At 39.3% G+C, this 117,733-nt stretch overlaps 4 protein-coding genes across 4 annotated transcripts; 3 read left to right on the plus strand and 1 right to left on the minus strand.

Annotated features, from left to right (window-relative positions):
* Nucleotides 1-379: 379 nt before the first annotated feature.
* faap24 (FA core complex associated protein 24) lies at nucleotides 380-3,869 on the minus strand. The gene is made up of 4 exons (XM_022216585.2): nucleotides 3,660-3,869; nucleotides 2,603-2,745; nucleotides 2,367-2,522; nucleotides 380-1,979 (listed from the first exon to the last, which is right to left on the minus strand). The coding sequence occupies exons 1-4, from the start codon at nucleotides 3,751-3,753 to the stop codon at nucleotides 1,728-1,730; spliced, it is 645 nt and encodes a 214-aa protein (XP_022072277.1). The 5' UTR covers nucleotides 3,754-3,869; the 3' UTR covers nucleotides 380-1,727.
* A 2,782-nt stretch (nucleotides 3,870-6,651) lies between these two features.
* On the plus strand, nucleotides 6,652-43,540 carry tdrd12 (tudor domain containing 12). Its single transcript, XM_051952105.1, has 32 exons — nucleotides 6,652-6,675; nucleotides 8,613-8,777; nucleotides 8,880-9,016; nucleotides 10,122-10,241; nucleotides 10,423-10,478; nucleotides 10,647-10,732; nucleotides 10,847-11,024; nucleotides 12,345-12,409; nucleotides 12,499-12,617; nucleotides 12,722-12,787; nucleotides 15,775-15,855; nucleotides 16,244-16,304; nucleotides 17,656-17,763; nucleotides 20,907-21,092; nucleotides 21,205-21,358; nucleotides 21,495-21,622; nucleotides 23,445-23,636; nucleotides 26,412-26,540; nucleotides 27,072-27,189; nucleotides 27,313-27,452; nucleotides 31,461-31,678; nucleotides 33,205-33,286; nucleotides 33,743-33,924; nucleotides 35,262-35,469; nucleotides 36,013-36,105; nucleotides 36,248-36,420; nucleotides 36,504-36,514; nucleotides 38,089-38,170; nucleotides 38,395-38,508; nucleotides 39,884-40,037; nucleotides 43,330-43,393; nucleotides 43,467-43,540. The coding sequence occupies exons 1-32, from the start codon at nucleotides 6,652-6,654 to the stop codon at nucleotides 43,538-43,540; spliced, it is 3,768 nt and encodes a 1,255-aa protein (XP_051808065.1).
* Nucleotides 43,541-51,473: 7,933 nt separating this feature from the next.
* Nucleotides 51,474-106,854, plus strand: ankrd27 (ankyrin repeat domain 27 (VPS9 domain)). Its single transcript, XM_022216583.2, has 28 exons — nucleotides 51,474-51,846; nucleotides 63,559-63,681; nucleotides 69,135-69,245; nucleotides 71,017-71,325; nucleotides 71,471-71,530; nucleotides 75,550-75,603; nucleotides 76,274-76,339; nucleotides 78,929-79,005; nucleotides 81,397-81,518; nucleotides 83,330-83,408; nucleotides 84,015-84,147; nucleotides 84,267-84,359; nucleotides 86,081-86,202; nucleotides 88,837-88,919; nucleotides 89,429-89,544; nucleotides 89,831-89,923; nucleotides 90,485-90,682; nucleotides 91,573-91,632; nucleotides 92,709-92,825; nucleotides 92,979-93,023; nucleotides 93,838-93,954; nucleotides 94,060-94,254; nucleotides 99,576-99,695; nucleotides 99,808-99,981; nucleotides 100,459-100,552; nucleotides 100,810-100,888; nucleotides 101,003-101,066; nucleotides 102,508-106,854. The coding sequence occupies exons 2-28, from the start codon at nucleotides 63,580-63,582 to the stop codon at nucleotides 103,180-103,182; spliced, it is 3,558 nt and encodes a 1,185-aa protein (XP_022072275.1). The 5' UTR covers nucleotides 51,474-51,846; nucleotides 63,559-63,579; the 3' UTR covers nucleotides 103,183-106,854.
* Nucleotides 106,855-111,420: 4,566 nt separating this feature from the next.
* Nucleotides 111,421-115,097, plus strand: LOC127535148 (myosin heavy chain, striated muscle-like). Its single transcript, XM_051952240.1, has 3 exons — nucleotides 111,421-113,293; nucleotides 113,741-113,992; nucleotides 114,768-115,097. Exons 1-3 carry the CDS (start codon nucleotides 112,521-112,523, stop codon nucleotides 114,991-114,993), a joined length of 1,251 nt encoding a protein of 416 aa, XP_051808200.1. The 5' UTR covers nucleotides 111,421-112,520; the 3' UTR covers nucleotides 114,994-115,097.
* Nucleotides 115,098-117,733: the final 2,636 nt, after the last annotated feature.

Consider the following 117,733-nt stretch of genomic DNA (forward strand, 5'->3'; position numbering starts at 1 on the left):
TCTGTAAACTGATTTCTTGGGAGTCTCCTTTACATCATCAACTGAAGTCATATTCTACTTGAAAAATTGTTCAAACAACAATATATTAGCAGAGTCTTGGATCAAAAACATATCACATTCAGTATAGCCTTGAGCCAGTCACTGACATTCATACTGAATGAAGAGCATCAAAGTTACTGTACAGTCATGCATCACTATTCTGCAGCTTCTGATGACTACAAATGTAGACTAAGTGTACATTCCTATTTATGAATATTATTCATGAACTGATTTTATGGGCATTATTAACAGAAAAGGGAAAACTCTACTAGAAATATCTGTTTGTCAGCTAAAACAAGAACGTAAACATAGATGACAGGAAGAAATTCCACAATCTAACTGAGGCTACAAATGATTGAAGTTTATTTATTCCAGAGTACAAAAATGAAAAAAATTGTCACAATAAGAAATGTTAGTACATATTGCAAAAATCATCCAACATACACTACTGTTCAAATGTTTGGGGCCACCCAGACAATTTCACGCTTTTCATGAAAACTCACACTTTTATTCATGTGCTAACATAATTGCACAAGGGGTTTCTAATCATCAATTAGCCTTTCAACACCATTAGCTAACAGACTGTACCATTAGAACACAGGAGTGATGGTTGCTGGAAATGGGCTTCTATACCCCTATGTAGACGTTCCATTAAAAATCAGCCGTTTCCTGCTAGAAAGCGGCTGATTAGCACATGAACAATGTCTAGACTGTATTTCTGATTCATTTAATGTTATCTTCATTGAAAAAAAACAAAAAAACGTGTTTCTCCCCAAAATAAGGACATTTCTATGTGAGCCCAAACTTTTAAATGGTAGTGTATGTATAGTATATGACTGACATTTCCTCTTTAAAAAAAAAAAGAATTTAATAACTGCCTAACAATGACTTTTTGACACATTGCTGTGAAATTATTAAAGGGCATTTATATTAATCTCAGGATGAATTGCAAGAAGCTGAGTGATCATGTGTCTTTTCATCCGGTGCCATCACTCTATCAAACTCATGTTTTCTCCAGTTTAGTTTATGACCTAATACTTGCAACACTAACAGCCGATATTCATCCTCAAACAGATGTCCTCTAGAAAATGGATGTCTATGAAATTCTTGTCTCACTCTTCACCCACCCTTTGGAACTCGCTGCAGCTCAAGCACACCACTTCAACTAGGACTCTGCTAAAAGAGTGTAATACTTTTGGCTACAAAATGGCAAGTCATGATATTGGAGAAATTGAGCAAAACATGTTTTAATTGGAAACCAACTCTGATGAATGAAGGTACAGAAAATCCTACTCTGAAGGTGACAGAATTGATTCCTTCAGTTTTAGTGTATGAATTGGTGTTTTGGTGGAAAAAAACAGCAATGTAATGGACTGCATTTTATTTTTTTGTTAATAATGTCTTTTTCAGAATATAAACACCTCATATGGATATGTTAACATAGGAAAAAATTAAGATTTTCACTGGAGAGGGTCTTCAACTAAAATATGTTTTCACAGTTTTGACAACATATCTGTCCAAACAGTTAAAATTAAACAATATCATTTCTTAATGTATGCACATTTTAAATAAAACTGTCAAGTTGGAATTTAACCCAAAAATTCAAACAAAGTGTGTCCATGTGAGCCAAAGTGTTTCTCCAAGTTTCTGATGCTGGCCCAGCTGTCATTGAAAAATTTACAGCTCCTTTAACTTCCTGTAGCAGTGTGTCTGTGGAAGAAGCTGTGGATCCGCTGAGCACAAGCCTTGCCCACGATAAGCGTCAGTTCAGCAGGGGTGGCGTTGCACAACTGCTGGATGCTTGAGAAGTTCTGTAGCAGGGCCTGAGCTCTGACTTTGCCCACCCCAGGGACCTTCTGGACCACACCCATGACCAACGGGTCTAACAGACAACGTTCACTCTTCCTTCTGAAGGGGTTCTCCTGACTCCCACTGAGAACCTGCAGACAATGACAGCACATTGTACAATCAGCATGAGACACAAAGTCGATTGCTACATACAAAATCCCTTTCACTCAAAGGATCTGTGTTTGACTCTTTTAGGACTCAGGTTAGACAAATGAACAATCGATGTTTACACTTGACCTGCAGGTTGAGACATCTGCTATCAACTCTTACCGTACCTTATTTGGGAATTATTGCATTAGAATATCAATATCAAAACACAAACTGAACTAAGTGTAAGCAGTTGAATTCCAAAACAAATCTTAAACCATGTTCGTTGTATTATCTTGCCCAAATAATGAGGCAGGAGGAGACACAGAGTAACACAGATGAATCTTGGATTTGTTGCAGATCCACTGTGTTGAACAATATGAAATACTTACCATATGAGTAATGAGTTGTGAGGCGCCAGTCTGTCCGCTGACTGGCAACAGAGACAAACCCAGGTCAAAAACGACAAACTTCTGCACAGCAGGGAAGTACTGCTCACTGAGCTTGGTCTTCTCCACCAACACCAGCTCCTGGAAGCTGTTGCTGGTCTTAAAAACACAAGCAAAACAGTTGGTATCAGACACAACAACAAAACTATTTTGTCTTGGATCTCAGTCATTAAACTTACATTTCTGTAGCGAACCAGCTTCCTTTTGTAGCCGTTTCCTGCTATGATGTCGCACTCAGACACATACAGGACGGTGCTTTTGTTGGGCAGGTAAAAATCCACCACACCCAGTTCATTCTCAAACAGGATCTTCACACCTCCACCTACAGAAAAAGGTGAGGATGTTTAGAAGAGCTTATTCTCTACACCGTGTCTGTAAAATTCTTCATCTCTGAATAAAGATGAACACATGAACATAGACTTTTTCTGTTGTTGCGGTCTACCTCATTTTGCAGATAACAAATTTGAAAAATCTTCTTTGTGAGCAAAGATGCAAACAAAGTGTGAGACCAAGACATTCTGCAGCATAACACTTTCTCTCTGTGTGGTCATTTCACCGTGTTCTCAGCACAGCTCTTGTTTGTAACTGATGTATATTTAGAGCAGAGCAAAAGCCTGGAAATGGAAGTGAAGTGACCACTGGTTAACATGTAGGGTTAGTGGAGTGCACTTCAGTCCCTATTTCACATTTGTTCTGTTGTCTGAAACAGAAAAATATGTAACTGAGAACAGCTTTATTGGGAATTCGACTTACAATAAAGTTACAATACAGTACTGTATATGTGATCACAGAGAGCAGGAGAGAAAACAGATTGAAGTTAACATGAAAACACGGAAACCCATCCCGTCCTTGTTTGTTGGTTTCAGATTGCTCTTCAAGTATACACTGTCATCTTGATAATCTCATGGCTTTTATTTTACATTTCCACATTTATAAAACATGCCAAACACTATAAAAACTGAGTTTCGCGATATGGGACTTTAAAAAAAACGCCAAGAGCTGCTAAATCTTAATTACCCCTAGTTATGGCTGCCCAGTTACTGATGGTGTAGAGCTACAACTAATCCTTCTTCCATTCCTAAATAATCTATTGTTCTTATGTAGGCTCTGCTTGTTGTTTCTGTAAAATATCTAAATCTTACACACGTGTGGCTACATTATGTTCTGTAGACATAGTAAGGCGCATTAAAGACTGGAGCTGTCATGAAACATACAGAGCTGTTTCACTTTCATTACCTTTTAAGCCTTCAATGAGTGACGAACTTCTCCATTTCTCGCTGGAAAACACGTGGCCGTAAGGTGGTCCCGCAATCAGTAAATTAGTTCCCATGCTGCTAAATACACAGTCACTTCTAAAGTTAGCTGACTGTATCCAAGCAACTATAGCAAATTTTCCACGCCATTTTTGTTTTGGCTCACAACGCTCTTGTTCTCTGTTGGCTCAGATGGCTGTCGCCCCCTGGACGACGGGAGGAGAAACCCGCCTCACGATAGATGGGATTTCTGGCTCTTTATAGACTTTCAAAGAGCCGTTCAAAAGACTGGCTTCATGTACATGCAATGTTGACAACGTATCATTAGATGTACCCTGAAAATTATGTAACTACAGTTGACTGTTTTCCATTGCATGGGTCATACCAGAATTGGAAGACATTTTACATTTCACCCATCAAATTTCAAATAATCCATGTACAAAATACTAAAACATGCAGTTGCTGCGTAAATTTAGTCGCCCTGAGACCAAATCTAAAGAAAAACTAGGAGAAAAGAATGTTTGAAAATATTCTTTAAAATACCAAATAAGTCTGGAGTTCCTCCTAAAATGCACTTTTCTCTTGTCCCACCCCCTTGATGACCAAATTGAATCACAAGTAAAATAGTTAAAATGAAACCTGAATCTTCTTTTCTTTGGTATAATTTTTTTCATTGATGTCTCTTGTAATTGTGGACACATTATCAACATAATATTTTAAATAATTATTAATATTGTCCCACAACAATCCTGTTATAACATTTTTAGCTGGTAGAAAAAGAAGAAAAGGGTGAAGCACATGATATGCTGCAATTAACATCAGCAAACAGTTTTTTTTTTTTTTTACAAAGAATGGCTAGAGCAAAGCTATGTCCTTTCTTCTATTATTCATATTTTCAAAACTTTGTCAGCCTTCATTGAATGTCCCACTACCTCGTGCAACCCTGTTGTGCATATTATCAGGATAAGACAAATTCTCTTTCCTTTATCCTTTACTTTTTACCATCAGTAAGTTTGTCCTCTTGGTTAGCAGTAACAGCTAGCTAAATATCTAGCTTCTACTCCTGAAAAAAAACTAACATTAGCATGGATTAGCAACCCTGTTACTGTGATTAGAGTAGGGTTAGCAAACAACAAATAAAACATGATGAAATGGCACTGATGAGTAAGCTGAGCCAAGCAAGCCTTTTACAGTTTATTTCCTATGATTGATGAATATGGAGCAGAACAGTGTAAAAGAGAGGGTTTATTTTTCAAAAATTCTGAAGTCTAAATGAGTAGCTATTACAAAGCAGTTCGTAGATATTAATGTCATGTCAGAAACTACTACATTTAGACATGTCATTGCAAGAGTTTCCTGGCTTCATCCCCATCCAGACAGACATTTTTATGGAAAGCCAGTGGAAGTTTACCTCATATCTATCCTCATTTCTCACTGTTGCGGACATTGTTGGAAGACGTATAATAAACACATCCATTGTACAGATGAGCAACATAAGATAACAGGTGACTGTAGCCACCTGTAGTTTTGTGTGTGTCCATATTCTCTTCAAGAAAACAATACTCATGCGAAAAGTCCCCCCCCCCCAGTTTTCTGTGCTGGCTATGAGTTCCCGTTAACAGCCGTTAACTTCAAATTTCACGGCAATTTAGTGTGCCGTTTACTGACGACAGTCCCTCTTTCCATGCAGTGCTCATTGTGTTATATTCATTTATTTTTTAGAAGTCAACCAGGGCTAATTCTTTTTTCTTTTTTTTTATCAAGGAAACAATCACTGGTAGCAGTTATAAGATAGGATATGGACCAGAATTCAAACTTACACAGTCCACCAATATATACTCTATTGGTGGGAATTATTCTGAAATATTGATGACAATTTCATTTGGCTTGTGTTTTCATTGCAAACATTCCATAATGTGGTGCCATATCCTTGTGCTTTGGGAGTGAGATCACTATTTTGAATTTTCCCTCACCTAAAAAAAACTTTGTGGCACAATATAACTATTCAGGCTATATGTGCAATCTGCACATCAGTGTCATTAGAATTTATAGTACTGTGTCTATAAAATATTGCTTTCTGCTGTAAATTCTTTTTTTTGTGTCACTGATATATCTTATGTTAAATAAACAAATGGATAGCCTGCATTTTAAAATACTTGCATATGGTACATAAGTCATTAAGTAAATCAATATAGTTTGTAGTTGTAAACTATTTTTATTGTGCCTCTTTCCACAGATAGTAGAAAGTCCAGGAATGATGTACCAGTACAGCCCAATCTTAATATATTCTCAACCACTTGATATGACAGGAGTCCTGGAATCCTGTTGCTGTAGTGGCAGTGGATTGTGAATGGCAGGATATTACATTTGAGTGATTTAAAATGTTGCTTACGTGACACATTTCAACACTTTTTGTTTTTTAATGTGCCCCTGTAACTCACAGCCTATGGTAACTAAACACTGGCCCCACCTTGCCCCCCCAGGAAAACTGGCTTTGAACCGCCCCTGCGTTCACGTGAAGGCAGCATGGACAAGCTGTACCTAATAAAGATTAACAGAGGAGGAGAGGCACAGCGACCCGGGACCGTAACACGGTGTCTCCACAGTGGCCACTAACGGTCAGAATCACCACACGTCTCCCCTCCCTTTTTTGTCAGTTAGCCTAAGTCGTCTGCAGCTCAGAAACGTGTCAGGGTTTCCCAGTTTAAAGTGGATGATAAACGAGAAGAAGAACGACGAAAGTGTGCCTAAAATAAGACCTGTCGAAGTATAATTATATAAGTATACGTTTAGTGTTAATTTTAGTGAAATGTTGGTGTGTAAACTGTAATGTTAACTACATAGCGGCAGTCGCGGGTCATTCTCAAGTGTAAAAGGTCTTCAGTGATTTGATTTTCAGGGACTGAGAATGACTCTGTGTTTTTTTGCAGTGTCTTTCGTTTGAGGACATTGGTGTGCCTCGTTGAACCAAAGAAATGCAGACATTATCAATTGTAAAGGTAAGCAAGCTTTTAACAGGTACAAGAACTTACCGTTGCTACTTTACACACGTTGCGTTAGCTTAACTAGCTTAATGTGAATGCAGGCAGTTAGCTTTGTGATACTGTTGAAAACCGTTGGCGGTTCATTTTCGATGCTGTATGCTTCGTTAATAAATCATTTTGGTTTTAAAGCTGTTCTATTCAAATGTATGTAAAGTTTCACTTATTAGTTGTGCTTTTGCTTGTGTCCCTCAAAAATATTTTTAGGATAGGATTGTAAGTCGCCTTTTTTGCAATGTGATAAGGCAAACGACCAAGAAAAAAGAATGCAGTACTTAAACGTTTGTGCAGTTTTTCTCAAAATCTTTAGTATCTGTGTCCTATTAACCCTATCAGAACGTTTAAACGTGTGTCTGAATGAGGCAGCAGCAGTGACTGTTCTTGCTCTGATAAACTAAGCCTAGGTATCCTCACTGTCCTCTCAATTCAAAACCGACTACACCAGAAATGCAGTTTTTTATTACTATAATGTTACATTTTCCATTGGTATTTTGTAGGTCATATTAATTATTGAATCTCCATGGTTCAGTAAGGTCTTCACCTTACTATATGAAGTGCTATGAGATGACATGTTGTGAATTGATGCTATATAATTGAATTGGGTTGATATTAGTAACACACAGCTCAACTTTGCAGATAAAATGTATTCCTATTCCTGACAATCTATGTCACTCATAAAGATATCAGTAAATGATTTGCTTAAAGGGAGATGCTTTCTCCAGCCATTTTAAGTCCCAAAGTCTGAACAGAACCTGTTCTTGGCCAGGTTAGCTCCACAGCATCAGTTACCATGGAGATCTAGCAGGTTATAGAGAGCCACCTTCATGATACTGAAAACTCTGACTTCAAGCTCTACATACCTACTAGCCCACTAATCTCGCTTCATAGTACAGCCCTCTAACTAGACAAGACATGTTCTCACTTGTAGAGCTGAGCGCTAATTGGCTCCTGCAACTCTGAAAGTCTGGGTAGAAAAGAAACAAGGATGACCAAGTAAAACAACTTATTGTAGTTATTCTTTTTCGCTAATGGGGAAATTTGTCCCTTGTCTTTCTGCAATTATTCAAAGCACAGTCAGATCCTTAGTGAATTAGTGAAAGTAACCCTGGAGTCACCAGTAGCACAAACAGAATGGAAAGAATTAGTCGTTTTAAACTATCAACGAATATGAAGAGCGAAAACATAAGAACTGGCAAAAAATATATGACACTGTGGTGAGACAGTGTAGTCTTTATCACATATAGATAAATGTCTGTGGAGACTCATCTCTAGAGACTCCAGTATGCAGTATAGTGCTATTAGAAGTGAAATGCCACTAATCAATCTGAGAATTATGTTTAGCAATCACCACCCTAGTTGTAGAGGAGTGCTGGTCGATGCAGGTTGACCTTCATAAATAAATGAGCCATTGCATATATTTATTGGACGGTACTGCCATGATCGGAATGGAGTGAGTAACTTGTATATTTTACATGTGCAGCCACTGTTCCAGCACAGCTAATGTGTTTTCTCTTTTGTAAAATACTGGACTTGTCCATAAAGCTAGCCCATCCTCTGATGGGATGCCATGAAGGGTTCCCACCATAGTCTATCCAATAGGGTGGTTTTGTTTGTCTCATACACATGCATAAGGATGCACAAACATGAACACAGCTGATGTGACAAATTTGTCAGTATTTTTTGTCTGTCTTCATAATTAGTTTTAATGTAGAAGTAAAGATATTTTGTTACATGTTCACTATAGGTAGATAATAATCACACCACAGTGTACTTTTTGAAATCCTTATTTACCTCTTTGTATGAAATCTAAAATCTTGAGTGGAAGTGATCTCGGCAGAGAGGCGATGTGCATGGGTTCTTCTGCCAGTTGGAAACGTATCTTTTGATCTCTGCAGATTGAGAACCCATCTTGCCTCTGGGGTCGGGTTGTTTGGGGTTCTGGTGACGACACAAAGACCACAGATCATTACAACAATATGTTGACCCAGATGAACCTCTTCTACCATGACATCACCCAGGACCTACGCAAGCTGAAGCCCACATCGTTAGAAGAAGGAGAGGTATCCTAAAACACCTCCAGTTTGTCATCACCTATTTTTTTATGTGTCTCAGCTAGTTAGAATAATGAGGGATTCTGTGTGTGTTGCCTTGTTTCCTCTCAGGTGTGTGTGGTGTATTGGGCAGCGATAAAGTCATGGTGTCGGGCTGTGGTGGAGTCGATCTATATGGACTCTATATCCTGCCAAGCTCGCTGCCGCCTGGTTGACCATGGAGAACGACTCGTCATCTCTTCAGATCAGTAAGACCAGAGCAGCAGCAGTCCTTCTCAACACAGAAACATATTAGTTGTTCGATGAAGGAACAAATATATTCATTTTGGCTAGGTTAATTGAAAATATTTTTGATTGTATAATATAGCCTCTGTTGCCATACTATAGCATCGTTTAACATAAATGTACAAATATATTCATATTATTAGGCATTCTCTTATTGTAGGCCTCTCTTGACACTTTGCACAATTCACTCGTTTTAGCCTGAAGAGGTGTGTTTTTTTTGAGAAAAGTGCTGAAAGGGTGCTAGGGGGCATCTCATCCCAGTGCTTAATCACTTAAATGCTTCCATGTAGAATTTTGTTTCTGTGAAAATAATGTCTTGACATCATGTCGTCACTCTAACCACTGAAGTATGATAAGTATGACTGGTGATCTGAAAAAGAGCAATAGTAGCCACACAAATGCATTTCTGAAAAGTTAGGAAATTGTCAGTTACAGTAGAAGTGCACAGAGCAGCCACAAACAAATGCAAAAGCCTTTTTCGTGCCTGCATGCCCGTTTTCTCTAGACGGCTGCTTGCAACCACTTTCAGGTCTTATCAACAGACTAATTTAGCCCTATGAATGACATCACTATGCTGCTTTGTGAGAGGAATGGATTACCATGAGGTTCAAAGTAAGCACTAATAATGCCTTTCTTAACCAAAATGACCTGAATGATATGTAACGATCATAAAGATACGAGATGGCATACAATTGCCTACAGATGGCAGTGTTACTATAGTAATATAATTAGTTATATAGTCTGATGCTTTATGATGCGGTACAGTGACCTGCACAAAGCCCCTAAGAAAGCTAAGGGAGAGCATTGTTGAAAGAACTACATAGTGTATGGATCTGAGTGCCAAAATATGCTAATTAAGAAAAATTACTTGGTAAATTGACAGATATAATGATGTTGGTATCGTGAAGAGAATATTAATTTTGCATTTGTCTTAATTTAGTTTTATTTCGGGAATATTGAAGAACATGATCAAAAGCCCTGTTTTTGCCCAATAAAAAGAGCGTGTGTTTGAGTGACATCCTAGCTACATGATTTCTAACTCCAATGTTCTCATCTTCCACGAACAAGAATCCGCCTGGCGGTGCCCAGCTTCTTGCAGCTGCCTTTCTGGGTGAGGAAGTTCCACTTGGCAGGAATCAAACCAACAACCCTGCGAGTGTCTGTGTTTGAGGAGAAAGCCAAGCTCATGTAAGACAAGCTGATTGATTGCATACCTAACTGTTAAAGTACTGCATATTTACTGAACTTAAAAAAAAAAAATTTAAATCTGAAATGGTTTGAGACTGACACGTGAACAACCTTCCAAGCTTTTTAGATCTTTTCCTCTATCTCTAGTTTTACTTTGATATGTTTTTTTTTTCCTCTACAGTCAGTCCACTCAGTGGGACAGCTCTGCCACACTGTATCTGCACAACCTGCTGCAAGGTGAGCATCATAGCTGACAGATGAATGTTAACTGTGGTGTTATGCTTTTACATAATAATTTTACATGTTAGTAGCTACACTTGATGTGTCTTCAAACATCCCTGATGTTAAAATATATTTGCAAAATTGAGGAATCATTTTGAAACTTCACCTACTTTCATCTCAAAGCATCAACTCAGACAGAAGCTGTGTTGCTTGAATCCGAATCAGACTCTACCTCCATAGAGCTCTACCTGACCGTTAGTAACATCAAGGTAAACTTTGAATTTTAGACTTTATTTTTAACAGAGCTTCAAACATTTAGAAAGACATTGTTATTGGACCTTGTGTTTTTATGCTCACTAAAAGGATGTCACTTTGTTTTCTAGATCTGTGTAAATGAAGAATTGGTTGCCAAAAGGTTTGCATATTATAGCAGAGATTCTGCTGACAGTGAGGGCCTGGATGAAGGGGACCGGTTGCCTGTCATGTTGTCCTCCAGCATCTTAACCCAAATCGTCTCCACAGCCTCAAACAAACTAATAACACAAAGCCAACCACCTCCAGGTAAATACAGAAATAGGCCTGCTCACAGGTCCTAGGGTGTATGGTGTACACAGTCAGCCGTAGTTTATAGGATGTCTTTATTATGTCAGTGTTTATTCAAGTATTTAAAAGCCCTAAAAAAAACTCCACATTAAGTGACTTCAAATAAAGGCTGTAAAAGATAAGAGGAAGTCTTCATTTTCATTTGTAAAATGTCTTTATTACTTTGTCTTACTTCATATTTTGTTCTTTGTTTCCACCCAAAAACCCAAATATAGTTAATTTACTATCAGATATGAGAAAAAAAAACAGCTGCTGGTGTTCCATCGCAGAGTCTGACTTTTAAAACATTCACTTTCTGTGTGACATTTAGAAAAGAAGAGGAAAAAAATGTGTGAACCTATATTTGGGCTTATCCCTTGTGAATGTGTACAGTATGTTCTACATTTTGGACTTTACATAGAACCATGTGAGTACAGGCAGATGAGAAAATTTATGTCAGCCTTTTCACTCTGTGGAAGACAAAGAAACATGCATTTTCATAGTAACACTTGCTTGTCATCACTGTAATGTTCATTCTTAATCTTGAAAACAACAGTTGACAGAATCACCTGATCTTCCCTAAGGAAATTTCAACAATTGTAATTCAGTTGCAGATGTTGAACCTTCTATTTTAAGGACTTTTTAAGAATCTCAAAGCCAACATGGATGATCTCTCAAGTGATCACAAAAAATGCAGTTTCATGACAACTGGGCCAGGATTAACTGCCTGATCCCATTCCCAAAGGCTGTACCACTCTCAGTTGATCCTCATTCCAGTTTTCTGCTGCTAATGGCTGGAACTCTCTGCAACAATCCCTGAAACCTACCTCATACGTATCGCTCTTGTTGTTAAAAAAAAATCAGTTAGCGTAACACTTCAGGACCACTGCACTTTTTAGCCTTTCTATTTTACAAGTCGTTGCGTAATTTGTTTTGTAATATTGTGTGATTTGCAGTACATATAGTCCGTTTTGTTGTTCATCTTGTTTGTGTGCCACCTCCTGGCCAAGTTGTTCTTGAAATTAATAGTCAGTTCTCAACTAACTTACCTGGTTAAATAAAGGTTTAATAAATAAATAAATAAATAAATCCTTGTGTCTTTAAACAGTTGCCTGGTAATTTCTATCCTTCCCAGACAGCAACTGTGGTCGGTTTATTTTGATTTACATAGGCTGTGATCTCACGACAGATGTTTGTTTTGATCTATTCCTCAGTGTTCCTAGTAATTAGTGCTAATATTAATTGAAGCTGTTTGTTTTATAGTGACTGTTGCTGACGCCGATCTGATTTTACCCTCAGTGACATCACAGAGTCCACCTGCAGCTGGTGCGGTTGATTGGCTGACAGCTTCCTCTCCATTTGAGGTCTGCAGTTCTGCTCACTGTGTCACTGTTTGTACCGCAGGATACGGTATATTCACATGTCTTGACCTTGCCTGTCTCTGCTGCTTTAGAGCCAGCAGCATGATCTAGTGACCTCCAAGAGAGACTATCAAGTAAAGATCACAGGACAACAGTTGTCTCCCAGCAGCCAATCCAGCAGTAGCTCAGGTGCTGCAGCTGCTCCAGAGAGGTAAGTGCTCAATCAGAATGAAAATTTGATTCATGGTGAGTTTTTTTGGCGTATATGTAGTTTGTTTAATATACACCTTAGTTAAGTGGCCTGCTTCTTTTCAGTGACCCATCAGAGGACACTGACTCTTCTCTTGCTGCAGCTCTGGCTAAAAACCTCAGTCTGTTCAGGTGAGAGTTGGCCTCAGTGATACACAGTACATGATGTGTGAGTGATTGAAACTAACAGAACGCTTTACACCATCTTCTCTGACTAGCTGTTACTGACCGAGCCCTCTCCCACAGGTTCCAGAAGTTTCTGAATCCTAGCAGTTTCTTTGAACAGGCGGCTCCCAGAGTGAGTACATTTCAAGTGTTTTTCAAGCTAAGAATCTTCAGCACAATATTTTGCTCATTTTTGAACTTACTATGTGGGTTATTACCTCCGCCAAGGAGGTTATGTGACACCCGGCGTTTGTGTGTCTTCTGTCTGTTAGCAAGATAACTCAGAAACGCCTGGGCAGATTCACATGAAATTTTGAGGGGATGTAGACTATGTAAGAGGAAGAACTGATTTCATTTTGGTGGCGATCCTGGATTCTGGATCACTTTGAATTTCTGACTATGTTTTAGTATGTGGTCCAAAATATGACGAAGATATCATAGTATATCGTCCAACAGATTGGAGCAAGGTGTCCAGATAGCTCAACTGGTTAAGAAGGTGATTCGTAAACAGAACTGTGTCAGAGACGCAGGTTTGATTCCAGCTCATGATCCTTTACTGCATGGGTTTCCTGTTTTCCTCTCTATTCTTGGCGGATGTCTGTACTCTCTTGAGTGCTTTTCTAGTTCCATCTCAGATCATCAAATTTTTTACAACAATTTCTGCTCAGTTATCTCTTGATTTGCCTTATCTTTTTTATTATTATTACAACTTATGATTATGTGTAAAGATATTTGTGAAATTATATTTTCTGTGATCAAAAAACAACTGCCCATTGACCTACCTCCGGCATGTTTTTCACATCGTACTTTCGTTACTGATTGAGTTGGTATGACAAGTTACACTGCAAAAAACAAAAATATTGCTAGATTGCCTCATCTAAGTGGAACACAGTTGGAGTGCCAAAAAATAGTAAACATTTTTGACTCTACTTTGTAAGCTGGAGCAACAGAGTGAACAGTTGCCCCACCTAGTATAATTAATGAATTCATATGTTTACACTTCAAAAGATGATTGAACATTGAACATGATTAAACAAACATGTACTCACACATTTCCCTTCGGCACAGAGTCCAGCTTGTGACACAGGTCTTGAAGGTCAAATTTATTACTCCGCCAAGGATCGCATCGGAGTTTTGTGACAGTTGATGGCACTAACCAACAGATTTCGATGAAATTTTCAGGAAAGGTCAGAAATGACACAAGGACCAAATGATTAGATTGTGGCATTGATGTGGCTTATCGTCTGGATCCACAGATTTGTTAACGATTTCTCTATCATTGCGAGACAGCGCATGACGCCACTGTAATCATGACAACAAGTGAATACTACATCAGCTGCCTGATGACGATCACTTGATTGCGATCCTACTACAAATCGGACCACCTCAGACTTTTCCACAGGAAATGATAGTTGGAGCTATTGATTAAACTGTGGGGGTGTTTTCGAGTCCCATCAATTCCCGCCACCCGCTACATATTTATGTCACACGATTAGTTATCCGTACATAATGTACACATGCATGACAGAAGCCTGTGCTCAGTGCAAGGTCGTTTTGTTTGTGGGTGCATCTATTTTAAATGTCCACATTCCATGTTGTTGTGATTTCTGATCATCAATAACTAATAAGTAAGTGCTGCATTTCTGATGATGCCATATGGGAGAATGAACAGCCTTGGTCAAATGCTCTCTCTGAGAGCTTTTCTAGTTTCCAGTGGAGAACAAAGTAACTTCACAAATTGATCATAAATTCCTGAACATTGAAATCCATAGTTTGTTTTTCTCCCCCCTTTGATCAGGCTGAAGAGCAGAATGACTGTCAACCTAAGGAGATGACTGCAACCTCAAACGCTTGTGCAGAACAACTGTATGTTACTATCATGTCTTTATAAGTCTAATGCAGTACAGTTTTTACTTATCACTTCATCATACTGTGAGAAAAAAGGCTTCATAACTCTCACCTTTTTTAACCACTAAAGTTAGCAAACCTATACTCTGTCAATCTGGTTGTATGTAAATCTTAACCATGTATGTTTTATCACTCAGATTTGCCCCTTTACACACGAGTGATCCTGAAATATCAGACGAGCAAGCATTGCTCCATATGAGGTAGATTGCTGACCTATTTTTTTCTTTCTTCAAATGTCACTTCAACATATTTGAACTGATTGCTTAGTTTTTTTTTTTCATGTAATGCTCCTCTTAGTACCTGCAGTCTACAGTGTAACCTACAGTGATCTGTTTTTTCAGCAGTGGAAGTGAAGCTGAACATCATCTTGAGAGCAATCAGGTTGGATATCTGACTGAAGACAAAACAAGGTACGGTGCTCTGTAACATGAATAAATACAGCATAAGTATCAGGTGTGAATGCATTTTCGAGAAACAGTGGACAAAGAAGAATTCCTATCCTTTATTTGGGTGTGTATTTGCAATATATAAGTATGTACTTTTTTAGAAGTTATGCATGTAAAATCAGACCTAAATAAAAGCAGAAAGTGTTGGGATTTACACATCTGTTTTCAATTTTTGGACTTTTTCTTTTAAGGGTTGTATTTTTGCAAAAATGTGGGAATAGCTTTTTTTTCTTAAGCTCTTTGGAAGGAAAAATCACTTTGGTAGAGTGAGTAACAATTCACAGACATGTTAGAATATTTTGAAAGAGGCCAAAAGCTTTGGAAACCACGTGTTCAATCTCCAACAGTGCTTTGTATTTTAAAATATTATTTTATCCACTATGTAAACATGAAAGTAATTAAAGCTGTCAGCTAAATATAGTGGAGTGAAGGTATGAAGTAACAATAGAAATTGTACTGAAGTAAATGTATTTACTTTCTAGCACTGCAGCTAAATTAGGATAAAATACTGTCAGCATACCAGATATATTGTAATACCAGGTGGAAAGTTGAGTTTGTTTTTCCAGGCTGGTCATTTTAATTCTTTTCTTTGTTTTTCAGCAGTGTAAGTACATCAGTAGAGGTAGAACAAGGAGAAGCAGAGGAGACCCGGAGGAGTGACGAAGACTGGACCTGTTCACGGTCAGCAGCAGCTCAGATTGGACTTTTCACCACTTGCGATTCATGCTGAGTGTTTCCCCTCAGGAGTCAATGCTGCATCTTAGCCTGTTCAACAAACGCATAAGGGTCATTTCAGATTGGGGGGTGGGGTCCTGCAATGTCCTCCTGTTACAGGACAGGAGTGTTGGTTCATTCTAGGATGCACTAACTGACAATATTAGTGCACTCCTGTATTACCCAAAGCAGTTATTTCTTTGTTGAATTTTCTTGTAAAATAGTCATGTTAGGAGGCAAACACAGCTATTTAGCAACATAAAAAAATTTCATATTTTTTGCCAATGGTGATGATACCACATTGTTTGAAATTAACAGTTTTTTTTTACATTCTAAGCTGTTGTGTCTCATGCAGCCTTTTGGAGTGGTTGAACCCAGGGCCTCTGAACACCGATCCAGATGCTGCAGTAGATGGGGTAGGTTTTCTCAGTTAATTCTAAACTTTACAAAGTTCAATGCAGAAGCTGCTGCTCAAAAAACATCACAGATAAATTAGATAAACGCTCAAGAACTGTTAAAAGGAAACTGTCAAGCTGAAGATGGAGGTGGGTGACTGCCTGCACGGCATATCAGTTTATTTTGTAGATATCAGAAAGTAATCCACAAAGCATGGATTTTTTTTAAAATGTAAAGAAAATTCCACTTCTTTTTCTTCACTGTTAATGTGTTTTTTTTCTATAAGCTGAGTTGAGGATGGTACCTCTGCAGAGCGCCAGACTACGACCATTTAATCATATTTTACAGCCACTGCTACTAAGTTGAAGAAGGTAGAGCTCCAGTGTTTTTTTGTTTTGTTTTTTGTCCAAGAGTATATGTTCCTGTATTTGAGTATGGCATAGAGTGATTAGAGTGTAAAGCTAACATGAGGTTGTTGCTATGATGACACTGGATGTTAATTGCAATGTCAAGTCAGTAAATAAGCTTTCTTTTGCTTAGCCCTTTGGGGACAATTAAACAAACTAGCAATTAATCTTTCAAAATAAAAGATAATTCAGACCCTTCTGTGCCATGACGGTATAATATTTCTGATGAGGACAATTCAGACAAGGAATAAGAAATGGTCCTGTGTTGAAAAAGGTGGATATACTCTTTGTTACAGAAATGGCTCATGCACTTAATGTGGTTGACATTATAACAAAGAAGGTAATGCCATGTATTGTGTGGACTGCTCTCGGTGTAGCCCAACATTTGTTTGGAAAGCTGAATTTGACAAAATGACCACAAACTTTAAACATGAAATACTTCCTGCCTTTAACATGATATTTTTCTTTTCTCTGAAAGCAGTGCTGCACTTTGTTTTCCTTTAAAATATACCAACACATTGTTATTTCTGAACACAGGATATTTCTTACAGAAGCATTTACCAGTAATACGGTTAAGATAAAAAAAATATATGATTGCTTGTCAAGTTAAGTGGTGCTCCTAAATTTTGTGCAGGTCCTACTAACATTTTCTCTGCTGGAAATGCTGAATATCAATACATCTAGTGGAGATACTAATCACGCCAGGCAATATGAAGGGAAAAAAAACTTTGATAGTGTTGTCAAAAATAGTCATATCATCTGTTGATTTGCAAATCAGTTCTGAATAGTTGAAGCCAGTACAAGGTATAGTTTTGAAGTTAAAAATTCCAGTTCTGTGACAACACTACCTTCATTTCAAGTGTTTGTACTGATCTGGTATGTCTAAGCTTTAAAACCTACTGATGATGTTTTTACCAGGTTCACAGTCTTTTTTGTCTTTGTCTTGTCATCTGGCTTTTCTCAGGTATCTCGCAGTGATCCCAGCAGCAGTGGGATTCTGGTGCACTCGGCTCTCCCAGTTGAACCCTGTAGCAGCGTGGCTGACGCCCCCATCACAGATGCTCTCCGCTCGGTAAACAAGAATGTGCCGTCAGTTTTTTTTGTTTTGAGTCTGTTAAAAAATGAAAATATGACTGAAAATATATGTTAACTCATGAAGTGTCGAACTGACACAAAGACAAATTTAACTTTCTGCTGGTTTTTACAAAATAACATTATCCTCCAGCCAAGCCTTGTTCAAGTCTCTGAACCCTGTCTGAGTGACACCTGCAGTTGTGAGCAAAAGTTTACGTACACTTGAAAAGACCATGTATACCATGGCAGAGTTTCCAATGACTCCTATAACTCAGAATTTTCTATGATGGTATCTTTGAAAGACACGTCTTTGTCTGACACACACAAAACAATCATGCATTTTAGTTCTTTTGTAGATTTATTATAGGTTTTCTGGAAAAAATGCAAAATCTGCTGGCTGGAAACTTTTGTTCACGACTGTATGTTCATGTTCTTTAGTTGCAAATGTATTGCTAAGCATATTCTTTTACCACGTTCATGTACAACACTGCTAGTCACCTTGTGTTCTTGTTATATATATCTGTTGTCTCTGTTATCATGGTAGGACATTTTGTTGTTTTTTGTTTGTCAAAGAGTGGAGCTGTGGAACTCCACAGTTTCCCATATGCTAATGTTTAATTTCCAAGTGACATAATAAAGTGTAATGATACAATGACACCTTGAGGTTTAGCCATAACTGTAGCCATAATGTTTTTGTTTTGTAAAGTACCTGCGGTACCAAATAACATTCTGTCCAGATTATTGAGCATTGTAGGTGAATTTTAGCCCAACTATAGTAGTGCATATCTGCTGATGATGCTAATGATGTTGGGTTTTTTTTAATCTTTGTTATTATCACTACTAATTCGACAAAAGTCAAACATGTTTATATACTGTTAGTTGTTCTGCTAACTTCAAACATACCCATAAATAGTCTTTAAGTGGGAGTTTGTGTGATGCATCCATCTTAAATTCAGTAAATCTACATTAGGAACAGCTTGTGCATTTCTTTTTGCATTTACTGATATGATGGTGATGTGTACATTTATATTTATTTTATACTTTCAAATTGTTAAAAACTACTGTGACAGGTTTTTGTTCGAGGAAAATAAAAGTTAAGCAGTCATTGTACGAAACTAGGGCTGCACAATGGCTTGGTCGTGAGCACTTCTGCCTTGCAGCAGCAGTTTGGATCCCTGGCTTCCCAGGATCTTTCTGCATGGAGTCTGCATGTTCTCCCTGTGCATGCATGGGTTTTCTCCAGGTTCTCTGGCTTCATCTCATAATCCACAAATATGCTGAGATTAATTAGTAGCACTAACTTGTCCAAAGATGTGAATGTGACTGTGGTTGTTTGTTTATACACTGTATTGCCAAAAGTATTCGATCACCTGCCTTGACTTGCATATGAACATAAGTGACATCCCATTCCTAATCCATAGGGTTCAATATGATGTCGCTCCACCCTTTGCAGCTATAACAGCTTCAACTCTTCTGAGAAGGCTGTCCACAAGGTTTAGGAGTGTGTTAATGGGAATTTTTTGACCATTCTTCCACAAGCGCATTTGTGAGGTCACACGCTGATGCTGGACCAGAAGGCCTGGCTCTCAGTCTCTGCTCTAATTCATCCCAAAGGTGTTCTATCGGGTTAAGGTCAGGACTCTGTGCAGGCCAGTCAAGTTCATCCACACCACACTCTGTCATCCATGTCTTTATGGACCTTGCTTTGTGCTCTGGTGCACAGTCATGTTGGAAGAGGAAGGGGCCAGCTCCAAACTGTTCCCACAAAGTTGGGAGCATGGAATTGCCCAAAATGTCTTGGTATGCTGAAGCATTGAGAGTTCCTTTCACTGGAACTAAGGGGCCAAGCCCAGCTTCTGAAAAACAACCCCATACCGTAATCATCCCTCCACCAAACTTTACACTTGGCACAATGCAGTCCGACAAGTATGGTTCTCCTGGCAACCGCCAAACCCATACTGGTCCATCAGATTGCCAGATGGAGAAGCACGATTGGTCACTCCAGAGAACGCGTCTCCACTGCTCTAGAGTCCAGTGGCAGCGTGCTTTACACCACTGAATTTGACGCTTTGCATTGCACTTGGTGATGTATGGCTTGGATGCAGCTGCTCGGCCATGGTAACCCATTCCATGAAGCTCTCTGGGCACTGTTCTTGAGCTAATCTGAAGGCCGCATGAAGTTTGAAGGTCTGTAGCGATTGACTCTGCAGAAAGTTGGCCACCTCTTGGCACTATGCGCCTCAGCATCCGCTGACCCCGCTCCATCAGTTTATGTGGCCTACCACTTCATGGCTGAGTTGCTGTCGTTCCCACACACTTCCACTTTCTTATAATACAGCTGACAGTTGACTGTGGAATATTTAGGAGCGAGGAAATGTCACGACTGGATTTGTTGCACAGGTGGCATCCTATCACAGTTCCACGCTGGAATTCACTGAGCTCCTGACAGCAACCCATTCTTTCACAAATGTTTTTAAAAGCAGTCTGCATGCCTAGGTGGTTGATTTTATACACCTGTGGCCATAGAACACCTGATTCTGATTATTTGGATGGGTGAGCGAATACTTTTGGCAATATAGTGTATATGTAGACCTGTGATATACTGATGACCTGTCCAGAGTGTCCCCTGCCTTCACCCTAAGTCAGCTGGGATAGACTCCAGAACCACTCTACTTGGGATTAAACGGTGTATAGATTATGGATGGATGGATGTAAGAAGCTACATCTGACTGTGTAACAACTGATTAGGCCCACTGAAGTCCATGTGTCAATGCTTAACAAGAAGGTACAGGTATTTCACACTGCTGGATGATGCTGTAATGCCTTGAAAAAGGGGCCAAAGTGCCCCAGATGTCCACAGCTCAGGATTTTCCTCGAAACTACAAATGAAATAATACTAGGAGCCAACCAATCCCCAGGTATCAGATGTAGTCCTGGATAGCTTCTGACAATGTGACTAGGAAGCAGTGATCAAATCCCATGTCATCTCAGAAGTTCCAGTACACAAGAACTTAACAGCAACTGGGATCTATACACTGGAGTCATTATCCTGGTGTGACCAGTTTGTACCAGGGACAGGTTTATGTTAACATTGAGAGCAAGCTGCATGTTTAACCTCCATCTGTCTGGCTTTGTCTCTAGGTGTTACGAAGGAAGCAATACAGCACTTTATCTACAGCTGACTGTTACAGCTGGCCAGCTGTTGCTCGAGGATGCAACACTCTGATTGTTTCCCACAACGCTGACCAGCCGTTGAGCTACCTCCCCCCACTTCTCACCCACATTCTACTCAATTCCATCTTCGCCTCTGTCGCCTGCAGCTCAGGGGTGAGTACATAAACGCCAGGCAGATTAGAAAAACTGCCTTTTTATTGCAGTGCTGCCTCCTCCAAGTATAACCATCACCTTCCTGTCTTCATGTTGCTGTGTTTGCATCCAGCCCATAGCAGTGCTGCTGTGTCCAGGCTGGGAGAAGGTCCAGGCAGTGTTTGACCTGCTGGAGGAGAGTAATGTTGCCCGGAGCCTCCACCCCATCAGTGTGCTGCTTGGCATTGGCAAGGACGAGGCCGAGGCCTTCAAGATTCCCAAAAACTGTAAGAAAACCACAATCTGTGTGTTTCACTCTGCTAGTGGTCAGTACATTACTCCACATTTTGATTGTAGATACTGTGTAAATGTTTTACATGTCAGAATGTCATATAATTACCAAAATCTCCTTATTTATACCAGGTCTGCTGTTGGTGACTACTCCTTTCTCTCTGGTTCGTCTGCTGTCTTGTCACTCATTCCTGTTCCTGCGGCTGTACCACTTGGTGCTCGATGAAGCTGACCAGCTCTTTACTCTTGCACCAGACCAGGTGACAGCTCATCATTTCTACTCAGTTTTGGTGCTTTTCCATGGAGAAAACTGTCTGACATTCTGTCGGAAGTTCTGAACAGCAAATTCAGAATTGGATACTCTCTTGTCACAAGTTTCCATTTTTCATGTGGCCTGCACTTGGCTTGGAAGTTAATGTTAATGTATTACAACTATCAGCATCTTTTGTCTGGTGTCACTAACCACTTTAGACTGTTGAAGCCTAATTAGTGATGTTAAATACTTATTTAACATCAAAATTGTGTGTGATCAATAAAATTGTGTATGATCAAAGATCATTTTGATCACACACAATTTTAGATGGAACTATGTTACGCCCAACCCCTTAAATTTTACAAAAATTCAAGGGGTTGGGTTTGTATGAGAGTTTTTCAAAGACACTCTATGGCCTCCAGTGGGTGGTGGCCTTTATCCCTTACTTTAGAGAAGTGGGCAGGAGTTCCAGCATGGAAGTTAAGTAATGTACTGCTGTGGACAGGGTCAGCAGCAAATTGTATATTAGCCAACTAAAAAATGCCTAGCTGAAAATAATCAATATGAATTTAAGGGTGCACTGTATTTACTCAGCCAAGGAATGTGAGGGAGTTTTGTGTTGGTCTGTGTTGGTTTGTCCTTCTGTGAATCTGTGGATCTGTGAAACCATCTGTGCACAACATTACTCAAAGACGGAATAACAGATTTGGATGAAATTTTCAGCGAAGGTCAGAAATGACACAAGGACCACCTCATTAGATTTTGGCAGTGATGCAGCTTACACTCTGGATCCATGGATTTGTTTAAGATTTCCTTATAATTGCTAGATATTGACACAGTGTCATTGTAACTATTTAACGCTATGTCAGCTGCCTGCTGATGATCACATGATTGCGATCCTACTACAGATTGACTGAGACTTACCTGTTGAAGACGATACAAGGAACAATTGATTAAATTGTCTTGGTGTTTCCCAGTGCCAGCAATTCCCACTGCCTGCTACAAATTTAGGTCATACGATTCTCTATCCATGCATAATGTACACACGAGGAGCCTGTAAGTGGGATCATCTGACTCCTATTTTAGCTGCCTTACACTGGCTACCGGTTAAATTTCAGATTGACTTAATAATTTTAGTTATTACTTTCAGAGCACTACATGGACAAGCCACACGATATATTTGTGATCTTTTAATTCCTTTCAAGTCTTGTCGGTCACTCAGATCCTCCCAACAAAAGTTTCTGACAGTGCCAAAGACGCGCTACAAAACTCGAAGTGATCTGGCATTCCAGTCTGTTGCTCCTCGTCTTTGGAATGCTTTACCGCGGTCCTTGCATCTGGCTGATTCAGTTGACTCTTTTAAGAGTCAGCTGAAAACACTATTATTTAGACAAGTGTTTGGTTGTTGAAATGGTTGGTGGCTACATTTTAGTATCATGTTGTTTTGTGTATTTTATGTGTTGTTTGATATTATTGCTAATTTTGCATTGTATTGTGAAGCACTTTGTGAATTTTTTCTGTGAAAAGTGCTATAGAAATAAAGTTTACTTACTTACTTACTAAAGCTGCACAAACAAATTGACTGATGGACACAGCAGCAGAAACAAAAAAATTGCTGCCGACAGTTCACAGCAGTGCTTTTCTTAGCTTCTGTGCGTTTGCTAGTGTTTACTTCTTCAAACTGGGGTTGTGCCGACTGCCATCTACTATAGGTAATGAACTTAGTATGGATAAGTACCTGATACAACCCCATCTGAAACATTTGGGACTGACTGATTTACATTTAAGCACTTATTCTGCATATTTTTAAAACAATATTCTCCTGTCAGATGGTGTCCATCTTGCAGCATTTCCGAAAGGTGACCTCCAGCGAGATGACAGCTTCCTGTCCTCAGCAGCTGGTTGCCATTGCGAAAAGATGGACCAGTCATATGGAGGGTTTGTTAGCCGATCACATGCCGTACCCCTGCATTGTCATAACTGTCCCTCAGGAAGCTGCTTTCTACGGGAACATTCAACAGGTCTGTCATTTCCTTTAGAGCAAAAGTATTACATTGTTGCCATGATGCTGCCATGATGCATTTTTCTCTTTAACCCTTTGGGTTCATGTCACCCTGCAAAAGTACTCACTTCATATCTTTAATGTTATCTCTGTACCAGATGTATGTAGCAGCTCACTTTCAAAACTTTCATGCAGCACATCATTCAGCCATTACGAGCTGAAACTTGGTTTTATTATTCATCCAGGAGGATGATAATTTGTTACAAAAACAGTTATTTTTGGACATTTCTGAAAAGTCTTTCAAGTAATAAGTGAATGCTTTTCGTTCTTGTTTATCTATTGCTGACTATACAAGTAACTTATCACTGTTGTAATGAATGAGGTTGCTGGCAGACATGTTACCTCTCCTCATCAGGTGCAAGCTGTATTACCAACATGAAAACTTTGCACAAAGCGCTGCAAAAACATGGTTGTAGAGATCTGTCATACCCTGAGCATCTACAAACCTACTGCCACATGGATGCAACCTTCAAATACATAAGATGCCAAAATAGTTATTTTGTAGTGCATTATGTGAAGGTGCATTCGTATTTCCATGTTCACTTGGCAATATGACATGTGAAAACATAGCAAGAAGTGATGCACATCTAATATAGCAGTTTTGACAATAGTGAAAAGATTTTTTCTGTGTTTTAGACTTTGAGTGGAGACTCTAATTTATATTTTGTGTTTTTCACTTGAGACCTTGGGCTACAAATGTGATAAAAAAAAATTCAGTAGAGTTGTGTTGGAAACAAATGTAGGATTTGAAAGCAAAGCGGTCTAACCTACTTTCTGTAGTTTTTAAGAAAAATGGGTTCAAAGTTTTGTATTTTCAAGAATGGTCTACTGTTCAAAGCACCACTGTAACGCTATATTTGGGTTGTGGGTTAGACCACTATGCCACTAAAATCTAGACCATAAACTATTACAGAAATTATATAAAACTCAATTGGATTTTTGTGGGTTAGACCACTCTGCTTCTAATTCCCTCATACACTGCCGGTCAAAAGTTTTTGAACACACTCATCCCAAACCAGCTCCCTTGAGTTTAAATCTGGAGACTGTGCTGGCCACTCCATGATTTCAAATTTACAATCTTGTTCTTTTTTCCTAAGGTAGTTCTAGCATAGCTTGAATTTATGTTTTGGGTCATTATCTTGCTGTAGGATGAAGCCCTGACTAACTAGGGACATAGAGGGTACTGTATGGTGCTGCAGAATGCTGTGGTAGCCGTTTTGGTTGAGGGTTCCTCTCACTCTGTACAAGTCACCGACCCTGGATCCAGTAAAACAGCCCTGTACCATCAGGCTTCCTCCTCTATGTTTGACATTTGATGTCACACTCTGAAGAACCATCCTGTCGCCTACTCAATGACGTACAAAAATCCTGCATGATGAACCAAAGATTTCAAATTTTGATTCGTCAGTCCACAATACTTTTCCAGTCTTCAGTAGTCCATTGGTGGTGTTTCATGACCCTGGCAAGCATCTTTTTCTTATTCTGATGTTTTAGCAATGGTTTTCTTGCTGCAGCTCAACCTGTCAAACCTGCAACTCCAAGTCTTCTCTTCACAGTTGAAACTGAGACTTCTTGCTACGACCACTACTAAGCTGTGTTTGAAGCTGTTCTCCTGTGAGCAGCCTATCACCAAGCTGTTGACTCTCTGAAACTTGTCTTCTCATTCTGTTGTGGCCTGTCAGTTTCTCCAGTTTCTGAGTTCCTTTTCATGGTGAAGAATGCTGCACTCACTGACATTTTGACTTTCTTCACAATTTCTCTGTAGGAAAGACCTACATTTTTCAGTGTTATGATACTCTGTCTCTCTTCTATTGTTAATTGCCTTTTCCTCACTGTTTTTATAGCAACACACTACTTTCTGCAGTACAGTACTGTTCAAATAATGCTCTGGAGTGTATGGCACCATGGCGTGTCCCAACACTACTTTTATGCAGACAGAGGGGGTTGTAAGTGATCAAGAAAAGTTGGGACACCTGTAGGATTTGGTAGCACCAACTTTCAAGGCTTGATCAACCTCCATTGCCGCAGAACAGCTTTAAGTTGTTAAACCCATTTCTTGTTCCCTGAAAAAAGCCTTTTTGTATAAATCTGAAAATGTACTTTGTTATTCAGTTTTGGGTAACCATACCTTTTTTTAACCTCTGGCAGTTCACCACTTTGTACAATTTTAAGTTATTCATTGGACCTGAACTACTTGAATTTCAATAAAAAGCTGGAAAATTGGGGTGTTCTAAGACTTTTGATCGGTACTATATATGGACAGTTGTACATTCTTCTTTTTGTCTTTATAATGGAGCCCTATTGTTTTTGTTTGCTTTTCAGCTGAGGCTACAATTGTGAAGATAGTTGTTTGTTGTGAAAATTGCATGGTTGTTTAAAAAAAATTCTCTTTCAATATTTTTCCTTTTGACTTAACTTTGTATTACAGCATACAGTACCGCTGCAGTATTCAGATTTTAAAAGCCCATGTTGTATTAGGAGAGTTTGTCAGAATGTATAATAAAATAATAAAGGCTAATGCTCCATCTGTAGACCTAGAGCCCTAGCTGTTTCCATCCAAGTTTGGAAATATTGAGAAAAATTACAAAGTAAATTTCTGTATTTTATGTCAAAGAAATATGTTATGCATCAAAATGTCTATTTTTATTATGGAGAGTAAACTCATAGATCATCATAAGGTTTCATGGAACTTGGGATTTTCAGTGATCTTTTTAAATGTTTTCTCTTTGTGCAGATCACTCTCATGACTGTGGAGAGCAGTAAAATCTCAATACTGTTGGGTGCATTGGATTTCAACCCTGATGTTGGCCAGAAGACTCTGATCGTAGCAAACTCGGTTCAGGAGGTTGAAGACGTGTTTAAGGTGACAGCTTCTCTTGTACATCTTAGTATATGGCAGTGTGATAAATCTAAATTATTGGGATAATTCCAATTTCTGTTTTTACACGTGAAAACATGAATACCTAAATCACAAATCAAATAAACAGTTACCTCAGTAACTTGGATAAATGTTTCTACTTTAGTAGAGTAACCGAAGAGAAGCAGTTATATTAATTTAGTGATATGAAATAGATTTTGCAAGGTCTGGTGTCAAATAGACCCGAATATAGCAGATCTCCAGATTTAAGATAATTCACCCTTTGCCAACATCATTTTTTGAAAAGAAGATACACCGTTACTCGCTAAGGCTAGTGCAAGATCGTAACCCTAACCTGTTTTGAACACACACAGTTGTGTGTGCTGTTAGTTACACTGTGCTCTGTTAGTCTTGAAGTGCACAGCATGATTCTTCTGTGACAGCTACCATTTTTCAAATTGTCTTTTTGAGCTCAATTTCTGTGAGGATTACCACAGCATCATTAATGAAAGTCCAATACTTCCTCTGTGATATCAGGCTGTGAGCAACAAATCTGCGTTCTGCCTCAAGATCCATGAGGGGTTAACACACCGGTTTGACTTTGCCATCCAGCAGTGGAGAAAAGACATTGGTCCCGGCACTCAAGTTATTCTGGGTAAACGTGATATTTTTCTGGATATCACTACTGCATGGATGGAGAGCCTTTCACTGAAGTTCTGTCACAAACAATGCCACTATACATCACCATTGTCTTTATTGTTTTAACTTTAATCCCAAGTGACCACCAATGGATGCGTGAAGTGTTTGGGCATCACAGATGCAACTTGTGTTGTCCACTGTGGTTTTCCCACCTCTCCCAAACTGTTTGGCAGCCGACTCTTCTGCATGGCGGAAAACTTCAGAAACCTTTCAGAACAAGTAAGGACCACTAAATAGATAGAAACATTTGCCTGATATGCTCTTCTTGTCTTGTTTACATTCAATGAGCACTTAATCAGGAAAAAAAAAATCCTATTACACACGTGGACAAAATTGTTGGTACCCCTCAGTTAAAGAAGGAAAAACCCACAATTCTCACTGAAATCACTTGAAACTCACAAAAGTAACAATAAATAAAAAATTATTGAAAATTAAATAATCAAAATCAGCCATCACTTTTGAATTGTTGATTAACATAATTATTTAAAAAAAACAAACTAATGAAATAGGGCTGGACAAAAATGATGGTACCCATAACTTAATATTTTGTTGCACAACCTTTTGAGGCAATCACTGCAATTAAACGATTTCTGTATTTGTCAATGAGCGTTCTGCAGCTGTCAACAGGTATTTTGGCCCACTCCTCATGAGCAAACAGCTCCAGTTGTCTCAGGTTTGATGGGTGTCTTCTCCAAATGGCATGTTTCAGCTCCTTCCACATATGTTCCCATGAATCCCTGATGTGCCTTGGCCTTGGAGTTCACCTTTAATTTCTTTGGAGGTTGCTCTGGGCTCTTTGGATACAATTCCAACGATCCGTCTCTTCAATTTGTCATCAATTTTCCTCTTGCGGCCACGTCCAGGGAGGTTGGCTACTGTCCCGTGGGTCTTGAACTTCTGAATAATATGAGCCACTGTTGTCACAGAAACTTCAAGCTGTTTAGAGATGGTCTTATAGCCTTTACCTTTAAGATGTTTGTCTATAATTTTTTTCGGATGTCCTGGGACAATTCTCTCCTTCGCTTTCTGTTGTCCATGTTCAGTGTGGTACACACCTTTTCACCAAACAGCAGGGTGACTACTTGTCTCCCTTTAAATAGGCAGACTGACTGATTATGAGTTTGGAAACACCTGTGATGTCAATTAAATGACACACCTGAGTTAATCATGTCACTCTGGTCAAATAGTTTTCAATCTTTTATAGAGGTACCATCATTTTTGTCCAGGCCTGTTTCATTAGTTTGTTTTTTTAAATAATTATGTTAATCAACAATTCAAAAGTAATGGCTGTTTTTGATTATTTAATTTTCAATAAATTTTTATTTATTGTTACTTTTGTGAGTTTCAAGTGATTTCAGTGAGAATTGTGGGTTTTTCCTTCTTTAACTGAGGGGTACCAACAATTTTGTCCACGTGTGTACCTACCGCACTTACCTGTAGACACTACTGCCCTATTGTTATGCTTGAACTTGTTTAGTGGCTCTTATCCAGATTTTTTTCTCCTGACTAGATCCTTGCTTGTGTTTTATCTACTCTCAGATGTACGTTGCTTTGGATAAAAGCATCTGCTAAACGATATTGTAGGAACACTGGCTCTTTCATCGAGTAGTAAATAGTGCAGTGGGTTAGGCAGTTGACTTTCATTTGGCAGAGTGGAGTTTTAATCATGGGATCACAAATGAATATCGGCTTTTAGCTTGCATTTAGCGTTTAAAATGTGTACTTGGTGGGTGGGACGAGCTTAGAACAGATGGCAGAGGTGCAGGAAGAATATTTCATATTTTCAAATTCTGTCGCTTTTTTTCTCTTATTTTTTGTTTTTTTTTGTTGGTGATGTTAGTCAGTCCCTCCAGGAATTTGCGATGTTGCGATCGTGCGAATTCACGCGAAATCAACCAATCTCCGCGAATTTTGCGCGGCCTTGCAATTTTGTCCAATCACCGCAACTTTCCCACAATTTTGGCCCACCTCCCGTGAGTTCCACCCATCAGATCAGTCCCCAGCGCAAACATAATGCTCGTACGTCACCAAGTTCACTTCCTTGTTTATGGTTTGAAGATGCAGACATGTGCGATACTAATGTCGCTCATTAACCAACAAAAATTACTGCTGAAGACCGTGATGAACAATTAATTCACTGATGTTCTTCACCAAAGCGGAGCTAAACTGTTTTACACCCGTGCAATACTGTGGTGGAATACAAAAAAGAAAAAAAATCATCAATTGATACACCTTTTAAAAAACACGAAACATATTAGAACGGCTGAAATGATCAGAAAACAGACCACATAAATCACCATAACAGAAACTGTTGCATCCAGATCCATTAGAGCACTGAAAGAATGAAGGTAAATAAGATTATTTATTCCACTTAAGAACATGGCAGAGTTATGTGACAATCACCGTGTGTGAATCCTTCCTCTGTTACCAACATTATTCAAAAACAGACTCAGGGATTTGAATGAAATTTTCAGGGTCGGTCAGAAATGACACAAGGACCAAATGATTAGACTTCGGCAGTGATGCGGCTTAAAGTTTGGATCCACGGATTTGTTAAGGATTTTCCATTGAGATAGCGGCACGGCGTCTGATAGCGGCACGATAACCATGGCAACAGGTGAAGTCTACCTCAGCGGCCCACTGATGATCACAGGATTGTGATCCTACAACAAATCTACCTCTGTGGACGTATTGGAAATGATACAAGGAACAGGTGATTAAATTGTGGGGGTGTTTCTGAGTCCCATCAATTCCAGTTGCCAGCTACGTATTTAGGTCACGCGATTCGGTATGTACACATGCAGAACACACACCTGTCTAGGTGGAGGACTGTGCTCTTTCAGTGCTGTTCTTGTTAGTTGATGTGACAAGCCGTGAGCGCGTGTGTGTGAACACGTGTGTGCCAGGATGTGAAATTAACTTTTTAAGCCACTGACAGATATGTCCGAATATAATTCATTCAGTAGTAAATGAGCATTTTGCGCCGCAAATCTACCAACCACTTCAGATACTTAAACCAGTGTCTGGCTGCTGCTAATGTCCCACCGTGGTGTGTCACCTTGTGGAAATGGGTTGGAACGCAAAATGATTAATTTCCGAATAAATATTGTCAATTACAGTGTTGAAACTTGTTCTACAAGCTGGAAAAAATGCAGCTTTTTAGCAATTGTCACTGTCTCCCGCAGTTTCATCACAACAAATAAGCTTAAAACATCACAACTTTTATTGCAATTTTTTAGAAAAGCTGCCGCGAATTCAGGCATTTTCAGCCGCAACAATCACGAAAAACGCCCACGAAATCCTGGAAGGACTGGTTAGTATTTTTGCCACATTTCTGCCGCTGTAAGGTCACTGTTACACACTCGTGAGTACACGAAGGTCCACTAGGGTCCATATGACATAAACTTTGTCATATCTTTGAGTCTTTTTTGTTAATCAGTCAGTGTCTGCGTGACTGTAGCCTAAAATTTGTGTCCGTGTGGCAAGTATACATCAGGGCATCCTGCACAATCTCTGATCTACTGATTATGTGTGGAACAGAGTCCTCAAAGTGGGCTAAAGAGTAGTTAATACCACCTACATGACTGCTGTCAACATCTGTGGATGTTTGTCTGCAAGGGAGCAAAATTTAGGCTTAAGCGAGGCGGGTTGCAATGGCAAAAGAACATACTAAGTTCTTTTAGTGACTATTTTGTCACTAAGAGTGGAAATTTGATGTTGCAGTGGGTACAGGCTTTCAATAACTGGACCACTAAAGACTGGAAAAATACAGCCTGATCTTTGAACCATGTTCTGGTTCCTACTTCTTGCCTGATAATAAAGTAAAAGCCCCCTCAAACTTTGTCAACATGACAGTGAGGTGAGTGGACTTGAATGACCTCTCCAGTCACCAGATCTTAATCTAGTTGAAAAATTTGGGGAGAAAAGCAACAGTGAATTGCCTCACAAATGTACAAAGTTAAATATCTGCAAAGTTATGTGATGTAATCATATGAAGGTGGAGCAGAATCTCAAAATAGTGTTTCCAGCATCTGGTAGAATCTGTACCACCAAAAACTTTAATCTCTTTTGAGAACTATTAGCACAGTGTCTCAACTGCAGTACTAGGTGTATGTAATCATTGCCTTAAAGAACCACAAGTTCAGTATCCATGCTTGCGACTAAAAGGGTGTCCTGGGTAAAGTTTCTGTTTCTCCCTCTGATTGCCTCTCTATGGTTTGATCACAGGGTCAAAGAGAGAGCTGCCCTTATGTCGCCCGGTCAGTGCTGCTCATTTCAGAAAGAAACGCTCGCCATATTGTTGGGATTCTGCGCTACCTACGACGAACTAATGCCCTGCTGCCTCCTGAGCTGCTGTCCTTCGCACAGGGCATACATGTGGCCCGGGAAGAGCAGAAGACAGACCGCCCTCTCTGCAGCTACGTGAAGAGCTTTGGAGTCTGCAGGTATTTTTTTTCCCGCTTCTTTAAAAAATGCTTTGGATTTTTATTTTGATATTTCTGTTGATGCAGACAAAAACAAATGTTTACATATCACTTCTGAAGATCATTTATATCATGGAGGTATTGAGTTTCCAATGACTTGTATATCTCTTAATTTTCTGTGATGAGATCATTGAAACCTATGTGCCTTTGTCTCAAAAAACAATCATGCGTTTTGATTCCTCATAGATTTGATGTAGGTCTTCTGGAAATATGACAAAAGTCTGTTTCTTTAAGGGGTATAAGTCATAACTTTAGTCTTCAACCTTAATTCTAGTCTGATTTAGCAATTTCCTTACCACTTTTGATGTGTGTGTGTGTGGGGTCAATCTTTTGTTGGAACGCCTAGCTGCATCCAAGACCCAAACTTCTGGCTGATGATTTTAGGTTTTCCTGAAGACTGTTAGGGCAGTCCTCCTCCTCCTTTATTCAATTTACTTTGTGTAAAACACAAGTTAAACTGGCACTAAACAGCACCACAGCACAATGCTATCACTGCCATGATTGATGGTAGGTAAGTGTGAAATCTGCTGGACTGTCGCTGCTTTGGATCAAGTAGGACTGTACTGTGATCTCAAGGCTTTCTTGTACAAATATGGCTGTATGAGCAGCTCACCGCAATCAGCACATGGGAAGACCTACTGGATTGCTAATCAGAGTGATTGTTTACAGTAAAGCAATTTGTGGAATAGACAGTTGGAAAGATGAAAAATTATTTCAAGTATAACAAAGACAGGGCATTGTGGGTCTTTTGTAATCTGTATGGCTTCTCAATATTCTAACTATTGCTTACTCACTAAGATGAAAAAGCATCTATTGGGTGTGTATCTGTATATACTGTATATTTTTGTACTGAAAATTTTCAGAATGGGCCTTTTGGTTCCACATGAATATGTACTGAAAGAATACAGCCACTGCAAGCACAGACCTTTTGTGTGTTTATGGAACTCAATTTAAAATTCTGCATTTCTGCATCTCTGCAGTAGTTACTGAGAACGCAAAACAACTACAGTTTGAAGACCCTCCACTATCTACAGTCTGCTCTTTAGGAAACATGACAGTTTCTCAGTTAATTACAGTGATGATTGGTCAAAGACTATATGCTGACACTGATTAACTGCAACAGGTTTTATGTTGAACTTGCTCACTCATTTGAGACAGCATCACATTAGTGGTATAAGGAAAAAACATGAGCGCTGTGCATACACAGCTCCCCATGACATTCAAGCTCTTATATCAACAGCATATTATAAGTTTTTTCATTACACTGAGAGGTCGCTGAACAGTGACCTCCAAACTGAGGTACTCACTGAACTGAGATCTTCGTTTTAGACCCCTGGCATCCATTTGTCATGGTTGAAATCCACTAGTACAGGATGGTCTCAGTTTGACAAAACCAGCCTTATGGTAATGACTGATTTAAATGGATTAGGGAATATGAAGAGCAAATGAATAACATGATGTGATTATGTTTGGGGTCTCTTCTGCAGAGAAAGCAGTTTGTGTCCTGACCGTCACAGATTCATTTCCCAACTGGATCAGTCTGAGCTCCCTGCATCTGGAGTCATAGAAGTAAGGGCGATGACATGTGTGTCTATGTTGTGTGAGTTTTTCAATGTTCAATGGCCATCCGATACTTCAGCCACTGCTTTCCACCATAGTCTATCTGGAAACACTGCCAAAAATATTAAGGGAACAATAATTAAATGATAGTTGTCACACATTCGCACAAAAAATACAAACATTAGCCCCTCGTTCTGTACTGCACTGATCATGCAAGTCAGTTGTTCTACTCTTTGCAGTCAGTTGCTATGTAAAACAAATGTATCAGTAACACTTGAATTGAAGCTGTAGATGTGAAGATATTAGCTATTATGTGACCATAAGCCTGTGTGTATATTTATAAATCAGACAAAATACCAATTATATTTTTTCTAACAGCATTTCTTTAGTAGTATAATTATAGTGACATTTGTAAGTATCATCTATAAATACTCTTATAAATTTGGATGTGTGTGTTTCTCCCAGGTGGTACCTCTGTACATTAAGACGGCATCGGTATTCTACGGTCGTATTGTCAAGAAGGAGGACAGCCGTTTTGACAAAATGTCCTCTGAAATGGCTTCTTATTATGCTGAAAAGAAACCTTTAGCCAAGGAGCTACTGGAAGGAGGCTTATATGCTGTGCAGGACGACAAGGTCTTCCACAGGTCTGACAATAAAATCTAAATGCAACACTGTTGGATGACCACACTAACCGTTTCACAGATCTCAAAACATGAAACTTGATCACGCTAGTTTGTAAACTAGCAGTAAGTTAGTTCCGATTGATGTTTTTTAATATTACTGCTTTACAAACTGTAACTTTTATGCCTGGCGTTAGTAAGAGTCTCTGTGAATAAAAACTCCACTGATAGGCCATGTAACGGCACACAAAATTCCCTGCTTGATATGTAGCTCAGTTTTAGAGTCACAGCACTGTACATTTTTGGTAGAACAAAGAAAGCAAAAGCAAACGTTAATAAATATGTTTTTGACATTATTATTCACAAACTTTCAAAGGGTCCAACTGGCTATAAATCTTATTGTGGCACTTAAAACAGTCAAATGACACATAATAAAGGAATAAGGAAAGAGCTGTATACTCTCTAGCAATTTCAGCTTTACAATTGCCCAGATTAACAAAAGTCACAGCAATTTTTTCCATAAACTTTATTTTAATTGTCATTGGACAAACCATGCTAAGGCCTGGTGCTTATGTTGAATGTGAACTCAACATGGTGGCCAGTTGGTTTTATAGAAGTCACACTTCCGGTTGTGCAGGAATTCACATTAAATTGTGTAGTGTGCTCATCATGCATTTAGTAGAATTTGCACTTTGTCTGCTCAGCTTTGAAGTAGGGATTTTTCTTCATGCAGTTAATATTTGAACAGTTCAAAATGTTTTAGCTGATAAGGAGACATGGGGCATACATGCCAAAAAATGTATAGTAGACATAGACTGTGTATAAAAACTGGATGTAACCTCCAGATCTAAATGTGAAGCCACCATGACAGGGCCTTAACCCTGCCCTCTTTCTAACAACCAGTAGGGAACGCCTCATCTCACGGATAACAGAAGTCCAACTTTACCTAGCTGATTGGTTCTTGCCATAATATGGATTCTAACAGTTGCCAAATAGGACTATCAGCTGTGTACAAACCTGAGTTCTGCACAACACAGCTGATGGCTAAAATATAACACGTTTTGACTTATTTCACTTTTTTTGCTACATAATTCCATTTCCATAGGTGTTCATTCATAGTTTGGATGCCTTTAGTGAGAATGTACAATGTAAATGTCATTAAAATATAGAAAAACCATAAAATGAGAAAGTGTCCAAACCTTTGACTGGTAGTGTAGAATTTTTACAGTAATTGTTTGGATCGTAGGGAGGACCAAACCTTGGAATGCTAATCCCAAACTGAATGCCCTCTTCCAAATGTTTTGTGAGAAGTAGTTGCATGTTAACCCTCAGTATATAATATGATTGTCGCTCCTTGGCAGGGTGAAGATCCTCTCTGTGCCAGACAAACGTGATTGCCTGTTTTTTAGCGTGTTTGCTTGCTTCATTGATGTGGGAAAGGAGGAGGAGGTGAAATCTTACCAAATCCTTCATCTGCCAGAGCAGTTTCACTCCCTGCCTGGCCAAGCTGTGGAAATCATCATCTGCCGAGTCAAGCCGGTTGATGCTGAGAATAACTGGCATCCCAAGGTTTCATTCCTATGTTGTTACTTTGCAATCACATGCATTAACAACACTCATAAAACCAAACTGATCTCTCCCTTTATTTTTTTCAGTCTCCTAAAATTTATTGCAATACTTGATTGTTTTATATTTACCATTTCATTTGTTGGAATAACTATAAACTCTTCTATCTTGTCAAAATACTTTCAAAGATTTATTTTATGAAAGGAAGCATAAATGCAAACAATAAATGTCATTGGGTCATTGTAAACTGTTGACTGTAGTGAAATATTGAAAGCTCTAATCTGTTTAGGAGTTTCTCATAATGTTTCTCAGACTGAAGTATGTATGGGCTCTGTTTTCGGGCATGTTCAGACGTCAGCATGAGTTTTCAGATATAAGCATCTTTCTTTCAAAAATAGTTTCATCTGGTGTGTGTTGGATGTTACACTTCCAAACTAAACATCTGTGGCTAGTGTATTTAGTGTCCTTCCTGCTGGAGGGCACATAGTTTGATTGTGAACAAAACAGTTTTGTGGCCGTCATTTAAATGGACACGTGTTCCTGCAGGTCACCAGGACAATCAGCCAGAAAATCCGAGGCCTGCAGCATCGAGGCAGAGCAGTTCTCAGTCTGGGAAACACTGTTTTTGTTGATCCTATGGTAAGGTGAAACATCTCCTTATACAATTACTTCCATCCAAATAAACTGCTTAATTGTCAGATGACAAAGTTCCCTGAATCAATGCTCTACTTTGTACAATTTGAGACACAATTTTTTATTTTTTTTTTTATCCCCCCCCAAGGTTCGGGTCACCCAGGTGCCAGGTGTGAAAACGCTCATAAATGAATACAGCATCCAGTCTGAGATCTTGACCACAGGGATGGGAATCAGCAACCCTATGCATCTGGACCTGCTTAGGGCACTGTGTCAAGAGGGTCCATCTGGCAGTTGCAAGGAGGCAGAACACACTTCTAGGTAAATAAACAGCTCATAGCAGGAAATAGCTGCTACTTTCACCAGAAGAAGACTTAAACGGCACATTTTTGTTGTGTCTGCAGGCAGCAGGATGGTTTGCCATTTCTGACAGTCCGGGTCAAACCTGAGGAAAATGAAAAAACCAACATTATAGACATTGAAGCACATTGAATAGAAAGTGATGTCTTATAAGATTTTAGTACTACAAACAAGGATATGTTGGTGAAAAGAAACTTTCCTGCTGTACTTAGGTCTCACTTAGTCAGTGCACTTATTCTAAATGTTGAATCACAGTGTCTCAGCTGCTTAACCATAAAATGAGCACAAGTAGAGAAAGAAAATGCAAAAAATGTAACACAAATGTTTAAAAAGTCCCTCACAGTTACAGTGTGTCTAATTGTGTGTGAATTCCATACACAGCAACAAAGAGGGAGGAGAACTTTGCCCTGCAATCAGCCTGGCTGCCTGTCAGACCCCCTTGGAAAATGGTAAAATCAAGTTCTCTCTGCAGATTTCCTCCTCATACTGTAGAATTTTAGTAAGAATTGTAGATAGATACTAAAAGACACTCTGTCATTGTATTAGCCATTACATATGAAAAGCTACTTATACCATATGGAATTATGTATCATTGAATTGTTGTGATTATTCAGCATAATTGATGATGGTGAAAAATCTCATCAGGATTTTTAATCAATGCCTGTTTTTTTTGTTTGTTTTTTTGTTTTTTTTCTATGCTCCAATTCATTCTCAAAATTGTATTATTGAAGTATCGCTATGGAATTGCTGCATCATGATGTTAGTTGTTCTTGGCTCCAGTCATTAATCAGCTGCAGTCAGTGCTACAGTTTCAGATGATGGCAGCAGCAGCAAAGTCTTACTGCATGTACTCAGTGTTTGTAGAGGTTTCCTGAGAGCCAGGACTTCCTAAATCCAAGAGTACTTCAGATGATCACATAAATAAAAGGTGGTACAATGTGCAAAATTTTGGTGGCACACTACAGCAGTTCTAGCAAAATGCACCTGAAAAGAAAACACTCAGGAGATATTTAGTGCACAGCCACTTTACATTGGTTTGCATCTTGTCTGCCTTCTGAAGTCACATAATCACAGATATGCGGGTTTCAATACGGCATAATTCCCAATAAAATATATAATACATATTTGCCTGTTTCTGCTGTCAGACAATAGAACAAATATGAAATAGTGACTGAAACACGGCCAGTTATAACGACATGTTAACCACCAGTCACTTACAAACTGCTGCTCCCACTCAGCAAACACATGTTAAACATGATGGCTGCGCTGTGAGTTTGGCTGTAGTTTAACAGAATTTGAAGCTTCTATCAAAATCAGAGAACAATTAGACAATGAGAAGAAAGGGAGTTGCCATAGCTGCTTTGTGCTTGTCTCTATTACGTTTTGTTTAATATTCAGGCCACATTTTGTTGCTTTGTCATTTTGTTAAGCAGTTTAATAGAAACTTGGAATTCGTTTCGAGTTGCACTCCTGGCTCAAATATTAAACTCTTTTTTTAATCATTTAAATCATGCTGTTGATTTAACTCCACAATTTTGAATGTCAAAATGTAAAAATTTCTTTCCATTTCATACTGTGCTGGATTATTAAAAAAATAAATAACTTGTATGTGTGGAAATGTTTTCACAGGTGTGCCTGAAGGTGCTCATCAAAGCAACCAGCAGCAGCTCATTGGCCCTGGTTCAACAGATTGTGATGACTCGACTATCAGGTGAAAAATGGCAAAAAAGAAGTCCTTCCTGCTACAACTTAAGATTAACAATGTTCTGCTTAAACATTGTGAAGGAAAACTGAAAGAAGAGTTGTGCAATCAATAGCAGACGATCTAGCATATAACAGTGGAGCTTCACTCTTTCGTGTTTGTCTCTAAAAAAAAAAAAAAGTAATATTATAAGGTCCTCCAATGTCTTTGTTTTGTCTCTGGTTGTGCTGCAGTTTCCACCCTCAGGTCCGTTGGTATCAAACATCCGATTCTGTGACTCTAAGAGTGAAGCTGATGAACCCTGAAAATCAGTGCTGTGATTTCTACCCTGACCGAGTCGTTTACAGGTCCGTCATCACCAGACCACTAGTGATCATGCACTTACTTTTCATTACATCCTCCATTCAGTGGAGCTTTTTATCCAGAACACTTTACACTGGTGGCAGTGGATACATGTTTAGCATGGCCAGCCTGTGTTATAATTAAACATACATAAGCATAAGTTTGGATAATGGCCGATAGAAAGACTTGTTTCTGTTTTGCAGGCTGGTGTCATATCAATGCAGCAGGTCACATTGAGTTATAGTTCAGTTTAACATTGTGCGGGAAACTTAATCCACAAAGTCCATTACTTCCCTTTGTGGGACATTGGTTGTTCTGTATTCTTCTGTTCTTGCTGAATGATACAGCTGTTTTACAGTTCAACATTTATTCAAGTCCATGACCCAGTGTTGCATATGATAGTGCAGATAAATTTAAAGATACATTCATCTTGAGCTACTTTGAAGCATGAGCACAAATAGAAATGTATTTACTTAAGCTGATTCTGTAAAAATTGTTTCCTGATTTCTTTGCTGTTATTCTCTTGTAGTTGCATCACGGTTTTGAATGTTTTTGCAAAGACTTAATTATTTTACCCTGTAGTAAAATGTTGAAAAATAATTTTTAAGTGCCACATTCTAATGATACAACAGAAAGTTGTTATGCTGTCTTGTTCTTGAGGCATCACCACATTACCAGTTGTCATTCTTTTGTTTGCAATCTTTCATTTATGTGCCCTGAAAATAAAACAGTAAATGTTCCCTTCCTATGTTTGTAAATCTAAAATCAGTTAATCGTTCTAAGGTTACTATTTGTTTTTTTTCTTTGTAATCGTTGTGGGTTTTAAAAGCTTTGGTGTTCATGAACATAAGTTCTCCATCCTAGTTGCTTGATCATTTGTTAGTGTTAGATTAATGGGCTTCAATTTTGAAAATTGCACACTGAAGTCATTTATTATGCAAAATGGCAAACAGTCTTTTGTTCCAACTTCTCAAATGTGTACAAATGTGTCCAGCGAAGTGCTACACCTTCAATATTTTCTGGAACAAGTGTTTGTTGTGCAGGGTCCATTGTGTTTACATACAGACACTAAGATGGCCATTGAGACCATCTGGTTTCATGCTGATTGACTAAACCGAATAAAATAATGCAAGGGACAATACGTACATATTTGTGGCCTGAGATCTGTAACTCTCTAATGGATTCCACTTCCTATCTGCCTGACAACATAAGAAAGGTCATCCTGGGGAGAGCAGAGGACAGACTGAGGTGTGCCTGAGGGTCAAACTAGTTTTCATAACTGAAAATTGAACAGCTCTGTTTTGTGTTACAGTAGAGACAAAACAGAAGACTGTCCATTCTCCAGTGCATTAATGCTCTGTCTTTGTTGATTGTGTTCAGTGGCAGAGTAAATGGTCGGTCCTACAGAGTCGACTTGGAGCTTCACCAAAATATCGCGGCAGACTGTTGCTGCTTGCAAATGAATTCCAGTGAGCCAGTTCTCATACTAGTTAAACAGCAGCAGGGATACTGGGAAAAACTCGTCAGGAACAAGGTACTGAATCAACTTTATTCAATCAACCACAAAAGGAAATGATTTTCACATTGACCATAAAGAATAATTGTGATTATTTTTATAGGTGTTGTATGTGACATTCAGAGCTACTTAATGCTGCTAAAGCAGGTTTTGAGTTCCATTTTACCTAATTTGTCTTTTAGATCAAGTTCGGATCACTTTTGCACTGTAGGGTCATTTCGTTTGGTTTCGCTAGATGGTGGTTGCCACACCATTTTCAAATTAGTCCTAAATTTGCATGCCATTAGATAGTCACAAAAGTACTTTCTATGCAAAATTGTAGGCCTGTAGCTCAAATAGTTTGAGTTGTGGGGGTCTGAAATTTTCTGAATTTGGGCTATAAAAAGCCTCGCCAGCGTTTTTTTGCATCTTTAAGTGGTTCTTTCTCAGCCTCTAGACATACCAGAGAGCTGTGAGTTGGTACACAAGGCCTCTGCATGTAGCTAGTGCCCCACAAACATCCCCAGGTGTTTCCCTACACTCTGCAGGCCATGGGGGCTTGCTAAAAATGATAAAAATTAAGAGATACCTACTCACGAGTGGGGTTTGGGACCTTAAAAGTACCGTACTAGAAATACTGCACAGAAGTGTTCTAACACCCCTGGGTTCCATTCTACACAAACATGTCATGATATCTACAGGTATGGCTCTAAACTAGACCTTGTGACACAAAAAGGGCATTACACTTTTTTGCTTTTCAGTACTTTAAATTGGGATACAAGTATTAGTAATCATTCCAATGGTAGTGTTATGTATGTTTTGTTCTTTTTGAAATGTTAGTTGTTAAAGGTGACTACCTTCAAAAAGTGTAATGACATATTGACACCCATTTGCAATGCATACATGTAATTATAACATACACATACAAATTACATGTACTAACTTGAATTCAGGGAGCTCTGTAGTAGTTTATGGTTGATTAATTTAAAAATAACAAGAACGTTGCATTTTACAGTATCAGTGCAGTGGGATTAAACATGTTAAATTTAATTGGACAATGCCATGTTACAAGCAAAAGAACCTATACCTAAGTTATAACTTAGGTATACCTAAGTTAGACCATTACACCTTTTGAAGGTAGTCACCTTTAACAACTAACATTTCAAAAAGAACAAAACATACATAATACTACCATTGGAATGACTACTAATACTTGTATCCTAATTGAAAGTACTGAAAAGCAAAAAACGATTTTGACATTACCCATGCCATTTTGAGTAAGAATATCTCAGTAACTACAAATATAACCCTGCTGCTTTTTTGTACAGTGATAGACGACAGATGGAACTGTCTTGTAGAAAAATTTGGGGTCTCTGGTACCTGTCCCACACTGAGATTTTTGCCACCAAAAATAGCAATTAAAAATCTCGTCCAACTTTGGGAGCTCATATTTTCCAAACTGAGGTACCTAGAAAGCTTCCATTTGCTAAGTTATCACACAAGTTTGTGTAGAATGGAACCCAGGGGTGTTAGAACACTTCTGTGCAGTATTTCTAGTACTTTTAAGGTCCCAAACCCCACTGATACTGTAAAATGCAACGTTCTTGTTATTTTTAAATTAATCAACCATAAACTACTACAGAGCTCCCTGAATTCAAGTTAGTACATGTAATTTGTATGTGTATGTTATAATTACATGTATGCATTGCAAATGGGTGTCAATATGTCATTACACTTTTTGAAGGTAGTCACCTTTAACAACTAACATTTCAAAAAGAACAAAACATACATAACACTACCATTGGAATGATTACTAATACTTGTATCCCAATTTAAAGTACTGAAAAGCAAAAAAGTGTAATGCCCTTTTTGTGTCACAAGGTCTAGTTTAGAGCCATACCTGTAGATATCATGACATGTTTGTGTAGAATGGAACCCAGGGGTGTTAGAACACTTCTGTGCAGTATTTCTAGTACGGTACTTTTAAGGTCCCAAACCCCACTCGTGAGTAGGTATCTCTTAGTTTTTATCATTTTTAGCAAGCCCCCATGGCCTGCAGAGTGTAGGGAAACACCTGAGGATGTTTGTGGGGCACTAGCTACATGCAGAGGCCTTGTGTACCAACTCACAGCTCTCTGGTATGTCTAGAGGCTGAGAAATAACCACTTAAATATACAAAAAACACTGGCGAGGCTTTTTATAGCCCAAATTCAGAAAATTTCAGACCCCCACAACTCAGAAACTATTTGAGCTACAGGCCTACAATTTTGCATAGAAAGTATGTTTGTGACTATCTAATGGCATGCAAATTTAGGAATAATTTGAAAATGGTGCAGCAGCACCCCCAAGGAATATCTGGTCATTTCACCTGGAATGACCCTGGAGATAAACCAGGTGACCAGGTGATGTCCCTCTCAAACTACTTGAAGAGAAAACAAATAAACGATCAACTACAATAGACAGAAATACAGGACAACAGCTTTCATTACTGAGATTACTCTCTCTGCTAAGGACACTTGCCTCTACTATATGCTTGCATAGCAAATACAGGGGGTCCTCAGCTTACGTTGAAGTTCCATTCCTAAGGTGCAACGCAAGTCAATTTTCACCGCAAGTTGGAACTCCGGCGAAAATGTATACAAAGCCTTATGTGCATCACAATTTCCATCAGTTCATTGGAAGAGTCATGAATAGCAATAACTGTCATGCATGTATGAGTCATTTCACAAGAAGATAATGGAATATGTTGCTCTGTTTGTACAACTTATCAAATACTGTCCTTTTTTATGTTTTTCTGGTAGGGCAAAGCCACTGGCTGATGTTCATCGGTGTTTTGCCCTGTTCCAAGCGTTTTATTTTATCTATTTTCACTTACATGGAGATGGCTTTCCTTTTCTTCAAAGAACTGCCATCAGAAGAGTCTGACCTGAGAGCCATAATGAAGGGCAAAAAGATAGCGAATGTAGCCTCGTCCAAGGTGGTGTACAACCGACAAAAGTAAACAAAGCTGTCATATAGCACCGTGTGGCATTGTTTGTTCACTCTGCACGCCAACTAGTTCCACGTAGCCAGTTCTAACGTAATGATGAAACACCGTATGTTGTAAACTGAGGACCCCCTGTAACTAGTTTCGATGCAACTGCGAAACGCTGTAGGTCGAGGACGTCGTAAACTGAGGACCCCCTGCAGTTGTTTGCTGCCATATTATTGCTACATTATTTTTCAAAATCTTGTATATAGAACTTTAAATATGGAAAGAAGTGTCTACTGAGGTAACAAAAAACTAAGGAAAAATGTAATTATGAATTTAATGGGTGATTTCTTTCTACAGAATATGTTTGTCAGTTATGACATGGAGCACATTGATGATGATGATGAAGACAAAACTCCAAATGGTAAGATGCTGAAATCCTGCGAAGAGACAAACTTCCACCTGCATTGAACTGACGTGTGCACTTTTTGTTTCAGGTCTGTGGTTTGTGGAAAACACAGGAGAAGATAACTGGTATCTGAATTCAGAGAGCACCAGTGACAGTGACTGAAGATTATAGACCGACCCTTGGGGGAAAGAAATGCCACCATCATCAGGTTGCTTTCTGTAATGAAGGTTCTGTGGCCTTTGACCTCTTTCATGCTAAAGCATGTAGCATCAGGAAAAGTGAGAGACCTCTCCCCATTTTCTCACCCCATGAGAAAAATGGGGAGAGATCTCAGTTGTATTGACAATTGTATTAACTTTCAATTGTATTGAAAGTTTTGTTTGATTTTTGTTTTAAAGATTTTTTATTGGTTGGCAAACAGCTGCCTTTGTTGCACCTTCTTGTGCTCTGTTGAGCCTGTACATCACTGTCTGACAGTATGCAGCCTGGTTTATCACACCAGAGCAATTAATAGAAACAAACCTAATTTGCATTTGCTTTTCTTCAATTTTATGGCAACATTTCACAACTTTGTTTCAAATTCACTCGACAATGATATGGGAACATGGCAACCAAAGACTTGACGGTTGCGTTGCTTGCTCTTTTTTGTCCTACCTGACTTTCTGTTCTCGGTTCTGACACAAACCTCTCGTGTGGGCAGGTTTTTCCAGCAGTTTGTCCCGACTGGCTGATGAGTTTTGAGTATAAGTATATGGGTGTGTTCTAAATCATATAATCTTTCTTTCTACTTTTTGATGTGCTACAGCTGCCTTCACAAAGCACATACTGTTTCATGGATTATTCACATAACTGGGACACACCACTTAGTCATTATAACGTGCCTTAAACTTTGACCGTCACAGTCTGTACTGCAAAATGAGCTGTCTTCTGTCCGTGGCTCTCAGTGGCTCAAGCTTCTTTACAGTTGCGTGTGCAACTGTAAAGAAGCAACTGTGCAAAGGATTGTGGGTCAGAATAGCCAGAAATGCATGCTGGCTTACTGCAAAATCTGACAGGATGTAGTAGGACATCCAAGTATTTTTGGCATACTACATTTGATACACTCTGCATTGGGACATATGAAGCACTTTTTCTGGCACTTTATTTAGCATTGAAGTATGGATATTGAAATAAAGCCAATGACTTTATAAAAGGGTGAGCGAACCCTCACATCGGTTTCCTGCCGTGCAGTTTTAAAGCTCAGTCTGTTAGTCACTTTCACCATTTTTTTTTTCACTGCAACGTTGTCTGACAACATATACAGAAAAGTTAAAAATGTATGTGCTGTTACTTTGGCTATATCCACATATAAAATGAATACTTAACGTTAAAGCAACACAATGTCTCATTAGCCAATTGGGATGTGCCCCTGAAACATCCCAGCCACATGACTTTGTGTCAGAACTGCAAAAAAAATTCTGTCAGTGAAAACAAAAGAGCTGATGGTGTAACAATAAAACTAGCACTAAAGTCTAAAGTCTGCTCAGTTCAGAAGAAGCAGAGGAAATTGTAAAGACGAAATAATTAGTTTGTAAATTAGAAGTTTTGCTTTTGATATTACTATTTTTGCTTCATTGTCTTTGATATTTTGAAAATTTTGTTTGATTATCAAATATGATCCCGTAAGAACTTCTTCAAAACAGTTAGGAAGCATTCTTCCTGAAATAGGTGTCAAATCAAATATTTTTTTTTTTAGATTTTTTTGCTTACCACATAATTCCATATGTTATTTCACAGTTTTGATGTTGGCAGTTTTGTTCTACAAAAATAAACTCCTCCAATAGTTTAGTTAAGGTTGCTGTTGTTATGAAAATCTCAGGATTCAAGGTGTTACATGCTCTGTGTAAATACCCCTTAGAACATGTGTGTCAAACACATTTTAGTTCAGGGGCAAGTTTACATACAGGCAAGTTTAATGTCAAGTGGACCAGACCAGTTATTTCACAGCACAATAACCTAGAAATAAATAATTTCAACTCCAAATGTTTCCATCTGTTTTAGTGCAAAAGAGTAAATTCTGAAAATGTTCACATTTAAGGAACTATCTTTTTACAAAACAATTTGAACTATCTGAAATTTGGGAAGAAAAAATAAGTGCAATTTCAATAATATTATGCCTCAGTTTATCATTCATACAAGTGCATTACAACTTGCAGATGAGTGTATCTAGGACTCAGCAGTATTTTGTTTTTATGATCCGAGCAGATTGTCAAGATCTAGAAACTATTTGAAATTTATAGTTTTACATATTTACAATTTGCAGTTAATGTTTTCTCTGTAATTTTTACACTTTGCTAAGTCATCCTGCGCGCCGGATTGGACTTTGTGGTGGGCCGGTTTGGCCTGCAGGCCATATGTTTGACACTCCTGCCTTAGCAGGAAATTGGTGATCTTGGGCACTATAATTATACTCAACTTGACCTCAGAAATAACTTTGGGTGACACTCTTATGAATTTTCAGCACTCTTATTGACCTAAATTGAGTTAATTGTGAGCTTCGTTGGAAGAATACCTTCTAGTAATAGTGGCACAGAAGTTGGTTAACAAACCAGTCCTCATTCACTTTGTAGTTTTGGGACAAAACCACGTCTAACTTGGGGTTGGAAATATTTTTGTGTGTGTGACAGCTACAGTGACAAAGAACATTTTTAATGTCGAAATGGGCACAGTAGTGTTGTTTTACACTCACTTTAATCAGATGTGGGTGTGAAGTCCCTCAAGGTAGAGCTGAAAGTCTCTTCAGTGTACTTCGGTCAACATAGTGAAACATGTTACTGTCCTAATACATAATGAATGACTGCTGTAGGACATGAAGTCTGCTTTGTTTTTTAGTGCACGGTGAGCCTTTCCTTCATGAGGCAGTGAGGACAGTAACAACAAACTTCAGAGTTAGTCCACTTGAACAAAATGAGTCGTTAAAAACTTAGCTAGACATGCCATATAATGTGAGATGTCTGCTTTATCTTCTGCTTGCCGTGGATGACACTACCCCAAAGACACTTGGTCTGGTTACCTTTAAGCTTACAGTATGTATCTTTCTCCTGCTTTCCTGTTTAGGTGTGGTAGGTCTTAATTTTTAGGAATTGTAGCACATAAGTTCTTCTGTGCCGCCTTTATAGTTGTGTCCGACTTCCCCTGCTGCTCATCTGTTTGTAAATCCTTGATTCCTTTCCTCAACTCCTCTTATTACGTCTTAGTCCCTCCTACCAAAGATGCGAATGAAAGAGGTGAGGAAGGGAATCAAGGAGATACAAGCTGAAGCTACAGACATTTAACAAAATAAGTCATCGGTGCCTCAGGGTTTTTTAATGTGGCACAGCTATACGCTACCGTTCAAAAGTTTGAGGTCACCCAGACAGTTTCATGTTTTCCATGAAAACACACTTTTATTCATTTACTGACATAATTACACAAGGGTTTTCTAATCATCAATTAGCATTTCAACACCCTTAGCTAACACGTTGTATCATTAGAACACAGGAGTGATGGTTGCTGGAAATTGGCCTCTGTACCCCTATGTAGATGTTCGATTAAAAATGAGCCGTTTCGTGCTAGAAGTCATTTACCACATTAATGTCTGCATTTCTGATTCATTTAATGTTATCTTCATTGAAAAACTGCCTTTCTGTCAAAAATGAGGACATTTCTATGTGACCCCAAACTTTTGAACGGTGGTGTAGCTGAGTTATTTCTGCAATGGTTCTCACTGATCCCACTGCAGGTCACTGAGGAGACAGACACCCATCCCAAACTGTTGTCCAAGCTCATGATTCTATGCCACTAATAATGCCATTCCCTTGATGAATAACCCACATAACACCCAAAAAACATTTACATGATGCATAACCTTACCATCCTAGCCAATCATGTTGAAAGCCTAACTGATGATTAGAAAACCCTTGTGGAGTTATGTTGGCACATGAATAAAAGTGTGAGTTTTCATGGAAAACACAACATTTTCTGGGTGACACTAGACTTTTGAATGGTAGTGTATGTGTTGGCAATATGGTCCTGATAATTTTTCCAGCATAGTAGTTTTTAATATGTTTCAGAATGCTTTACAAATCTCTATTAAAAACATGAAGAAGATGATACAGCATTAACCATCAACCCAATACAGAGTAGAAGTTAGAATGACATGGCACATACAAATTAGATTAACAAAGAACTGAAGTTACTTAGAAAGGTTTCAAGTATCGCTTTGTAGAGAGTTACAAGAAGTCACTTTTCAACCTGATATATATTTTAAAAGTTTTTCCTTTTGTAACTGGTGAATATTTTTTTAATTTTAGTAAACTTTGTGAGCTGGTGGTAAAAACAGTGCTATTTGTTGGCGGTGGTCTCTCTGATTTGATTTAATGATACATTTGTGTTTGCAGAAGTGCTAAGTGGATGATCAAGTGTACAGTGTTATTATTGTTTAAGAACAACTTGTATACTTTTTAAAAATTAAACTTGAATATTGCTTGCCTGAGTTTATATTGATCATAAGACTTGATTATCTGTGTAGTCGCAGATTCTGTTTTTCACAGTAAAATGGCTTGTTTGGATGGTTGGTACATTCTGACTCTGATGTGTTTGTTCTTTATTTGTAAAGCATTTAGTAGAGCATTTGATTTTATATAAGAATGTGTTTGTCACCAGCAGCACTGAAGGGAGTGCTACTTTTGTAATTCTATCCAGCTGAAAAAATATTCACTCTAATAAGTTTTGAAATTAGCTCTTGTTCTCTCTGTGACTCTAAAGTCATATTAAACCACTATACAGTAAGTAACCGCTAAAAGTTTTGGACACAACTACAGTTTTATTAAAGGTTATTCTTTATTTTAACTGTTTTCTGCAGTTTAGCACAAAACTAAAGACTTTGAAAATATGACATTACACATGGAATTATGTGGTATACAAACTGCTGTAAACAAAGGGAAAACTAAAGTTGCTCCTGCAACAACTTTGGAGCTTGTCCACCAGTCATGAAGGAGTTCTCACACAGGCTGAGCACTTGTTGGCTGATTTTCTTTCCCTCTGCACTCAGTCCCATCCCAAACTATCTCAGCTGGGTTCAGGTCGCTTATTGTGTAGGTCAGTTTTAATGCTGCATCCCTTACAAAGTCTGAAGCTCTGGAACTGTGTTTTGTCTCACTGTAATGCTGATAAACTAATTAGGGTCCCACTCAAGCAAACCAAATGTAAGACGGTGTGTTGCTGCGGTGTTGTGGGCTTTCTGAATATATTGACAATAGTGTCACCAGCAAAGCACAACTCATGGTATTAAATGCATTAAAAGGAAAAAAATTCAAGAAATACGTTTTGGTAAGGGTCCCCTGGTAACTAAAGAACCCTTCCAGGTGAAGACCTCAAGAGCTCTGTTTTGGTGCAAAAACTCACAGGACTACATAGAAAGACAACCAAGCACACTCGCATTCACACCTACAGACAATTTAGAATCACTAATTAACCCCAGCATGTTTTTGGACTGTGATGGGAAATACCCAGAGAAAACCCACGCTGCACTCTGAGAACATGCAAACTCCACACAGAAAGATTCCAGCTTAGTTTGAAACCCAGGACCTTCTAGCTGTGAGACGGCTCCATCTCTCCATTTACTGTTCATCTCTCTGTAAATCACTTTCTGTTTTTTGAAAAATGCTACATTACCTTTGTTATGCTATCTACTGTACATGATTTTGTCAGTGCTGGAAAAAAGCATTTAGCACAGAGGCCAGCTGTAGGGAGCTTTAAGAGAGCCTACAGCTAAATGTCACAAGTATGTAAAATGTACAAAGTCAGAGAATGGAACATTTTTGTACAGGCTTTAGACATTTGTTTCAGGTGAGTTGTGTGGTTATGGTGTAGATGAAACAAAGACTGAGAATTTAAGTTTGGTTTACTGTTCCGTCTGAGTCTTTTTATGTATGTGAACCTTTAACACAGCCAAGTGTAAATCTGTTTTGCTTGATTTGTTCTGTAATCATTTGCTAAGCATTACTTTGCAAATTCAATAAAACAGACATTTTTTTCTGAGTGGGTTGACTGTTTGTTTAGTGTCATACAAGTTACTTCTGACAATGATATTTAATGGACAGTGTTTAATATTGTATTTACACTACTGTTCCAAAAGTTTAGGGTCACTTAGAAATGTCCTTATTTTTGAAAGAAAAGCAGTTTTTCCAATGAAAATAACATTAAAGGAATCAGAAATACGGTCTAGACATTGTTGATCTAATAAATGACTATTCTACCTGGAAACAGATAATTTTTAATGCAATATCTACGTAGGAGTACAGAGGCCCATGTCCAGCAACCATCACTCCTGTGTTCTAATGCTACATTGTGTTAGCTAATGGTGTTGAAAGGCTAATTGATGATTAGAAAACCTATGTGCAACTATGTTAGCACATGAATAAAAATTTTTTTTTTCATGGAAAACATGAAATTGTCTGGGTGATCTCAAACTTTTGAACTGTAGTGTACCTACAGATGGAGATACATGTCTTTATTTCCAATATAGAATCAATTCTTGGATTTATCTTGGAAATATCCTGATAATTTGAGATATAGGATTTCAGCTTTTCATGAGCTCTAAGCCATAGTTATCAAAATTAAGACAAAGGCTTGAAGTATTTTGCTTTAAGTGTAATGACTATAAAATATCTGAAAGTTTACATTTTGGATTACATTTCTTTATTTTTACAATATTTTAATCTTTTGAGTTGCACCTTTATAGTATGGTTTCCAGCGCTTAGGCTCGGTGTGTTTGGCATATTTGTCAGAATGTAGCAATTTATGCATAAAATAAAGATTTATTTTTATTCAGTTGTCCCAGGGGCTTCAATCTTTAAATTATAACCCTCATAGTATGTAGAGTATATACATAACTGACAGTCAGCTGACATGAGGTAAGTAAGAAAAACACTTTAAAATATAGCCATGGAAAAAAATTATTGGACCACCTTTGTTTTCTTAGATTTCTTGTTCATTTCAATGCCTGGTACCACTAAAGGTATACTACCTGAAGAATACAAAGAACATGACAAAATATGCCGCTGATTCTACAGTACTTGACATCCTATTTGACATGATTAAGCTTAATTGTATTCCCAAGGTATGTAAAGAGACCATTTCATGTCATAAGCAGCACTGCACGCACAAAGGCCTAGAGTGGTTTCCTGCTGGCAGTCAAGTCATAGGACAACTCAGAAGTATGCTTGCTGATCAGTGACAGAGGGTAAAACAACAGAGTAACTGAATCATGGGGTTTGGCAAACAATTGCAAATAGCAAATGTGTGACAACAAAAGGTAAGAGGGGGATCTGGCAGACAGTAGCACATAATAAAAGATAAAAGAATTGTGGATAACTGTGGGAAATGGACTGACACATGATGGTAAGCATCTGTAGCATCTGGTATTTTCTTCATCAAATGTCAGAAGCTGGTGGAGAGCATACCAAGAGGCATGGCTGTAGGCATCATAAACAATGGTTATGCAATAAAGTACTAACTCCTGTGTGTATCGTGTGACTAAAACAGACAGAAAAGAAAACATGGACTCCCTGAAAGCACTGTTTTTGGCAGTACAGTGCCATAGCTATTGATTTAAAAATGTAAGTGATTTTGGTTATTATCATGAAAACCATGAAAAATGGTTTGATATCGGCTCTTAAATTAAACTCTTATGAAATATTTTTGTTATCATTATATTTGTCCAAACAAATGTATATTTAATTGTACCAGGCATTAAAATGGATAAGAAATTGAAGAAAACAAGGGTGGTCTAATAATTTTTTCCATGACTGTATATACTCGTGTGCATCTAGAAACTATTGCAACAGATGAAAATTAAATTACAATTGAAAAGACATTGAATAAAATTAGGGCTCTCACTGTGCAAACTGACGTTGAATAAAATCGCGTTATTTGATGCATTACTAACATTTCATTCACAGTCGATGAAAGCAAATGGACTGGTGATAATGTAAAGCACGGAGCAGGGTCCAGTGATGCAGTCATGAGGACAGCTGCTCAGTTTGTGGCAGAACAGACAGTTTGTAGCAGCGTTTGGCCGGTGGAGGTCACTGTCAGCCAGGCTCAGCCCTCCTGCTCACCGAAAGTGAACCATAAACAGCCTGATGAATAAAATCCATCAGTGTACCACGTCTTACGCTCACCGCATTTCCTGGTTAGTAGGGCAGGTAAATGAACGGAATCAGGCTCAACACACGTTCATGTAATAAGTGGATATTTGACAGTGCATTTTCCCGTTTCCTCTCGGAGGTCTGGTAACCCAGACCAAAGGCTCAGCTCCTCAGTAGGGGCAGCTCCTGCTGCCGGTTAGCCAGATGATCCCGGTAAACAGCTCCTGACAGGCTACTGTAGGTGTCTGCCACTGCTATGCCAAAGCCTGGATGACCCAAGGGACTCATTGTTAACAGGTAAAAACACCCGTCTTACGTGTCGTTGCTTGTGTGTGCAGATTCCCAGCCTTGAGTTACTAGCTGCCATGCTAACATGTTTAAAAAGCTAACGCTAACGTTGGACATCGCAGTGGCGACTGCTGTCCCGAGCGGAGCTAATGCTAGCTGCTAGGCTACAGTTTACATCACGGTACTGTTGTTTTAAGCTAGCTGGTTAATTAGAAAAATTCAGGTCTCTGTTTCTGACAGGCAGTCCAACTCAAAGCCTGAGCAGAGAATAGTCACCGCTAGTTAGCTATTAATGCAGCCAAATAAATCCTAATCCTTTGTCCCACCTGTCTTGTTAGCGATGGGATCAATAAACGATATTAATGAAATCGCCACTGCAGTCTGTTTAAAAAAAATGTGAATTTAAATGTTGACAAATTTTCTGCGCGTTCCTTGTCGAACACGATAAAATACTTCAGTGATTTCAAGCTGCCTTTCAAAACACAAAGTGGGACATCGTAGACAATAGACCCCCTCAGTCCCACATACTGTTAGCTACATTTCCAGTGATTGAGCAGTTTCATAGAAAACAATACAAACAAACACAGGTCAGTCAGTCATTTTCCGGATGTATCTAAACACCCTAAAAATTCCCTAAAAGTACTGAATTGTGTGCTTCTGGTGTATGACTTTATAGATGATGTTACCAACTATCTAATGTGAAGAGACTTGTGCTAGCACAGTTTTTTGGTCATTTAGGGGACCACCATTTAAAATAGTCAAGAAGAATTATTCTTGACTCTACAGACACTACAGCCACAGTTTATTAATGATTTCAACAACGAAAATTCTGTCCATGTGTAATAATGATTTATCTAGCTACAGTGACTTTTGACTAATGACTAATTAAATGTGTTTATTGTAACTCCACTACTCATTGTCCTATTGTGGTAGTTAATTTGATGGGCAGAGAGGTCACATAATACACTGCCTGCCCAAAAAAAGTCGCCTCCTAGATTTAACTAAGCAAATTGGTAAGAGCCTTTCATTGGATAATTACTGCAGTGATGAATATGTTTCAACTGGCAACAACTTATTTAACCCAAGCTGATACAGTGGAAGGGTTTTCATTTCGTAAACATCTGTGTTGGAAGACATATCCTGTGGTCATGGAAAGGATGTTAATCAGTCTCAGAAGGGTCAAATTGTTGGCCTGCTGCAAGCAAAGAAAACAACTAAGGAGATTTCTGAAAGTACTAAAATTGGGTTTGGAACTGTTCAATGCATTATTAAAACCTGAAGGATAGTGGTGATCCATCATCTTCGAGGAACAAATGTGGTCGGAACAAATGTGGTCTGAACAAACTCTTAGATGATCATAGGAAATCAACAGTAGAACTCATGGCTATGTTTAATAGTGAAAATAAGAGCATTTCCACATGCACAATATGAAGGGAACTCAGAAGATTGGGACTAAACAGCTGTGTAACTCTAAGAAAACCACTAATCAGCGAGACTAATCAGAAAAAAAGGCTTCAATTTTCTAGGTAGCTTAAAATTAGACTCTAGAGCAGGGGTCGGCAACCTTTAACACTCAAAGAGCCATTTCGACCCGTTTCCCACAGAAAAGAAAACACTGGGAGCCGCAAAATCCTTTTGGCATTTAAAATGAAGACAACACTGCATATATCACTTTTTTTTAACCTCTATGCCCTTGTTAATCAGTCGTGATTAATTAATTACAAAGCCTCTAATTAGATAGATTCATTTTTTAAATTGTGTCCTACCACCAATATTTATCTTACTTGGTTAATGTCATTTTTGCTCCTGGACCTCATATGTTACCTAATGTTAGCTGAAAATCAATAATTTGCGAATGTCTATTTAACTTGTAAAATCTATTTATCTTAAGCTAATAACTTTTCTCCGGTAAGTCACTACCCTATTTTCCAAGACGACACTCCTCTGACTCTCTGACCTGCTGCCTGGATGCTGGACGTGTTGTTGCGAGTATTGTGTATAGACCTTTTCGCAATGACGTCAGAGTCTGGGACACGTGACCATACCTTCCTTAGCAACGCACGCCGCCATTAAAAGAGGGGGCAACAAAGTCATTAGCAACCGCGATTTGACTGCCGAAACCGCGCAGTTTTGACCCGGAGAAAAATGTCTGCTGATTATTTCGGAAATCTTGAGCCAAAAGCCAAGCTACGGTATCAAGAAAAATTAGAACTGGTTGGTTTGCAGTCATGTCCGTACCAAATTCCTCTGGTTTCATGGGAAAACGACCGTACTACGTGGCCAGATCTTCAATGGCACTCCATTTACGAGTACCTTATCAACAGCCCAGGCATCCACACAATGGAGAAGATGAAGACTTATAAAAGCCTGGACTCATACGTTTTCTTTGAGGTATGCTTATATTTATATGTTTTTGTGCATACAGGTCAATGTCAGAATGATAAATGCCTTGTAAGATACGGCTACACCAGCTCCGCTATGCTAAGCTAATGTTAAGCTAACGGGGTGAGCCATTACACCTTTTAATTTCAAGTGGAAGTAGTGTATATATTAGTTAGATGTACATTATCAAAACTAAGAGTCAGATACCTGTAAATGAGCTCTACCCACCCGAGGCCCAAGGGTATGAGGTGCTAACAATAATGAGGACAATGCTGCTGATTACAGCATAGTAGTTAGCAGAACGAAAGGGAGGAGAGAAGGGAGACTTGTTTGTTCAGTATTGAGTTTAGGAGTGTTTAAAAAATAGCAGTGTGAGTAGAAAGACCCCTGACTTTTTGTGGGAAGCACAGCTAGCACTAGCCTAAGCTAAGTAGCCAGCCCTCAACATTTCAGATAATTATAGACATCATAAGCTGCAGTCAATTGCAGCCATTTTCAGTACAAAAAATATGACGAGAAATACAGGGAATATTGGACGGGCATCGCGAGGTGCATTTCCTTGAAAACGACCTATTTGTGGAGTATATACCGACTTCAAGACATGTTTTGGACAAAATATGTTACTGGCTTGTTTCGTCTGGAGGTCCAAGGTTGGATTATGGCCGTTTTTTGTGGAATATTTTCATCTGTGTGTAATAATGAACCCGGAAATGTGAGTCGCGCTGTGTACGTTGAAGCTGTGAATAGAGAACGGATGGATGGATATTCGTTGTTTGTCGGACAAATGTGGTTATATTACCCGCTGTGGTAATCACATCTGAAAGTGGTTTATACCGGCGGATTCATGAGAATCTAAGCTTTCCATCGGCGTATAGTGTTTGTATAATCGCGTTTGCAGTTTCAGACTTTTACCAAATTGCTTATGCAGATCTCAAAGTGTACCGCGGGCGGGACACTGAAGCGCAACTGGTTAAGCTTATTAATTAATAATTTCAGAAAATCAGTTAAGGGGTAATAATTTCATGAAACACAACATACCATTGACGAAATGCTGACTGCAAACATGGGACCATTTTGACTGTGGGCTCCATGTGGTTCCATCATTGTTAATCCGCCTCAATGCTTTGTGCCATAAAGTCCTTTTCTGGCCCTTTCCAGTCGGAATTCTGTAAAAGGAAATGTTCTTGTTGCTCCATGAGTGAGAACTACAGCCAAAAACAGCGCAGGTTTTGGGCATATCTGCTTTTGGTTGTTAAAATCGGGTGGGAAAAGTGGGAAAGTACTGGTCGTCAAGGCAAAAGCATACCCCTCTTAAAATGGCGGAATCGCGTTGCTAGGGGTGGTGACCGGCGGTGACGTTCGATGATGACGTTTCGGAAAAAGGTCTATTACCCTATCAAAGAGTAGATACTGAGCAAGACAATTACCCATAGTTTACCTTAGTACTCATGAGTACTTTTGACTCAAAGACAAGACCTGTCTTTCTTGGAGTGGAGCTTTAATATACAGGCTTGTCATTCTTGAGTACAAAGCGATGTGAAACTACAGGCGTTGCTTCTCCATCTTCTCTGGATCATCTTTGCGCTCTCATGTCCCAGGGGAAAACCGCAGCACATCTGGTAATTTCACTATAAAACTCTCTATATTAAAATGCATTGAAACGCGCCTGAAAGGCAGAACAATTTATTTTCCAAAGTTACAGGGAGCCACAACAGAGGGCTGAAAGAGCTGCATGCAGCTCCGGAGCCGCGGGTTGCCGACCCCTGCTCTAGAGCAATGAAAGAAGGTCATGTTATCTGATGAGTCTAGATTTACCCTGTTCCAAAATGATGGGCACATCAGGGTAAGAAGAGAGGTGGATGAAATGATGCACTCATTATATCTAGTGCCTACAAACCTGTAGGGGTGTGGGTTGTGATCTGGTGTTGGTCAGGTTCAGCAACATTATGTTCCCAAGAAAGAGGTCAGCTGACTACCTGAACATACTGAATGACCAGGTCTTTCCATCAATGCCAGAAACCTGGGTGTCATGATTGATGACCAGCTGACCTTTAAGGTTCACGTGGCCTCAGTTTCTCGATCTTGTCGTTATGCCCTCTACAACATCAGGAAGACCAGACCCTTCCTGACCCAACAGGCCACACAACTTCTGGTTCAGGCTCTTGTGATGTCACGCATTGACTACTGCAACTCTCTTCTGGGAGGTCTCCCTGCATGTACAGTCAAACCTCTACAGATGATCCAGAATGCAGCCGCACGTCTGGTCTTCAACCAGCCCAAAAGAGCTCATGTCACTCCCCTGTTCATCTCCCTTCACTGGCTTCCAGTTGCAGCCAGAATCAAATTCAAAACTCTCCTCCTAGCTTACAAAACATTTACAAGAACGGCCCCAGCCTACCTGGATTCCCTGATCCGGGTCTACTCCCCTTCACGTCCACTTCGCTCTGCGTGTGAGAGACGCCTGATGCTTCCAGCCCAGCACGGCTCGAAATCTCTAACCAGACTCTTCTCCTCTGTTGTTCCCAAATGGTGGAACAAACTACCAAACTCTGTGCGTTCTGCTGAGTGCGTTCCCTTTCTACTGGGGGGTGGGGGTTGGCACTTCGTCTGCAACTTGATGGCAACACCTTTGACTGAATTGTTGCTTGTGTTGTACGTCGCTTTGGACAAAAGCGTCTGCTAAATGAAATTGTAGAATTGTAGATAAATGGAATTTTTCTTCCCTGGTGGCATGAGCATGTTCCAAGATGACAATGTCAGGATTTATGGGGCTCACATTGAGAATGAGTGGATCAGGGAGCATAAGACATCATTTTCACACATGGATTGTCCTCCACAGAGTCCAGACCTCAGCCCCATTGAGAATCTTTGGGATGTGCTGGAGAAGACATTGTGCAGCGGTCCGACTCTCCCATCATTCAAATAATTTATCTGTTTGTGGCTTCTTGTACCCACTGTATCAATTGAGTTTTCAACAAAGATTTTTACTTGGAAATGTGCCTGGAAGAGTCTTGTATTTTGTTAGCATTTCATTGTTTTGTGTTAAAGCCCACTTTGGTTCAACCATGCGCTTCTGCTTTCACATCTGGCTGTGTGACTGAGATCAGATTGAAGGAAGTTACTGTATTTATAGGCCAAAGGTGGCCAAGTATTAAGTTTCTGATTTCCTTTTAGCATTCAGTCTCAATCAGAGGAGCTCCTGGATAGTTGGAATACATGTTCAGACTGCATCATGTGTGTGCCCTGAGGAGAAGTATGTGAAGCGTTGGTCACATACACATACTGAGAGTCCTCTTTATGGTGCTTTTTTTAACTGGCCTCTGAAAGATTTTTCATTGATCCAGAGAAACCAAGAGAAAGCGTTGTCCTCTGTCTTGTCTGCCAGCATATCTGATCTTCCTAGTCTTTTGCTACTGTATTGTCTTTTTGGCACTCTTCTGGTTAGTCATAGACCTTATCAGTCTCTGGTTTGTGATTTCACGAGCAGTGTGTCGCTTAATTTTAAAATCAGTTTGTGCTTTGATTTCAATTTTCTGACTTGCTATATGTGTACTGCAGGAAATCCAAATAAATCACATCCTGATATGGCACTGCTTTGATGTGAGAGACTGGTTTCAGTAAGCCATAAGATTGTCCTTTAAATGAGGCATCATTAGCCTAGAATTTATTGATCATTTTCCTATGTCATGCATTGTGTTTGTGAGGGAAAGTGGCATGAGAAGAACATCTTCCGCCTCTAGACTGACCAATGAAGGCATCATAGAAATTGACTTTATACCAAAACCAGCATACCAAATTGCATTAAGCTGCGCACTTGTGTAGCTTAGTGCAATAAATAGCTAAGTGAGTGTAAACAATAACAAATGCTATATAGTGCTGGATAATGTGTACCGCCACCTGCTTGGAGACATGGAGAAAACTCACACATACACAGGGAAACATGCAAACTCCATGCAGAAAGATCCCAGGAATGCGGCGACGTGAACCAGGGATCTTCTAGCGGCATGGCGAAAGTGCTAAACACCAAGCCACTGTGCAGCCTATATTTTGATGCAAATAAACTTTTTTTTAAGCCAGTTGTGCTTGTGTCAGCTTCTAGATGAGGCAATAAGTTACTTTTCTTTCTCATATATGATATGAAACTTAAAATCATTTCATTTTGGACCATACGCCATCGAGATAATAGCTGGCAGATTATTGAATTATAAAAAGATATAGTTTATACAGTTGTAGTCATCACATTTTCTCCTGTCCTGTTACATATTTCTAGCACCAAGCTTTAAGCTTTTTGCCATTGAGTTTGTTTGTACATTTTCACCATTTTCTGCCTTTATATGGATTAATACAACAAGGGTTCCAATTGGAATCAAAGTAGTGACATTGTGATTACATATTCAACCTGTACACCATCAGGATGTCCTAGATTTTTCTTCTCCAAGTTGTAATAGATTGTAAATCAGAGTGCTGACAAAAAAAAAAAAGATTGTAAATCAGAGTGCTTTCGTTTAAGCCCTGCTGTGATCAGGATATATTAGAGTTGAACTTTAATCTCATTCTTTGTGGTTGTTTGTTCTGCTTTTGAAGTAATTCCACTTCAGCCTTAGGCTAAGACATCAGTTAAATGACTGTAATCTGAGGTGTGTAGAGTAACACTGTGTGTCGGGCCTGAAGGGATGGACATTCCTCTGTGCCACTGAATGCTGTTTGCTTTAAGCCTGTGAGGTCACGAGAAGCATGAGGGTCACGTGACTCATTCCTCAGTTTCTTCCCAGCTGAGCCGCCTGTCATGGGGCTTCTCCAGCGGGGATAGCATTGTATCTGCTCCACTAAAGTGGTGCCCAGTTTGTGAGCACTGGAGCTGAGGGAGGATGAAGCTGATGTCAGAGGAGGGCGATGAGGTGAGTCTATGAGCTGCCAGATACAGAGATTACAGCTTAAGAATGGTTAGTTAATAATGAGGTTCGGTTTGTGTTTAGACTTGGGTCACTGGAGCACACGGACAGCATAGACAGCAGATCTTTTTACTGATGTGAATGCAAGAAGAAATATTTTTATGTCATTCTTATTTTCGCTCTTTTATGATCAGAGCTGTTGATTTGCACATTATCCTTTACTGTTTTTTTGCTGCTTGCTACCTAAATGAAGCCTTTTTAAATTAAAATTGGTGAATTCAGAGTAAGTTTTGTTGGTTGACGATTGCATGAGATGTAAAGGACAAAGTGTTAAAATGTGTGATTTTAGTTTTTTAGCCGTACCAGCAGCGTTGCTCTGGGCATTGCAGTTTTGGGACAGCCAGTCAATCGTTGAGTTTGGGTCATACTCATATGCTTCTAATAGAAAATCTGGGACAAACTAAAGTGCTTTTTTAGACATGGGAAGTCATTGCTGCTTAATCAGTCTGTTGAAGTGACAGCAATCTGTCATTCAGGCATAGGTTGATTTTACATTCATGTTCCTCTCATAGCTTTGTTCACTTTATTCATTCCCTTCGGGATTGATTCATTCCCTTCGGGGATGAATAAAGTTATTCTATTCTAACTTCTCTCACGCATACTCACCACAGTGACAGAGAGAGTCATGATAAATGTGCAAAAATTGTCATACACTTGAAATTGTTTAGTACATCAATTAATATAATATGCATAATAAGGCACTAGCAAACAAAATAATCTAAACTAATATCAAGTTGTATAATAGTCCAAGTAACAGTCTAGTTTATTTCTGATTCCCTGAACACTAATGATTGTGTCCGTGAGTGATGATATCAATTACTACTTTGCCAACAGTAAAATATCCCGACAGCTGTGCTGGAGCTCAGACCTCAACCTGAGGATGGTTGCTGTGTACAGTTGATAAATTGTAATCAGTTGTGCCAATAATAAAACCACAATGTGAGGAACAACCTCCTTAAATAGCACTCATTTTTGACAGTTTGGTCAGTGTTTGTGCAATACTTTTGTCGCTGAAATAGAAAATGCTCTTTTAGGATGCATTTTTACATAGAATCTTTTTACACAAAGGGACTTTTGTAATGTTGAATACAATCTTTGATTTTTTCCCCTTATGGTTATTGTGCTCAGTCATGTTATATACTCTCTGCCCTTTTAAGGCTATGCCAGAGATCTAAGCTCCTGTTAATAACCTGGATACATTGATCAAAACCTGGACATTCATTGCATTATGACTGTCGTTTTGTCTTTGTCTTGATCTTGGTAAGATTATAGATTTATGGACGTTTCAGTTTGTAGTTGATGTGAAGCTGTAAGGAAAGTGAATGAGAATGTCTTTTGTGATATTTTTGGACCAATATAATTGCAGAATTGTGGAGAACATCTTCCCCAAATTGCTTCAATTAACTCAGATTGTATAGTTTGGACTTACTTATTTGTTAATGTGACAAGGATGCTTCTTTAGACATGACTTTGATACTTTAAGATGCTGTCAGATTAGTAGAACGAAGTCCATATCTGGAAGAGGCTTATTGTTCATGGTTCCCAGCAGATGATCCTTTTATTTTTTCTTTAGGGTGGTTTTGTGGTTTTCATTAAAATGTCTCAAGAAGTGCTGGATTATTGTGGAATTCGGTTCAGATATTGGTAGGACATTGATTATTGTCAGACTTTTTATACGGTGTTTGATCTGTTAGTTAAACACATAAAGGACAGAATGGCAGCTGTTCGTTCTTTCTTTCTGTGCCAGTTAGCAAATGTTAGCATGCTAACGAGCCGAACGAAAGAGCTCACAGTGACGATGCAAACATATCAGTGTTTAGCAGACATAATGTTTATGATGTCAGCTTTGTCGGTATAGTGAAGTACTCTGTTTTTGAACCTATGGTGGGATCGCATTTTTTATAGATTGCATTTGACCTATAAGATGTCTCCGAAAAAAAAAAAGCCAGACAATAACAAATGTGTCTATTTTTTCCTTTCCATTTTTTTCTTCTTGGAACAAAGGAGCTGTGTTCTCAGGGTGAGCATTTTGAGCTCATCCTGGAGCCAGTGACATCTGACCATCACACATTTCCTGTCTCAAGTAGAGAAATCACAATCCTATAGTCATTTTTTAACAGTCCACTCTCAGAACAGCCCTGAGTAAGGAGCTCGAGAACAGATAAATGTGTATTTATTAAAATAATAGTGGACCAATACAATGAAGGTAAGAAAGTTTGTGCTGCTGGCAAAGACAGATTTAAAAGAATTCCCGTTTCACCTTAGGCTGCACAGTGACACAGTGGTTAGCACTTGTTGCTAGAATATCCCCGGTTCACGTCCCCACCTTCCTGGGGTCTTTGTGCATGGAATTTGCATGTTCTCCCTGTGCATGTGTGGGTTTTCTCTGGGTACTCAAGCTTCCTTCCACAGTCCAAAAATATGCTGAGGTTAATTGGTAAAACTAAATTGTCCATAGGTGTCAATGTGAGTGTGATTGTTTGTATCTATGCATAGGTCTGTGATAGACTGCTGACCTGTTCAGGGTGTCCCCTGCCTTCCCTAAATCAGCTGGGATAGACTCCAGCCCCCATGACCCTATTGAGGATTAAGGGGTGTGTCGATAATGGATGATGTTTCACGTTTTTTTATGCAACATGATCCCAATAAACATGACAAAGAAATGGCAAAGTATCTGCTGAATGTTTCTCTTGTCATTCACAGCTGGAGAGACTATAGAGGGTTAAAGTGTTAAATCTTCTTACAAATAACAGACTTCAAATCTGAAGGAGTGGAACTCTGCAGATTGAGAGAATGTTTATGGAAAAATAAACCCTCTGAGCACAACTTTGGGAACCAGTGAAAGGGACTTTTTGCCTGGTGGCATCAAAGACTGATAATGAGCCTGTATTGAGGCCTTGTCCTAAGATTCAAATTGGGAGACATTAAGAAATCAGAAGATCTGTTTTAGAGATTTCTTTTCAGTTATTGTAAATCAGTTTTTGATAAACTGTAAGTATTTTCACATGCTTTCGCTTGGAAACTCAGCAATCGCTGTCATCGTCTATCAATTACTATTTATTTATAGTTGGAACAGCAGATGTTGTCAGCAGTTCCTGTTTTTTAGCTGTTGCAATAGCATGCTTGTCAGCATAGCTGTGCATGTTGCCAACCTTCAAAACTCACTTTAAACAGTTGTTGAAAGTGAACCAGTCTTGTGACCATTGAGCTGCTGTAATCCGGCATATTTACGTGTGTTGCTGTCTAAATAGACGTTCATTAATGTGCACTGTCCCTATCAAATAAATCAATAAATGGTCAGTTAGTCCACCAATTCAGTGTAGATGGAAATATCTGAACAACTCTTCAACCGATCAATATTCGCATCCTCTGTCTGGTTCATGGGTTGCAGACAGACTGAGCTTCAAAACTGCTCTGCAGGAAACCTGTGTGGGACGTAATGGAGGTTTCATCTGTCTTTGTATGCAGTCATTATCTGCTTTCCACTACAGAATTCCCGAAAAATACTTGGCATGTCCCAGTATAGAGTGTAAACAACGCTGAGCCACTGATAGGACACAGACAAAAAAAGAAAGCTCAATTTGCATTACAGATTGTGATGGTCAAACATTGAGGTGCATTATTATGACAAAGTATGACCCAGAAACAGTCTGTACTGTGTGAGTGCAGCTGTACTACAAACTTAAAATAAAAGGAAAAATGATGTGATGTTGAGGACAGCCATGATAGTGAATATTCCTGACAATGATGTATGCACATCTGGAATTTGTCACATATACACTACCATTCAAAAGTTTGTGTTCACCCAGACAATTTAATGTTTTCCATTAAAACTCACACTTTTATTCATGTGCTAACATAATCGCACAAGGGTTTTCTAATCATCAATTAGCCTTCCAACACCATTAGCTAACACAATGTAGCATTAGAACACAGGAGTGATGGTTGCTGGAAATGGAATAATCATTCACCGCATTAACAATGTCTAGACTGTATTTGTGGTTAATTAAATTTTATCTGCACTGAAAACAGTTTTCTTTCAAAAAATAAGGACATTTTTAAGTGACTCCGAACTTTTGAATGGTATTGTGATACCTCTATAGTAACGCTGTAAAAGCAAAACTTTTGATACTTTATCAAAGGGTTTCCTTGCCTGGTGCATCTTTAAATGTTTCACCGAAATATCCCGAAGAACTTAGTTTGTTCATATCTCATCAGAAATAATTTACAGCATCGAATAAGCTGAAGATGTATTTAGATACACTTAGGTGTGCACTCCACCTGCAGCTGACACAGCAAACCACTTGTTCCCTCACCTCCTCTCCCACATTTTGAAGCTATGTTCAGTCATGCTAATCATTCTTCTCACCATCTTCTTCCTCTCCAGAATCCTGATCTGCTGCTCCTTATGGCTGTATATGATGAGAACATCCTGAAAAATCCTTTCTACTTGGCATTAGAGAAGCAGAGACCGGACCTCTGTAGCCGAGTGGCTGAGCTCCACGGCATTGTGAGTTACACCTGCTTTTTCCCTTTTAGTTGGCTAGACTTCAAAACTTGTTCATTTGTTACATACTGCCAGGATGTCTGAACACTGTTGGTGGAAAAAGAATGCGCTTGATGCAGAGTTGCAAATGTGTTAGTATACCTATGGTGAGGCTGATAGTGAACAGCTAATTTCTGTGATTGCATTCTCAAAGATAAAGATGAATCAAGAGCATGTTCTCTCTATATTTTGCTTTTTCTCTGCTGTCACAGTTCTGGTCATTGCTTATCTGTTATCAAGTGTGTTTTTGTCTGTCAATTTTTACTTTTGTGTATGTTTCTTGACAATCTGAATACTGCCGTGTGTCTGTGTGATCATCTAACGGAGCTGAATTCAAAAATTGGCTTCCAGAAAAAAAATTTCCAGTTAGATAGAATTCCAGCAGTCTTGGTTACATAAGTAGGGAGTATCTGGGTAACGGAAAACATTGCAAAGCAAAAGCTTCATGGCTATTAAGAAAAACATCGGGTTCTTTCTGAAGACAGTGTAGGCAGTGTCATTATTCTGACTGAAAGGTATTCAAGAAGCATACTGGGATGACACGACAGAGGAAAAATACAACAGTACACTGGAACCTGGAACATTCATCTGTAAACTGACCGCAAGTAGCTGTCAGTTTCCCTTCCAGCAAAACTCCACAGCTGATTTCACAGCCCACTTCCTCCTAAAAAATATTTTAAACCATTACACTATTGAAACAAGCCCTGCTGCATTTTCAAGTAAAGCTGTTTTCTGTCCTAATAGCAAGGCGAACTGTGTCCATCAACAAGGGTTTTTGTTTTTGTGTTTTTTTTTTTTTTGGTGTAGCGCTCATAACTTTTCCCTTCTTTTTAGATCACACTTTTTCGCATTACAATTCTCTGATTAGATTTACTGAATTAAAGTAATCAAATTAACATACACTACTGTTCAAAAGTTTAGGGCCACCCAGACAATTTTATGTTTTCCATGAAAACTCAAACTTTTATTCATTTGCTCACATAATTGCACAAGGGTTTTTCTAATCATCAATTGAGTCATTCCATGTCAATTCAACAAATGCTTGTTGCACCACTTTCTCAGATCCTCCCAAAATTTTTTTTGGGCTTTATTTGGGTAATTTTATGAACAAATGCAAAGTATTATGGTTATAAACATACAGTATAAGCAGTAATGATCTAATCTAATACCCATAGTCAGTCCAAACTTAATCCTCGCCTATGATTTTAGGGTTTTAAACTACTAAAAAAAGCAATTTATACTCCTTTTACATGGTCAGAATTTTTTCCCCTTCCAAAACTTTTACCCTTCTGGTGAGAAAAGTATAGAAATGAATGAAAATAAAAAAATACTGGACTGTGGAATTTCCCAAAATATCCTTATTATTTCATGGGCGACTTTATTTTGGGTTTTTCATGCCTCTATTTTAGGACTTATTCTTGTGAAAAGACATTGAAAGAATGAATTTTCTTCTTTACTAATGAAAGTTGCATAAGGTAAAAGTTTTAAAACATTAAAATAAAGCTTATTTATTGATTTATAGGCTGTTGAACTCAGGTGTAGACCCAAAATAGCCTAACTTTAGGCATTAAAAAGTGCATGTGGGATACATGGTACGCGGTTCAAATTTTTTTGGAGGAACTAGTATGTGTGAAGTATGTGTGAACTTACTTTCATATTTGTTTCTTGTGCCAAAGATGAGCAACTGCTGAATCAATTTACTATACATTTTGATCCTCGTTTTTGTTTTTAGGAACCATTTACATGACCAACTAAAGATGAAAGATGAATCTGAAGCATCAGCATCGTAGTATAAGTTACAAAGGGCATATCTGAAGTTAATTATTATATAGACATTGTTTTTTCTTTCATACAGTAACTGAATAAGAAGAAATGGCATCACTCCCAGACTGCATTCTCAGGACAGCCTCGGTATCGTATTTGACTTATCAGCTGAATTTGAAGATTTGCAAGTGAAATTCATGCACCCAAAAGGTCCCAGCAAGAAGTTCACATGGCCTAGAAAGGATGACGTAGTGTGGGTGCCTACAGCCCACATCCTCTGTCCAATCACTGCTCCTTCAACACGCCGTGGTGGACAGTACCACATATCTGGTGCAGATGATGGCCTGATTTCAGAGAAATTCAAGCAGTTCAAAGGACAGAAATAGTGGTGTGATAAGTTGGGGACAAATTACATGTTTTACATGGGACCTAAGGCAATATAACTCATTTTAACTGCAATATATTAGTTAGAATTCCTAAAAAAACGCCTATAAAACATAGTGCATTTCTTGGTTAAATTGGCCATGAAGGATTCAAGAAACAATGTTGATACTTCAGATATCAATTATTCGGATGTTTATTGTTATACAGACAAAGTTTCATGTTTCTACTCCATGTCCCACATTGGTTTCTGTGCCAATATATGTATGGTGTTTTTCAGTCTGTTTCATAAATAGGCATCGTTTTGAGGTCTAAGGAGACTAGCTAGCTCTTGGATATTTTTAGGTTAGAGAGAACTTTTAAGGTACTTTGAGATTTTTATAACATATGAACCTTGTTACTTATTAAAATTTGTGAAAAAAATGCCTAAATTCTTGAAAAATGCCATTTTCGCCAAATTTTTAAATTGCCCTGTACCACAGAGAAATGGGTATATTCATTCCAAATTTTTTTTCCTGCTCTATTGTTAAGGTGTTTGAACCCTTCAGATCACTTGTAAGTCTATATCATCAGTCAGTTCCCAGTATTATCTTCCTAAATCAAGCCTTTCTACCTAACATATCAATTTCCGAGTGGAAAAATAGGGATTTAAATATTTTATAACTTAGCAAATAGCAATCATATGATGTTAAAACTTTGCAAGTAATCTATTCTTATGTTGGGATAGTTAAAAAAAAAGTTTGGAGATGATCAGAGGAGGTCATGCAACAAAATTTCCTCAGATTTGTTGAAATGAGATGGAATGACTCAATTAGCCTTTCAGCACAATTAGCTAAAATAATGTAACATTAGAACACAGGAGTGATGGTTGCTGGAAATGGGCCTCTGTACCCCTATGTAGATATTCTATTAAAAATCAGCAGTTCCATCTATAATAGTGATTTGCTACATAAACAATGACTAGACTGTATTTATGATTAATTTAATGTTATCTTCATTAGAAAAACTGATTTTCTTTCCAAAATAAGGACATTTCTAAGTGACCTCAAACTTTTCAATGATAGTGTAAGTATTAGAGGAAAGTTAGTTTGACTTTGGTCAGAATGTCTTTATGATTAACTGAAACAGGAAGTGCAATCCAAGGAAAGACGGCAAATATCACATGATCTAAATAACTGCTAGATAACTCTTTAAAACTTATTCAGGGGCATCCCGGTAGCTAAACTGGTTGAGTGTGGGACCCATAAACAGGAGCTGTAGTCCCTGACACTGCAGTCATGAGTCCAGCCCATTTGCTGCATGTCTTTCCCCCACTCTCTTCTCCCCATGTTTCCTGTCTCTCTCTCCACTTATAACTATAATGAAAGCTAAAAAGCTCCCAAAAAATAACTTTAAAAAAAACCCCAAAACTTATTTTTGCTTGGCAAGATGAGTGTCAGGAAACAGCCGATGAGAATCAGATGTTTGAACACAGGCCAGCAGAAGGTCTGAATCATCAGAACTCCTCTGGAAACTCAGATGATCTGAACACAGTCAAAACATGAACAGAGCAGAAAAATGTATCTAATTTCAATAGAACTACTAATAGATGTTTGACAGCAGACCCCACTGACCTGAAAAACAAGATCGACAAGACACAATACCAACATCAGGAGTTTACAGGCTCTTCAGCCTTGTGACAACATTCTTAGATCCTTAGTCTTCAAATGGCCCAAATCTTGTTTATTGCCATGTTAATGTTTGACTTCATGTGAAAGTAGCACAAACTACATCAAATTTCAAAATTAGAAAACTGATTTTACAGTTTATTACAAGTAACCCGCATATGGAGGGTTTAAAACCAACAACCTGCAAAGTCTGCATTATATTCTACACAATACTGTGACACTGAAAGCATCTTGCAGGATAAATCCTACCCACAACTTCACTGAATTTGTTTTTTTTTCTGGAGCTTTCAAGTATATCATGATCTTCATCGGTAGATGGAACATGCCCCATCCAGGATTGCATTTTGGTTTTTATGAGAAATGTGCAGATTTAGCATTGCACTCCTCTAACATTAAATGTGATACAGGAGGACCAGACATATTGTGTTTATGACTCTACATATTGTTGCACCCTGTCAAAACCTGTCAGACTACCAACTTATTAGTGTTTGAAAGTGTAAATGTTAAACCTTGGGTATATAATGCGTTCTTTTCTATTCTTAGGATACACTTTCATACGCTGATCAGCCACAGCATCAATACAACCTGTCTAATAATATGTAGGATGCTTCTTGTGGTGCTAAAAACAAAAAGGGAATCCTGTCTGCAGCAATATTTGGGCAGATGGTACACGTCACAGTAACAACCACATGAATGCAGGAGCCAACATTTTCCAGCAGCCATACACTTGACCTGTCAGCTGTTTTAATATTATACATACTTTATGGAATATGTCTGACCACAGGATAAAATACTTTTTATTGACGTATTAATTTAGAACAAAAAACTATAAAATTAGTGGGTTTTGAAGAAGTGATGAACTAGCACTGCACTTTGAACATTTTTCAAAGCATGAACTTAGTCTGACCATTTTAAGGAGTCACTTTTTCAACTACAGGATGTCACTACAGTCTGGACACATGTAGGAAATCTCATTAACAAATTTTTTTTGCCTCCAAAGATTGATTATGACTTTGTTGAAAGAAGAAAATGTTGAGCTGATGCTTCTCAGTGGACGTGAAGGATGGACGTATCAAAAGATAGGGTTAGGGAAGTGATTTTTGGGGCTAGCATGAATTTAACTATGATCAAATCTTTAGTTTTGGCTAATACTTTTGGTCGTCCAGAACCGGGTTTGTCCATGACACTACCCGTTTCATTCAACTTTTTAACCTCCTTCACCACTGTGGAAAAGCCAAGTGGATGATGTGCATTATTCATCTGCTATTTTTCCAACTGATATGTCCATTGAGAAGTACCAGTTCAGCTCTTTCTTGTTTCGACAAAGCCATATTTAATTTGTGGAGTCAAAAAAATTATAGTTTATGAGATTTCCTTTGTGTCCAGACTTTAGGGACACCTTGTACTATCCTATAACTATCAATATTTCTACTCACAAACAGTAGTTGGTTTAGTCAAGAGTCCACTCTTTGTGTTATTTTGTGTTTGTCTTTTTTTCTGCTAGCTACCGTCAGGCTTGGTTTGGTGTCTGATGTCCCTGTTGTTCATTGAGATTCACATTAATTTATGTATATATAATTTCTTTGTGTCACTTACCACATGCAGGTTTTGGTGCCTTGTTGTGGAAGTTTGACCGTCAGCAGCTACTCAGACTCTCACTTTGACAGCTATGTCCTGCAAGCTGTGGACAATGGATACCAAAGTGCGGATGGCAAGGTTTGTGTCCTATCTAGCTGCTCTGCTTCATAAACACCATCTCCATCAGAGGCACTTAAAGAAATATACAATTAGTCTTTTGCCTTATGGTATAGCAAGCCATCAGCAAAAAAGATAAACATTTAAGGTCATTAAAGGTGTGACTGTGAACACACTAATATATTAAGAGAAGCACTTACCAGTTTTTAAAACTCATTATTTAAAACAAGGTATTTCTGGTAGCTTTTCCCATACAGCACTTTTAAAACACTTTGAAAAACTGTTACTCCTTAACTAATGTCTGACATATTTTAGGAGTTTAATATCTTTAATCTTCAGGGGTATAGTTTCAAGGAATAAGTTGGCTATATTGAATATTTCTGCCTCAGAGTTCCTTTGTTGTCCAGAAACTTGAAAACCCATTAATCCTTCGATGCACAAAATGAGTCAAAAGTGAACCAAATCCAATGGAACATGGGTATCTCCTGACCCTCGCTGCAGATCAAAGGGTTAATACATACCACTGTTTCACTTAGTAAAATGCTCATTCATTACAATGAACACACACTGGAGTTTATTCTGACCTAATCCCACATATACCGTCCTGCTGCCCTGAATACTACAGCAGAACATGAGGACTAATCTGCCACTGAACATTGTCCCCAGCTAATGCACCTGTTCTCTCCTGTTTTGCTGAAACTACAGTCAGCAGCTGTTTTAGAAAATCACTGACCTTTTTTTGAAAGAAGCTATATATTTGCAAGCTGTATTTCCAGCTTGATGTCTCCAGTAGTAGGAGCCACAGACAGGTTAGGAAAGGCAGTATTGGCAGACAGAATGTCAATACTGAAAACACATTTTTGTGAGATTTGTTGAAAGTCATTCCAAAAAACAACTGCTGATTATCCTTCAAAACATTGAATGTTAGACATTTCATCAAATGAAATCCATCCATCCCTTATCTATACATCGCTTAATCCTCATCAGGGACATGGGCATCTGGAGTCTATCCCAGCTGACCTAGGGTGAAGGCAGGGGACACCCTGGACAGGTCACCAGTCTATCACAGGGCTGCATATAGAGACAAACAATCGCACTCGTATTCAAACCTACGGACAATTTAGACTTACCAATTAACCTGAGTGTGTTTTTGGACTGTGGGAGGAAGCTGGAGTACCCGTAGAAAACCCACGCATGCACAGGGAGAACATGCAAACTCCATGCAGAAAGATTCCGGGAATGCCGGGATGCTAATCGGGGATCTTCTAGCTGTAAAGTGACAGTGCTAACCTCTATGCCACTGTGCAGAAATGATAATGATAGTTTCATTTATCAAATTTTGAGTATGTTACCTTTATTTTGGTTTTACTTTATACCACTATTTGAGGGCGGCTGTGGCTCAGGTGGTAGAGCGGGTTGTCCAATGATCGAAGGGTCGGCGGTTTGATTTCTGCTCTCGCCTAGTCATGTGCCGTTGTGTCCTTGGGCAAGACACTTCACCCGCCTTGCCTCCAGTGCGGCTACTCACACTGGTGTATGGATGTGTGTGAATGTTGGTGGTGGTTGGAGGGGCTGTAGGCGCAGGTTGGCAGCCACGCTTCCCCAGGGCGGCTGTGGCTACAAATGTAGCTTACCACCACCAGAGGTGAGAATGTGTGAGTGAATGAATAATGGATCCATTAAACGCGCTTTGAGTATGCCTAAATAGAAAAGTGCTATATAAATCTAATCCATTATTTTACCTTTATTTTGCAGACTTTTAAATAGACATCCATCTTTTTGTGTATTGCAGGAGGTCAGGATCCAGGACAGGCAGGTGCAGCTGGGATTTGGTTCCCCAAGTCCAGTGTCTGTCCCCATCCTGTTTGAGGAAACTTTCTACAATGACCAAGAGCAGAGCTACAGCATCCTGTGCATCTCCAGGCCCATGGAGGTGGATCCGAGCCCGGCCGAGGTCAGCTCGCCTCCCCCCTACTGCCTGAAAAGCCTGGAGGATGTCAGGGAGTTCCTGGGCCGCCACGCACAGAAACTGGACAAGTTCATCCAGAGCTTCTGTCAGGCCTTCAAAGAGCAAGAGAGGAAGGGACTCCGACACCACATAGTAAAGCAAACTCTTAAACCTTCTTTGCATTAATAACTTTATTGCCAACATTTCTACTTGACTTTTTACAAGAACTTTAAAGAGGATTTAGAGCTGCAGTACTGACAGCTCTCCTGTTTTCTTCTCCTGTTTTCTCTCCTCTCAGGATTCAGTCAACAGTCTATACACTAAATGTCTTCAGTGTTTGCTCAGAGACTCTCGCTTGGTGAGTAGAAGCCAATCTGAAGGACCAGCTGTCAGCCTGTTACAGCGGAGACTGATGATGATGATAATGGAAGAAGTTAAGGTGGAAACTTGAGATACAGAGAGATAACTGGAAACCAGATTTTTGGTACCTGAAACAACATAAATTCAAGGAATATTTAACCCTTTGCGCTTCAGTGCGTAGTAGGTGTACCGCCGGCGGTACACTTACTAATTTGCATAGGAATTTCAAGAATGTCCGACGGCTGCAAACGCGATTATACAAACACTATACGCCGATGGAAAGCTTAGATTCTCATGAATCCGCCGGTATAAACCACTTTCAGATGCAATTACCACAGCGGGTGAGAAAAACGAATATTCATCCATCCGTTCTCTATACACGGCTTCAACGCACACAGCGCGACTCACATTTCCGGGTTCATTATTACACACAGAAAAAAAGATTCCACAAAAAACGGCCATAATCCAACCTTTTACATCCAGACAACACAAGCCAGTAAACTATTTTGTCCAAAACATGTCCTGAAGTCGGTATAAAATCCACGAATCGGTCGTTTTCAAGGAAATGCACCTCGCGATGTGCGTTCAATATTCCCCGTATTTTTCGTATTTTTTTAATTTTAAAAATAGAATATTAGCGATTTTTTTTGTACTGAAAACGGCTGGAATTGACTGAAGCTTAAAGGGTCAAGGAACATTATCTCTCTGACAGCCATTGATTTAAATCTTTAAATGTTATTCATCTATATTTTTTACATAGTGCAAAAGAAATTGAAACCACTTCTTCTCTAATTTACTGTTATTACGGCTCTCTTGCATTGTACATCAGAATAGTAGAAGCCGCTATATGTTCTTGTTCCAAGTATGAACTTGTTTTTCATCACAGGATGGTACAAATGAACAAAAGTCATATGGGGTTATTAACACAGTTATCCAGTTGTGTATCATGTGCTACAGTTAAAGAGATAATTTAGATTTATTGCTATTTGGCATATTTCTCAATAATGAGACTATTGTGCCTCCATGGGTTATGCTAATTTTGGACCAGAAAGAAATGGCACAAAACATGTAAACAGTCACTACAGCATGTAGCTGTTGAATTTGCTCACTTATGTGTGTCTTTCAGTTAGATTTGAAAACAGATGTTTGAATTTCTCCAAAAGCTGGATCAAACACATGCTAGTTGCCTTAGCATACCCCCCCCCAACACACACACACACACACACACACACACACACACACACACACACACACACACACACACACACACACACACACACACACACACACCAGATATTCATTTGGCTCAATCTCTCTAACAGAGCTGAAAAGTGCATAATAGGCATGTCCAATAATAACTACACTACCAGTCAAAAGTTTGGACACACCTTCTCATTTAATGGTTTTTCTTTATTTTCATGACTATTTACATTGTAGATTCTCACTGAAGGCATCAAAACTATGAATGAACACATATGGAATTATGTAGTAAACAAAAAAATGTGAAATAAGTCAAAACATGTTTCATATTTTAGATTGTTCAAAATATTCACCCTTTGCTTTAATTACTGCTTTGCACATTCTGCATTCTCTCCATGAGATTCATGAGGTAGTCACCTGAAATGGTTTTTCCAACAGTCTTGAAGGAGTTTCCAGAGATGCTGAGCACTTGTTGGCCCTTTTGCCTCCACTATGCGGGGCCGTCTCATCCCAAACCATCTGGATTGGGTTTGGGGCAGGGGAGTATGGAGGCCAGGTCATCTGACACAGCACTCCATCACTCTCCTTCTTGGCCAAATGGTCCTTACACAGCCTGGAGGTGTGTTTGGGGTCATTGTCCTGTTGAAAAATAAATGATGGTTCAACTGAACACAAACCGGATGGCATGTCATGTCACTGCAAGATGCTGTTGTAGCCATGCTGGTTCAGTGTGCCTTCAATTCTGAATAACTTCCCAACAGTGTCACCAGCAAAGCACCCCAACACCATCACAGCTCCTCCTCCATGCTTCACGGTGGAACCATGCATCCAGAAACCATCCGTTCACCTTTTCTCAAAGACACACCTGGTGGAAGCAAAGATCTCAAATTTGGACTCATCAGACCAAAGCACAGATTTCCGCTGGGCTAATGTCCATTCCTTGTGTTTCTTGGTCCAAAAAAATCTCTTCTGCTTGTTGATTTTTCTTAGCAGCTATCTGACCATAAAGGCCTGATTGGCACAGTCTCCTTCGAACAGTTGATGTAAAGATGTGTCAGCCACTAGAACTCTGTGTGGCATTTAAATGGGCTCTAATCTGAGGTGCTGTTGTGATTTCTGAGTCTGGTGACTCAGATGAACTTCTCCTCAGCAGCTGAGGTGACTCTTGGTCTTCCTTTAATGGGGCGGTCCTCATTTGAGCCAGTTCATCGTAGCACTTGTTTTTGCGACTGCACTTGTGGATACGTTCAAAGTTTTTTCAATTTTCCGGACTGACTGACCTTCAGTTCTTAAAAGAATGATGGACTTTCTCTTTATTTAGCTCATTGGTTCTTTCCATAATATGGATTCTAACAGTTGTCAAATAAGGCTGTCAGCTGTGTACCAAAATGACTTCTGCACAACACAACTGATGGTCCCAATCCCATTAAGAAGGTAAGAAATTCCACAAATTAACCTTGACAAGGCACACCTGTGAAGTGAAAACCATTTCAGGTGACTACGTCATGAAGCTCACTAAGAGAATGCCAAGAATTTGCAAAGCAGTAATCAAAGCAAAGAGTGGCTACTTTGAGGAATATAAAACATGTTTCGAGTTATTTGACAATTGTTTGTTTGCTACATAATTCCATATATCTTGCTTCATAGTTTTGATGTCTTCAGTGTGTATCTACAATGTAGAAAATAGTAAAAATAAAGAAAAAACATTGAATGGGAAGGTGTGTCCAAACTTTTGACTGGTGGTGTATATTAATGAGGAGTACATCAGGTTGAAATAAACTGAAATTACACATTACTCATAGTGAAAATTGTCACATTTTGCTTCTGACATTTTATTGACAAATAGAGGACATTTTTCCAGTGGCACACCTGTAAATGTTTGGTTTTCGTATGGAGCACTCATGCATCAAATGATTACCCTGCAGAGAAGGAGCAGGTCTAGTCTAATGTTTAGGATAGCTGTGGGACACATTCAAAAGAAATAGAGGGAAATAAATGAAAGCAATGAGTAGCATGTTAGCAGAGCAGCACAAGTTGCAGCAGCTTCATTTATGGCTATACAAGATGTGTCTGGACGCAGTATTGTGGACTGAGATCACATGTTTCAGAAATGCCCAGAGTCATACATATAATCACTGTACAAATACGGCATAGGGGCGGCATGGATCAGTGGGCAGAGTGGCCGTCTTGTAACTGGAAGGTTGCCGGTTCGATCCTCGGCCCGTCGAGCTCATGTCGAGGTGTCCCTGAACAAGACACCGAACCCCTGATTGATCCTTGTGGGTCGTGGTTAGGGCCTTGCATGGCAGCTTCCGCCATCAGTGTGTGCGAATGGGTGAATGTGACGTATCATGTAAAGCGCTTTGGATAAAAGTGCTATATAAATGCAACCATTTACCAAATAGACGAAACACTAAAGTATCCTTTGGCATGTGTTTCTGCTTATGTACAGTGAGTAAAAGATGAGACGTCAAGATGACTGTGTAGACCGATGGATTGATTGAAACAGGAATGTATTCATTCTAGCAGGCGACTGAAAAATGCACCATACCGTCACCCTAAAATAATGAACTGAGAAGTCATGCGTTTTGAATGATGTGATGTCTGCACTGGGATACAAAGACGATGTACATGACTAGTGATGCCAGAGTGCTTTGGTAGACTCTCCGTACTGTCATTACTTAATGTATAACACCCTTGTCTCTGGTCAATTTTCTGACTAATCACAGTAACAGGAGGAGTTAAGCCTCATCCTTTGCAATTACTCACGCATTTCTTTGCATTTACTGACGTGATGATTGTGTTATTTTTCTGCAGAAACTTCTGGCTAAGCAGGAGCTTCAGATGACTCTTCTCAAACAGGCGGTGGAGGTGATGCCACTCTGTTTCTTTTTCAATCAGCTTTATTCTCTAGATTCAGTCAAGAAGCATGTGTTTATGCATTTAAGTTTAAGTTGCTGCTAAAGCACATTTCATGAAAAACATCTCAGAGAGAGGTTACGTAACTATTTCCCTGTAAAGCTGAAAATGAAAGTCTTTGCTGCTATTCTTAAATACATACAAGTCTATAGGTCAGTAGTTGGCTTTCAGTTCTTTGGAATGTAAGCTGTGATGGACAGATGTCAGCAGCAGTGGAGAAGCAAGCCAAACAGGCTGTTTTTGTGCCATATCTATTGCATTATGTTTTCATTGCTCATAAATTTCAAGTGACCAGAAGCATTAGGGAATTAGGATGGATGAAATCAATGTGAGCTTAGGTCAGCTCCCAAAAATCAACATAAAAATGTGTTTATTATTTTTTTATAGTCCTTTTATATCAAGTCAACTAAAAGAGTTGGAATTTATGTCTGGCTTCTGTCTTAAAGTTATTCTTACTTTGCAATATAAATCAAAATGTTTATTTCTTTAGAGCTGCAAAAGCTCCATCATTATGTCACCTAATTCACAATAACCAATTCAAAGCTTTGCAGATATATTTTAAATGTCACCGGGATTGTCTGACACCAATTTTCCAACATTGTTTATCTTCTTGTTTTTCTAGATGTATGTTCATCATGGCATCCATGATTTAATCTTTAACTTTGTGGGAACGCTTGAAGCTAGCCAGGTAGGATTGCACACTGTGATTAAAAAAAAAATGCATGTTATACAAATGAAATGACTGACTTCTGCTAAATTTCTATGCAGGTGTTGCAGCTAGTTGAGTGTACAGCACAGTACAGCACTTGAGTTCTATGAAAACCAAAAAAATCTGCTTGTTATTGATGTTCACCACACTTCTGACTCAGTAACTGGTACAACACCAGAAGCTCTTGGGGGTTGATGCTTTACAATACTGAACAATCATTTTTTTTACTCTTCTAGAGCCCCAAATGTGTCTTGTAGTGCAGCTAAAAGACATCTGCATGCAGCAAGTGAAATACTAACAGAAGCTACTGTAGCAAGACTGCAAAGGCTCTGGAATTCCTGAGCTGATCAAAACTCAGATAAGCTGTCTCTCTCTCCAGCACTGACCAACACCCATCTCTATAGGAGGATTGAGACATTTGTATTTCTGTAGGTTTTCATTCACAGAAGGATGGAGCTCATGTGAACATTTAAACCCCTGGAATAACTTCTTCTTTTTAAAAGACAATGACTTTCAATTATATGCTATGGATGTTTGTTTAATGAACTTTCATGCTAAAATCCCTTTTCAGCTTCAGGAGACCCTCAGCCGGAGATGTCTCTGCATTCCACAGATCAGATAACAAGTCGTAAAACTTTATGGCTGAAGGCTGGAGTCACCCTCTCTCTCTCTTTGACTGAAACAAAGAAACTGGAACTGAACTTAAAAACCTTGCCAAATTAATATTTCTGGAATGTATTTTGTGTTTACAGGATTACCAACGTCAATGGAAATCATTCATCATTAACATATCCGAAAATCAAGATTCTATCTTTCACAGAAGTCTAGATACTAATTTGTGATGTTTAATCATTTCTTCCCCAGGATACTATGATTTTGGACTGAATTCCCTTATTAATCTCTGAATTTCCTCTCCATTTAGGTTGAATGATGACCATTGTATTTACCTGTTACCAAATCTCTGACTTGTTGTTATATTCTCACTGTGATACATATTTTTAATGTCATAAACATAAACATATAGTTATGAATGAAATGATTCACATAATATGAACATATGTATTAATCTACACATTTCACTTTCACACAACTGAATATGGTGGGATAGACAGATCGTGTTTTGCGCGTTTAATGTCATATTTTAATCCATTCTGGATTCCTCTTTCTTCTCTACTTTGTGAGAACAAAGAGATTCCAAATTCCACCAGACTCGCGCCTAAAAGTTCTCTCTCTCCGCCCAGGTCCTCCCCTTAGCTGGACCCACAGATAAAGTCAGCCGTAGCCCACATTCCACTCTCTTACGCCCTTACGACCCTCTCTTCTTACCCCTCTCTTCCTGAGAGGCCAACCAAAGTCTCTCTCATTATTTTCTTACCTAAAGCGCGTTTTTTCTATCTTTGAAATTCCCTCACCATCTAAGTTTGTTAACTATTTATCTTTTAATATTTTTGTAACTTAAGGAGGCATTTTGCTCAATTTTAAACCAACGTTATTCGTTTTAATCTGAAGAACAGATTCAGAACCAGCATTTATTTTTCTTAATTTTGACCGTTTTTCATCAACACCCATTTTCTTGGCTAAAGCCTGAGAACCATCATTTTTAAACACTCAGCTGAGAACTACGGAGACCTGTTGGACCAGGTCTTTGCATAGAACCGATCAACCCGCGGCAGGACATCTAGGCCACCACAACGACGACGCACCGCTCCGAACCCGCAGGTCCAGACCGTGTGCTGCGAATCTGAAGGCCTCGCAAGTCCCAGCCCCATGACGGTTCACTTCAATAACTCCAGCTGAGTTTGCTCTGATTCCATTCTATGGGTGATGTACTAACCGCTTGGTCATTTAATTCACTTCATCAATTTATTCTTTTACAAATCATTAGAATTCTTAATCCAAATTACCGATTACCTCGTCAGGTTAGCTCTGGCTAATCCTCACCATATTTCCTTCTCTCTCGCACCTACTTCCACATCCCTCACACATGCACACACACCACACACACACTCCCACATTCCACGCACACACGTAGTCCTGCACGCACACACACACACACCATATCTACATTGTACATAGTTCACTTGTCATTATTTTCATAGAATAGTTAATAAATACCTCATTATAGACCAAATTACAGTCTTGTGTTTCTTTGTGTAGAATGTGGTCAATTTAAACGAGGATTCAAGACTTTTTGATATGAGATTGATCAAAATTTTTATGAATATTAATAATTTTATTAATGTTAATTAATAAATGTCCTAGCCATTACAATGCTAGGTGGTGCCCCAATTATTGATAACGAGAGCAATAAATCATAACGTAGTACCGCTACACTACAGTATAGAACATCAGACCACTCCAGCATAAATTACTTTATGAGATGAAATGAAGGAGATTTGAAGATTTTCCTTAAATCCATTCATGTTTCTTTTCCCTCAGTGTCTCTTGTTGCTGTGATGAAAACAGCACATAAATGATTAGTGCAGCAGCAGTTGGATGTCAATGTCATTGTAATCGTTGATGTTATAGCAGTTTCACACTCACTTGTCTACTGCTACTCATCAACAGGATGCTGCCTTCAACAAAACTACCAGGAGTCTACAGGAGCTGCAGCAGAAGGACCTGGGAGTCAAACCAGAGTTCTGGTTAGTTCAACACATCACAGCTTCAAAACAAAATAGTGTTACAGTTAGAAAAGAAAAGATGGACACCATAACTCACAATTGTGATTTCTGTATCTTACAATCACAATAAAGAATTTATTAATTATGAAATCTTGATCTCAGTACAACATTATGAACAACAAGAAAAGTACTCAGAGAGCGCAGTACTCAGCCAAAGCTGTTCATTCCCCCAAATGACGTTGTCAGAAATGCAACATTTGTTTACTAGTTATTGATGATCAGAAATCACAGCAACATAGAATGTGGCCGTTTAATATAGATGTACCCACAAACAAAATGACCTTCTGTGAGCACGGGTGTGTGTTATGCATGTGTATGTTATGTAGGGATACCGAATCCTATGACCTAAGTATAGAGCGGGCGGCAGAATTAATGGGACTCGGAAACACCCCCATAATTTAATCAGTTTTTCTTTGTATCATGGATAAGTCCTCATAAGTGTGCAGCGGTGGATTTGTAGTAGGATCATAATTGTGATTGTCAGCAGGCAGCTGATGTAGTGTTCACTTGTCATAGTTACAGTGGCGCCTCACAATAATACAGAAATCTGTAGCCCGTTAAAATTCAGCAGCCCGTATTCGGGCCGTCTTGAGATGTGCAAACGTATTTTGCTAAATTGACCGAAGCTGTAAACTCGATGACAGAAACATTATACACCCATGAAAAGCTTAGATTCTCATGAATCTGCCAGTATGAACTACTTTCAGATGTGATTACCACAGCGGGTAATATAAACACATTTGTCCAACAAACAACAAATAACGTAAACAGCACAACTCACCTTTGAATCCTCAAAACTAGTCACAGATGAAAATATTCCACAAAAAACGGCCATAATCCAACCTTGGACATCCAGACAAAACAAGTCAGTAAAATATTTTGTCCAAAACATGTCTTGAAATGAGTAAACAATCCACAAATAACTAGTTTTCGTGAACGTGCACCTCGCGCTGCGCGTCCCATATTTGGGATAGGCTACAGCACCCCCCGCAACCCTAGTGAGGATAAAGCGGTGTATAGAGAATTGATGGATGGATATTAGCGAACTTCAGTAGAAATTTCAGGCGGAATTGACTGCAGTATATAGGGTTAACAAATTTTTGGATCCAGACTTTAAGCCACATCACTGCCAAAATCTAATCACTTTGTTCTTGTGTCATTTCTGACCTTTCCTGAAAATTTCATCCAAATCTGTAAGTCCGTTTTTGAGTAATGTTGTACACGGGCGTCCAGACAGACAAACCAACACTGATTGTCACATAACTCTGCTGTGTTCCTTGGCAGAATAATAAGGTCCCATTCACTAAATCAATTAATGGAGACAGGGTTGATAGATAGATCAGATTTCGGATGGTTGTTATATTTCTGATTTGTTCCTTGTTTAAAGTTCACGTATGTCAGATTTGCCAACTGTAAGGGAGGTGTAGACAGAGAAATGTGGCAAAAAGAGATGGGTTCATGGAGAAAGAAAATGGGAAGTTCATTTTTATACATGTGCTCATTTCCAGTAATCTGACAGCAACTGAAAGTCAGCTTCATGTGTAATTGAGCACTGCTCACTTTCTTGTAAAAGTAGCAATGCAGTCTTACTGGAGCGGACCTAGGAACACTTTCCATATTGGTTTCAACACGGCACAAGTGTGAACTACATGCAGTCCCATTTATTGACAGGCACAGACAAGCAAGTTGTGTGGAGTGATTTGGGGAAGGCTTTTTTCCACATTTCACCACTAAGTCCATAAAATTTCACAGAAAGCAGAAAACACAAAGTTGCACAACACCTTTCTCATTTACTTTGCTCTAAAATTTCCCATCTATTTCAAACTGGAATGTCCGTTTAAAAAAAAAAAAACTTTTCTGAGCATGTTGTATCTTCTTGTCATAATGCTTTTTCTTTGTTGCTGAAGTGGATTTCTTGTTTGGTTATTGGTTCACAGGTCAAAATTCACAGACAACATTTAGTCACCTTTATGTGTTCGCAATGTTTCAGAAAGCTCTCTGAAAAGGTGTTGCATTGAGCAGCTGTACTGTATATAGAATACATTAAACAACAAATTTAATCCAGAGGATAAATAACAAGCGAACACGGTTGTCTTGAAAAGGTGTGTCAATTTGGTTGGTACTTTAACATTTCATTCAGCTTACAATAAATGCAGTCAGACTCAAATATCAGACTTCAGAGTGACCATGAACACACCATCAGACAGAGCTTTCTAAACAGCCTCCAGCATCCATGCCATCCATGTGGAGGGATTTTTATCAAGTTGTTCTCTTCAAACTTCATTTTACTTATTGTCTGAAGAACGTTTTGGTATTCCTGACCTGTCACCTTTGCTGCTGCTGTTTCTGTAGTATAAACTTGTCACGGGCAAAGCGAGACCTGAGTCAGCTCAACCAGCAGACATCGCCCCTCCTCAAACTGCTGTGCCTGCGCAGAGTCGCCCTGACTGCCACCCAGACCCCCAGACGCACTGGTAAATAGTGTGTGTGTGTGAAACTACACTACTTCATGAGATTATTCTGAGTTGTCTCCACTTGTGTTTATGGTTGTGATGTTTAGATCGAGGTGCAGAACTTTATATTACAGTCAAAACTGAAAGGGAAAATGCCCAGTTCAGAGGGTTAAAAAAGTTCCATGTTCTTTTCTTTACTTTGCTTCATCTAAGGATCAGACAAATAATCTTCAAGATGTTTTGCTGATAAATTTAAGTTGATAAGTTGAAGTTGGTTACTTTAACTAAATACAGCTGTTGAGCCGAGCTTCATTTCTGCCACCATTTAACTGGACTGATGAGTCTGAATTTGAAATATTTGACTCTATCAGAAAACAACAGTGCAGGTTTCTTGCACTGAAAAAAGCTTTAGTCACTTGAAAAAAATCACATTTATATGCAGCGATCTGACACAGTAAGATAAATGTCTTTATCTTCTGTTATTCACACAAGAAAAAACACCTTATTTAATATTAGGACTAGGCACACGTTAGCGCATTAACACCAGCAATTATTTTATCGCTTGTTAATGCAGTTTTTTAAATTGTTATTTTTGTGAAAGTCCGTTGCTCACTGGCTCTGAATACACTGACAGACAAACCATGGTTCACAGGAGGGCTGGACGTTGGTCAGTACGTAGGATGGGCGTCATCACGTCTCACCCAAACTCACAGTAGAGGGAGGCTTCAGCAGACTGGTTGGATGCAGCTTGTGGGAGAAGTAGAGATAAAGTTTAAAGTAAAGTAGTTCGCTATACACTAAATTCTAATTAGTACTGTGAAAGACGTCGGTCTGAGGAACGTTCTTAGGATCGCAAGGAATGACGGCACATATGAGCCTCAAACTGCATCACTAGCAGGCGACCCATACACAGGGGCTATAGTCCCCGATGCATCGGCTTTCCTGATAAAAGAAGACTGTTTCTGCTGGTACCTGTACAGAAAAATAAGAATACGGATGTATAAATGTTAACTTGCTGTTGCTGGGAAGGTTCCTGTTATAATGATGTGATCGTGGCTCTGGACTCTGAGGGTAACTTGTTTTTCTATAATAAACCACATAAAACGTTAATACCCTTGCTGTTGCAAATGGTTTTGGTTTGATTTAATTACATTCATATTTAGGTTGAAATTTACAAGAAATGTTTTAACTCCTACTGCTGTTAAAAAGCACTTTATTTGTTGAAAGTGTTTGAAAACCAAGTGTTGCTGTGTTTTTTTGTTCTTATAGCAGTACTTTAAAAAGTGCAGAATACACTACTTTTAAATTCATTAGTTAATTTTATGTATAACGATGCGATTAATCACTGAACATCATGCAACTAATCGCGATTAATTTTTTTTTTTATCGCTGCCCAGCACTATTAAATATGTAACTCGGTGAAATAAAGTGTGATATCGGCTATGTTGTGTAATCAGACTGAGTCAGCCGGTCATATCTTGGGACAGGCAGATCTCGCATATCCGCTCACTGTGTACAATCAGATCAGCAGACAAGACAGTCGCTGCTCTGTCGCCTATAATGCGTTTGCCCAGTTTGCTTTGGAAAATCTAAGCTTATTGGCTCACAGTAGCCCCGCTGTCAGTCGGCAGAGTCGTGCTATGCATTCGTAATTCATGTTTGTCAAGAGGCCCATTTAGTCATTAGGTTTGGACAGAGGTAAAGTGTACAGCAGCATCAGGACATAGCAAAGATGAAAACCAGACAGCACAGCTGAGTGAAACTAATGAATGTTATTTTGTGTGTCACTTCAGTCTTATTTTCAGTAACTTCATATGTGCCCTCCTCTGCAGTCAGTATAGAAGCTGTGAGTGCGGATGACCTCCTCTCTGTTGTCCTCTATCTGCTGGTGAAGACAGAAATCCCCAACTGGTGAGCATGGAGGGACATTCACTGTGACCTTAGACTTTATAAGTAAAATAAAATTACTGAAACAAAATCCTGTATCACAATGAAAATAAAAAAAAATGACCTGTACTCTGAGCACTTACTGTCTTTTCTGAAGACAAAGCTATTCCAGGGAAAAAGCTCACACTAGAGATATTAGGATTGTTGTGTTTATAGCTGTCATCAAGGTAAACAGTGACTGATTTAAGGAATCCAAAACATAGATAGTGTACATAGTTTTGCTTTCTTTACCGTTTTTTTTCTCACTATATAGTTCTACATGTTAGTTGTAATGTTTTTGGTTTTATTCCACAGTAGAATATACTAAAAATAGAGAAAAACCTGAGGAGCAGTAGTAGAGTCCAAATGTCTGACTGGTATTGTATATTGTTAAGGTTTCCATAAATTGTTATTTTAAACAATAATAGGAAATAAACTGTGTGCTTTAACATGCTTTACATAAGAGTCAGAGTTCTCAAAGACGCTGATTTGGTCATTGACGATGGCTATTCAATGTGGTTAGTTCACTGTGTTGATAGAGATGAGCTGTATTCTGTCTTCAATCTTTAAATTCCTTTTGTATGCCTTTAGGATGGCCAACCTGAGCTACATCAGGAACTTCTGCTTCAGCCACTCCAGTAAAGATGAACTCAGCTACTGTCTGAGCACGTTCGAGGCTGCAGTGAAGTACATCAACCTGGGAAAGCTTCAGGACACACACTCTGTGAGGCACAATCAGACACACACAGGGACTGAAAGTTTATTCTGCCATGCCAGTGTTGTATCCTCAGCAGCTGTTATATAGTAGTGAAGGTAATCCACACCTTTTTTTTCCTCACTAAGGGCTCAGGTGAGCTTAATGACAAGGCTCTGTTCAAGGAGAGGATGAGTCTGCTATGTCAGAGTGCTGCCACGCCCATCCACTGTCTGTTTGAGGTGAGCTGCAACACTCAGCAGCTGCTGAATCACAGAATCCATCAGTTACTGAACTAAACACCAGGAATTAATGTCTACTTTGATGCAGATGTACCTCAACTTGCAACTTCCTCTAGTGGAAACCAGATACTGCTGTCAAAAAAATCATGACCAATTTATAATGGTATTAATGAGAGATCAGGATCTAACATGTAAAGTGGTGAAAAACTTTGCACATTCATGTACACGAGCTGTATTTGGAGCTTAAAGCTGATGGATAGTGTTTTGAAGTTGAGTTTAACAGTGAACAATCCTGCCAAATGTACGTGTTTCTGCTGTAACAGTCCTGATGCTGTAGCAGGTCTCTCCCTGTCAAACTTTTATTTGTTTTGTTAGTAACTTGTCAGTCACACATCAAAAGGCACACTGAGAGTAAAGCAGAAATCAAAAGAAACAGAGATGATGCAAGAACAGTCGGCAAGTTACATCTTTAACTTTGATAAGAATTAGCTGTAAGGCAGTGGCTCTCAGGCAACCCCTTCGGAGGACTTTCATGCCCCCCCAATAACATTATAATAGGGGGGAGAGGGAGGCATGCGCATGTATTTGACCAAAGAACAATTCTCATAAGTCGTTGTTGACACCATATCAAGAGCTGAGTATGACATCCTCAGCTGTTGTATGTGGTTTCTTGCACTTCGCGTTTCTATATGTAACCTTCTGTGACGGCATTTGTACTTTGCTGTTCACTGATGCAGCTTTTGCCATACAATGTACCTGCTTATGGTAATCATCAAATTTACTCTGAAAGTAATCAAGTGGCTTCTTGACGTGACTGGGATGTAATGTCTCAATGTCTCCTGTTTATTTGTTTGGTCTCATACTATCCGCTGTGAGAGTTTTCTGACAAAACAAACAGGAGTCTGTCTCACCTCACCTCCAACCACATTTACTGTGAAGCCAAGAGCCTCGGCATATTTTCTTGACTTTTTTCCAGGATGTTCTATCTTGTTTGGCTTCTGCTCTGTTTTCCTTGTCGTGCCGGTCAAATATTTCTCCATTCTCTTCAACTATTGACAGCTAATCCTCATGTTATAATAACATAATAACAATAATAACTTTATTTGTATAGCACCTGTCAGAAGAACATTCACAAAGCGCTTTGACAGGTAGAACAAAGTGATAAAAGAAAACTTTACCGGCAGGCGAGTCTATAAAAGTAGGTTTTAAGAAGTGCTTTACAAGAATTTACTGGTTCGGCCAGCCTTATCTCCTCATGCAGGCCGTTCCAAAGCCGAGGGGACCTGGCTACCGTGACATAACAGTTTGAGTATTGTTGTGCGCCATGAAAAGCAGGCCGATGTTTCAGCAATAGTTCAGCTAATTAGTTCCACATAGATGGACCTTTTCCTTCCCGTTGCTTGCTCCCCCCTCTGGCATGCCTCTGAACCCCTCCACTTTGAGAAACACCACTGTAAGGGCTGGATCTGTGGGACTGGCATGCAAAGAACAGCAGCAGTGTCAATGGGTATAAGTTGATGAATTTTATTTTAACACAGCTATCAAAGAGCTTTTTAGAATCTTAACAGCGGTCCAAAACCAAAAGTTTGCTATTTAAGACTAGGTGTACAAGGAAGGGAGATAAATTCTCATATTTACAAAAATGAAATAATCAAGTATGAGGAACTAATAACCTCAGATTTCCTGCTCATGCCAAATGTGTGTGTGTGTGTGTGTTGTAGCACATAGCAAATGGAAATGAAACAGAAGTGGAACGTCTGCTGAGTGAAGGAGAGGGTGACGAGGACGTCAGGATGTGTCATCCCCTCTGCTCCTGTGACCTCTGTGACCTCCAGCTGTCAGGGTTAGTGTCCAGATCCAAACACTGCCATTCTGCACAGCATATATGTTCTTTCCCCGTCCCAATGAGCACCGTCCGTGTTTTCTCAACTGGCTCTGAGGCATGACAATCACTTGTCAATGTATACAAGTACAAGTGTTAACTTGTGAGTAACAGTAGACTTAATAGTAATTTTAATGCTCTCTTTCATGTGTTGCTGACGATTTCTTAACACATATACAGACGCTGCAAGATGGAAGCACAGCGTCGCTCTGGCCTGTCCTCCTCACTTGTTCTTATTTTAATGCAGCTAAATTCACCACATCTCAGTTCTGTATTTTTCAGTTTCTGTTGTTGGATGCCAGAAGTAGTGTGAAATACGTTCACAGCTCAGGACATTGTTTGCTCCTTGTACACATTCTTCAGCATGGCAAGAGTTTCAGCTGGGTCCATGTGGTACACGGTGGCCCCGGGGGGAGGGGCTCCCTGTCACCTTGGCCCTGCCTTGCCGTGATAGCTGTTCTGGGCTTCGGGGTCCTTCACACTTGCATGTTGCATGTTTGTCCAGGTCTCACCAGCTCCTGTCGAGTCCCATTGTTGAGCAGTGATGGGACCCGCCAGAGTGTGCCGAGACTCTCTTCAGAGTCTCTACACTAAACTCATTCTCTCTTTCCCTAGTATCTTCTTCTGGCTTATTCTATTCTACAGGGTGACCCAAAAGTTTGGAAACAAAGTTTAACTGCAGTGTCTATTTGAGTTGGGGGGTGCATGAATTCACTCTTATTTTACCCATTTTTGTTATAGCATAATAAAATAACTTAAAAGCATAGTATTTGCCGAGTGCAATAACTCGGAAGAAAATTAATAGAACCATAAGGTCCAGGTATGCTGGAGCATAACTTCAAAATGCAGGCCATCAGTGTCAGATTTCAAAACTCTTGATGGTAAAGTATCTGACAGTTTAAATTTTTTTAAACATCCAAAAGTACTATGAGGCAACATTTACTGGCCAGTTTGAGGAACCTTCATAAGCATGAATGAAGATACATTCCAGAAGATACCAGTGTAACCAGTTGGTGGAAACGTTCACAACTTTGTATAAGAAACAAACATGAACATGTCAAAATATGTTTGTTTTACACTAGTCTGTTACTCTTCTGAATATATCTGTGGTACTGATTTATTGAAATAACATATATTATTTGGATTATAGACTTTTCATTTGTTTCCAGACTTTTGGGTCACCCTGTATGCTGTCAAGACTTCCACAATTATGGTGTTTAATACTGTTTATTTTATTTATTTGATTTTTTTCTTTGTTTTTTTGTTGTTGTTGTTTGATCTGAGAATAAATGCAGACATTAAAAAAAAGAGTTTCAGCTGGAGTTTTTCCCAAGTTAGCCAAGAACTTAATATTGGTCCTTCAACACTGTGACCAAGAACGCTTCAGTCACCTGTGAAAAGAAAGATAATTGGTCAGCTGAGGTGTTGCTTTTTCCGTACATGTTGAGATGATGATCAACACTCTGATGTGCTTTACTGGTGTGGCTGTTGAATTGTGTGCTCAGTAACAAATGTCGTGTTTCTTTTTCTTGTCACACCTCGTATATGAGAAATGAAACTGTTTTTATGTTTTCCAGTATTACCTCAGATTGCTATTTCCTTTTTTCCTCACACCATAATTTCCCCCTTTCTCCATTTTGTCTGGCATCTGAGCTGTAAATTAGGAAGTGAAAGGGCAAATTGCTTTTCGTTTCTATTTCCCATGACCAACCTAAAGGTCCTCCTAATAAATATGGTGGACAATCAAAGTTAGTCCTCACAAAGATAGAAGTTACTAAAACCATTCTACACAATCACACACATGCAAAGAGTGTTTAGTACCATTTAGGGCTGGACCCGAATATCCGAATATTCGTTCGCTACAGCGGTATCTAGATATTAATTTTGGTATCCGAATATTCGCAAAAGAATATGCAGCGTTACTGTTTTCCCTCCGCCTTCGGCCCACATCGGCTCATATCGGCTCATCCCGTCCTGTGATCACATAAACATATATGCATATGTCTATAACATATACACATTTGTCTATGTGATCACTACTTCCTCCCCCCAGACGAAAATATTCGGAGCTTGTCTCTTCCCTTCGCATTCGGCCCAGTCATTTCCAGCTAGGATAGTCACTTACTACATTAACAATGTGTAGACTGTATTTCTGTTTAATTTATTGTTATCCTCATTGGAAAAAAAAACAGCTTTTCTTTCAAAGATAAGGACATTTCTAAGTGACCCAAATTTTTAAATGGTAGTGTATGCACAGTGCAACTGGCAGGAACACTTTGTGACTCTGGTTTGAGGCTACTTTCACATCATAGTTTTGTGTTTCTCATGGAAATGGACAGAGCAGCAGTGAAATACAATAGGACACAGGAAGATAATAGTCAAAAACTGATGGAACTTCACCAGGCATGAATTTTGCTCCAGTGTTTTAAGGATGAACAAGACTGTCATCATCTGTGAAATTAGACAAAGTGTGCATTGCTGTGAATCCAATGATTATAAAATCTCTCGGGCTGCTCCAATCTGATTGTCACTGTGTTTTTAAACTGGCCATTAATTACTGCTACAAACTCACTGGTTCTTGACTTTGTGTTTCAGGCGGTTGAATGATCCGTCCATCATCACGCCGTTCTCCAGAGATGACCGAGGTTACACACCTTTGCACGTCGCTGCTATCTGTGGTGAGTAGATGCTCTCACGCAGAGAATATAACATGATTTTGTTTAATACCATAAGCCATACATAGTACATTATTACATATAGAAACTAGAAAATCACTCAGAGAGCGCTGTACTCTGCCAAGGCTGTTAATTCTCCCTTGTGGCATTGTCAGAAATACAGCATCTGTTTATTAGTTCTTGATGATCAGAAATCAAGGCAACATAGAATGTGGCCATTTAATGTAGATGTACCCACAAACAAAATGACCTTGCAATGAGCACAGGCATGTGTTATGTATGTGTACGTTATGTACGGTTACAGAATCACGTGACCTAAATATGTAGTGAATGGCAGGAATTGATGGGACTCGGAAACACCCCCACGATTGAATCAGTTCTTCCTTGTTTTTGAGTCATGTTGGTAGCAAACAGACAGACAGACAAACCAGTGAAAATCGTCACTTATCTCCGTCACGTTCCTTGGCAGAGTAATGATAAACCAACCTGTGTGTGTGTGTTTTGTGTGTCAGGTCAAGCCCAGCTGATTGACATATTGGTACATAAAGGAGCTCCAGTCAATGCCACGGACTACCATGCACTAACACCACTGCACCTAGCCTGTCAGCGTGGATACCAGGGAGTCACGGTGAACATATATTACATGACATTAAACACGCACATAAAAGGCAAAGTAGATGGTAAATGAAAAATAAGCAGCAGATTGATAGCAATAGCATGATTCTGTAGAAATGGATATTTTACTGCATTTAGCATGTGTCTGTTGTAGGCTTCAGGTACTTCCACCACTGTGATGCTTTCAGTTTTAACTTTACTTGGTCATGTGTTGGGCGGCACAGCGGCTTGGTGGTTAGCACTTTTGCCTTGCAGCGAGAAGATCTCCGGTTTATTATTTTGAGGTTTCTGTTTTCTAGCTGCTGCTGCTGCACTACAAGGCAAACGCAGACGCTCAGGACAACAACAGCAATACTCCTCTGCACTTCGCCTGCATGTACGGACACGAGGATGTACGTCAGTCACTAAATTTCATTATTATATCCACCTTTTCTGGCCAGATTGTGGAGTTTATTAATCAATCTCGTGGTTCATTCATCCACAGCAATAGGAAAGCTCTTACTGTTTCTATATATTGTGAGCAACTTTGATCATTTTAGCTTCCTGTAGAGAGAAACTCTCTTCACAAAAACTAACCAAACATACAGAAAAACACTGTGTGGGTTGGAACCACTGGATCAGCCAACAAATACATTTTTTTTGGTCACTTGGGCGATTTGATTACCAGACTGTTGATTTATAATGCTAAACATTTGTTAGTTTGAGATGCTGGAAATTAGAAATTGAATTACCTTTTGAATTGGCTGGTTTTGATTTGGATTTAGTACCTTTTGGCTTTTCTGTATTTAAATTGAACATTTGAAGTAAATATTTAAAAATATGATAGATGGATAGCTATTCATTAATTGATAATGAAAATGACTGAGGGTCAGGGGTCAGAAAATTCCTTTCAGTGTGTCCTGAGAAGAAAATTTCTCTCTGATGATGGTCATGCTGTGTGTTGTGTTTGTCAGTGTGTGAAGGCCTTGGTGTACTACGATGTCCAAACATGTCATCTGGACCTTCAGAATGATAAAGGTGACACAGCTCTGCACATGGCGGCCCGCTGGGGTTATGAGGGAATCATCCAGGTGCTGCTGGAGAACGGAGCCAGCACCCACATCCTGAACAAGAGCAAAGAGTCACCGCTGCAGTGTGCACTCAACTCCAAGGTCAGCAACACACTGGGCTGAGAGACAAAGAGGAACTGCAGCAAAATGTTAACATGTTTGTTGTGGTTGCAGGTTTACTTTGCAGGATGCTGCCTTTCTACAGTTTGAACTCAATGTCAGTGCCACACTCTGTACTGAGGCTGGCTCAGGTTTCTTTACGATTTGAGACCAGCTCACCAAAACTGCACCTGGACTTTGTAGTCAGGAATCTGGGTCCAAAATATGCTGAAGTTAGTGGAAACTTCAGCATATTTTTCCCTTAAAACATTAAGTCATCATTTAATAACTGCATTTTGTGTTTGCTTTGGTTATCTTGGTCTAATATTTAAATTTGTTTGATTGTAAACATTTAAGTGGGAAAAATATTTTAAAAAATAAGAAACTGAAAAAGGGGAAATAGTTTTTCACAGCACTGTACATCATATCTGCTTTAGCTTCTTTGCACTCGCTCTCAGCATGTTTTAGAATTGATTTTAAAGGCTTATTAATATCTTCTAAGATCCTTTATGACCTCTCTTCCCGTTTCTGTTGTCTTTGTACCATCAGCAATGCTTGGAAGGAGGAAAGGTTTTTTCTTTAATGACTCGAGGCTCTAACACGACGTGACTGTGCATGACTTTCCCCTTGAGCATACTGTTTTATTAGAGCCTGCCCTTTTTTTGATTTATTTGATTTAATACTTAATTTTATTTGTTGGCTTATGAATTGCTGCCCGAAAAGCGCTGCAAGGTATTTTTTTGTTATTATTATTATTATTATTATTATTATTATTAGCAGTAAAAATCAAAACAGATTCTGCAAGAACTTCCTAAACTTCCATCTTTGTTATGTACATAAAACAAAGTGGAACACTTTTCAGTTGTTCATCCATGTGTTTTATTTACCCGTAGATCATCATGTTGTTGCACTCAACCCAGAACGGACGTCAGCGCAGCGGCAGTGGAGTTGATGTAAGTCTCATCTGCTCTCAGGTCTTCATCAGATAGAACTCCAAACTCACAACCGTTATGACAAATATTCATATGACCAGAAAATTATGACAAATTAGACAACTCTAGCAGAGGTTAACTTCAAATTTGTGTGCCATGCAGTGCCAACATTCACCGTTTCATCCTTGTATTTTTTTTTGTTTGTTTGTTTTTTCGTTGATGGTTCACTACACACTGAAGCTCCTGCCATGCATAAACATAGACATATGCTTTTGACTTCTTTGCTAATCCAAGAGGGTATGATTTTCTGGAGAAAATGATACTTGGACTTGTGCTACAAGTGAAAATGCAGCATCAATGCTCCTATGAACCTGCATGTAGGAGCTCAACCTGCCTGCTGTGCAACAAAGTGTTTCATTAAAAAAAAACTGCCCAGCTTACACAGGTGGCAACAGCATGAACGGTGACACTGTTTATTTTCACAGAAACAAGGTGCAGTATCATCCCTCTTCAAAGCTCGCATCCATTTTTTCCATCAAAAAGATTTAGTGTGGTTAAAATCTAAAGCTATGTTGCTCAATATAGCAGGTACCATGTATAAAACACTCAATCAAGAAGTATACAGTAGTGTTCAAAAGTTTGAGGTCACCCAGACAATTTTATGTTTTAGATGAAAAGTCACACTTTTATTCATGTGTTACCATAATTGCACAAGGGTTTCTAATCATCAGTTAGCTTTTCAACACCATTAGCTAACACAATGTACCATAAGAACACAGGAGTGATGGTTGCTGGAAATGTTCCTCTGCACCCCTATGGAGATATTCCATTAAAAATCAGCTGTTTTCAGCTAGAATAGTCATTTACTACATTAACAATGTGTAGATTGTATTTCTGATTAGTTAAATGTTCTCTTCACTGAAAAAAATTGCTTTTCTTTTAAAAATGAAGACATTTCTAAGTGACGCCAAACTTTTGAACAGTGGTGTATGTGACTGTAGGAAGCTGATATTTCATCTGTACGTCGTTTGAAATCTGGGGTGTTTGCATTTTTAACGTCAGCATTGATAGATTTTTTTCACTTTCTGCTTCCTCAGTCTCCCAATCGATCCCCTTTGGCCTCAGACTGCAGCAGCCGTCGCTCCTCTGTGTCCAGCACATCCTCTCTGGGCTCAGAGGCCAAACCAGAAGGAGATCGAGTTCGACACAGAGAGGTGAACTAGTAGCACTCCCCTTGGTGGTAGCTGCTGTACAAACAGTTGTACTAACCATCATGAGAGGTTCCTTGAATACGTTACTTCAAAAAATGAACAAGGTTGCTGGTGCATCGTCTTGTCTGACGCTGTCTGTGTTCGTTTGCTTGACAGGTGGAGAAGCTGCTGCGTGCCGTGGCAGATGATGATGTGGAGATGGTGAGAAAATGAGCAGCTTTCTCATATGTCATTTCTCATATGTCTTGCTTTGAAGAAGTAGACTCTAGAGTCTAGGGCTGAAGCAATTCCTCAAGTTATTTGAGTAATGTGATTACTAAAATTTCTTGAGACAAAATTTTCTGAATCAAGGCTTCGTTTAAGCCACTACATACTGGAGCCCAGGTCACAAACTGGTGGACTGTGATTCAAGTCCGGCCCCAGACTTCATCCTATACACCCCAACCTGTAATCAATTAACTATAAGGGGATTTTAAATTTGACGGGACACTGTCTCATAATGAAGGAAATTACTTCAATTTGTGGCCAAATCAAAGTGAAACAAACGTTAGTGGTTGAATATTCTGTGTAATGAATACTAATAAATGGATCGGTTTTCTTATTTATGTTCTATCAGCTGCAGTATCAGCAGTTTAAACGGCCCAAACATAAAAACATTTATGTGATTTCTGCATCGCTAACTAAATCCATGCACATATGTAGTATAGTACATGGAATTGTACAAATATGGTATAGTACAGGGGTATTCAACTACAACACAAAGCCATGGGAACCTACAATACCTCTGTTTTATACTATTTACATACAATACACCACAGATGTCCACCCTTGTTCCACCAGGACAGTTATTTCTATTGCACAGCGCTCTCACTTCCACTTTTGATGAGGTAATGCGCATGCCAAGCATGAAACCCAATGACTCGATTAATGACCAGAATACTCGATTACTAAAATAATTGATAGCTGCAGCCCTACTTGAGTCAACACTGTTCTCACCTGTATGGTTCTGTGTTAGGTGCGCTACCTGCTGGAGTGGATGGATGAAGATGAGGAGGATGAAGGAGACATTCGTTCTGAAGCTCTGCTCTGCCACCCACTGTGTCAGTGTCCGGACTGCGCTCCCACTCAGAAGGTCTGACAGCTTCTCTGTCAGAAACATGGCAACCAATTTAAGTTTGGTAACTGAAGTGTGCATGTTGAAAAAGTTGAATAATGCTTCTCTGATATGTGTCTGCAGCTGTCCGTGCTGCAGGCCGGAGTTCTTGGCGTCAACAGCTGCAACGTTGACGGTTTCACACCGCTTCACGTTGCAGCTCTGCACGGCCACGCATCGCTGGCTGCTCTGTTGATCCGCCACGGGGCCAGCGTCAATGCACGGACCAACCAGAGCGCCACGCCGCTTCACCTGGCCAGCCAGAACAGCCACATCCAGGTAGGAACAAGGTGGTACAAGTAAGACTGCAAGCTTTTACCATATACAGTCAGAAACAGAAGTTCACATACACTGACCATGGATATACAATGGTTTGCTTTTTCAAGTCCGTGCTGGGTTCCTTATAATTTTCCATTTTAGTCTGATGAGTGTATCAAATAGACCCTAATTAAATTGGCTCAGAGGAGTCAGCAGCTGTAATCAATTGTAATCATTCATGAGAAGTAAAGAGGCTTTTCCAATAAGAAAATTTGATTAACATACCTTTCAACATCACCAACAATGATGGTTCAGTTTGCTGTTTTTGATCCAGCAGATTTTCTCATGTTTTCACATGACCTATAATAACTCCATAAAATAACAAGAATGAATAATTTTCTTTTTTGTGAGAAAAGGTTTTTGAATTCTATATATTATATTAAAAATTCAGAATTGTAGGAGTCTTTGGAAACTCAAAACTTCCACGATATACAGTGCATCCAGAAAGTATTCACAGCGTTTCACTTTTTCCACATTTTGTTATGTTACAGCCTTATTCCAAATCGGATTCAATTATTTTTTTCCCTTAAAATTCTACACATAACACCCCATAATGACAAAATGAAAAAAGTTTTTTTGAGAGTCTTGCAAATTTATTAAAAATAAAAAACAAAGAAATTACATGTACATAAGTATTCACAGCCTTTGCCATGAAGCTCTAAATTGAGCTCATGTGCATCCTGTTTCCACTGATCATCCTTGAGACGCTTCTACTGCTTAATTGGAGTCCACCTGTGGCAAATTCAGTTGATTGGACATGATTTGGAAAGGCACACACCTGTCTATATAAGGTTCCACAGTTGGCAGTGCATGTCAGAGCATAAACCAAGCATGAAGTCAAAGGAATTGTCTGTAGACCTCCGAAACAGGATTGTGACGAGGCACAAGTCTGGGGAAGGGTACAGAAAAATTTCTGCTGCTTTGAAGGTCCCAATGAGCACGGTGGCCTCCATCATCCGTAAATGGAAGACATTTGGAACCACCAGGACTCTTCCTAGAGCCGGCCGGCCATCTAAACTGAGCAATCGGGGGAGAAGGGCCTTAGTCAGAGAGGTGACTAAGAACCCCATGGTCACTTTGTCAGAGCTCCAGCGTTCCTCTGTGGAGAGAGGAGAACCTTCCAGAAGGACAACCATCTCTGCAGCAATCCACAAATCAGGCCTGTTTGGTAGAGTGGCCAGACGGAAGCCACTTCTTAGTAAAAGGCACATGGCAGCCCGACTGGAGTTTGCCAAAAGGCACCTGAAGGACTCTCAGACCATCAGCAAAAAAATTCTCTGGTCTGATGAGACAAAGATTGAACTCTTTGGTGTGAATGCTAGGCGTTTTGTTTGGAGGAAACCAGGCACTGCTCATCACCAGGCCAATACCATCCCTACAGTGAAGCATGGTGGCGGTAGCATCATGCTGTGGGGATGTTTTTCAGCAGCAGGAACTGGGAAACTAGTCAAGATAGAGGGGAAGATGAATGCAGCAATGTACAGAGACATCCTGGATGAAAACCTGCTCCAGAGCGCTCTTGACCTCAAACTGGGGCGGCGGTTCATCTTTCAGCAGGACAACGACCCTAAGCACACAGCCAAGATAGCAAAGAAGTGGCTTCAGGACAACTCTGTGAATGTCCTTGAGTGGCCCAGCCAGAGCCCGGACTTGAATCCAATTGAGCATCTCTGGAGAGATCTGAAAATGGCTGTGCACCGGCGCTCCCCATCCAACTTGATGGAGCTTGAGAGGTGTTGCAAAGAGGAATGGGCAAAACTGCCCAAAGATAGGTGTGCCAAGCTTGTGGCATCATATTCAAAAAGACTTGAGGCTGTAATTGCTGCCAAAGGTGCATCAACAAAGTATTAAGCAAAGGCTGTGAATACTTATGTACATGTGGTCTCTTAGTTTTTTATTTTTAATAAATTTTCAAGAATCTCAAAAAAACTTTTTTCATGTTGTCATTATGGGGTGTTGTGTGTAGAATTTTAAGGGAAAAAAATGAATTGAATCCGATTTGGTATAAGACTGTAACATAACAAAATGTGGAAAAGGTAACGCGCTGTGAATACTTTCCGGATGCACTGTATATGATCTTATTAAGTATTTGTAAACTTTTGATCAGTGTGTAAAATTGGTCTTTTGCTCAATCACAATCATGCACAATAATTTGTAATATAAGCACAAGGGCTTTTTGATTTTGTAGTAAAGTTACTTACATCAAGTAACAACTATTTATCAATGCATCCTCCAAAGCTGCATGTGACAGTTTAATTTGTTACATTCATTTGTCAGGGACTACGTATCAAAAACATACCGGAGCAGATTTATGTTATGCCAGATTTAGTTATGAGTGCATTCCCATCTGCAGCTGCAGGGTAAGTACACAAAACACAATACAACTAATGCAATCAATTAGTGCTTTACAATACCATTTTTTTCAACGTCCCATGCGAACATGTAGAGAGCAGGACAGTCGATGGCCCATAAATGTCTATATTATGTTGTTGTTTTTTGTTTTTTTGTATCTAATAAAATACAGTTATAATGTAAATTACAATAACAAACAAGAAAAGCACTCAGAGAGCGCAGTACTCTGTCAAAGCTGTTCATTGCCCCATATGGCATTGTCAAAAATACAGCACTTTTTTTTAATAAATGCAACATTTTTTTATTAGTTATTGATGATCAGAAATCACGGCACCATAGAATGTGGCCATTTCATATCGATGTACCCAATAACAAAATGACCTTGCGCTGGGCACAGGCGTGTGATATGCATGTGTACATTATGTACTGTTACCGAATTGCGTAACCTAAATATGTAGCGGGTGGTGGGAATTGATATCACTGGCAAACATCCCCGCAATTTTATTAATTGTTCCTTATATAATTTCTTACGGATAAGTCCTAATAAGTCCGCTACAGTGGATTTGTAGTAGGATCGCAATCATGTGATCGTCAGCAGGCAGCTGATGTAGTGTTTACTTGTTGTTATAGTTACAGTGACGCCGTGCCACTATCTCACAATGACACAGAAATTATTAACAAATCCGTGAATCAGACTATAAGCCACATCAATGCCAAAATGTAATCACTTGGTCGTTGTCATTTCTGACTTTCCCTGAAGATTTTATCCAAATCCGTTTTTGAGTAATGTTGCACACACACAGACAGACGGACAGACAGATAAACCAACGCCGATCATCACATAATTCCACCGTGTTCCTTGGTGGAGTAATAAGACACAAAATTGCTAAACTTTAATTTATTCAACTCTGTTCCTGCCTTCATTGTCTCTGCTTGAGTAGATCTGGAGTCTGTCAGCATTGCACTTTTTTTAATATAAAAACTAGAACTAACAAATCTCCAAAGGTAGCCAAAAAACCAAACCTTTGTAAAGCAACTTATTTGAAATTGCGACATGGACTCTAACCAAGTGCTGGTTTTGCAAAATTCTCTGTTAATTTCATAATTTCATTTCATATGTACTTGTCAAATGTGCTATCTCAGGTTTGCTAACTCATGTAATAGCAATGTCTTCTATCTCTTCAAATGCTTTTCCTTCAATCGCCTGCTCAGTGAGGCGCATCTTTAGTTTTGTCTCTGCCTCCTTTAGCTGCAGTATTTGTAAGAAATGTAGTCTTTGTGCACCATTGGGGTTGAGATTTACTGAATTTTAAGTGCAGTTAAGAACCATGGAAAAGAACCCATTAGCTGCAGTAGCAAGTCAGGCCCCAGTGTAGCCCCTATGAAGTGTCCTCATAGTAAACAGGAAGGCAGACTGCCTCATAATCGCATTTAATCGGGCTGATTAATCGACTAACTGAATAATTAGTCTGTCACAAAATGCTTAAAAATGGCAAATACTGCCTGTATTCACACTAAACATTAAAATAAATACTAAATTTGATGTACTTAAATATTTGTATATAATACTATACAATAATCACTTCCATCACCAAAAACTCCAACTACTTTACTTTTTTAAGTCGGAGTGATTTCCTGCTTACAGTGACAGTGCCGTTATTAAATGGTGCTGTGCCTCTCTATTGTGTCACACTAGTGGTAAAAGTAAAAATGTTTAGAGTAGCATGCTAAGTAGAAGTGGGTCAACCACCATACTGGTAACTCTGCAGTAAGCAAGTCTGCTTACTGCTTCGGAAAAGTTCATTTGCACCACCTTGAGGTCAAAAGTCAACAATGCAGGAAAAAGATTCAGAGCATCAGTCTCTATACGATTCTTTCTGTTAACAAATTCCATGAAAATATTAAAACCAACATTGAATGTATTCTCATAGCAGGTGCTGTGTGTGTATCCAGAGCTAAATATGTGTTATTCCATGGTGCTTTGTTGCTGTCTAGAGAATTACAAACGCATCAATGAGCCCTACTGCAGTATTAACTGACACATTTCTTCATTACCTGAAGACACACTGCAGTTTATTTAGAGTCAGTCGAACATCCACGATGCTCCAAATACTTACTAGAGTACCAAATGTGGCTTAATCCACCACAGAAAATAGACTACTGCCTCATGTTTGAATAACTTCTTCTAAACCCTACAGTAGGAACTTTTTTTTTCTTTTTTATAATAGAACTACATACACTACCAGTCAAAAGTTTGGACACACCTTCCATTTAATCGTTGTTCTTTATTTTCATGACTATTTACATTGTAGATTCTCGCTGAAGGCATCAAAACTATGAATTAGCACATATGGAATTATGTAGTGAACAAAAAAGTGTGAAATAAGCCAAAATGTTTTATATTTTAGATTCTTCACACAACCACCCTTTGCTTTGATTACTGCTTTGCACACTATTGGCATTCTCTGAATGAACTTCAAGAGGTTCAAACCTAAAATGGTTTTCCAACAGTCTTGAAGTAGGAAGCAATGACTAGAGGGGTGAAGTCAGTAAGTGTTGAGAGACATTGCTGTCTTTGAATTTGTTATCAGTAAGAAAAACCAATCTTGCCAACCTTATACTATTGAAGCGTATCACTCTGCAGCAGGGCTCTGTTTGCTCAGTGGGACTGTGCTTTTATTGACCTTCACATAGGCCGACTGACTGGATGTACATTGTGGACATAAGTTTGTCTTTTCCTTAATGTATGTCATATGACATTCTTCTCAACTTCCATCAGCAGCATTTTAGCGTTTGACTCGTGACATCCTCGGCTTAGCACCTCCCAAGACAAGGAATGCATAGATTTTTTTTTTTTCTGCTATAGCGCAATGATAATGACCTACAATGTGACATTACATGCTGTATGTTTCTATGTGTTTGATGTTTAGGTGGTGAGGTTTCTGCTGGAGTGCAATGCCAAACTGAATAAGAAGGATCACTATGGCAACACACCTCTGATCCACGCCTGTCTCCGTGGAAACCTAGAAACCGCCACCACCCTGTTACAGGTAAACACGGCCAACTGCACCTACACTTTCTCCTAAATAGCAGAGAGAGAATACACCTCTATACAATATAATGTCACTAATATGATTCTTGCATACATGAATGTGTGTGCAGAGTAATGCGCTGGTGAACATTGCCAACCTTCAGGGGAACACGGCTCTCCATGAGGCGGTGCGGGGGGGACACCAACCACTGGTGGAGCTGCTGCTGAGGGGTGGAGCCTCACCCGGCCTCAGGAACAAGAGGCAGAGAACACCACTAGACTGCGCCTATGAACTGGGCGGCAAGGTCTGACTATACTTACGCTTCAGAGACACATGCTGGGTTTAAAGCTGTGGACTGACGCACAATTTACTAAATGATCAATTATACAGTCAGGTCCATATACATTTGGACATTGGCACACTTTTCAACATTTCAGCTCTGTACACCACCACAATGGATTTGAAATGAAACAGTCAAGATGTGCTTAAAGTGGTGAGTTTCAACTTTAATTTGAGGGTATTTACATCCAAATCAGGTTAACAGTGGAGAATTACAACACATTGTAGTTGTACCCTCTGCCTTTTTAAGGGGCCAAAAATAATTGGATAAAAGAATGAAATCAATTCTGATCCTTTTAAGTGCTTGAGATCTCTCCGGTCAGCATGAGATATCATCCTTTTAAATTATAGGTGACATAAGCTATTGATCAGTACACAACGACGCATTACAATACCAACATATGCCGTACCACCAACATTTTCATGTTTTTTTTTTCTGCAGAACCATGAAATCCTGAGAGCTTTACAGAAAGCATCTGGACTTTCCCCTGATGCTGAACCAATAAAACTCCTCTCTGTGCCCAAAGGAGCCCTGGGTATGTAATACCAGCATTAGTTCATTTCCAAGAGCCACAAATATTTGTAATGTAAAGTGTCATTCACCTCAAAGTTTGGAACAAAACTATTTGTCCATTCTAATTTTCCCTAAAAGTTTAACTTGAATCATGCCATTTTGTCTAAGCCATGAAGTTGTACTTCATTTAATTGTAAAACTCTAATTAGGATCAGGTCACAAATCCACTGATCTTCTATTAGTTTTTAATCAGGATTGTGTCTGTTGTGGTCGCTGCAGCTCACTCATTCGTACAGCGCCTGAGGCTCCAGGATAACTCCAATGGCAGGAAACAGAAACTGGCTGAGTCCATGAGCAGGTAACCTGTGAACAAGCTTCACCTCCTCTGAGAAATAAATCTGCGAAAAAACAAACAAAAGGTGATTTTGTTCAAGAAATTGTTTTAAATGTGTTTGACTGTGCTTTAATACAGGATCCAGCAAATGAAGAGAGGCTCCTCTGGTCCGTCCTCCAGGTGTTCACCAACCCCAAACCAGGTACGCTCTTCACATTTTGACTGTTAAAATTCTTTTTTGTTTTTAGTTATGCGAGGAGTGTAGAAAGTAGCGGCGGTGTTGGTGCAGGCTGAAATCTTAGCTGTTACTGGACAGACACTGACGGCCCCCTGTCGAGAATGAATCCTCGTGATGCCTGGCTTTTTCTGCAGCAGGTCAAAATTTTCTGGTTCAGCATTTCATTATATGAAGGGATAGTTCACAAGTGCGTGTCACACCACAGCAGTGGATGGAAGGAAAAACTTTACTCACTCTTGTGGAAATTTATATCCACACCACAGGTACTCGGTGCAGACTGGATAATGCGATTAGCTTTTGATGTCTCTTGAATTGAATGAAGTTGTGTATCAATGACACAACACCATTTTGTGTTTTTTTACTTGCTGTCAGTGACAAACAAAAAGTACTGGAAGAACACATGTTTTACTCTGCTGAGGAATGCGGCGGAGTTATGTGACGATCGGCGACCGTTTGTCCATCTGTTTGTCTGTCTGTTAGCAACATTACTCAAAAACGGACTCACGGATTTGGATGAAATTTTCAGGGAAGGCCAGAAATGACACAAGGATCAAGGGATTTGATTTTGGCAGTGATGTGGCTTATATTCTGGATCACGGTGAGATAGTGGCATGACGTCACTGTAACTATGACTACAATTCAACACTAAATCAGCTGCCTGCTGATGTTCACATGATTGTGATCCTACTACAAATTCACCACTGCAGACTTATCGGGACTTCTCCAGAAATTATACAAGGAACGGTTGATAAAATTGTGGGGGTGTTTCCCAATCCAATCAATTCCCCCGCTCAGTACATATTTAGATCACGTGATTTGGTATCTGTACATAACACACACCTGTGCTCAGTGCAAGGTCATTTTGTTTGTGGGTACATCTATATTAAACGGCCACATTCTATGGTGCTGTGATTTCTGATCATCAATAATTAATAAAAAAAAACAAATGCTGGATATCTAAAAAAAAAACACAATGCTGCATTTCTGACAATGCCATATTGTATTTTCTAGTTTGTTTTGGAGTGAGGTGAACCTCATAACCTACAGTGTAAAATTAGTGACTCCAGTGGACAGTACTAGGTCTGCCGTCTTGTGTCTTTAGCTGAATGAAACACAGAGATGCAACAGAGGTGCTCAGCCAGACTTGAACCAGGGACTCAGTGATTTCTGGTTAGTTTCTTTAACATAAGAGGCATTTAAATTGGACCCTTCAAAACTTACTAGATCCATAAATGACTTTTAATGTATATTAGTTCCAAATATTGGTTTTCAGCCTTTCTTGATTGCTAATATTTGATGTCGACATTGGTCCTAAAAAAATAAAAACAGTGGTTTATCCCTAGTAACAGCCCAATATTGCAACTCCATCTTAGTCTTCTGACTTGATGTTGATTTGTCTTTGCAGATGAATCCAGACAGGAGGAGGTTGAGGCGGGGGGAGACCGTGGAGGTCAGCAGCCCCTCAGGAAGCCTCGATGCTGGGCCCCGTCAGAAGGAGCGGCCCCTGGTTCGCTGTCACACCCTGGACTCTGGAGTGCCCACACCAGAGCCACCAGAGTCTCCACATGTTCCAAACACGACTGAATGCAGTTTAGAAGGTCATGATCAGGCAAACCACATACACACTCCCAGTACTAGTGAAGGTGTTCTGCCAGCAGGTGTCCAGACATCCAGAGATGCAGACTGTACTGAAGCCGACACTAGTGAACAGTATTCCACTGATGTCTCTAACTGCAGCACGGGTAGTGAGAGTTCGCCCCACCCGCCCTCTGATGCATTGTCACAAGCCAACAACTCAACTGACTTATCTTCTACACACATCCCGACCACTCGCTCTGCTCCTCATCACCCCGATGGGCTGTCTCACACCCACCAGCCTGCAAACAGAGAATCAGAGGAGTCCCCTGACAGCCATGCTCAGTCTCTCACTGCAACTGAGGCCTTGCAGTCAGAAAGTGAGAATGAAGACTCAAACACCACTGAGCTGCACTCCATCATCCAGACTGACGGAGGCGATTGGAGAAATGGCAACCAAACAGCCGAGACAAGTGCACAGTCAAATCAGGGAAGCTATGACTGAGAAAATGTTGTGGGGCAGCTGTTAGAAGAGAAGTGAATAAGAGAAATCATTTTCTGGTAAATCAACTGCTCACTGTAAGACATTAGAAAAACTAAATGTTTGCCAAAAAGAAAGCACATAATTTGAGATCAGATGTGACTCATCATCTGAATTGATTCATACTGGGTCTGTGTCCTCTAACAGAAACCAAAATCTAATTACTGGGGCTAATTCTCCCAACTTGCAAAACAAGATATTTTCTTACTTGTCACTGCAGAGCTTCTGGTTTTATTTGTCCAGGTTTTGACCTAACTCACTTCTGGGTGTCTGCTTCCTTATTAGTTGTGAAGGTAGTGGTAGCTTGTCTATTTAAAATCAGTTCTGGTCACTCCAGGGGCTGGAGTAGGATTGTTGTATTGGCCTTGTTGTTTTACATACCAGTAAAGTCATCATGTCCAATTTGTGAGTTTGAGTGCCAGGCCCAAAAATACTGCAGAGAGGTTTGTATTACTGTGGTGAGATTATTCAAACTCAGAGCTACACTTACTTCATCCTCCATTTCCACAACAGTAATATAAACAGTGGAGTGACAGTGTTTATTCTTCCAAATACAAAAGTCTGCTTTCACCGGTAAACGGCCTTCCTTGCAGCTCTGCTTTTCCAGCTGACATAGACGAGCAGCTGCAGTTTTTTATTTGCTGATGATCTACAAACTTCACCCACGAGACATTTTCACAGTTACTGTTTCCTTGGTAGAAAGTAGTTTCAAAAGACATTGTTCACCGTGGGAACCAGATTATCCAACCAAGGAGACAACAGTCCTACTGAAGAGTTCTGTTGTAGACTTGTTTTAAATAATCACATCCAGTGCACTGAAGTCGAGGCAGGGATCATCTCAAAACCTTCACAAATGATATCCAAGCTATCAGCATCGCTAAGTGATCAAATGCTTTTGTAATTTAAACAAGACGTACTCTTTAAAGTTACAATGAAATTCCTGGTGATCTTAAATAAACCATAAAATGAAAAAGCTCAAAAATATTGTCAGATTTGGGTATGCAACCGATGCGTTTGAAGCACATTCTTCTTCTAGCCTTCACAACCGAAAAAAAAGGATGCTAAGTGACGTTTTCATTTCACTCTGTACAGATGTCTTTGCTTCAGTTTTGTTTTAAGCCACTAGACTGCAGCTCTGACACTGGAGCATCAGACTACATTTGAAGAACAGGTTGTTACTGTTTTATTTTACTTGAATACTAGACGCTAGCTTGATTTTGGTGTTAAAAATTGATTTACACTTCGGCTGGTTCTCTTGTATTCTGTATGTCACTCCATACCACTCCCCCTATTGTACTTTGATTTAATTTATGACCTATGATGGTAGCGAGCACTTTGTTCAGAGAGGTTCAGCTTCTCCTAAATGTTAGAATGTTTTTTTCTGCACAAATGTAGAGTGAGTTAATTGACCTGCTGACTCTGCATGCTTGAGCCAATTAATTAGAAATGTTAGATTGTACTTCACTGCCAATTGTTTCCCAAAAAATACCTAAAGGTAACTGATGGGTTTCCTTCCTTTCAGCTATAGATTTTAGTTGATTTTGATGAAAATAAATCTGCAGAGACTCTGAAAATCACACTCAATATTTCATGCCATGTTTATTAGCTATATTATCAGCAGCAGCAGCAGCACCAATAACATAAAGGTTGTACAATGTATGAGACCATGCAGCACATATAGGTACAGATATACTGCCCTCAAAGTCATTTTTGTTGGATTCAAGAACACTGACAAATGGTAACATGCCAGAAAGTATGATTGTGTTAAAAACATCAGAAATCAGACATGTCAGACATTATCCAGACAAATTGTATGAGAGCGTTAACGTGGTTGTATTTGCCTCAGTAACTGCTCTGTCCAACTCACTGAATGCACCAGCAGGGAGATGCTTAAAGAGAGACTCCATTTAAACTCTTAGTGCCTTTTAAGGCAACAATAATTTAACAAAACTCTATTGTAAATATCATCTTGTGTCTTCATCATAAGGTCTTAGTATTTTAAATTCTCCCGCCCAAATACATGATTCCAATAAACAGTTGTTAAAACTAGAGGTGAAACTGTTAGTTGATTACTTAGTTAATTGATAAGCATAAAATTGCAACTACTGACCATCAGCCAGTTGTTTAATTCACTTGTCAAAGAGCATTACGTTATTTTTATTTCAATGTAAAATTAATATTTGGGTTTTTGGTGACCTGGAGATGTCACATTTGGTGTACTGTGAAAAGTAAATACTATATTCTGTATGAACAAAAAAGTGTTTCTAATCCAACACAGTGCCGTTAAAAAGTTCAGGGTCACTTAGAAATGTCCTTATAAGATAACATTTTTTTTGTTATTTTAAGTTATATTTTTGGCCTTTTGTTGGTTTTATTCAATCGGTAAGTAGAGAGGCAGACAGGAAGTCCGGGAGACGAATGGGTCTAAGACCTGCAGTAAAGGGCTGTGAGCTGGAATTGAACCCAGCAAACTACAGCCACTGCTCATGGACTGCCCGCTCAACTTGTTGAACTGTCTGGGCGCCCAAAGATAGCATTTAATGAATCAAAAATACAGTCTAGACACTGTTTGTCTGGTAAATGACTATTCTATCTGGTATTAGCTGATTTCTAATGGAATACACATTGGGGTACAGAGGCCCATTTCCAGCAACCATCACTCCTGTGTCTTAATGGTATTGGAAGGCTAATTACTGGTTAGAAAACCCTGGTGCAATTATGTTAGCACATGAATTAGAGTGTGAGTTTTCATGGAATTATGAAATTTTCTGGGTGACCCCAAGCATTTAAATGGTAGTGTGTAATTGTCAAATTCATTGAATTTCTTCTCCTAGTCTGCTCACTGTCTATTGTGTGTATGCAGGTGTTTGTACACAGCGCTGGATCTGTAAATGGGAAACAAAGTGATTCAGATGAATCCACACTTAACTATCCTAGCGTGTCCTGTGCACGTTGGACAGCTGGACAGGAGGCAATAGGAGCAACAGAGATGGTCATTCTAGCTATCTAAATATGCTAACTAGCGAAACATACAGTCACAGCCGTCACCTCTTAAATACAAGTGAGAGAAAAATTGATTATTAAAATCAGTCTTTCAGCACTAAAATGAGTAATGTTTGCTTTAGTACATAAAGTAAATGAGCTATATACAACATGCGAAACTTTTAGTTTGAAACATTAACACTAGAAAATGTCTAATGTCCTTTAAGAGAGCTACATGTCAACATAATGGCACAGCTGCAGTACTGTATAATCATCACCATAAGTGTTACTTTTCCCAATAATGCCACGTTCAGACTTCACCTAGTTCACTTGTTACAAACTGTTTGATCACGGTCAGTTTCAAATGAAGTTGTAACAGATCTTGATATGTCTGTTGATCAGCTGTTTGTGTCCTCAGTACTCTCCTTCTGTGTGTCTGCTGTCTTTAGCCCATCACATACAGAAACAGCTTTTTTTTTAATGGTGTCTAATCTAAACTGAATGGATGTCAAAATCTACCAGAGATTAGGTCTTAAGTATTTTTGTACCACTGTTTTTACTTTTAGTTTTGAATGTTTAAAGATGATTTGAATGTGCCTTATTTAATTTACACCCAAATAACTGATAATAAACCTATGATTTAGACAAAATGAATTTCTTATCGTTGGTATATTTTAGAACAGCACAGTGGCTTGTTGGTTAGCACTTTCATCTTGCAGCTAGAAGATCCCCAGTTCGCATCCCGGCCTTCCCAGGATCTTTCTGCATGGGGTTTGCATGTTATCTGCATGTTAGATTAGGGGCGGCTGTGGCTCAGGTGGCAGAGCCGTTTGTCCAATGCAAGACACTTTACCCACCTTACCTCCAGTGCTGCCACTTACACTGGTGTATGAATGTGTATGCTGTGTAATGTTGGTGGTGGTCAGAGGGGTTGTAGGAGTGGATTGGCAGCCAGTCAGTCTGCCCCAGGGCAGCTGTGGCTAAAAATGTAGGTCTACCAGCTATAGTGCACTGCAAAACACTGAAATATAGTGATTAGAGGTAAAAGTAAAACTAAGGCCTACAATAGTGAAAAACCTATCCATCTTTCTGGGGTCATAAGTGACCCCAGACAAGTTTCCATTATCCTTGTCACGCCAGTTGGCCGATCTCTACAAAAAACTATGAGCAGCTGTAGGACAAGTTGATTGACAAATTCATGGTAGGAAACATTTTTCGGATAAAAGATATAAAAACGACAAATATAATTATATGGCTGCAGTCATAAATGACCCCACTCGGTCGCTTGAGGGTTAAAACATCCAGATCCAATTGTTTAATTTTAATTTTCAGATTTTTTTATTGTTCTAAGAAAACATTTTGACCGCGGCATCTATCTAGATTTTGATCATTGACGTGGTCCTTCATATGTGGAGTTTCGCTTGTTGTCAAGGAATTGGAAACGTCATTGTTGACTTTGGAAATGGCAAGTGAGAAACTATCTCCACGCTGGGGTCATGGCTTCCTATTACAACTGTTATGATCAGTTTTCATGTTGCATGAAGAGATGGTAAGAACTATAGAAACAGAGTACTCAAATGGAACCTCCAGCATTAGGGTTAGGTGACCGAACATATGATTAAGTGACAGTTTCGTAGCTCAACTCGTTGAGTGGGTGACCCATAATCAGGGGCTATAGTCCCTGTTAGTAGTCATGGGTTTGAATGTAGCCCATGACCATTTGCTGCAGGGCCTTCCTCCACTCTTCTCTCCACGAATCCTCTCTCTCTCTCCATTGTCTATACACATATATATACACACACACACACACACACACACACACACACACACACACACACACACACACACACACACACACACACACACACACACACACACACACACACGGCCTGCCCAAATAAAAGTCACCACCTGCATTTAACTAAGCAAACAGTTAAGAGCCTTCCATTAGATAATTATTGCAGGGATGAATATGTTTCATCAGACCCTAGCTGATGTAGTGAGTAGCTTCTCATTTCGTAAACAACTGTGTTGGGAGACATATCATGTGGTCATAGGAAGGATCTGTTTCAGATCGGTCAAATTATTGGCCTGCATTAAGCAAAGAAAACAACTAAGGACATTGCTGAAACTACTAAAATCGGGTTAAGAACCGTCCAATACATTACTAAAACCTGAAGGATAGTGGTGAACCATCATCTTTGAAGAACAAATTCTTAGATGATCGTAGGAAATCAACAGTAGAACTCCCACCTATGTATGTTACTGAAAGTTGGAGCATTTCCACACACAACGTGAACTCAAAGGATTGTGACTAAACAGCTGTGTAGCTCTAAGAAAACCACTGATCAGCAAGGCTAATCAGGAAAAAAAAAGACTTCAATTTGCTAGGAAGCATTAAGATTGGACTCTGGAGCAATGGAAGGTCATGTGGTCCAATGAGTCCAGATTTAGCCTTTTTTCAAACTGATGGACCCATCGGGGTAAGACGAGAGGTGGATGTAGTGATGCACTCATCATGTCTAGTGCCTACAAGCTTGTGGGGGTTAGGATTATGATCTGGGGTTGGTCAGATTCAGCAACGATATGTGCCCAAAGAAAGAGGCCAGCTGACCACTTCAGTATATACCAGGTCTTTCCATCAATGGAGTCTTTCATCCCTGATGACATGTTCCAAGATGACGATGCCAGGATTCATGGGGCTCAGATTTTGAATTAATGGTTCAGGGAGCATAAGACATCATTTTTTAACCCATGGATTGGCCTCCACTTAGTCCAGACCTCAGCCACGATGAGAATCTTTGAGATGTGCTGGAGAAGACGTTGCACAGTTTAAGATCCTGATGTATGATAAATGCTGTGAAGCTTATCGAAACGATGCTACGACTAATGTGTGTCATTTCTAGAGCTAAAGGTGGTCCAAGGAAATGTTGGAGTGTGAAACTTTTTTTGGGCGGGCAGTGTAATAAAGGCTAAAAATGCCACACACAAAAACTTTTTTAAAAATTCAGTAAGGACATATCATGGCAGCATACTGTAAATTAGAAAAGCATCAACACAATACAACGTCTGTGGATCAGATCAGTGTCCCTCCTGGCCCCGCAGGAGTCAGGTGGGTGTGTTTATAAATCCGGTATCTAAATGTATAAAAAAGAGACACCACGTTTTAGCTTTCAACCAGCTCGGCTGCAGGATTTATTCTGCAGCAAGTGTCTCAATGAGGTAAGGTTTTATGCTCCTCTCTGGCACTATGCGCCATCTAGTGACCTGTTTGAAAATTGCTTTGACACAGAAACCAGTAATACACCATGAAATTCAATCTTTTAACATACTTAAACACAATGAAATAGTTTTGTTTTTTTTTTAAATATAGGGTTATCTGTTTTTAAACACATTTTTTAACATAACCTATTTTCAGCAATTAGCTGTACCAGTCTCAATGACTTTGTCATTGAGACTATAGAGCCGGGTTCTGCTTGAGGTTTCTTCCCTGTTAAAAGGGTGTTTTTCCTTGCCACTGTCGCCTTTGGGCTTGCTCTGGGGGTCAGGCATTTGGGTTCTGTAAAGCGTCTTGAGACGAGTTGACTGTAATTGACGCTATATAAATAAAATTGAATTGAATTGAATTGAATTTGTCGACTGGTGTGAGCGGAACCATCTGCACCTAAACGCCAGTAAAACGAAAGAGATGACCATCGACTTCTGCAGGAGAAGGACACATCAGGCTGCTCCGGTGAACATCCAGGATATGGACATTGAGATAGTGGACTCATACAAATACCTGGGTGTTCACCTCAACAACAAATTGGACTGGTCACACAACACAGAGGTCCTGTACAAGAAGGGCCAAAGTCGTCTCCACCTGCTGAGGAGACTGAGGTCCTTTGGTGTGTGCAGGACTCTGCTCCGGACATTCTATGGTAGCGTCTGCTGTTTTCTATGCAGTGGTCTGCTGGGGAGCGGGGAGCTCTACAAGGGACAGAAAGAGACTGAACAGACTGGTCAGGAGGGCCGGTTCTGTCCTGGACTGTTCCCTGGACTCCATAGAGGAGGTGGGTGAGAGGAGGATGTTGGCAAAGCTCACATCCATCAGGGACAACCCCTCTCACCCACTGCATGACACTGTGGAGTCTCAAAGTAGCAATTTCAGCAGTAGACTGAGACACCTAACCTACAAGACGGAACGCTATCGCAAGTCATTCATTCCATCTGCTATAAGACTTTATAACATCAGCATCACTGGCTAATGTTAACACAAAACTGGACTCTGTCACATCATCCTTTACCACATAATCTGCACAGTTCTCTCGTACTTCACATCATTCCATAAGCCACTTTTCCCATCCTACACTCCTGAACATATTGTGATTGTTATTATGATTATCATTATATTGTGGCTTGTTGTTGCTATCGACCTTTTTCCGAAACGTCATCATCGAACGTCACCGCCGGTCACCGCCCCTAGCAACGCGATTCCGCCATTTTAAGAGGGGTATGCTTTTGCCTTGACGACCAGTACTTTCCCACTTTTCCCACCCGATTTTAACCAGTTGCGCTTCAGTGTCCCGCCCGCGGTACACTTTGAGATCTGCATAAGCAATTTGCTAAATGTCTGAAACTGCAAACGCGATTATACAAACACTATACGCCGATGGAAAGCTTAGATTCTCATGAATCCGCCGGTATAAACCACTTTCAGATGTGATTACCACAGCGGGTAATATAACCACATTTGTCCGACAAACAACGAATATCCATCCATCCGTTCTCTATTCACGGCTTCAACGTACACAGCGCGACTCACATTTCCGGGTTCATTATTACACACAGATGAAAATATTCCACAAAAAACGGCCATAATCCAACCTTGGACCTCCAGACGAAACAAGCCAGTAACATATTTTGTCCAAAACATGTCTTGAAGTCGGTATATACTCCACGAATAGGTCGTTTTCAAGGAAATGCACCTCGCGATGCGCGTCCAATATTCCCTGTATTTCTCGTCATATTTTTTGTACTGAAAATGGCTGGAATTGACTGCAGCTTATGATGTTTATAATTATCTGAAATGTTGAGGGCTGGCTACTTAGCTTAGGCGAGTGCTAGCTGTGCTTCCCACAAAAAGTCAGGGGTCTTTCTACTCACTGCTATTTTTAAACCTTCTCTCCTCCCTTTCGTTCTGCTAACTACTATGCTGTAATCAGCAGCATTGTCCTCATTATTGTTAGCACCTCATACCCTTGGGCCTAGGGTGGGTAGAGCTCATTTACAGGTATCTGACTCTTAGTTTTGATAATGCACATCTAACTAATATACATACACTACTTCCACTTGAAATTAAAAGGTGTAATGGCTCACCCCGTTAGCTTAACATTAGCTTAGCATAGCGGAGTTGGTGTAGCCGTATCTTACAAGGCATTTATCATTCTGACATTGACCTGTATGCACAAAAGCATATAAATATAAGCATACCTCAAAGAAAACGTATGAGTCCAGGCTTTTATAAGTCTTCATCTTCTCCATTGTGTGGATGCCTGGGCTGTTGATAAGGTACTCGTAAATGGAGTGCCATTGAAGATCTGGCCACGTAGTACGGTCGTTTTCCCATGAAACCAGAGGAATTTGGTACGGACATGACTGCAAACCAACCAGTTCTAATTTTTCTTGATACCGTAGCTTGGCTTTTGGCTCAAGATTTCCGAAATAATCAGCAGACATTTTTCTCCGGGTCAAAACTGCGCGGTTTCAGCGGTCAAATCGCGGTTGCTAATGACTTTGTTGCCCCCTCTTTTAATGGCGGCGTGCGTTGCTAAGGAAGGTATGGTCACGTGTCCCAGACTCTGACGTCATTGCGAAAAGGTCTATATCTTAAAATCATAACACTGCCCGTGTTATGATTTAAGAACGTTGTATCTTAAACCATAACACTGTCGTCATATATGTCCATCTGAAGCTTACTAGTGTCTCGCCTGTGATCAGACAATCAGAGCGTTTCTAAGACCTTCTCAGAAGACGACCCAGGTGCAATACTTCTTTCCAGAAACAGTTCTCTGCAGTGTAAGTCATTACACATTTTTTGTTTCCTATTGTTCATGCTGATGTCTGCAAAGAAAAACTAATTTATACCTGAATTTATTTTTAAACATTAGTTTTGTGCTTATTTACTTATTTTGCTACTACCATGCTACTGTGATTGAAAACATTGTATATACTAGGTCGATAATGTATTTAGCATTTGCTATATTTTCAATTGAAATGTAAAAATATCATTTTGATCAGATTTTTGTTCCATTTTTTGCGGTGATGTGTTAAACTCGTTGATGTGTCTGTTTGAACACAGTTTGACTGCGATGGCTCAACAAAAACAAAGAGGAAGTGCGAGAATATTCAAGGCTGCATGCGAAGCCGCATTTCAGTCTGCTCCCCAGAAGAATCAGGGGACTTTCAAAGTTTCAACTCGGACAGACAACTGTCCTAAACGCGATGAAGCTGAAAGACTTCAAGACAAAATCAAACAGCTTCAAGAGAGAAACCGCAAGTTGCAAGAAGACCAAATTCAGTACGAGAAAATTATCTCAAGACTGGAAAAGGACAACAAAAGTCTTTCCTTGAAGCTGAACACAGCTGAACAGGAACTGAAGACTAAGAAAACCCAGGTCGAGGACCTGGAGAGAAAGCAGTGTTTTCAGAGATTCTCCAGACACGTTGAGTATGAGTCTCGACTGGACAAAGTCAAGCGGGAAGCAGAGAAAATGCAAGATAAAATTCTGCTGGAGGCTCACAGAAAAATCCAACAGCTCACAGCTGACCATGATCAAGCAAATCGGCGTGTCCTCAGCTACACAGCCGAGTTTGACACGCTGAAAAATGACCTGGAGAACAGCAGAGCTTCGACTCGTGAGCTGCAAGCTGCGCTGAAGACTGAGAAGGATGAGTACATCAAGTCTAGCCAGCTTCAGCAAGTGGAAAACCAACGACTCCAGGGTTTGGTGGCTGGACTCTCTGCACTCCTCAGCGCGTTTGAACAAGAACACAGCAGTGAAGCCGCAGAGAGACAGGAGCTGCTGCGGGACAATGAGAACCTCACCGAAAGGTACTTTGAACATTTTCATTTTTCTATTTCTAGTGTGTTACTGTCTCAGTTATGAGTTATGTGTAAAACAAATTTATTTGTTTAGTATGCGTCAGAGAATGGCATAGAGTGAAAGATGGGGGGGGGGGTGCATTGTGGAATGTATACATTCTAAAACACTTTGATATTTTCAAGATACAGCATTATTTAAATTTAAAAGCTACCAGCTGCATTGTTTTAACATTTACTGTGCTGAGATGATGCAAATAGTTTCAATGTATTCGTCTTGTGTTGCTCTTTAACATAACTGAAGCTATAGAAGCATAAAAAATAGGCTTTGTCCAATAATTCCAAGTGACTCATATGAGCGGGTCCTGATATATTTTCTGTTATGTAAGGGGTTCTTGGTAAAAACAAGCACCTTTACTCCGTTCATTTATCTAACTCTTCGCTATTCCTCTTTTTCAGAGTTAAACTCCTGAGAAATGACAAAATCGACCTCTTGAAGAACCAAAACAGACTGCAGAGGGAAAATGAGCAGTCTGACAAAAAGGTGGGACTGCTCATCAACTCTAGCCAGCTGCAGCAAGAGGAAAACCAACGACTCCAGGATTTGGTGTCTGGACTGTCTGTGCGTCTCAGCACGTTTGAACAAGAACACAGCAGAGAGGCCGCAGAGAGACTGGAGCTGCAGCAGGACAACGAGGTCCTCACCAAAAGGTACTTTGAACATTTTCATTTAACAGATTCCAGCTGCATTGTTTTAACTTTATCCTGTGCTGAGATGCAAATAGTGTCAATGTGTTCATCTTGTGTTGCTCTTTAACATGACTGAGACTATAGAAGCATAGAAAATAGGCTTTGTTGAATAATTCCAAATGACTCATATGAGGGGGTCCTGGTATATTCTCTGTTATGTACACTGGAAAAAATGCCCCTCTCTAAACTTTGAAATAAGTGGGGGGGGGGAATCTGCCAATAGAACAAGTGAAAAATGGCTTGGTAAGATTTCTTGAAATAAGAGATGATATTTAGAATATTGAGATCTTAAAGTTAGGTTCACAAACTTATTTTAAGCTATATTTTACCATAATTGTCAAGTTTAGGTGTCTTAAAATAAGCCAGACATGCTAAAAAATAGTAGTTTTTCACTCAAAATAGATTTTTCCTTTGATGTAACCTCCTAATTTGAGATGTATTAAACTTAATTTGAGTTTTCTTGTAAAATACAACTCAAAACAAGATCATTTTAGGATTGTTTGACTTCACGAGATATTTAAGATGCATGGTCTGAAAACAAGTCCCTGCATCTTGCTGAAATGTCACTTGTTAAGTGAATTTATCTTAAATCAAGTGGGATGAGACATTTTGACTAAAAATAAGAGAAATAGACTTTGTAAGATTTTGAGTTTTTGCAGTGTAAGGGTTTCTTGGTTAAAAACAAGCACTTTTACTCCCTTCCTTACTCTAACACTTTGCTATTCCTCTTTTTCAGAGTAAAAATGTTAAAGCATGACAAAATCAACCTCCTGAAGAACCATGACCGACTTCAGAGGGAACATGAAGCAGCGAAGGAATCGTGGACCAAAAGGAACACTGGTTGCTTCAGCTTCCTCAGAAGGGCAGAGAAGGAGCACGCAGCAGAAACGCAGAAAAGTCGCAGACACGATGGTGACGCCACTGAGAGCCAGAAAAGTCGCTGGTGGCGTAACAAGAAATGATTCAGCTGGTTGTTAGCTGACAGCCAGCCGAATCTCTGCTCCTTTCTCTCCCTTCTCCCCCTATTTTCTATCCTCACCTCCATCAAGATAGATATCTTTCTGTTCTGTCCTCACCTCTATCTTCTCTTTCTATCCATCTCCTCTTTCTATCCTCACTAAAAAACTAAATAAAAAAAATTGAAAAAAAAAAAGAAAAATGACATGGGATTTTAACATTTTTAAAATGACAAAAATGTTCCTAAATGACATAAACGTGTCTAGAAGGATGCAAAAAAATGTGTGAACCGTCCTGACCCTCCTGAAGCTGAACTCTGCCATCCAGACTGGTGGAGCTCTTCACCTCAGCGACCCGCTCCACTGCAGCCTGACCCAGAGCACTGTCCACCCCCATCCTGGCCGACAGCCCCACACGGGCACTGAGGACAAAGACACCGCTTACAGTCGGCTCATACTTACCAGCAAGGCTAAAGAAATCAAAGTCGCAGCCCCTGTTAGATTTGGTTAACATGGATGTACTTGGGTTTGATGTGTCCGTTGAGGGACAACACTGCAAAAACTGAAAATCTTACCGAGTCTGTTTGCAGACTTGTTTTAAGACAATGCATCTTAAATATCTTGTTAAGTCAAACAATCTGGAAATGATCTTGTTTTACCCCTCGTGTTGTCCTGCGGGTCAAATTGACTAGTTTTAAAGTTTGAAAATGTGGGGGGAAAAAAATGAGATTTTCACTGTGAAAACTTGCATATTTTCAGAATTGTTGGGGAAATTTTTGAACATTTTTTGATAGAAAACAAAAAGAAATGTTAAAAAAAAGTTTAACCCTCGTGTTGTCCTTACCAAAAAATGGTGTTGCCTTGTCTGAAAAAAGTTCACAAATTCAGAAAAAATTTCCCCAAATTTTTAAATTATAATCCTGATAAGTTTCCCTCAAAAGTTTTATTTTTTAAAATAAAAAATCCCAAAATTTGACAGCAAAATTCACTGGATTTTGGTGGATTTTTTTCTGAATGTTCTTAAAAAAAAAATTTTCCACCAAAAAATGTTCAAAAATTTCCTAAAAAAATTTAGAAAATGTGGAAGTTTTCACTGTGAAATTTTTTTCCCCCACATTTTTAAAACTTCAAAACGGGTCAGTTTGACCCGCAGGACGACAGGAGGGTGAAAGAAAATATTAGAAGTTTACTGATAAATATGTAATCACTACATAGATATTTTTAGGATTTTTGGAAGATTTTTACTCATTTTTTGAAAATATATACAATTGTCATTTTTTTATTTTTTAAATTTTTATTTATTGCCAAATTTACTTTTTTTAAATAACTTGTTTTAAGACAGTGCATCTGAAATATCTTTTTAAGTCAAACAATCTTGAAATTATCTTGGTTTGAGTTGAATTTTACAAGAAAACTCAAAATTAGTTTAACCCTCATGTCGTCTAGCGGGTCAAAATTGACCCGTTTTAATTTTGAAAATGTGGAAAAAAACATATATATTCCACATTTCCACTTATATATAGGGTCTGAAGAGGTTAAGTGTAATGTTTACTTTTGTTCTTTCCTCCCCATAAACACCACAATCCACCACACACTGGACAGAGCCTCCTGATTACAGTGTGTACATAATCCAGCCGGGCATACACCTGTTATCAGTGCTGGAGTCTGACACTTTTATTGGAGGCGGTCAGGCTAAAAGCATTCCTCACACTGGGCTGGTACAATGTCTTATTAGTTTGTTTTCTGAACAAACCACCATAGGCTGTAGTGCCCTGGTGGTTGAACAAGTCACCAAACTCTGATCTGCAGAATCAATCTCAGTCTTTAAGAAACCACTAAAGACCCAGCTCTTCACTGAACACCTTTGACAGACTGCAAAAAGAATATAGATACAGCATCCTCCATAATTATTGGCACCCCTGATTAAGATGTGTTGAAAGCCTTAAAATAAACTCAATTTTTATTGCAGAAGCATACTCACACTGAAAATTGTTGAAAAAAATGTCTTATAGGAGAAGATTAGGTTCTGTTTTGTTGGCAGAAGGGGGTTGTACAAAGTGTTAACATCAGGGGTGCTGATAATTGTGGCACACATGATTTGATGTAAACGAATTATTTCTTAATGTGTGATTTTTTTCCCCCACTGAATAAATGCACTTGAATTAAAGGTTGGATTTTCCTCGTTTTTTTCATTGTGGTCCTATATTATTTAGAAAAAAAATGAATTTATTAGAAGCTAAAGAACACATTTTAACCAGGGGTGCCAATAATTATGGAGGGTGCTGTATAAATATTTACATTGGTCAAAGCCAAATGGTTCAGAGCATTTTTGACCACATAAGGGGGTCCAACACAATATTAGGCAGGTGGTCAGAACGTTCTGCCTGATTGGTGTGTACTGATGAGTGGCCTGTCGTCTCTCTCAAAGCTGTATCACTGTGGGATAAAAACTGCAGCACCTGTTTGATCAGTGTCATGAACCTTTGAACCATCTGTCAGTAACATCCTAGCTAGAAAATGGTGTTCTACAATAGTTTTGAATTACGTACCAAGCAGGTATCACTTTAGACTTCTTTTGTTTGTGTATAAATAACAGTGGATGACATGAAAACAGCCCAGGAGGGAAAGCTGAAGATGAAACTGCTGGACAATGTTGCATACTGTATAAACTTACATTTTCTGCTTTCACGTTCCCAATCCATTTCAAACAAATGAAGTTTGCTGTGTGCCCAGCTCTCTTGCAAGC

The sequence above is a fragment of the Acanthochromis polyacanthus genome, chromosome 8 (genome assembly GCF_021347895.1).
Source record: "Acanthochromis polyacanthus isolate Apoly-LR-REF ecotype Palm Island chromosome 8, KAUST_Apoly_ChrSc, whole genome shotgun sequence".
NCBI lineage: Eukaryota > Metazoa > Chordata > Actinopteri > Pomacentridae > Acanthochromis > Acanthochromis polyacanthus.

What these genes read in the sequence shown, in the direction of transcription:
- ankrd27 (XM_022216583.2), top strand. Translation starts at nt 63,580, where the DNA reads ATGGCTGTATATGATGAGAACATCCTGAAAAATCCTTTCTACTTGGCA. An exon ending in GAACGCTTGAAGCTAGCCAG is followed by an intron (nt 76,340 to 78,928) that starts GTAGGATTGCAC and finishes ACTCATCAACAG; the next exon opens with GATGCTGCCTTCAACAAAAC. An exon ending in AGCTTCAGGACACACACTCT is followed by an intron (nt 84,148 to 84,266) that starts GTGAGGCACAAT and finishes TTCCTCACTAAG; the next exon opens with GGCTCAGGTGAGCTTAATGA.
- LOC127535148 (XM_051952240.1), top strand. Translation starts at nt 112,521, where the DNA reads ATGTGTCTGTTTGAACACAGTTTGACTGCGATGGCTCAACAAAAACAA. An exon ending in AATGAGAACCTCACCGAAAG is followed by an intron (nt 113,294 to 113,740) that starts GTACTTTGAACA and finishes CCTCTTTTTCAG; the next exon opens with AGTTAAACTCCTGAGAAATG. An exon ending in AACGAGGTCCTCACCAAAAG is followed by an intron (nt 113,993 to 114,767) that starts GTACTTTGAACA and finishes CCTCTTTTTCAG; the next exon opens with AGTAAAAATGTTAAAGCATG.
- faap24 (XM_022216585.2), bottom strand. Translation starts at nt 3,753, where the DNA reads ATGGGAACTAATTTACTGATTGCGGGACCACCTTACGGCCACGTGTTT. An exon ending in AGCTGGTTCGCTACAGAAAT is followed by an intron (nt 2,523 to 2,602) that starts GTAAGTTTAATG and finishes TGTGTTTTTAAG; the next exon opens with ACCAGCAACAGCTTCCAGGA. An exon ending in CACAACTCATTACTCATATG is followed by an intron (nt 1,980 to 2,366) that starts GTAAGTATTTCA and finishes CATTGTCTGCAG; the next exon opens with GTTCTCAGTGGGAGTCAGGA.
- tdrd12 (XM_051952105.1), top strand. Translation starts at nt 6,652, where the DNA reads ATGCAGACATTATCAATTGTAAAG. An exon ending in ACAAAGCCAACCACCTCCAG is followed by an intron (nt 11,025 to 12,344) that starts GTAAATACAGAA and finishes TTTTACCCTCAG; the next exon opens with TGACATCACAGAGTCCACCT. An exon ending in AGAATAACTGGCATCCCAAG is followed by an intron (nt 35,470 to 36,012) that starts GTTTCATTCCTA and finishes GTGTTCCTGCAG; the next exon opens with GTCACCAGGACAATCAGCCA.